The sequence below is a fragment of the Desmodus rotundus genome, chromosome 7, assembly GCF_022682495.2.
Source record: "Desmodus rotundus isolate HL8 chromosome 7, HLdesRot8A.1, whole genome shotgun sequence".
NCBI lineage: Eukaryota > Metazoa > Chordata > Mammalia > Chiroptera > Phyllostomidae > Desmodus > Desmodus rotundus.
The window spans coordinates 109,174,433-109,316,900 of NC_071393.1; the positions used below are offsets into that span (position 1 = coordinate 109,174,433).

The 142,468-nt window shown below is 46.7% G+C and overlaps 4 protein-coding genes and 1 long non-coding RNA gene across 8 annotated transcripts; 2 read left to right on the forward strand and 3 right to left on the reverse strand.

Moving 5' to 3' along the window:
- Positions 1 to 274: 274 nt before the first annotated feature.
- Positions 275 to 3,600, reverse strand: GPX2 (glutathione peroxidase 2). Its single transcript, XM_024568532.4, has 2 exons — positions 3,271 to 3,600; positions 275 to 965 (listed from the first exon to the last, which is right to left on the reverse strand). Exons 1-2 carry the CDS (start codon positions 3,490 to 3,492, stop codon positions 615 to 617), a joined length of 573 nt encoding a protein of 190 aa, XP_024424300.1. The 5' UTR covers positions 3,493 to 3,600; the 3' UTR covers positions 275 to 614.
- A 3,140-nt stretch (positions 3,601 to 6,740) lies between these two features.
- On the reverse strand, positions 6,741 to 29,182 carry RAB15 (RAB15, member RAS oncogene family). Its single transcript, XM_024568531.4, has 7 exons — positions 28,867 to 29,182; positions 12,974 to 13,034; positions 12,080 to 12,140; positions 11,530 to 11,607; positions 10,781 to 10,870; positions 9,540 to 9,605; positions 6,741 to 9,359 (listed from the first exon to the last, which is right to left on the reverse strand). Exons 1-7 carry the CDS (start codon positions 28,988 to 28,990, stop codon positions 9,201 to 9,203), a joined length of 639 nt encoding a protein of 212 aa, XP_024424299.2. The 5' UTR covers positions 28,991 to 29,182; the 3' UTR covers positions 6,741 to 9,200.
- A 10,245-nt stretch (positions 29,183 to 39,427) lies between these two features.
- On the forward strand, positions 39,428 to 96,003 carry FNTB (farnesyltransferase, CAAX box, subunit beta). The gene is made up of 12 exons (XM_024568530.3): positions 39,428 to 39,796; positions 53,178 to 53,242; positions 59,480 to 59,552; positions 61,793 to 61,884; positions 69,213 to 69,359; positions 69,462 to 69,545; positions 73,622 to 73,708; positions 79,911 to 80,040; positions 82,886 to 83,018; positions 89,436 to 89,547; positions 90,399 to 90,513; positions 94,545 to 96,003. The coding sequence occupies exons 1-12, from the start codon at positions 39,653 to 39,655 to the stop codon at positions 94,674 to 94,676; spliced, it is 1,314 nt and encodes a 437-aa protein (XP_024424298.1). The 5' UTR covers positions 39,428 to 39,652; the 3' UTR covers positions 94,677 to 96,003.
- Positions 96,004 to 107,574: 11,571 nt separating this feature from the next.
- On the reverse strand, positions 107,575 to 132,289 carry MAX (MYC associated factor X). 4 transcript variants are annotated; one of them, XR_008427306.2, is made up of 6 exons: positions 132,076 to 132,289; positions 131,326 to 131,352; positions 123,893 to 124,000; positions 110,331 to 110,454; positions 109,775 to 109,859; positions 107,575 to 109,082 (listed from the first exon to the last, which is right to left on the reverse strand). XR_008427306.2 is itself a non-coding variant. In XM_024567464.4 (5 exons), exons 1-5 carry the CDS (start codon positions 132,109 to 132,111, stop codon positions 108,895 to 108,897), a joined length of 483 nt encoding a protein of 160 aa, XP_024423232.1. In that variant the 5' UTR covers positions 132,112 to 132,287; the 3' UTR covers positions 107,575 to 108,894. The 4 variants fall into 4 exon arrangements, 2 of the variants coding, with proteins under 2 accessions (XP_024423232.1, XP_024423233.1); XM_024567464.4 differs by lacking the exon at positions 109,775 to 109,859 and having other exon boundaries at positions 132,076 to 132,287; XR_008427307.2 differs by lacking the exon at positions 131,326 to 131,352 and having other exon boundaries at positions 108,853 to 109,082; positions 132,076 to 132,245.
- A 776-nt stretch (positions 132,290 to 133,065) lies between these two features.
- On the forward strand, positions 133,066 to 139,723 carry LOC123480548 (uncharacterized). Its single transcript, XR_006656602.2, has 3 exons — positions 133,066 to 133,185; positions 137,351 to 137,569; positions 139,529 to 139,723. It is a non-coding gene; the product is annotated as an uncharacterized lncRNA (long non-coding RNA).
- Positions 139,724 to 142,468: the final 2,745 nt, after the last annotated feature.

Below are 142,468 nucleotides of genomic sequence, written 5' to 3' on the forward strand. Positions count from 1 at the left end.
GGACCCCTCAGATCTCCTAGTAGTCGCATCCCATTGTCTTCTCCCTTCTTTTCTCCTCATTATCACCTCTTTCCCACAGTTCTGGAGGAGAGTCAGAGAGTAATAACACAATTTACTTCCCGCAACTCCGTAGACCTTGACCAGGGCCTGCTTCCCAAATGGTGATTAAGGTGTCCCCTTGACCAGAGCCTTCCTCTCCCCCGCCTTTTGAGTGCCCGCCTGTGGTTACTACCATCCCGCTACCCTGTCAAGGAAGAAGACACGGAGAACCTGGCCATTTCCACACCTGCCCTTTATTGGACTCAGCTAGGAGGCCGGCTGGGGGCCCTTCACGAGTCTCAGACACCGCCCACACAGGTTTAGGAAGGTGCCATCATTCTGTGAAGGTCCAGAGCCCACCCGGGTCTTGGAGGCCCATGTTGAAATCACCAACCAGAAGGCTGGGAGAGAAAAGGGAGAGGGGCAGACAGGAAAGGCAAGGCCCTTCAGTGAGGGAGACTGATCTCAAGGGAAAGCTTAGGGCCAGCAGTGTCTCCTGAGGGCGCACTGGGCTCTAAGGAAAGACACACAGGGGCTGGACGGAGCGGGAGACCCGTGTGCTGAGCGGCTCGCGTCTATATGGCAACTTTGAGGAGGCGCTTGATGTCGGGCTCAATGTTGAGGGTGGGGAAGGTGCGGCTGTAGCGGCGGAAGGGCTCCCCCTCCGGCCCGATAAGGAACTTCTCAAAGTTCCAGGCCACGTCGGAGCGCCGCACTGGGCTCCAAATGATGAACTTGGGATCCGTCATGAGAGAAAATGGGTCATCGTAAGGGTAGGGGAGCTTGTCCTTCAGGTAGGCGAAGACAGGATGCTCGTTCTGACCATTCACCTCACACTTTTGGACAAGGGTAAAGGTGGGCTGGAATCCACCCCCAGGGCGGACATGCTTGAGACAGTTCAGGATCTCCTCATTCTGACAGTTCTCCTGGGGGAGGAAAAAGACAGATGGATGGAAAAGGGGAGAGGGAAACGAGGGTCCACAACATGCAAATCTTTCAGCTTCTATCCTCCCTTCCCGGGATCATTCTTTTCTATGTACCTTTCCCCCCCTCTGTTCCTTTTCTTTCCTTCCCTATTTGCTTTGCCCTACTCTTAAGAGTTTCCCCTCTCACAGCTATTGATGTTTTTTGCTAGGCCATTTCTGAAAGTTTTTGCAGTTCCTAACTTGGTTGTTCTTATACTGACAGATCCAGCATTTTTGATCTGTTGCTTCTCTCTCCAATCTCCCCTGAGCGGTTCTTAGGGGATCCGTCTGAAGCTTCAAGAACCTTAAGTTCAGGGCCCTAGAAAAGGAAAGGAGGCTCAGGTCACACTGCCTAGAACCCTCCTTCGACCTACCTACCCACACACACCTACACACACGTCCCGCTACCACCTTGCCTTTCTCTCTGCCCTGGTTTTGCTTTTGGTGCTTCAATTTACATGTGAGTGGTGAGGCCTGTGCCTCTGCCCTACTCAGCTCTGCACACTAAGGGTGAAGTTGAGGCCTAGGGGAATGGGATGTATAGCTTCTGACTTTCACCTTGCCTTGTCCTATATCTAAGTGAAAGTAGGGGGAAGCTTTGATGAAGGAAGTCTAGTTTTCAGGTGCCATGAAGGCAAAGTGAGTGAGAGACATCAATGAATATATTCTAAATGGAACTTCTTAGTGCCTAGCAGGGATGAATCAAATAGGACAGAGGGCATAGGGTTCTGGCATCGGCCAGGGAAAGGGGGAATTAAGGAAATTAAGTTCTTGAGGGCTAAAGGTTGTGAGTGTGTAATTATCATTCCTTTCGCTTCTAGCCTGCTAGCCCAAGACTCCTGCCCCTCACACTCACTCTGGTCAGCTATGAATGCTTTAGCCTGAACCTGTCACCTCTCTTTGCTGGTCCCCACTGCCATTACTGATCTGTCCCCTTCAGCATTCCCCACCCATGACATCCCCCAAAGGCCCACAGAAACCCTCATTCTCCACCCCTCTCCAAGTCTAAGAGTCAGATATCTCCCTCTGGGAGAACGTTCCTGCTTCTGACCTACGAGGACCAATTAGTACAGTCAGTTCTAGGCCATCGTGACATCCTGAGCCCAGAGTTGATCTCTATTAGGCTTCTTATCTCCAGTGCAAATGGCTGTCTGGCTCCTGTGGGTTATGGACTCCTTCCAGCAACTAGCTAGCCTGAAGTGACATGAGACTGGAGGCGTCTCTAGGGCCAGACGGACACCGCTGAAGGGGTTTTGCCCTTTCCAGCTCCCCTGCCTCGGCCAAGCCTAGAAACCGACTGAGGCCGAGAAGGAATAGTCAGAGTGGGAACGGTTCGGGCTCAGGTGCGTCACAGCCAGGACCCGTGAGCCTTTCCGGGTGTACCTCTGCTAATGCCCTCGTCTTGATGCCACTATGGATTGAACTAAGGGGATTCTAATTAGAGGGTTCAGTTGAGGACATCCTGCCTGCTTGCTTTGTTAAACTAATATGTGAAAATAGAAGAATCCCTAAAAGATATCTTGACGCATGTGGGCTGGAGATCTATAACACCTTGACCCAGTAATCAGAGACAGAGGGGTGCAGGTGGTGCCCAGAGGGCACAGAGGGCACACTGCACACCCTTAGCTCTCCCCCAAATCCACTCTCCCCCGGGCTGATTTCAAACAAACAAAACTCTTCGATCGAAATAATAAAGTTGCTTGCATTTGCATAACTTTATACCTTTCAAGTTACTTTTGTTTATCTTATCTTTAAAGCTCACAATAACCCTAGGAGATAAGTGGTATTACCCCTAATTTACAGATGAGGAAACTAAAGCAGAAAAATTGAGTGACTCTTCCTAGGGCACAGAGCCATTAAATAACGCGGCCAACACTAGCTAGAACTAAGGTGTCCTGAATCAGTTCAATCCTCGTCTGATTCTGTATCTTCTATTTCTTCCATTCATTTATTCAGCAAATATCTAAGGAGTGTCTTTTGTGCCCTAGGCACTGATGACATAAGGGAGAGAGAAACAGACCTGGTACCAGCCCTCATGGAGTATAGTGGGGGGACAATAAACAATAAAAAATCCACACTCTCGGTCTTTGATCACAGACAGTTAGAATTCATGTATCCTTCCCCTTGGAAGTCACACATACTAAAGACCTAGATTAACAAAACACACCCCATGATTCCAGACACTCCAGCATGCATAGTCTTGCTTCCCTCCCCTTCGCCTACTAGACCACCCAACTCCTTGAGTGCAATACAAGGGACCCCTCACCTGATGTCCAAATTGGTTGCAAGGAAAGCCAAGAACCACCAGGCGCCTGGGATAGCGGCATTGCAGCTCGTTGAGCTGGCTGAAGTCCCGAGTGGTTGTGCCTCAGAGCGATGCTACATTTTCAATCAGCACTGCCCTGCCTCGGAATGTATTGAAATCTACTTTCTCCCCATCCAAGCTGACAGCAGTAAGGTCGTAGAACGACTTGGCAATGAAAGCCATGGTGAAAGTGCAGGGTGAGCCTGGCAGAGTGGAGTGAGCCCACTTAAGGATCTATTAAAAGGGTGGGGAGGGGGGAGGAGCCTGGAAGGACAGGAATAATCTCACTCACAATGGGGCCTTGAGCATCCCCAGAATGACTTAGCAAAAACAGTCACCCACCTGCAAGGGCTGTTTGAACAAGGCTGCTCCTATTTACAGACAGAACAAAGCCACCTCCCTGCCCCACCCTGCTGGCAACCTGGGAAGGGCCAATTTGATATCTATGAGCAGACATGAATAATTCACTACTTGCAGGAAACCAGAGCCCCAAAGGTCGCCAGGGAGGAAAAAAGGGAGGGAGGAATGCAGGATTGACTCCTACTTGCCCCAGCAAGTGGTCTTCCCAGGGTGCAGATGTTTATTGAGTGCCTGCTAAGTGCTAAGCTCTGAATTGTGCAGTGGAGAGGTCAGTCTGCGGAGATCTGAAAGAGGAGGAAGAGAATTGGGGCGCATGTCCCCTTGACTCAGACTACAACGGAAATATACACGTTACTGTTCATGGTTTTCTCTCTGGCTGTTGCTTTCCACAAAATCAAAGGGACCCCCTAGGGGAATAGAGTGTGATTTTATAAAATAATGGCTTTCAGGCCTCAGCTTGCACCAGGCTGAAGAGATGAAGTGTGTTTGTCTTGCAAAGTCCTTTGCTGAGTGATGTTACTTGTGCTCGGGAGCACGTGCACCCCTGCCCCTGCCCTGTGCCATCTCCGCTTCTACACCCCTGTCAAGTGAACTCAAAAGGAGTCTGGAGGCTTGCTAGAAATATATAAGAGAGATTTATTCAAGGCTCTTGGAATTTGCAAACAGGGAACACAGGTAGGCAAAAACCAGACGTGTTCCAAAGAAGAAAGAAAAATTTTTATAGTAAAAAGTACACTCTTGAGAATTATCAGCCCTGCATTCTTAGCCCTAGGATTGGTCCAGAACAGGTATCAGTCAGGGGTCAGGCAGTGAGGATGGTGGATGCCAGGTCATCTGGAAGACGGGGACCAGGTGGTCAGGTCAGGTCCTGGTGGTCTGGATAATGGAAGCCAGGTGGCTGTATGTGTGGGTCTTTGAGGGTGACCTGGAGGTCCAGATGTACATACAGGACTAGGAGGTTCAAAAAAGTTTAAGTTCCCAGGCTAGTTAGAATAAGAATGGAGTCTTCCCTCATGCCTCAACTCCCACAACATTAATAATTTCAGCAGTTGGTTAAAATGACTTCATTTTATATATTCCCTATCATTGCTCTCTTTTCACCCCATGCCTCACCCCCACGGGGTCATGAGGATGCAGTCCGTTGTGGGTGGGGCAAGGGTGATGGGAGTCACATAGCAGGTGGGGAAACTCAGAGGGGAGGAGCCACACCTACCTCTTCTCAGACAAAGGCCCAGTCCCAAAGACTTTCCAGAGGGTTTGTGCTGGTAATTCCCCCACAGGAGGAAGTACACAGGGAGTCAAACTGCTGTGCTTCTAGACCCAGCCAGGCCGCCCATGGCGTTTTCCACAGCAGCCATGCAGAGTTGCAGGCCAGCTGGGGACCTGCTAGGGATTATATGGTGTGAGCACACCCTGGAACCCCATAGAAACTAGAAAGACCTAATGCTTCACTTCATCCCTCCAAGCACCCACCAACTCAACAAATCACTTTTTAAAGATGCCTGGATTTCTCCTTCAGTGAAACTGGCAATTAGGCTTTATCTGGCTTTGGGATTATGGAGTGAAATTTCAACAGCAATGCAAATGTTCAGAGAGACTGTTTTCATAGGTACATGCCCTGGAGAACTTTCTCCCAGAACAAAGAATAAGTAAGGCTGGCAGCAGCTGGGCTTGAGAATTTATTCAGAATATAGAGACTTACTTGCCAGGAAATGTCCCACTTTTCTCTTTTGTAGCCCTGCCCATGGCTGCTTATAGCACATGGGAACCCAGGTGTCTCAACTGGCAGCTCCCTAAAATCAAGCCTCCATTACCTACAGGGAACGGAACCTATGGCCAGTAGGAGAGATAGCAGGAAATGTCCCTATGAAGTCACTGAGTCAGAAGGACTTGGCCTTGATGGTGGGCTAAACTTTAACATGAACTTTCCAGATTTACGTGAATGCCTAGCGTTTAGCCAGTACTCTCTGGACTTCCAGACACCACTTATTGGCTACCCTTCCATGACCCCTCCAGGAAGGCCATGGAAGTCCCCTCTCCCTTAGGTACATGCCATTCACTTTCTCCAGGGGCACCGCAAGGCCCTTCGAGTCACCAGATTATCCCCCTTCACAACTGAGTAAAATTGATGAGGCTTTCCTAAAATTCCTCTTTCTCCAACCTTACCTCAGAACGGCCCACTTTCCAGGAGCTTGTAACCCTGTGACATGCACTAAGTGCTTGATTCCCACGGCTTTGCACAAGGACAGCAGTTATTCTGGAAACTGCAGGGGCTTAGCAGGCAGAAAGCTTAGCGCAGTGGTTTGCAACTCTGGTGGCAAATAAGAATTGCTTACAGAGACTTTTCTACAGAGGTGGCAAAGCTTCCCCTCCAGATATTTCAATTCGCTTGTCTCTAGCCATGACTCTGCCACAGTTCCTTGGGGCCATTAGGCACCTGTTTCCATATCTGTTGAACCAGGGTAATCGCCCTCCTTATTTCACACAGGTATAATTGGTGGGATGGAGGAAATACACTCTGTAAGCTGGAAGGTGCAGGTTAAGATCTTAGACTATTGCCCTGCCTTGTTTTACTCCTTCCTTCTTCAATTGATTCTTACCCTCAAGCATTCTCTGCCTCTCCCATCAACTCTGTATCCCAAGGTATAGCATTCAACAGCTACCACGTCCCTCCCTCGCCAACCTCCGAGACCCCAGTCTGCCTTGCTCCTCCAGAGTACTCAATCACAGGGCTAAGATGAACTTCTGAAAGATGACCGAATCCCCCCTCATGCCTTCAGGAAGGCCTGTTCCTGTTCCATCTGACAGATGAGAACCTTCCTAGCTTTAGGGACTCCCTGAGACACAGACATTCATCATCTCAATGATTTCGCTCAGACTTATTTCCGCAGTACAGGCCCATCGCTGAGCAATGGAGGCTTTGCCTGGGGCTTCTCTGCAGGTGGCATTAGGAAAGGTATAAAATGGAAGACGTTTGCCACTCCCACTGTCATTTTACTGCCATCGTTTCCCCTTGAATGCCAGGGTCCGAGTGAGACCCACTCCCAGGGACGCATACAGGCACCCACACCTGCGGTTTGAAATATTCTTTATTTTGTAAACATCTGTGTTTAAAATAATGAACCCTGCTCACAATTCATATACTGGACCCGAGACACAGTACACAAAGTTCACCCGTCACAGGGAGATGGTGGGGGCTCAGGAGCAGGCGGAGGGCCTGGGGCTGGGCTGGGTCTCAGGACCGCAGGTGCAGAGGCGGTGAGGAGTAAACAGGCAGGAGCACCTGCTCAACAGTCCGGGCCTAATGCCAGACCCCAGGCCACATCCTGGAGGCAGAAGTTAGGGGTGAGAGGCCGACTCTGGTACCTGTTGAGTGTAACTGCACCCTCACATTCCGACCCTCTTCCTGCTCCCATACCTTCCCAGCTGTGGTCCTAGAAGGTGGCTACTCAGGTCACAGACTCTCAACTCCTTGTTTTCCCTTCCAGAACCGCTAGCACACAGTTAAAATAGAGTTCCTCTGTCCTGTGGGGGTTAGGAGAAAGGCAGGAGTGCTCTGCCTGATCTTCAGGGAGACCTGCAATACTACGCAAAAGCAAGTATGACTTCCCCTTTCTGAAGTCTGGGCTGGGGGCTGGCATTGCCGACCTCCCCACCCCCGGGGTGATGCCGATTCTGTCCTGACACCCGGGGAGCCCTCAAGGAAGCATCCCTAGCCACACTCATGACCTCATCCCAGAGTCAGCTCTCCCCTTTCTCATCAGACTTGTAACTATTCCTGCCCTCCTCTCCCTTCCACTGTGCCACCTGTCCCCCATCCCCACGTCCTCAGCCACCACCTCCTGGTTTGATAAAGAGTCTGGAGGAAAGGTTTGATGATTTTATCCCCCCACTTTTTTGGAGTAAGGAAGTGGGGGGCTCTTAATCCTTCACATGGGTGTGCCCTGGATTTTGGTCCATAGTTGGTAAGTGCTCAATGCCCAGTGATTTCTTAGCTCCGGCCCCAGCCATGCAACACAGCTAGTATGTAGCTTGAGAATGATCCTCCTGCTGAGGAAGGTGGGGAGGAGCCCTCCTAGCGCTGGTACTCACTTGTTTCTTCCCTGGGCTCTATGGGGTTAGAAAACTTCTTCCTGAACAAAGAGCTCTGGAGGAGTCCTGTTCCCTCCACCTGGAGCCCCAGTGCCCACAGGGCGGTTGGCAAACCCTCAAAGCTCCTCAGGAACTAGATGGGCAAGACGAGCGCTCTGTCTAGAAGGCTGAAGAGAACAGCACTGAGCAGGGCCTGCTTCCTTTTCTCCCATGAAGTCCCTGCTCTTCTGCCACAGACTCTGGGTCTCAGGAAAGCCTTGGGCTGAAGGCTAGGTTCTGTGAAGCCCCACCTCTCACCTGCCAGGGAGTTGTGGGGAAATGCTCTTCTTAGACGAGAATTGGAAGGTGGGCCCAGGGAGCCCATGTTTCCTTTGGTTTGCAAACTGCTGTCCCTGGCCTGCTCTCCCTTGCTATTAACCTGATATATAGTAACTAGTCCATTTCCAAGTGCTCCTCTTTCTGAGTTAGCTTCTCAGCCACTCCCTCAGGGCTCCCCTTGCCCCTGCAGTGCCCTCAGGCTTTGGTTCACGTCTTTAAATTCAAGAGCTCAGGTGGGAGAAACTGTGTGCACACTGCGTGGGAGGTAGAGAATGGAGGTGACTTTTATCCCTGCCACCCCTCCTCATTTTTTTTCCTTCTCTGAAGCACCTGCCTCCCAGCTCAGTTCCCCGAGGGGCAGGTGGGCAGGTAGGCGAGCAAGGCCAAAGCTAGAGTGGAAGCGGGGCAGCAGGGAGAGGTAGCGCAGCCCCAGGAGAAGGACCGCATTTGGTGTTTCTTTCCTACCTTGATGCTACACTTTCCCAGGTCACAGGGGAGGCAGGCCCATGGCACAAGAACGGGCGGTGGGGAGCAGAGGATGGGAAAAGGCACCCCATCACCTTTGGCCCACTCACAAGCAGGATGAGGGTTCTCCCAGGAGCAGAGATGGAACATCCCCTTAAGCCTGAGTCCATTCCCTCGGATGGGGTTAGGAGGCAAGGAAAGAAAGATGCTGCATCAGCAGCCACAAAGCAGGCCACACAGGGAAAAGGGCTTGAGGGGACAAAGAGAAGAGGGAAGAAGAGAAAAAAAGCAGACAGGAGACAAGATGCGCTGAGAAGGAGCCTTAAAACGGCCTTGACTCCGGACCAGCGGTTGCCTGGGGAGCCGGGCGCTGAGGGTGCTCAGGCGCACCTGGGGCTCTGAGCGGGCCTGCAGCTAGGGAACCGAGCTGAAGATGCCACTCTGGGAGCGGGGCAGGGGCTGGGGCAGGGGCTGCTCAGAGACAACAGCCCAGTCGCTCCGGAGTCGCTCACAGGGCCAGGCAGGGGGAGCAGCAGCTACTGATATTCCACAGGGTCACCCAAATGAGAGGAGAAGCAGGGCAAAGCCCAGACTCCCTGTCTGCCCGCAGGCCTCCTGAGGGGAGGGGGGACTTGTGGGCGCTCCACGTAGGACCCTCAGCACCAGCAGCTTTTGGAAGAGTTCACTGGGCCCTCTGGTTTGCTCTCATCCTCCTCAAGCTCTGCCAGTGCCAACTCGTTGCTGGCACGTGTCCGGAGACCATCCAGCTCCTTCCTATGGGCCTGCAGCACCAGCTCCGTCAGACGCGTGAAAGACTGGGGAAAACCAGGGGGCACAGGTTAGTCCAGTCTTTCCTCCTCTCCCTCCTGCAACCCTGTAATGCCCAAGGGGCAAGGTCTCATCTTATCTTGGCTCCTAGCTGCCACCTTTCCCTCTGGCTTCCCCACTCCAGATTTAGCCAGAGACAGAGGGCAGCTGGGCTTCAGAGTCCTCACCTCTTTAATGTTGAGGTTGGTGCAGGCACTTGTTTCGTAGAAGTCCATGCCATACTCCTTAGCCAGCTGCAAGAGAAGAACATTCCTGAAAGGTAATCAGTAAGGGAAGGGAGGTGCCCGTAGCCCTGGCACGTACTTCTGCCATTGCCCTCACGGCCCGGGCTGCGTTGTGACAGATTCTCAGAGTAGGTAACTGCTTGGCTGAGGCTCAGGGCTCCTTCTAAGACACAGGCCAGCACACGTGTGCATGCACACACACACACATCATATATCAGAGTCAGAGATACCAAAATGTTGTGGCAATATGGCAAATTAAAGAAACACTGAGGCTTGGGAGTCAAAGAGGCCCGACTTGAATATCAGTGCCGCCACTTAAAGGCTGTGTGACCTTGGACAACATATTTGTTCCTTCTAAGCCCCAGCTTTGTCATCTGTTAAGGAGGATGACAGTGTCTATTAACCAAGGCTGTGAAATGATTAAATGGGGTCACACATCTCAAAGCACTTGTTCAGCACAGAGAGTGCTCAACAAATACTATTACTGCAGTAGGGTCTGCTTCTACTTTCAAGTTCTTCGATGACTAGGTAGTATTTTTTAGTACTAAAAAAACCCATCAATTTTATCTTCAGTGCCAGAGGAATGCTATTGACTGAAGAGGTAGAAAAAAATCTCTTGAAGCCCTTGGAGTGGATGGATGACTCCTGTCCCAGTGGTATCCGTCTCTCTGTCTGTTCTCTGGGAGGATGGTCTCCCTGTATGCTTGACAACCGCTCAGCACCCTCCTCTTACCCTCCCTTCCCCCAAGGCATCTGACTCTGGGCCCGTCATTCCCTCACTTACCTTCCTACCTCTTCCAAGTGTAAGGAGGACTGGGAGTGGGTGTGGAGGGCATGGATTACTGTAAGACAGTAGCTACGCCTGGATGCTGTTAGAAAGTCAGCAACTTGAAGCCCTTCCTCACTGCTAACACCGGGATAAGCTTGTAAGCAGAGGTAATTTTTCCTGGGGGACTTAGAACTGGGTGAGTTGCTTTCCAAGAGGCCTTTGTATCAGGATGGACCCCAAATCACTGTCCTGAAGGACAGAAAGCCAACTCTCAAGGAGAGCAGCTTACCCAGTGCCTTAGGCTATGATAGGAGGTGCCTGATAGTGGAGAGAGAAGGCTGGGTCCCAAGTCTCAGGACTGAAATCAGGTACAGAAATTCCCTTGGATGGATTCATCCAGCTCACTCCCACTTACCTGCTGTCCTTGCTCTCTTCCCACCTGCCGTTTCTGCTCTTCATCGGCCTTATTCCCTATGAGGATCTTCTGGACACCTTCTGGTGCATACTAGGGACAAAGGACAGGCAGGCCACCAGTGAGTGCTGCCTTTCCCTCCCATATTCCCCCCACCCCATCTACACTGGCCTCCTCCATAGCACCAAAGTTAAGAGCCCTGGGGACAGAGTGGGCTGACGGGGTGCAGGTGCCAGGCTCCCCTGAGAACCATGGCTGACCCTAGAGGTCCCAGAGGGGTGTCATGGGGACAGCTTAGGGTAGGAAACACTCTGGCTAATTCCGGTGCTTCCTTGGATTGGACAACTAGTATCTGAGCTGGGAAGGACATCGGGCTTGAGTCCAATCCCTCATTGTATAGATAAGGAACTGTGGACGAAAGAGAGTTCCAAGTACTTGCCCAAGACTCCACAGATATCATGGCAGAGTCCTGAGATTTCAGGAAAGAATGTGTTCACAGGACAGGCTTGGACCTAACTCACTTCTGGGAAGAATCGAGTCTGGCAGCGCACAGAGCGCAGAGGGCATGGTGGCTCGGTCTTCTCCCCATGTCATACTCACCCAGAGGTCTTCCCCTGGGCTGTGGGAGTGAGGTTTCCTGGTAGGGTTTACTCGCCAACCCCAGGGGCTTCAGCCTTTCCCATCTGGCCCTCCCTCTGCCTTCCCCTCTGAGGGGCCGTCCCCCACCCTGACAGGGAGGCAGCATCTCCTACCTCATCCACATCACTGACCCACTTCATGATGTGCTGGTAAGAGCGCTCACTGCTAATGTCGTAGACTAAAAATATTCCCTGAGAGAGAGAGAGCAGGAGAGAGAGATGTGGGAGGCAGATACACAAAGGGAGAGTGCACAGTCAAGGGGCCAGGAGCGGGTGTGGTACCTCACATGCTGCATCCCACTCTCCAAGCTCCCTGCTTAGCATAATGAGGACCCCTCAGCACCCAGAAATATCTTGTTCTGTCTCAGACCCCCAAAGCTATTGCTTCCTAGGCCCTCCACAGAACTTTCCACCAAATACTTTGGCCTGGGTTTGTGGCCCAGGGTGGGGGGTGAGGGTAGGGGACCTGGTGGACTGAATGCTCAAGGAATACCCGATGAATGAATGGCTGACGAACAACTCAAAGATTTCTCTGAGGCTCCCCTCCCCAGCAAGCAATCCGAGGGCCCTGTCTTGGGGGTGAGTGGTGCAGATATCTCAAACACCAGAGCCAGGAATGTGGGTGGAAGCATCCTACTTCTGAACCCTGAAAATGGTGACTCACCTGGGCTCGTCGGTAGTACTGCTTGGTGATGGTCTGATATCTCTCCTGCCCCGCTGTGTCCCTGCAGTGGAAAGCCATTCCCTCAGAAGGGCAGGGACTGCAGGAGCAGGTGAGGGGGAGGAGCAGGAACTGGGAGACCCTGTGTGCATGCAGTTAAACTGGGGAGCTGTAGGGTGAAAAATCGGTGGAGCTTTGGTCTCTAAGGGGATCTGAACATACCTGATTCTGCAGCGGAGACGCCTGGCCACCTGGTGCTGACAGGGCTGGTGACGCCTTGTCAAATGCATCTGCACCAGAAGCCACAACCATAACTGGGCCTTGACAACTCTCTAGAATTTGGCCAATGTGGCCAGACTGGTTGGACGGCTATACCTCCAGACCCTAGGGGTCCTCTGAAGGCAATGCCCTACCAATCTGAGATTGAGAGACAGCTCCCCGGGTTGGCAAAGACAGTGAGTGCCTCCTGGAGAGCAGGCCAGAGAGCCACAGCAGGCCCCTGTGGCTACTCGTGGGAACTGCACCGTGCTGCCCTGAGGAACTCTCAGCAGCCTCCCACCTGAAATGAAATGATGGTGTGCAGAGCCCTTCCTCCTTCCAATCCTACTGGAAGGCAGCACAGCCCAAGGACAAAGCCTTATTCTAAGACCAACCCACAGTGGTTAGTTTGCCAATTCTCCTAATTCCTGCTTTTTGGTGACTTGTGGTCAATCCTGCAGTTTCTCAGGAACGAGATCAGAGATGAAGGCTCATGGGCACAGGAGATGGATGGGCGCTGAGATTCCATTTCTCTCCATCGATCAGGTAGCCAGTTGTCCCAGGTGAAGCCTCAGGATTTGACTCATGGCAGTGACAGGCAGGGAGCAGCCCAAGGTCCTCCCCTCCCACCCAACTCACCAAATCTGTATCCGCACTTTGATGCCATCTACCTCTATGGTCTTCATCTTAAAGTCAACACCTGGGGAAAGGAAGAGAGCAAGAAAGTCGGGAACTGAGAACCCCCTGAGAACTGACCAAGACGGCCCAGGGCACTCACACTTGAAGGGCTCTCCTCTGGTTTAATCTGGCAGAAAGATGGCATGAGGTGAGGGCCTCCTTCAACCACAAACTGACCCTAAGGAATTGTCTGGGGCCTTGAATGGGGCTTCCCTTCCCCATTGAGCTGAAAGTTGCCAGCAGTAAAGGGCTTGGAGGCGCAGGAAGTGAGTATCAGTGAATGTGAGGGGATCCACTCCATCGCTGCCTCGCTGACCCAAACGTGTCTCACTCGGCTCACGTGTGATGTCTTCCTAGTTATACTTCCGGAAGGAACCACTGTGTTTTTCCCTCCTGGGCCTGAGTTTTCCACTCCCTGCCTTATTAATAACCCGGAGGGGTGACAGCGCTGTGGGGCATGTGGGAAGGCACATGGACCCTGGAGAGAAGGGGGCTGTTTCCACTTCATAGGGTGTATGAAGCCCTCGGCACCCAGCAAAGGGGCACCGGGGAGAAGGCTGGTGGGTCTGCGTTTGACTAACTGGTTTACTGTGGGGGGCACTGCTGTTTGCCAGGAGCCTGGGCTTTGAACTCAGGCCTGAGCTTGAATTCTGACGCTAGCCACTTAACTCATAGCTAAGACTTTGGGCTCTTTGCTTCTTTGAGCCTACACTTCCTCATCAGTAGAATGGGGACATTACCAATTGTTTCAGAGGGCTGCTGAGAAGACCAAGTGGCGTATAGGCCTGGCACTCGGTGGCTATTCAATCGACTGCAGCTCTCATTATGCTCCGGTACTGTCTCAGTCACAGTGCGAGCTTGCGAGTGACTGCCAGTGACCAGATGAAGTGGCAGTGGCCCAGCATGTTGTTGGGGGAGGGAGAGGAAGACAAATGGGGTTCTCAGGCTTGAGGAGCTAAGCTGCCACGACACACGGGACTCGTAAGGGATTTGGCAAAGCAGCCGAGGACAGAACGCGTATTTGGGGAAATGTGCAGCGAGACAAGTCAGCACCACCAGCAGCACACACACATGAATCTGAGTGACGAGCGGAGACGCTTTATCACCACGCCTCTCCTCAGCTCTGATTGTGCCCAGGCGCTGTGCCCAGTGATTCAGGAGCTGTCTCGAGTAGGTTAATTAAGCTTAAGTCTCCGTGTACTCCCCAGAGACAAGTCAGGAATGGGCCTGGTTAACCAGTTTTCAGGTGGAGAATGTGCAAAGGGCAGAGCTCGGGACTGTAGTCACCAGGCTACACAGCGCAGCCCTGAAGCCCCCAAAGGTGCTAGAATGCCCCCACGGCTGCTGTTCCACCTGGGCATTGGTCCTTTGATAACAATAACGCTTCTCCCCTTATCCATCCTATCCCCAGCTGTCCACAGATTCAGACAGATTAAGTTTAGGCTCTTCCTCCCACCGTCAAGACCAATCATCATTTAATTAGAAGGAGAAAAAGGTTCGGAACGGACAACCTGAACTAAATCGAATTGGTCAGACGTGAATCATTCTCACTGCCCACACTGATTCATATCTAGGGAGCTGTACTTTTCCAAGCGGACAGTGCCTGGCAGCCATTCTTCCAAGTGCGCTGAGAGGTGAAGAGAGGAGGGTAAAATAAAGAGGGGGCCCCTGGCCTTGGAAAGGGCAGCAGCATGCTCACGCCCTCCCTAGACAAACCATTGTCAAGGATTTGCCTCTCCCCAGTACCTGGCATCAAAGGGAATGCAAGAAATTCTTGCTTTTTTCATGGAACAGTGCCTTCTGCCCTGGAGGAGCAGCAATTTGGTTCATTTTAGAATAAACCTAGCTCGTCTTCACACGAGCTCAGCAAGCCTGGTCATGGACGGTGCCTTGTTTGTGCAAAGTAGTCACAAAGGGGCTAGGGGTGGAGATCGAAGGTTCTATTTCCTTTATTTCACAAACGTCTATGGGAACTTACTTTGTGCCCTGCGCAGTGCTAGCTGCAGAGAGTGGCAAGATGACATATGGTCCTTTTGGAGCTTAGTGGGAAAGAAAAAAAGGCCCAGGGAGCGACATAACCACCCTAAGGTCAGCACAGCCACAGCAGAGGCCCGTTTGAGGCCATGGCCCACGCCACCCCTCTCACTGTTTCTTGAGGGAATGATGGAGAGTTGTATGTTAACTAGGCGCAGAGGCCTGAACTGCACTCGGTTTGCCGTTTCTCTGTAGGTCCTGGAGAAGGGCTGAGCTGGGAGAGGAGATCCCAACACTAGGGCGACCTCCCAAAGAGTGAACGCAGGCTGTTACAAGGGGCAGGGCAGATGAGAGAAACGCAAGGACCCTGGCAGTGTGAGCTGGGCTTGGATTCCTTCTCCCCTCCTCCTTTCAGCTGTGTGGCTGGGGATCAAGGCCGAAGAATTCCAGGGGCTCATAGCACCTCCACCATCTTACAACCTAGGCCCTCCCGACCACCCAATAAAATTTGTTCTAACATCTCTGAGAAGTGATATCCTCCCATTTTGTCTCTTCACATGCACTAAGAAAGAAACAGAGAAAGTCTATGCCTTCTGACGAATTTTCCTCTTCCACCCGCTCCCCATCTTTTTTTTTTTTTAACATTTGAAGATTAACAGCCCAAGGATCTTCTAGTAGAATCTATTCCTGCTACTCTACTCCCACACACTTGGACCCTTCCACTGGCTCCACCTTGCTGGTCAAATGGCCCACTGTGACCTGTGCCCACCTGCGGCCCCTTCTGCACCCCTACCTGGCTGTTGGTTTCTTCCATTGCCGAGCACTGCAGGACCAAGTCACAACACTGGCCTTGTGTAGTTGCCTGCAGGCTCATGCTCTGTCACCTCAGCTGGGCCCTCGCAGCTGCTCAGCAAACTGTTCATTTGATGTGTGTTCGCCCTTCGCAACCCTCCCAGCTATCATCCTCCACAGTCCCAGTGAGCCCCCTCCCCACACCTGGAGGCATTCAAGAGAATACCATGCCCCCGTCCAATGGGCCAAATGAAGGCTGCCTGATGAAGCCTTTACTCTGAGGCCCACCTCATTTCCTCAGAATTCTCTAGTGTTCTCCACCTTCCCTGGGGAAGGAAGAGTCCTCACTCTTCCCAAGCCTCCCTCTCAGCGGTCCTCATCAGCCCCCTCTGGGCGCTCATCCTGACAGTCCCACCCCTGTCTGTTGCATCTTCAGAACCACAGGAAGGAGCGAGATTCTTCATCCACCTCCACCCCTGGTGTGCTCTCATCCTGGCTCCTCCAAGGCAGCACGTCTCAAACTTTAAGGTGCAAGCAGATCCGTGGGATTGGGTCAAGATGCGGATTCTGATCCGACAGGTGGTAGAGGAGGCCTGAGATGCTGCATTAAGCCTCCATCCAGGTGAGGCTGGTGCCACTGCTCCATGGAGCGAGCGCACTTCTGACAGCAGCTTCTGGGACCGTGCTTCTCAGAGTGTGGGCCAGGGACCTGCAGCCTGAGCATCAGCCAGGACTTGCTAGAAATGCAAATTCTCCAGGCCCACCCAGCTCTACTAAATCTCAGACACACAGTTTGAGAACCACTGTCTGGCCCATCTCTAGGCAGAACCACACCCAAGGCTCCTGACTGCTCATAATGACAGCACACCCCTGGTTAGGGAACGAAGAGCCCTCAGTTCTTAGGCCACACCCATGAAGCAGGGAGGAGTGGAGACTATCTTTAGGAGACACAGAGAGGCCAAGTAACTTACTCATGTTCCCACATTATTGGCTGAGCTAGAACTGGACATGAGTCTCTTTAAAACCTACCCAGGGTACTCCTCACTCGACCAGTGGCTGCCTTACTTTTGAGACTGTGGAGACTTTTCTGTCATGCCCAGCGTAGCCCACACCTGCTCTGGTATTGTGAGGCATCTAGAAGTGAGCAATGGGCACCTGTGGGGCAAACCCACTATACCCTATTTTCAAGGAACCCCTTGCTCCTTGAGCATTCGGGATTCCACTAAGCCCAGAAGCAACACCCTGGACAGTGCGACCTCAGTGTTCCTGCAAGAGGGCCTGCTTCTTTTCCCTGACAGAAGGAAGACGCAGGTGTGAAGAGGCAAGCAAACCATCTCCACACAGCTCCAGCAGAGGCAGCCAGAGCCCTTAGAGCCCTGGAGGAGAAAGTCAAGAAGATGGGGTCCCCCCACATGTGGAAAGCATGGCGAGCGGCACCTCAGACATGCAGATCATGGTGGCCGCCACACCCAGTGTCCTTTTCTGGCTGGGACTGCGCAGCCCAAAGCACCTGCTCCGTGTGTTCTTTGCAGAAAAGCAGCCCTGACTAGACTGGGGGTGGTCATCTGACCAAGAGGAGGCTCATCACTGGGTTTGCTGGTGACTCACAAGGTGACCTGGCCAGAAGGGACCAGGGGAGTTAGCTAAGCCAATCAAACCAGCTCCCTCCAGAAGGTGCAGAGGGGACTGGCCAGTTGGTAACGAGAGAAGCATGAGGCAGACAGGCGGGCAGAGAAGCAGGGAATGCCTAAGACATGCACGTGCTGGCCAGAGTGACGCTCAGGACACTGTGTCCCAGCACAGCCACCATCCACACCAGACCCCACTGTCTAGCCTCATAGCAGCCCCTGTTTTCTTAGTGCCTCAGGATGCCTGAAGAGTCGCAGCCCATGACTGTCAACTGCTACCTAATGGCCACCCACCACCCTCACCCGGCTGGCAGGCAAGACACTTCAAGTATGGGGCTGGGAGGAAGACTTCTAAATGGTGTGCCCTGCTCCTTGCTACCTCCTATTCTTCTGTCTTCTAGCCCCAACTAGATGGGGCAACTAGTGCCCCAACTAGTACGTAAGGGGCAGATAATATACTTTGTATTGGACAAATTTGTTGTTTTTTAAAATTCTGCCTCCATCCAGGCATAAAGTGGCAGTTCCATTAGTGGTATACCCCGGCCCCAGAGAGAGCGTAAGGTAAGGAGCGATGGGTGCCCGTGCGTCAAGAGCAGGGACATGTGTCCAGCCATCTGAATGCTTCACAGATACTAGCAAGAAAAACTCCTCAGTTAAGTGACAGTGCCAGGACCTGATCTACCAGTGGCCTCTGGAAGGCCTCTGGCTCTTCCTGCTGTGTCCCTGGCAGTGTGGCCACTGCTCCTCCAGCAACCTCCAGCAACTGCCAGGCCACAGTCGGAGTCCTGGAGCACAGTGACAGCTGCTGTCAGAGAACAGGGAGGACAGGTGAGGCCCTCCTCCCGGCCCAGGGGGCTAGGTCCGGTCAGAGGGACAGGTCAGGGGAGTGGGCACCGCACACCTGGCTTGGCTCCTGAGATTGGAGCCTTGGGCACTAGTGTAGCACCGAACTGACCGCCCCCCAAGGTCTAGCAGTGGAGGGGCCGTGAAGACTGTGGAAAGAAGGGAATAGGCACATCCAGGGGAAAGAGCACTCCTTACCATCACTGTCTGCCTCCAAAGAAAGCCCTGGAAAGCAGGGAGGAAGTGCGGCTCAGAAAACAGGGTGGCATGGTCATTCAGAACACAGTTGTGTGGTCAGAGTTTGGTTCCAATCCCGCCTCTACCACAAATTACCTGTGGGTCTTGGGAAGTCAGCCTCTCTTTGACTCTGTTTCCTCGCCTATCAAACAAGGGTGACAGTCCCTACATCAGAGAGTTTTTGTGAGGACTGTGCATCACACAGGGCGTAGCACATAGAGCTTTATTAAATGTCACCTCCCTTAGGGCAGATGAGACAAGGGGGCCCAGGGTCACAGCTTGGGGAATGGAAAGAGCTCTGGGAGGTAGGTGGGCTCATGGTGGGGAGAGGAGGCGGAGAGCCGAGACAAAGATCTAGTGCTAAGCTGGAGAGTTTTAACAAAAAGAAGAAATGCCACCCACCAGGGAGCCCAGATGGCCCCCAGAGTCTGGCTATGACCTAAATTCTGGAAAAGCCAGGGTGTGCCTGTTGGTGGACCAGTACCTCATGGGTTAATATCAGGTGCCAACTGCCTGTCTGCCAAGTGCCACATGCTTCAAGTGGAAACAGGGCTCTTCTGGGTGCCAAATTATCGCCATGATCAACCATAGCCCGAAGGACCAGCAGCGTGACCTGAGCCTTTTCAGGAGCAATGAGATGCCACAACAGGAACAACTTAATACACCTGAAACCCAAGGCAGACACCCAATCCCTGCAGCCGTGCTGGCTCCGGTTACCAAGCCCGGAAGGCCCTGGGCCTCTCCCCCACAAGAAACCAGCATGTGCTGGACATGTGGAATTCACGTGGGTTGTGCCAGGAAGTCACCTCCAAAGAGGTCACCCTAAGCAACCCCAAGACAAATTTAGGGACAGGTGGGCCCTGTGAGGAGGTGGCTGCCTGACTTTGCCACCCCAGACAAGGCATCAGAGTGATCCACATTTCAAAGCCACCTTCTCTCAGCCAGAGAGAAGACCAATAGCACTAGGAGACCCAAACACCATTTCCCCTACCTGAGGGACAAGTGAGGGGAAGAGTACCAAGGGGGGCACCTGGCACACAAATGCCCCTCACACCAGTTAGGTGCGGGGGCTGGGGAGAGCGTCTTTGCCCTGGACCTGCCACCTGCTGTATCCTCTTCCTTCGTTCTGCCTGGGGACCTTTAGCCTCACTGTCTGTGGGACTACATGCCAACTGACTTCTTCCCCTTACCCGGCTGCAGACTGACTGCCCCTCATGCCGGCCTCATCCAGGCTCTCTGAGCAAAGGCTTAGTCAGCCTTCGCACCATCTTGCGCTGGCAGTGATGCGAAGCAAAAGGAAGAGAAGGCCCTGGTCTTTGGCAGGCAGAATCCTGACCTTCCAACACCAAGACCATGTTTTAACCTCCAGGGGCCATAGGTCTGATTAGGATGCCCAGCCACAAGAAAGACTGGAGGTTTCAGCATGATACTCTATCCCTCTTCTTTTTTCAAGACACACACACACACACACAACCTCAACACAGAAGGACAGCGGTGATATGGGGACCAGGACAACTCCAGAGGCTACCACCTTCACATAAAATCTTCAAGGGTCAGTCTTTAAAAACCCAGAAATCCAGGGACTTTTTATCATGTAGGAGGGTTTCCCAGTCAAGCCCAGACTCCCATGAGGCTGGAAGGAATGAACATCCCCAGTCCCTGAGACCCAGGAGCTCCCCACTCCAGAGAGCCCGGCTGTGAGGTGGTCCTGGAAGATCGCCCCAGTGGCCTGGCTGGGCTGATGGGCATCATCTGACACCACCAGTGACCCCAAGCAACAGGCAAGACTGACCTCAGCCTCAGATACCAACCCCTCATCTCTTCATACACCAAAGAGGAGCCGCTCACACAGGCATCACGAGAGCACGCTCTTGCTCCCTCCTCCCTCTGAGCTTCTCCTATGACGTGTATCTGAGCAGAAGAACTATAAGCTACTGGAAACAGTTCACCTTTACAGGACTTCCCCTTTCCTCCAAGTTCCAAGCATATGTAGCATAGTGAGTCTCTCATTGCCTCAAGAGACCCAAGAAATCAATGTTTGCAACTTCCCTCAGGGAAGAGCAAAAGTCCTCTAGGAAAATGCATCTATTCACTCATTCAATTTATTCTTCATTCATTCATTCATTCATTCATTCAAACCAACTGTTATTGAGTGCCTACTACGTGACTATGTATCTGGAACTAAGCTTAGCAGACACAGCAGTGAGTAACACAGGAAGATCCTTGTCTTCAGAGAGCTTCTATTCGAGTGGAGAAGCAGATCGTACATAACTAACAAGTGATTTCAGAGAGTGCTGTGTTAAGAGGCAAAAGCAGAATGGTGGGGAAGACAGTGGGGAGACATGTGCAAGCGGCTTCGGATCAGCTGGTCAAAGGAGACCTTTTCAAGCAGGTGACATTTGAGCTAAGGCTTGAATGACAGGAAGGTACCAGAAAGGAGAAGATCTGAAGGAGCAGGGGCCCAGGCAGGGAAAGCAGCAAATACCCCTCAGACGGGAACGCATTTCACTCAAACCTACAGTTTCTCAGAAGAGAAAAGCAAGAGGGAGCAACATTACTCCCTCCTTCGTTATAAAGAGAAAAAGCACAGCAAGGCCCTTCCCTTCCCTTCCCTCGGATCTCGTGGGCACCCACCCTCACACGTGTACATGTGCACACATGCACACACACTCGTAAACTTGTTTGCAGGCTCTAAGCTGATGAATGTACCAAGAAACTTCTCAAACACTAGCAAGGCCAAGTTGAGGGCTTGGCACTCCCCCCCCTTTATACCTCTGTACTGAATGCTCACGTGTGTAAAGCACACTATTTCTGTGTACATAGTAGGTATACAACACAGGTGCTCAGGGTTCTGACCGGTGTGGCTTAGCTGGTTGGGTGTCACTAAAGGCAAAAGGTTGCTGGTTCGCTTCCAGGTCAGGGCACATGCCTGGTTGCGGGTTCATCCCCAGTGGCGGCTTGCATAAGAGGCAACTGATCGATGTTTTTCTTCCTCTCTTTCTCCCTCCCTTCACCTCTCTCTAAAAATAAATAAATCTTTTTTTTTAAGTAGGTGCTCAGGAAACTTTGGTTCCCTTACCCTTGCCATGTCCACTGCTGCATGCACAGACCTCCATGGGGCCTCTGGGACATGTGCCGTGAGCTCCAGCTCACCCTGTCCCCCTCCACGCTGGCAGACCCCCACCCTAGGCCTCGTCTTCCTCAGCCTGCTGCTGGGTGGTCAATGGGCACTGACCCCTTGTTCCTTCCCTCTCCTCCTCTTGAGCCTCTTCCCAGGCAGGGCCACGTTGATAGGCAGCACAAGGCTTGGGGAGGAAGATACTGAGGCTGGGAGCCTCAGGAGCGAACATTTTGGAGGGGACAGGGACTCCAGATGCATTTACCCTCACAAGGATTGAGTGGAACTGAAGCTGGTCTGCTCAGGACCTGGCCACCACCAGCTGGCCCAGCCAGGCGGAAGACAGCGCCTCTTCCCTGGCAGCTTCTCCCGGGGGGAGGTCTTCTCAGTCTTCAAGGCCCCACTCAAACGTCACTTCCTCTGTGAAGCTTTCACCAGCCTCCCCAGGAGGAATTTGTCACTCCTCTGTGATTCCAAAGCATTTTGCCATTGCTTTTTCACAAAATTCTGCTTGTCTGTTTGGAAGCCTCACTCCCCAACTGCACCAGAAGCTCCAGAGGGCAAGCATCTTATTCGCTTCATATTCTCATCACCTGGTAGAAGGCAGATACTCATTGCATATTATTCAACAAATTGAATAAATGAAAGGAAAAAATGAATGAGTGAGCAAGGGGGTGCCTAAATGAAATCAGGACGTGCCAGGAGAAAAGAAGAGTAGAGGGAGAACTTTAATCAGGAAGAGTGACGAAGAAGGCCAATGGCCTGGTCCCTCTGTGGATCACAGTGCCCTGGTCACCGAGTTCTCAGTAAATATGTTACCAAAACAGTAATACGAGGGCAACACCAAGCTCTCATCCTCAAAGGTCCCCCCGCCGGACTCCTCAATCACACCCCGACTGTCCCCCAGAGGGACGTTTCAAGGCCAGCAGCAGAGTCACAGCTGCCCCTCTATCCCAGAGTCCTCAGATGGGGTGGGGGAGGCACCCATCCTCTTTACTGTGGCTCACAGGAGGTTCTGCTTGGCAACCTGTGGAAGAGCCTTCCAGGGCGATCAAGGGCACGCACAAAGCCAGTCTGGAGAAACTACAGTAGAGGAGAAGATTCACGTTTGGGCAACCTGCACACAACACGTGAGTCATCACTCATCTCGGGACTTCACTTTTCCCACTTATAAATAGGGCTGATGATTAGCCCCTTCCTTGTCCAGGGAGGACTTACATGTCCAGGAAGTTCTGTGGTCCCCTTGACAAAGCACGCTGCCCAGGCAGAAGAGCCAAGGAGAGGTCAGAGGCCTCCGCAGAAAATTGGCAGTTTCACAGAGAAACGGGCACAAATATTAGATTACAGCAGGCGGCACTCTGAGAAGAGCTGGCAATCGGGGTAGAAGGGTAATGGCCAAATATCGACTTTCATGTTATAAAGCTCATCACCAGGCTGTCTGGGGAGCGGGAGGAGAATGGGAGGAGGAGGAAGGAGCAGGCACCAGGGTGCTCAAAGCCGTGGGCGAATCTGCAGAGCTGTGAAGGTGGCACAGGCACAGAGCAGCAGAAATGAAATCCCCTGAGGGTTTCAGAGCCACTATCCAGGGTCATGACCTTGGGGAAGGGGGTGGGAAGAACAGTGGCCTGAGGCAGAGTGACACTTGGCAGAGACCAGCGCCTTGAGCCAGAGCCACCCCCAGCCCCTCTGGGGTCACCTCTCTCCCTGTTCCTCACACCTGGACACCAACTCTTTCTTCTCAGCCCCTGAGCTGCCAGGGCAAGGGGGAAACTGGCACAGATGTAGAAATGAAAGCCAGAGCTACTCCTGTGCTCCCTGGGAAGTGAGATGATGGTGCCCCGATTCCCATTCACTGCTCTGTCCCCGGCTCCCCACACAGCACCCAGCATGTTCAGAAAACGGGGACCAGTGACCAAGTGCATGCATTTACTCATCTCTACAACTTGTTTATGAGCTAGGAAAAAATTATTATTATTAATAATAGTAAACATATAATAAGAGAGGCTATCATTTTTTTAGCCTCTGTAATCTTTACAATGACCCTTAAGAAAGGTTCTGCGATTATCTTCAATGCACAGACGCGAAACCCAGGCACAGAGACGGCTAAACAGACGTCTGAAGGTGGCACAGCCAGCGAGGCAGGGGAATCTCGGGCAGTTTGTCTGCACTCTTTTCTCTCTTTTGTTTAACTTGTTTTTTATTGATATAGTTGAACTTTACAACAGTGTCATAAAACAGTACAAACAGAGCCTTCAGATAGAGGAAAAGAAAGCAAATGTAAATATATTAACCAGACGAAAGCATGTAAAAGATCCAATGATAAATACATTAAATAATAATATGCTAATGGTATCTAATTTACCCACTTCAGATTCTATCATAAAAATATTAGCAAACATCAATTTGAAATTTGGTGAATGGACTTGATTCCCAATTTACATGTAAGATATGGCACACACACCCTTTGTGTGTGTGTGGTTAACTTTACTGGCTGCACCGCAGTACCTTTAGAGAAGTTTGGTACTGGTATATATTTACCACCTATAGCACAGTAACTAACGGCTAGAAATGCGTTCTCCTAATTTTCTCTACGAACTTAGAGAGAGCATTAATGAATTAACAGCACGGGTCACTAAGGGACCCAAATTCCTTTCTATTCACATTTATTCCTTTCATTCTACTCATAGCACCTCACCTTCCCTTCCTTTCTTGGGGGCTGTGGGAACCGCTGGGAAGAGACCTGCCTCAGGCTGCCTGGGCGCTGGGGCAGGGACCCGCCCAGACCTCCCACGGTGCCACACGGCACAGGCACACAGCGCCAGTCCGAGGCCCACAGACCCTAGCACCCAAGCATTGGCCTGATTCCAGGACCTTCAGATCTCTCCCTGTGGTCAGCCCCTGGCCCTCTTCCTCTCCTTCAGTCACCCACAAGTCATTGCTCCAGGCGCCCAGACTTCAGTTCAGACAGAACTTCCTGAGAAAGCAGCCCCGAAGCCACAGCGGTTCAACCAGTAGAACCGGAAAATCACAGAACGCAGAGGGGCGTAGCTGAATGGTGGCCTTCAAAACAGAAGGTGTAGAGACTGGGGGCAGGTATACTCAGGGAAGACCAAGGATGGGCAGGAGAAAATCAACTCATGGGTGGTCCCCCTGGCTGCCACACAGAATGGAAACCAAAAGTCCAGGCGCACAGGTGTCTACATAGGATAGGACCTCTCAGCCCCTCCCACCCCCTCCTGGGTCTCCTTGCCTAGGCAGGCAGCACCCATCACCTGAAGCCCTTTCAGAAGTTGCCAGGTTGCTCGGTGGGAACTGAGAACAGGGGCCGGTGTGAAGTTTGCAGTTGGTGCCCCAGGAGGGGGTAGGAGGGGCTGAGAGGTTCCTCCTGCCTGGATACTACCATAGCCCCTGCCTGGCCTGCTGCGGCAAGGCTGGTCCCCTCTTCTGGCCACCACGCTGAGTGCCATTTTCACCACATCAGAAGTTGCTCGGAAACTGCCTATGCTATTGTGAAGCCTCAAGTTCCACCCCACTCAGCCAGGCCCTCAATGCCCTCTTTCTTTCTTTCTTTCATTCATTCATTCATTCATTCATTCAACATTTATGGAGATTGTGCCTGGCCGTGCACTAGGACTATGAAAACACAGAGGAATAAGATTTGGTCTCACCTTCAAGTTTGGGAGACAAAGAGATAAACAGAGGAATGTTCTCCCTCTTCCCCTAAAACCCCCTTCTGTTCCAACCAGACTGCCCAGAGTCCCATGAACACCCACTGAATTCCCACCTCTGTTGTCTCTGCTGCTGCGACACCATCTGCTCCTTCCCCTACAGGAGCTGAAAGCAGCCCACATTGCAAGGCCAGGCTTCGGCTTCCCCTCCTCCTGGAGCCTCCCTGTGGCTTCTGGTCCACAGGGCCCCCCTGTTTCTGCAGCCTCCTCTAGCACTTGGTTGCAGCAATGGCACTCACTGTCCCCTCACCACACACTGGCTGCCTCACGCACAGTCTGACCTCATGGTTTAGCTGCTGACAATGACTGCGAGACCTTCCTGAACAGTAAAATCATGATCATCACGGATTCCCTACATTGGACGAGCCTTTGCTAAGTGCTCACAGACACATTATCTTGTGGCCAAGGCTCTTTCGGCCTGTCTTGCCTCCCCAACCAGACGAGAGGCTTCTGCGGGCAGGCAAAGGTGCAAAGCAATTCGTCTCTAAATGCCTGGCACAGTGCTTTGTTGTGAATGTTCAATTGATTTAACAGGTAGGACAATCTTGTCAGGAAACAGCAGAAAACATTAAGGTGCCGGCTGCCCACCTCTGCACCACATCATGGGACCAGTGGCCCAGGTCCAGCTGCAGGGCCACCTGCCCCCCTGCTGACTTGAAAAAAGAGAGGCGGCATCAGTGCCTATCTGGGAGGTCTCCTCACTGCTCCCTGGCAGGCTGTTTCTCAAATGTCACAGGCTCTTCCAGGAAGTGGCAAGAGCAGTAAATCACAAAAATGCCTGCCTAGGTGGTATCAACATGGCCCAAGAATCTGAACTCTGTCTTGGCACTACTTGGTGAGTTGCCCCATTTTCTCCATGCACAAAAGCAGTTCCAAGAAAGGTGCCTAGATCATTGCCAGCAAGGTAAAAGAACGTGCCTTAGACAAGGAGCAGCTTGAGAGAGGTGACATGTATTATTCATCTTGGAATCTCCAGGTCTCAGCACCGAGCCTACCTACAGGACACGTGCATAGTTTTGACTAGATAAACGAAGGGTTATGAGTTGGTAGTGCCCATTCCCTTGGCTCCTTGATTTGTCTCCTGGCTGCCCCTTCCTTCTCTATGGAAAACTTCCTATATCTGGAAAAGGGAAAAGCTTTTCCTGATCAACCCACTCTTTCCCCAAGTCTTAGGTAATGCTGAAAAATACGCCCAAGATGAGGTAGAATAAGCTTTCAACAAGAATGCATTTAAGAAACCCGGTGGGAAGATTTTAAAAGGCTGATGTGAAGAAAGACAGGGTTCTTTCTCTTCCACAGAATCCAAACTCCTAAACAGTCCTCTGCATCCTGGCAGATGGGGAACCCAGCCATCAGAAGCTGAGAAAAAACTAGGAGAATGGTCAATGTTTTAGGTCAATATACCAAGGGCCTTGTGGGAACAGAGGGGCTGGGATGCTGTAGAGACATGTCCGCCCAGTTCACTGATTCACCTCTGCCCACAAAGTGGTCGGTCTCAGAGGGAACCTGAGGAAGTCCCTGTGACCTGGAGGGAAAAGGACATGTTTACCTATCTAGCTGGAAAAATGTCTAAGGTGGGAGAGGCCAGGTAGAAGATATATTAAGGAGAAGGGCTGGTAATTAGCAACATGGGGGTCAGGGATCTAAGGAAAGAACGAACCTCAGAAGGGCCATCTTGGTATGTCAGAAGTAGCACTTCCCTCATCTGTGGGAAAGGGGGACACGTCTCCGAGGGGAGACAGACTAACTACCCCACAACACTGAACAGGAGCCCAAGAGCTCCTGAAGAGAGGTGGAGGAGTAAAGCTCTCCAGGGAAAAACTGGGGTCACTCGTAGGACTTCAAATGCGGTCAGGATACCAGGGTGCAAACTCCTGCTCTTCAGGTAAAAGCCAGGGGCCTCCAGGCTGCCCACCGCCCACTGTGATAGCTCAGCAGCTCCTGGCACCAGCCCCCCCCCCAAATAATCACAGAAAGTTTCCTTAAGTGTTAACCTGCTGCTGCCTTTTGCCCCTACACCTCACCTACACCTGTCCTCATATCCCATCTGGTTCCTCGGCCACTCCCTCGCTCACTCCCAGGCCCTTCCTTAATGCCTCCTCTTCCCTCTGAGCCTTCTCCAGAGGCATGCAGCCCTCTCCTGGCCTCTGTGTCCCACCCATCCTTCTGAGATGTCTCTCATCCAACTCCTGGACCTCCTAGGAGCCTACCTTATAGCTTATGAGCCCCTAGGAGGTCAATGAAAACGGTAATGACACCAGCATTATTCTGTTTCACCACGTGTGCTAAGTGCTTTTACAAACATTATCTCGTCGATTCCTCACAACACCTTGGTAGGTAGGTACTATTGTTATTCCCGTTCTACAGAGGAGAAACTAAAGGTCAGAAGCTTAAGTGATCCTCAAGGTCATGTTGCCCCAAAGTGAGGTCTGCGGGTCTGTCTGACAACAAAGACTGCCTCTTAACCACGAGGCCCTGTTCCTCCTGGCTCCACCTGCTCCCTCTTCTCTCTTGGCAAGAAGTGTGTGTTGGGAGGCAGGGCAGAAGCTTCAAGAATAATGGAGTGCTAGGGCCTTGTCTGGCAGGAGGGGGACCTGGGCAGTGCTGAGGCTCCTCTGGACATCAGTTGAGAGACCTGTTAGATGTGGGTGGAATTCCCTCAACTCAGACCTCCCAGAAGAGGTGCCCCTCAGAGGGAAGGCCACCATCCCCTGCCAGAACAAGTGATCCCATCAGAGTCCTGTCTGGGATGCCACCAGGCCTGTACCTCTAAGCACAGGCTCCAGCATGGCCAGATCAAAGAGATGTATTCTAAGATGGGTCCTGCCTGCCTTCTGACCCCCTGTCTGGACGAGTAGTCCTGATGTTCCTCAGTCTCTTTCAGAACGGATGCTTCAGTCAACTGCTTTCCCCAGAACTGGCTAGTAAGTGCCGGTTTCGCAGAACGTTGGCATCTCACCTTATCTACGCCCTTCTCCAGGTGTCCCACCTTGTGGCTTACCTTCACAGCTGTGCCCTGGAAACTCAATCTCTTTGGCCCCTCCCTCCCTTCCTCCCACTCCAGGCTCCACATTAGGTCACCCCTGAACTGGGGGTACCCAGTGACTCAGTGTCTTGGCTCCTCACTCTGAACTCCTCAAGCAAAAGCTTTAATTTCCCCCCCCTCTCTACCTGGGGGTGTGGGGGTGTCATCTCAGAGGTTAAGATCCTGGCTTCCCCAGCTCAGGGTACCCAGGCCTACACCCGCCCCTGTTTCCTCGGCTTTGGTGGGAAGGCTCCCCAGCGCGAACCCGGAGAGCCCATCTCCAGTCACAGACAGCAGCAGGGACCCCGCACCTCCAGGAACCGAGGCTCAGGTCCCCAACCGGTGGCCCCTCACCCAGGGATTCATGCGCTCGTCCTAGCCTCTCGCCTCCCCACCTTCAGCGGATGAGGCGAACAATTCCTCCCGGGCTGGGTGGGGAAGAGGAAGGGGCCACCGGGCAGGTGGTGGCGGAGGGGAGGGTGGGGCGCCCCTCGGCCACCGCCCCTTACCGATGGTGGAGATGTGCGAGGAATGGAACTCGTTGTCGGTGAAGCGGCACAGCAGGCAGGTCTTGCCCACCCCGGAGTCTCCGATCAGCAGCAGCCGGAACAGCACATCGTACTGCTTCGCCATGGCTGGGGCCGGAGGAGCCCACGGCTGCGGCGGGCGGCGGGCTCAGCCCCGCTCAGCCGCTGCCATCGCGGCGCGCGCCTGCCGGGGAACACCGCAGGCGGCTAGGAGGAAGGCGGGCCGGCCCCCCCCCCGCGCCGGCCTCCCCGCTCCCGAAGTGCCGGGAAGCGCGGTGCGGCGGGAGCGCGGAGGGAGGAGAGCTCCGCGACCGCCCCCGCCCGCCCCTTCCCCTGCGCCGCCGCGGCCGCCTGGAGAGGGGGCGGGGTGCGCGCGCGGGGGAGCCGCGACCCCACGGCGCGGGCGGGGCAGCTGCGCGCTCCCCTCCCGCAAGGTGCGCGGCCGGGGGGCGGGGGGGCCCAACTCCCTCTGAACTCCTTCTCGACCCCCTTCCAACCCCTTTGTGTCGGGAACCAAACCCCAGGGGAAACATTTTTGTTTTTTCTGAGGACATTCTAAATGGGTGAGTTGGCGTGAGCTCCCACCAAGCCCACCTCTCCCAAACTCGGCTTTTGGGTCTCATCTTTTCTCCCCAAATCCCACCCCGAACCTGCCAACCTGCCGATTCCGCCTACCCCCGCTCCGCCAGCACCCCGGCACCCCGCCCCTTCGGAAGCTTGGTGGTGGTGTTTGGAGGGGGGGGGCCCAGTGGGTGGTCCCCACCTGGGTTCTTCCCAGGTCGAAGGCCTTGATCAGGGTCTGGATTCAAACAGCCATCTGCCCTTGAAGCCGGGATCCCCAGGAACGCTGGAGAGTGTTGCTAGAATTCTCCCTCTCTGCCATCTGGCCTCCCCGGAGCCCTGTGTGACTGCGTCTGCCCTCCTCTGTCCTTCCCCATCCCAGTTTTTCTTTAAACGGGGAAAATTGCGGGCCTCCTTCACCAGGCCGAAAAGCTACATTATCATAAAAACGTTTCCAAACGCAAAATCCTTTGGAAATGTGCAGGCAAAAGTCTCTGTTTTGGGTCTAAGCCGCTTAGGGTAAGGCGCTCAGGATGTCAGTACATTCTTTCAAACCACTAAGTATTTCTGCTAGCGTACACAATGGCACCGAAGAATGAATGGGCTTCCTTCAAGACCTAATTTACTACCGCTGAATGTGTTAACGCTGGAGAGAGGCAAATAAATGTTCTCTGGAGTCTAGAAAATTGCCTATTCCTAAGAATGAGTATTAGGGGAGTCTAGCCCATTAGATCTTTGAAAAGTGATGACAGTGTGTGAGTATGTGTATTTGTGTGTGACTGTTTTCAGGCTGAGTATTGGATGGAGAGTGTGTTTTCCAGGAGTGGGTCAAGGAACGCAGTAAGTTCATTTACTTGAGTAACTGTATTTCAGGCAAAGTGTCTAAATTTATAATAAAGAGGAAAAAATTCTGAACCCGATAGCTACTTTGATTACAGTAAAAGCAAAGGAAACTGATCCTATGGGTTCTACTACGATTCCCAGGTGTGTTTCTCTTCTCTGGATTTACACTGGGTTTTTGGTTCACGCTGAAGGCTCTGCAGTCAGTCGTCCCTGGGTCCTGTCCCAGCTCCTCCACTCATCAGCTGTGCAACCTTGAGCATGTCACGGGACCCCTGTGCCTCTGTTTCCTCATCTGTAAAATTAGGATGTCTTCACAGGATTGTTGGAAAGATAACATAATGTGTGGAAAGGATTTCACACAGTATTTGGCACAGTACTGGATAAATGCTGGGGGGGGGACCACTCTGTGGTGTTTCCCCCGCGCACATGTGGGTGGTAAAGGGATGTTTTCCAGGACTCAGGCCTGTCCTGCTGTGATTTTCCTCCACAGAACACACAGAGTGCAGAGTGCAGAGTCAACTCAGCCTGACCCCACGTGGGCACTGCAGCGGCCTTCCCATCGATCGGCCCTGTAGTGATAAATGCTCTCCATAGGCTTCCTTATTGGGGCCATTTGTGGCTCACTGCTCGCCTCTGTCTGGAGAACCAGGAAAGCAGTTGCAACAGGTGAATTCTTAGTCCAGGAAAGAACTTCACTTTGAAGGAAATGACTTTCCCCAGGCAAGACAGGAAAGGAAGTGAAGTGTCCCGAACAAATCCAGGGAAATAAATGCCCAGACTCATGAAAAATGGAGGATATTTCATCCTGCTGGACTCATTTCAAATTCAGTAGCTTACATTGCTTAAGAAAGTGGAGGAGGGCCCCAAGAGAGAACATGGAAGCTCCATGCTTTTTCCCCATTCCTTGACGCAATGCATTTCTTCTGTCTGGCTGTTCGTGATCTATTATATACATAAAGAAACAGTCTAGAAGCCCAGGCTTTTAGGTTTCTGTTATCATCCTGGCTCAGCTACTTGAAGGATGTGTCTGCAGAGCCGTCCTGCAGAGACCTCCCATTCTCGTGTGTGTGCACACATCCGGGAGATGTTGGAGCTGAGAATTTGGGACAGTCTTAGCAAAAGAACCACATCACTACTGGAGACAAAAAAGTTTGCTTCAACCAGGGTCTTTGTCAACGAAATGCCTAGTTCCATCCCCTTTCCTCGGTCACTCAGTGGGACAGTTTGGCATCCCCTCCAGTTGAGGTCAGCTTGGACTGGAGCAGATTTCAGCAGAACTGGGCGATATCGGAGGAATGGTTGCTGGAGGTCTCACAAGAGTCTCCCAATTACATTATTTTCATTCTTTTACCAGGGACACAAGCGCTTGCCCCCGCTTCCCACCACCCCCAGCTAAGCCACACTGAGCATGCTCCCAGCAAAGGCATCACTGTGGGATCTGCCATAGCAACAGCTGAATAAGTAGAAAGATGAACCGATAGGCAGCTCACGGCTGAGACTCAATGCAGGTGGCCTGTGGACTCCTCATGAGCAAAACCCCGTCCTCGTGCCGCTTCTAGACCCATACCCATTTCCCACTCTGGGTGGCTGTAAGCATGTCCTCACCTTGCAGAAAGACTTCCGCCTTATCTAGGATTAGAAGAAACAGCACAGACTCCCGGCATCATCTTCTCAATACTGTCCTCTGTTCGCATTCTTTCTCTTTTCTATCTCTGATGTATAGAGAAAGGGGGAACGAGACTCCGAAATGACAAGGAAAGAGGGGAGAGGGCAAGTTGTCAGACAGTTGTGCATTTTGGGGTTGGGGGCCAAAGAAGAAAACCCTGATGGTAATTTGTGTTCACACAAAATGACCCACAGTGCCATTCCAGGTTGTCCTTGGTGCCCTGGCCCCCACCCTCTGACTGTATTAGTTTGCTCGGGCTGCCTTAACCAAGTATCATAGACTGGGTAGCAGAAACAGTAGAGATTTATTTTTCTCACAGTTCTGTAGGCTAGGAATCCACAATCAAGGTGTTGGCAAGGCTCCAAGGTGTTGGTTTCTTCTGGGGCCTCTCTCCTTATACTTGCCATCTTTAGGTTCACCTTTCCTTCATGTTCAATTGTTATGTGCCTGCCTGTGCCCTAATCTCCTCTTCTTAGGACACCAGTCACTTGGGATTAGGGCCCACCCATATGATCTCACTTTACCTTCATTACCTCTTTAAAGGCCCTAATGCCAAAAATTCCTTCAGTCCCATTCTGAGGTATTAGGGGTCAGGACTTCAATATAAGAATTTGGGGTCTGGGGGGACACAAGGAAGCCTATGACGAGGAACAAATCCAGGAGCCACAGCAGATATTACCTGTGTACAGATAGTTTTTAGAATGATTTTATTCTCTCAGAACAGGAAATGAAAGTCGTGTCTTTCTTGCGGCTTTTTGATCGGTGGTCTAGACTGTCGATGTGGAGGTTTTGTGATGGGAAAGCCTCGGAAGAGTCTTTTCTTTATGAGACTGGAGCTGAGAGACGTGACTAGCAAGCTCCAACCAAGCGATGTTTGTTGTATAGAACTTTTATTGTCAAAGTTATCTTTTGGGAGACAAAATATAGCGTGAAGTTAGGAATCTTTGCACAATGAGTCATTGTATTAGTTAAGGTGGTGCTAGTTACTGTAACAGACAAACCCCTGACTCAGGACTACACACTGTTAAGATGTATTCCCTCTCACGGAAAGTCTAATGGGCAGCAAGGAGGTGGGAGCGGGGGTGGGTAGCTTTGCTCCACAAAGTCATTTCGGCTCCCAGGGTGGCAGAGACTCTGCAACAAGATTCTCACTGTGGGACTCATTTTAAAAGCCAGACATTGCTCTTCATTAGAGCTGACATGCAAGACGGTTGGTGGAGAATGCCCACCAAGCAACAGTCAGGAAACACCGCCTCCCAGGTCCCTCACACGTCAAGACTGCAGGCTCTCTCTTTTAACTGAGTACACCCCTGCGGCCCCCTCCAAGACTGGCTTGTAGAAAGCAGGGAGGAGGGGCTCTGTAGGGAAGGTGAAACTTTGGGACAGAGCACAGTGGATGGGAGGTTGACCCTGTAGTCACAAGTTAGCAAGCTTCAAAATGGCTTTTTAAAAGGAGTGGTATACACATTTGAAAGAGGTCACAATATTTGTCCAGAAAATCATTTGAATCTATAAAGGGATTAAGCCATCTGTCCAGTGGAATAAAACACTGAAGATCTCTTTGTTAAATGAGATATTTAACTTTCAGATCACAAGGCATGAAGTTCTTTTGAATACGAAGGGCTGCCCTAGCCATTGAACTTCTGCTGGCCGAGGAGAAGAGAGGAAAGAGCGGATGGAAGAGAAGGTTTTAAAGGGCCATGCCTGAATGTGCAGTACATCACATCTACCCACATTCCATTGGCCAGAGCTCAGTCACAAGACCCTGCCTAAATGCAAGAGGACTGCTGGGCAGCCACGGCCTAGCTGCAACAACCCCACTATGGAAGGAGAGCAGAACTCTAGTGCACAGCCAGCATTTCTGCCACATAAGTAGAAGGTGTGTGGTGGCTCTCAACCCCACCCGTGTATCAGCATCACTGGTGGAGCTTTGCAAAAATGCATGTGCCTGGGCCCCAGCCCCAGAGATTCTGACTTGGTAGGCGTGGACTAGTGCTTGGGAAAATCTGTATTTCTATATATTTTAAAAAATATTTTATTTAATTTTATCTTTAGAGAGAGAGGAAGGGAAGGAGAAAGAGAGGGAGAGAAACATCAAGGTGTGAGAGAATCATCAATAGGTTGCCTCTCATACACTCCCAACTGGGGACCTGGCCTGCAACCCAGGCATGTGCCCCTACAAGAAATCAAACCGGTAACCAGGAAGGCAACCATTTGTATCGTAGGCACTCAGTCCACTGAGCCACACCTGCCAGGGCAAAATCTGAATTTTTAAAGGCATAGCCTGGGTTGAGAGTCACCGGTATCTTCTGGAGTATCCATTCCTGGCATTACCTCTCAACAACTTTTAAAATCATTTCTCAGATTTTTCAATGTGAGCAATGCTCTTTACCTGGCTTCAGTTTTGTATCTGCTGGTAAAATAGTTTTCACCATGCTAAACCTCAACCAGGACTAAGAGTCAATACTTTGGTACAGGTTTTCAATAATAGAGTATATGGAATGATTAATAGCATCGATGTATGCTATTATTAAGTATTACTAAAGAAAGATATTATATATTAAAAGACCATCTTCATTAAATAGATTAAAATGAATGAATCCTGCCCTATTATTCCCACTTCATCTGTGTAAGTATTGTCTTGTTTTGTTGATATTTATACATGAGTATTTTTTATAGTCTTTATTTATTTTATATATTTATTTTATATTTATATTGTTTCTGTTTTTATTACTAGTGAGCTCCTGAAGGGTAAGGCTACTATTATATTCATTGTTATTCTCTTCTAAGGTATGTCACACCAACAAGCACTCAAATGTTTTTACAGCAACTGAAAATTATTTAACTTCATGTCCATTATGCATGTACCAGAGAATAAGCAATGAATAATATACAAATCCCTGCTCTGAGAGCTTACATTCTAGTGGGGGGAAGACAGACAGTTAACTCAATAAGTGCCTAAAATCCCAGGCCTGTCAGCTGCTGTAAGTGCTAGGGAGGAAAATGAAGCAGGAGAGTGGGACAGAGTACTACGTCAGGGTGAGCTTGTTTCTGTTCTGCATGGGGAGGTCAGGAAAGGCCTCAAGGAAAAGGACTCTGAATTAGACTAAGGGATTTGAGGAAAGACTGCCAGAAGTGAGAAGGCAAGCCCTGCCCGTATCTGGGGGCAGAGCACTGCAGAGGAGGGAATCATGAGCAGACACGCTCTGAGGCTGGTTGGAGCCTGGAGCATGCACAGAACAGCAAGGAGGCCTGTGTGGGTGGGCAGAGTCAGCAGGAGAGCTAAGAATGAGCTCCTTCACTGTCACCGAGGCCTTTGAGTGAAGGCATGACTTTGCTTACATTGAAAGAAGTTCAGCTGGTTTTTGAGTTCATATTGGGCTAACTGGGGACAAAAGTGGAAACAGGAAGAACAGTTGAGAGATGAATGTAAGAATCCAAGTAACAGGTGATGGTGACTTGGACCAGGACACTAGCAATGGGATCAGTAAGCAGCAGTCAGATTCTGCATATATTTTCAACAAGATGTATGGGGTGTGAGAGAAAGAGACATTAAGGATGGCTCCAAGATATTTGGAGTCAAGTGGAAGGAGGAAGTTGCCATAACTGAGAATGGAGACCAGAAGCTCTGTTGTGGTCATGCTAAGTTTGAGATGCCTTTTAGACCTCCAAGTGGAAATGCAAGCAGGATATTAGATACACACTCTGGAGTTCAGGGGAAAGATCCAGGATGGAGAAATGAATGAGGGAGTTGTCAACCTGCTGGTGGTATTTAAAATGTTGAGACTGCCTGGGCTCATAGGCAAGTAGACAGAGAACCCTGGGTTGCTCTAAAGTCAAGGTGTTGGAGAGATGAAGAAATAGTAAAAGCCAGAACAAGACAGTCAAGGAGGTATTTCAAGGCAAATAGCATGATCAACATGTGAAATGTTGCCAGGAAGTCAACTAGGGAGATGAGATGAGCACTGAGAACTGGCCCTTGCATTTCACCATATAGAGTTCAACGGCGACTTGACAAGAACTGATGGGGAAGTCAGGCTGGAACTGGTCCAAGAGACCGTTGGAGGAGAGGAAATGGAGGCACTGGTAGGGAGGAAATGAATGAGTAATGGGGAGGTAGCTGGAGGAGGACTGGAATCATGAGGGTTAAAAATGGCTTTTTTTCCCCTCCCACCAGGAATGGAAAAGTAGCCTGTTTGAGGGTGATGGGAGTGATCAAGTATAGGGACAATGTGATGTTTTGGGAAAGGCAAGGGAAATGGTGGAATAAAGTCTTGGTGTGGGACATGAGAGAAGGGGGGAGGGGGAAGAGGGAGGGGCTGGCCCCAGGTAGGAGGTGGGAAGTCATTGTGTCCCCGCTGGTGGAAGAGCAACTGTATGGGAGAAAATTAATTATCTACTGGGATAATAGACGATTTCTTTCCATTTTCCACTTTCCAAGATATGCATTGCATAGTTCCACAAGATATTAAAAGAAACAATTCATGCTGACATTATGGTCTCCTGCGAGTTCCTGCAGTGAAAGCAGTTTTGAAGCTGGCTTTATAGGCCTACACTAGGGTCAGAAGCGACCTCTAGTGGTTCATTTAGGCCATTAATTTTTTTCTTTTTTTTTTTTACTCTTGATGGAAGTACAAAATTAACACTATCCATATAATTTTGTATCATTTAAAACAACAATTATAATTCACAGTGTAATTCAGGAAACTATCAGGCATTTTAGTAATGTAAACCCAAATCACCTACAGTCCAAGCTGGAGTTGCTATGAATTATCATTACTGAGACTTTCTCCTGCAAGTACATTATTCTCTGCCATACAGTCAATGACTGTTCATGCTGTTTCTTTGACCAATGGTTTTATTAAACCCAGGAGAAGGACAACTGGTGGGCCACTGTCAAACCAGCGCTGAACAGTCTTCTTGGTCCTACATAGAACACAAATTCCTCACCTTTTTCATTCCTTGTTTCACCTGATTTTTGGTTGTCGCTGGACTTCTTCTGCCTGGGATGACCCATCACCCTGGGTTAGTTTAACTCTTTGCCTCATGCGAGCCTTTACTGACCTTCCGGATTGCCTGTAGTCCCCTCCATTATGCAATCTCACAACGTCCTGTGCTTCTTTCGCCCGCATGCTGTTTTCCTCAATTAAATAGTTCTGTAATGGCTGTTTTTTTCTGGTAAACCATGAGACCCATAAGAGCTGAAACTGTGTCTGGCCTGTTCACCACTGTCTCCTCAGCACTTAGCTCAGTGCCCAGCACATAATGGGTACTCAATCAATATTTCCTGAATGAACAGACACTATACTGCAGGTGACTCTTGGCATGCCCCTCTTCATATCTTTCAGACCCCACTGCAGAGGAGATTGCATTTCAGAAATGGACTTCCATTTGAAAACAATTTGCAGTTGCTTTAGGTACACCTGTGATGTAGACGTAACAATTTGTTACAAAATGCTTCCAGCTACTCTTTCAATAGCTCAATTTAAATTTCTAGCCAGCAAAGCAACTCTTTATGAAGAAGGCTGAATCGTTAGATATGACCTGGACCTCTATCAGACAGCTTTTTATAAAACAGAACTAAGGGAAAGACAGTAGGTTGCCAATACAGAGGGGAGCATAATGCAGCCATATTGGTGACCCTAACCCACACAGTCTCACTTATTCTCAGATTTCATAACATTCCGCCACCTCCAGGACTTCACTTGACAATAGTACCACTAAAATGGAATAGGTGTTCAGAAGGAGTCACCCCAAGGTATGCCTGTGTGGTATGTGGATCATTTTGAGCTAAGGGTAACTGTGACCCTGAGGGCTCAAGAGAAACTTCTGTCTTCCACCCCTTTAAGTACCTAGAAGAATTCAAATTAGGAGACTTACTCATAATAAGAGATGATCAGAGATAACCTTTTTAAAAAGTGTATCTGTATAGCAGGAAAAACTACTAATTACTGAACATCTGCTCTTCTTGTCCGGCAATGACCCTTTGAAGTCCCAAGACACCTTGCCTCATACTTAGCTCAGAAAGCCATACATGCCCCATTTTAATTGTCTCTAAATCTCTTCTGTATGTGAGGTTCCCATGTGTACATATGTAATTAAATTTGGTCATTTTCTCTTGTTGATCTGTCTCTATTTGATTATTAGATCAGCTGAAAAAATCATAAGTAAAGTTTCTTCCTCCCTCACAATGGACATGGCTTGAGGCCTTTAGGCCATCCTGGCCTCATCCTTAGAATCTCTCTGAGTGCTTCTTGCTGACACCAGGGACTGAGAACAGGGGAATGGCTGGTTGTGAAATATCACACCACCATTCCCTGGGCCCTAGACATGTGACTTGGAAATGAGGTGGAACAGATTAAAATGCTCTGAGCAAGAAATTGAGCTTGTGTCCAAGGCAATGTGGAAAGTCTTCCCCCACCCCCCAACAACCCCCTGCACTCCGAATAGTTTAACATCTTCGTATTGTATTTTTGGTGTAGTCCTTTTGATGTGGGCCCTGAAAGATTCTTTTCTTCTGCTTGTCCAAAGGTACCAGAGGTTTCCTAATGTCACAACTTCAGATTATTTTTATGCAGGTGTATATGATTAACCCCATTCAATATGGCTTTTAAAATTCTGAATACCTTCAGATTAAATAACCAGAGTTAATATAAACATACATATGTATATTTATGGCATATTGTCTCCACCTTGCTGTTTCTTCCTCTTGAGCTCTTCCCCATATTGTTCACATCAATGGCTGCTTGTCATCCTTCAGGTCTCAGCTTACGTGTCACTTCCTTGAAGAGGCTTGGCCTCAGCACCCAATCTAGTTAGTCCCATCCTGTTTTAATTTCTCCTAGACCCTGTTTTCCTTAATACCATTTATCACAAGTCTTCCTATATTTATGTGTTCATTCACTTAGTTCTGTCTATTCCACTAGACTGTAAGTTTTCCAAGGCCAGGGACCTTGTTTGTTCTTTTTACTTCTGTGTTCCCAGGACCTAGCACAGTGCCTGACATGTAGTAGGTGCTCTATAAAAAACGGATAAATAAATGAATGAATATTGCCTTTGTTTTTTCTCTTGTACTTGTTCCTTCTACTGAATTTTAGTTCCTGCTCCTGCACTGTAACTCCCAGGGGAATAGGAGAAATTTACAATGCCCCTTCCCTTCATCACTGAGTACTGAGATGGCAGTTCCTTTGTTGAAAAGCTACTGGGTTCTCCTGGGGCAGCTGTCACGTACCCAAAGGTGCACAATAATTCTGCTAGTAATAGCGTGACTGAGGCAATCAGGAAGGAGAGCTGTCAGAAATGTTTTCAAAGTTACAGTCATTGGGTTCTTGGGCACGCGAACTACAGCTTACAATTAAGTGAGGATTAGCAGAATGTTGAAGTGTGTGTGTATTCTTTTGCATAACGAAGCGATGTATCCTTCACCGTCTCTCAAAGGAAATTCAGAAGTATTGTACACATCCTTCCTTCCCTCCTTGCCCTCCAGGAAGTTGAGCCTCTTGCAGCAGCAACTCTAACCAATGGGGGGCGGCAGCATCTCAGTAACTCACTCCCTGAAGACTTGTAGGTTGAGAGATTCGCGTTCAAAATCTTTTTGACTCTAACCACTCGCCGTAGCGCCTTAACCCGCTCGAGTTTCAATGCGCGTTGTTGTTGGACGAAGCTGAGCCCTATACACCACCCGCTGCTCTACTGATCATGGCTACTCCGAGTTCCTTCACTTGCTACTGCCCTCCATCTTCCTCTCCTGTCTGGTCAGAGCCGCTGTACTCTCTAAGGCCCGAGCACGCGAGGGAGCGGTTGCAGGACGACTCGGTGGAAACAGTCACGTCCATAGAACAGGTGAGATGACAGGACTAGGTGAGGCTCCCGCGCGGGGTCTTCTGGGAGTGAGAGTCCCATCCGCTGGGCCGCCCGTGTGCGGAACTTATTGCGGAACTACGACTCCCACAGTGCAGCGCGGAGCCTCCTTTCTGGGAAGGTCCGGGCGCCCAGGCTTAGTCTAGGGAGTGGAGCGTTTGTGGGGAGGGGTCGTTGTCAGGGTTGGGCTTGGCGGAAAGGACAGTACCTGGGTCCTCTCTGTCTTAGGGAGCGGAGAGAATCGTGTTCTGTGCTTGGAGGTCACAAGCAACTCGGGCGGGTCAGGCAGCCCACTCCATTCTGCCGGGACTTCGGGAGGTTCTCGGATGGATAGTACACACTTTTCCCACCTTACCTGTACTTTCGGGACAGAGTGGAAGAGAAGTGGCCAGAGTGAGGACATGCCATTCCACGAGATGTTTAATTTCTGACCTCCAGGGCCAGTTTTGGGGCCTGCCTCGTGTGTGGTCATTTTAATAGTCATTCAATCATTTCGGCACCAGCAGTGTGTTGGGCACAACATTCAACGCTGGCAATACAAAGAAATAAAACAGCGTCCGACCAGGACCATGGCACAGCCCGGTTGGGGAAGACAGACAGGAAAACAATATAGTCTGGAAGGTGTTTACAATAAAAGTATAAAATTTGGACTACTTGTCATTCACTGAGTCCTCGAAGTAGGACTGGACCTATTGCTTTGAACAGTGAACTCTGGTTTTGTTTTTCTTATTCCTGGACTGTTCCCAAGTTATTGTGGAAATGTTTACCCATCTGTCACCAGGAGAAGTGGTCAGGGTGATTCTTTTTAGCACTTACAAGTAAACCTCAAGCTGCTGACTAAAATAAGGGCTTTTAGTAAGGTCCATCTTGGGCTTAATCTTGGAGGGACCTGCGTGGACTTTCCATGTCTGAAATTGGAAGCCTCCTCTGAGACAAAATTAGTAGTGATAGTTATTATATTGTATATTATGGCTATCGATATAAATTAGTTAAAACAAAAGCAAAGGCTTGACTAACTACACAGTTATACACGTAGAAGCAGAGAGAATGTTAATACTGGAGATTTATGCTTCAGGGAACTTGGGGTAGAAAAGGAAACGTTTATCTTTTTAATCTAGCTCCCCAGGTTAGACCACCAGTGTGTCCTTTTATAGGAGTCTTTTGCAAAAGATGGCCAAGAAATCTCCCGTCAAGAAAAACCCTACAGGATCTTTGCAGTATTCCTAAGTGATGAATTGTTGAGTTGATTCGGATCGAGCCTTTTTCTCTGTATCTGACCTAAGACGATTGGGTCCGCTTTTATGTAGTTAATTGAAGTGACCCAGCACATAAGTCCATGGACAGAATGCTAGTGGAGAAAAGGGAATAGGAGTTGGCCTGTGTATTTAGAAATCAGAACAGAGACTTCCATGGTTAGAGGGGTAAGTTAAAAAAAAAAAAAGGAACATTATCAGCATCCTTACTGATCTGCGCTTCCTCTTTTTTCTGTACTACTTTTTATTTCAGTAGAGTGCCCTTGCTTAGTTCTACCAGGAACACCCCAGCACTTATATTCTAAGTACGTAGGCAAAAGTGAGTGATGCAGAAATGGATACAATAAGGCTCTGGTCTGCAAAAGGCTGGGCCAAGCCTTGGGCCAGGAGTGATTGCTAGGTTCAGATACGGAGCGTTAGTATTATAGGGTGTCTTCCAAATGTAGGCCCAGCTGTGGGGTAGATGGAAAGGAAATAAAAGATTTCCTCTTGTTGTTATTCCAGCTCACATTTTAAAAGTCTAGGAGAAACAGTTCCAGATAGTGGGAAGATAATGTGGTTTCTCATTTTCATGGGTGTCTCACTGTTTTAGTAATCACCATAGGGCCCATTATTGGGTCCCAGCACTGTGCTAAAGGCTCTCCACACATCGTATCATTCAGTCCTTACGTTACAGACAAGAAGACTGAGGCTTGGAGAATTACTAGGTTGGGAGGTTAATAATGATATATATTAATAAGTACCAACCTTGCGAGGAGGAGTTGTTTTCAGAAGGCACTACTGTTACTCTTTTGGTTCTGACTGAACAGTTTAGTCGTAGAGATTTACTGTCAGAGCTCAATTTTGTGCCCTCGCCAATAAAAACAAGCACTGTCACCTGCTTCCTCTCTGGTTATCAGCAGACTTTATTTTTGAAAGAACAATTGGATTTTGGAGTTAAACCTACAAGTAGTGGAAAGAGGAAAGAGCCCTGAGTTATGATTCCTTCTGTTTTATTAACTCATTTTAATCAACAAATACTGAGCGCCTTCTATGTGTCAGGTACTGTTCTGGGCACTGAACAAAAGGCAGTGATGAAAGAGGCCAAGTGGATAGCTTTATGACACTTTTGTTCTAGGCCAGGATGCAGTTAACTAAAAAACGGTAAACTGTGTCTGTCTGTCTGTCTATCTGGCATCTATCTATCCATCATTTATTAGATATGTTAGTTGGAGGGAAATGCTGCAGAGAACAAATAAGCAGGATAAGGGAGATAGAGTGTGCCAGGAGTGGGTGGGGTGGGAGCAGGGGTAATTTTTAAATAAGGTGGCAAGAGAACACCTCTGATGATGTGACATTGTAGCTGAAACCTGAAGTAAGTGAGGGAACATGCCATGTGTGTATCTGTGGGTAAAAGCATTCTGGGCAAGAAAGCAGCAAGTACAAAGGGCCTGAGGCAAGAGTGTGCCTGCTGAGTGGAAAGCTACTGTGAGTGGAGAGGCTAACAAACAGGAGAAGAGGAGATGAGTTTGGATTGGGTAGGGCCCTCTAGAAGTACTTTCAAGTACCCTGACTGAGACGGGAAGCCATTGGGCTGGAGAGCCTCTGTTTCCTTCCCCAATTCACTCTACTCTTTTCCACCCTGCTCTGTGGACGTGCCCCAGGAGGTGGACCTGCTTGACAGGCTTCCTTGCCTTACGGCTCCTGGTTGTGTTTGGCCTTGGGGAGTAATGGGTGGGGGGTGACAGGGAGGGAGAAAAATGAGATTGCACACTTATTCCCTTCCTACAGGGTTGCGTGGGCTGGCGTGTCTCTAGACTTAAGGTCACGTCTCCTGTCAGGTGCCTTCTTCGCGGGGCTCTCTGTGCCCAGCTCCTTCTCTTCATACCTTCCGGCCTGGGGGCGGATCAAGCACCCCTGTGTTGTCAGCCCCAGAGTACTGCTCTGTCTTTTGTGGTTTCCCTGCACCTGCCTGTGCCTCTGTAACTCGTTCCTTCGTAAAACCTCCTCAGCGCCCCCACTTCGAATGTGCTGTTGCCTCCCAGACTCATCCGCGATTGGAGGGTTCTGACACACTCTGGCTAGCCTTTCGTCAGGCTCATTAGGTCACTGCTGCAAAGTGGATTGTGAGGAGGAGAGGGTGCAGGGAACTAGTCAGGAGGCTGTTGCAGTACTGCAGGTGACAGATGATGGCTGCTGAACTCAGGGCCACGGCAGTGGAACGCTGGTGGTGTAGAGTGTCTTAGGTCAGGTTCTGGGTATTTTTTTGAAGGTCTCTACCTTGACAAGCTGTTTTACTGATGGATTTGAGGCGTGGGGCACCTTTATAGCTCCTAAAGCAAGATGGAGTTGTTTTGTTAGTGGTTGTCTTTTTTTCTTTTCTTTCTTTCTTTCTTTTTTTTTTCTTTGCCATCTGCAGTCACCCCATTGCAAATGCTCTGTGATTCAGGTCAGTAGGTTAACATTGGTACAGCCTCAGAGGTAGCAGCTCATTAAAACTGTTGTTTACTGAAGGTATTATTCCTGTTTTTTCTTGCAGTTTGCCCTTCAGCAGGAGTAAAAGCATCCTCCACTTGAAATGACATGATGTCATTAGACAACATTCAGTGAAGTGACAATTCTGAGGGGAATCTAGAATTCTTAGTCTTAGTCCCTGCTCTCAGAATTTTTTCTCTTAGAGGAAAAAAATAACCATATGCCTGAAGCAATCACCGAGTCACTTATAAAAGCATGTAACGCAATGCTAAATTATGACGGCATTGCTCCAGGATTTCAGGGGGTGGCAGCCTGTCTGTTGTGGGCTGAGGCCCTCTGGGACACTTCCTTTCATGGGACCAAGGTTGGGTTGCAGAGGATGGAGTTGGGGGCAGGGAAGCCATTCCGGTGGAAAATAGCGCTCGTGAAGGAAGACTTACCAGGGATGAATGGAGGGTGCATGTTGGCTGTGGCAGGAAGTTGGGTTAGCTGGGTGCAGGAGGCTGCTGGCGGTGGGGTGGCTGGAGAGCCAGGCTGAAGACCCAGCCTGACGTGACGGCCGTTGCGCCACTGCGGTTCCCGAGGGAGGGAGCTCTTGCTGTTGCCTTGTTTCAAGTCATAGTCTCCCAAAGATTATTAAATGGAGGTGGAACAAACCACTAAACATGTTCAAACTTACCAGGTTTTTTTTTTTTTTTCTTCTGTGTTTGATAGCAGGAAAGAGAGCTCTGCTTGGTTAAGTAGTCAGTAGGGTAGCTATGTGAATCAATTTTATTTTCTTAATTTAGCATATACTATATTGCCCAACTGTGAGGCAATTTCGAGTATCAAAAATCTCCTCATTTTTCCCTATTAAAAAGTCCCCCTAAGTGTTTTTTGGGTCAGCTTGAAAATACATTTACTTTGGGGTATGTAAACATACCTAACCTGGTTAGGCAAACAAGTCAAATGTCTACTTACAAAATTTACATTTTAAATTTAGGCACATAGGTCTGTTTAATCACATACTCTATAAAAATTACATGAATTTATTTTTTATTTACTTTCTTTTTATCTTTACCTGAGGACATTCTTTTCATTGCTTTTAGAGAGAGAGGAAGGGAGACAGAGAAACACAGATGTGAGAGAGAAGCATTGATTCGTTGCCTCCCATATGCCCTGACCAGGGATCGTCCACACCCAGACCAGGAATGGTACACTCCTGAATGGGGAATTGAACCTGCAACCTTTTGGTTATGGGATGATGCTCCAACCAACTGAGCCACACTGGCCAGGGCAAAGTCACACTAATTTGGAAATATTGTTTTTTCCTCTTCCTCTTATTCATAAAATAGTTTTCTTCAAACTCTTCACATCCATGTTTAACCTCAGTATTTTTATCATTACTGGAGCCATATTTTGGATGAGCCAATAGGTTTTTCCAAACCACTCTTGCAGTTTTTTGAAATTCACCCTTTGTGAGTATGGTAAGATATTGTCATTGACTATTTTACTGCAAGTTACAATTAAAATTCTCTTACAATGTGTCCAGTCTGTGTATATCTGTGATCGCCACAATTTAACCACATTATTACTTTTTAAAGTGATCTTTAAAAGGTTTTACAATGGCAACTTATGTGTGGAAGTGTGAGTTCATATCCCCAGGAATAATGACTAAATCTGTGTTTAATTTGTCTTCTTTTGTAAAGGTAAACTCAGCTTACCTCTACAAACAGCCAGAACCAGACCTTATTTCAGGCGGATGTGTCAACCTCAGCTGATACTTTGTATTCAAAATAAAGAATTGAAAGAACTCACCACAGCAAGAGTTACTTTGTAAAGATTGCTTATAAAGTGACTTTTTTTTTCCTGAGAGAATTTTTTTTCTAGGAAGAATCCTTGCCTAGATTTCACCTACTAATTAATGATTCTTTTACCACATCTTCAGGATTAGCATGAGTCTCAGGCAGCAAACCTGCTTTCTGGCAGTGTCCTCCCCTGGGAGAGAGGGAGAAATGCAGGAAGAAGAGAAGTGATTGATGGGCCGTGATATGAAAGTCAGTGCATTGGGAGACAGGCTTTCGAGAGAACCTGTGAAAGAGAAAGTACCAAATGCATTAGTTGGTTTTTATGACTCACCTATGAATGGAGATTATTCTGTGGTTCTATTGGTTGGATTTCTAGAAAAATTTCAGAAAATATCTTTTAAACAGAGCTGTGGAGAGTGAAGATAGATGGTTAGGTCTGCATTTATTTATTGCTGTGGCCCTTCAGTCTCGTGGACTTGAGGCCGTCACTTTCTCTCTAGGCCCTAGATTCTAACGCAATCTATCATCAGAAAACACACACTGATACACATATTAGTTTCCGTCATGTGTACAGATGATATATACACATGCTGATATATATGTATTAGTGGCGTCATATTTAAAAGATATATGTGCATGTATGAATATGTAAATATAAATATATAGTAGAGCAGGAGGAAAATCTTTTCCTCTACCCATTTTAGGCTCTCCAGCCGGGGCCCTGTAAATTAGACTAGCCAGAGAAGGTTAGCGAGAGAAAAACAAGCAGAAATTTATTAACATGTGCACTTTGTAAGTACACATGGCAGCACCCATCCATGAGTAACCCAAAGGGGTGTTTAGAACTACTTGGGGTTTTCTATTATTTTAGGCTAAAACAAAGAAAAAGGGCATGGGGCTTCTAGGTAGGAGAGATAAGTTATGGGAAGAGAACAGGAGAAGTATGGCAAACGAGAGTTGTTTAGTAAGGTTTGTTATGAAGAGTGAAGTCGAGTCTCCTCCATCGATTAGAGTTGTTAGAGTTCTCCACTTCTGGTACAGAGAGGGGGACATTTTTACAAGAGGAAATTTTCTTTACAATAGGAAATTTTATGCCCTGTTTTTAGAGCTTTTCCCATGTCTCTTGGTTGTCAATGGCCTTTACCTCAGAATAATATATATGCCAAAGAGGTATATTTTGGGAAGGCCTACTCCAGTACCCCCTCAAAATGTATAAGCTGACTTTGGCAAACTTAAAAACGGTCTGTACCTAGAAACGTCGAGGCTGTGTCCGGTCGGAAGCAGGGGTAAACTTCTAACTCTGAACCATTGTGTTTTCTTTTTACCTTGCATTCAGTGAGCAGTTGCTTCACGACTGGAGAAAATGAGAGAGGTGCTGTTAGAATTGACGGTTAGAATGAACAGCTACGCTATACATTAAATAGGTTTGGGAGGGCTGGCTTGGAACCCAATGTTTGGCATAACATTGTTTGGATGGCAAAACAAATAAGGTCTAAATAACTGACTCACCAATGAACTTTCAGAACACAGTTTCTTTGTTGTGGCCCATCTGTGTAGGATGTGGGGAAGCTTGGGAGATAAGGCATCATAAAACTAAGCACTTTCTAATCTTTAAAAAAAATTTATTTATTTTTAGAGAGAGGGGAAGGAAGGGAGAAAGAAAGAGAGAGAAACATTGATGTGAGAGAGAAACATCTAGCAGTTGCGTCTCACACGCACCCCGACTGGGGACTGAACCTGCAGCCCAGGCATGTGCCCTGACTGGGAATCGAACCTGCGACCTTTCTCTTTGCAGGATGATGCCCAACCAACTGAGCCACACTGGTCAGGGCTTGAATCTTTTTCTTTCTTCTCTGTTTTTTAAAGAAATTTATAGTTAACAAAAAGTACAAACAATAACATAACTAACAGCCATTTTCCTATAACCTAGAATTAGCAGTTGCTAACACCTTAATTTTTTTTTTTTATTCTGGTTGTTTGTTTGAAGGAAAACAAGTAACATTTTGTCCCTCACACTTTCTGGAAGCATATTCTATCCTGAGTTGATTGTATATACTTCTACTGCTTCATTTTAACCCTTTTATATATCCATAAGCTCTGTACTTATGTGCTGTTTAAAAAATTATTTATTTATTTTTATTGTATTCTTTCCATTACTATTTATCCCCCGTAAACCCTATTCCCCTCCCCCCGCAATCACCATACTGTTGTCTGTGTTCATGAGTCCTTTCTCTGTTTTGCTGCATCCCTCCACCCCTAACCACCCACCCCCAAAGCTGTCAGCCTACTGCCTTCCCAGCCTGTTTCTGTCTCACATTGATGTTTCCCTCTCTCTCTCTTTCTCTCTATCTAAAAGCAATAAACATGTCCTTGGGTGAGTATTTTTAAAAAACAGCACATCAGTAGATGAGTGGATAAAACAATTATGGTACATTTACACAATGGAATACTACTCAGCCATAAAAAAGAAGAAAATTTTACCCTTTGCAAAACAGTATGGATAGACCTGGAGAGCATTGTGCTAAGTGAAATAAGCCAGTCTGAGAAAGACAAATACCATATGGTTTCATTCATGTGTGGAATCTAGTGAACAAACTGAACTAACAAGCAAAATATAGATAGGCTCATAGATAGCAGAATGACAGCTACGTGTGGGGGGTAGGGAGTAGAGGGATTGAGCAAAAAGGAAAAGAGGACTCATAGATACCAACAAGAGTGTAGTGTTGGGGGGCACATAATAGGGGGGCTAAGTGGTAATGGAAAAAATAAAAAAACAAAAAGAAAAAAAAGATGGTCATGAACTCTGTGCCCTGTACCCAAGGGAAATGAACCTATGGGCCCTTTGCTATTCATGCAAAAGAAAATTATCCGTTGTTATAGGGCTTTTAGTCGTCCTTTCTGTTGTACCCAGTTGGTAACCGCCTTGCCTGTGAGGGTTCTCATGCAGAAAGGAAACATTAGCTAGAGTGGAATAGTCCAGTCCTTTGGGATGGAAAGGAAGCATGCAAAGTCAAGATAAAATGAGAGGCCAGGGAAAGTGGCCATGCTTTAGCATCCCTGTACTGAAGCCGCTTTTTGTTTTTCGAGTTCCAATTAGAGAGCTATCTAGTATTCAGAGCTTGTCACGACTTAGCTTTCTTTTTTTAAGAGTTAGCTCTGTGTTCTCCTTTAAGTGAGGATTTTGATAATTTTTAAAGAATTTAATCATAGATTTGCTTATAGATGTGCAGTTGTTGTGACTCCTTCCCTTAGTTCTGTCCCAGAGGCTAAGTTTCTAGCTTTACTAAGGTGACGAAGGTCCCCCAGGCCACTCCTAGGTTTGGTGATTCAATACAAAGATTCAGACGACACAGCATATAGTCACACCGACGGTTATGATTTATTACAGCAAAAAGCTACACAGCAAAATCAGCAAAGGGAAAGGCTCATGGGGCGAGGCCCGGAGGAAACACGGCATAAGCTTCCAGGAGCCGTCTTCTGCTGGCATCACAGCGGAGGGGCTTGGTCCCTCCGAGGAACTGTGCATCGTGACGACACAGGTGAAGTGCTGTCTACCAGGGAGGCTTGCTTGGTGCCTGTGGTTCCACTGGAGGTCGGTCACACAGGTGCCCTCCGCCTAGCACTTCTCAAAATCCCGTGCTTCCGGAAGAAAAGCAGCTGTTCAGCGTAATCCACATCGTTCACGCAGCTTAGGCGCAGTGAGCCCCTCTTTCCAGTCTGGGGAAGGGTGGGAACCCTCCCAAAACCAAGGTTCCCAAGGTTCCCAGACACCAGCCAACGGCCAGCCTTTCAAACAGAGCTGTCTCAGGCCTGCTACGTTAACTCTTTTATATTCAGCTAGTTTTTTTGTCTTTTCCTCCTGCTATGCAAATCAGAACATTTAAAGAATGCTTTTATATAACCCTGGCAGGCTATATGGGGAGAAGTGGAGGCAAAAAAAGGATGTTGCATGTTTTGGTGATTACTTTGGCATTTTCTTCCCCAGATGAATACTTTAAAATTTCTATATTAATCCGTTACTATTTGTCATAAACCAATTCAGGCTTATTGCTAAGTATTATTTGTAAAGCTGTACTCTAAAAACCATGCTGTGTGTTCTTAGGTGATATTTTTCTAAGAAGAAAATAGACCAGTTCCTAAAAAATACATAGAATGAGAGTAAACTTTTGCAAATCATTTCTCCAATAAGGAACTTGTATCTAGAATATATAAAGTACTATTACAGTTCAGTAATAAAAACAAAAAGCCAATATTAAAGATGAACAAAGTATCTTAATAGATATTTCTCCAAAGAAGACCTACAAATGGCCCATAAGCCCCCAAAACATGTTCAGTATCATTAGCCATCAGGAAAAGGTAATCAAACTACAGTGAGGTAACTGCTCTACACCGCCAGGAGGCTGCACTCAGACAGGCGATAACACGTGTCGGTGAGGACGTGGAGAAGTCGGAACCCTCTCGCACTGCTGGTAGGAATGCAAAATGGTGCAGCTGCTGTGGAAAACAGCCTGGCAGTTCCTCAAAGAGTTAAGCACAGAGCTGCCGTATGATCTAGCAGTTCCCCTTCTACGTATACACCCAAGAGAAATGAAATGTTTATAGCAGTGTTATTCATCATAGCTCCAAAGTGGGAACAACCCACATGCCTATCAGCTGATGAACGGATAAGCAAAATGTGATACACTCGTCTTCACATGATGGGATAATGCTCAGCAATGAGAAGGAATGGAGTGCAGGCGCCTGCTGCAACGTGGGCAAAGTTGGAAAACATCATGCCGAAAGAAGCCAGTCACAAAGGACCGTATCTTGTGTGGTTCCATTCACACGAAGCATCCAGAGTAGGCAAATCTAGAGAGAGAGAGAGCAGATTAGTGGTTGGCAGGAGCTGGGAGGATGGAGGTTTGGGGTGAGTCCTAAGGGGTACAGGGTTTCTTTTTGGGGTAGTGAACATGTTCTGAAATTAATTGGGGTAATGGATACACAACTCTGTGAAAATACTGAGAGCCATTAAGCTGTACACTTTAGATGGGTGAATTGAATAGTGTGCGCACTTTATCTCACAAAACTATTAGAAAATGCTACCAGTTCTCAGGAGAAAATAAAGTGAATTTTTACTTATCCATTATTATGAAAAGCCGACCTGTAATACTGAGGCATTAATGGAATTCATAATTTCAATTTTCAGACATGAGGCAGTTACTAACTGCCTGGGAATAGCACTTGCTCATTCTGAAGAATGTGGTTAGGAAACGTGACTAGAAAAAATCAAGAAGAAATGACACTGTACTGGGAATATTTTAGGTGTTTTCTACTTTGCTTTATGACATACCTCTGTGTTTCTGTCAGGTATCGTAGTTTAGAAATAAACTCCATTGTCCTCATCTAGTACTCAGCTGTGCTGTTGCCCGAGCAGGAACTGAAGGTGGGACTTTTCACCAAGGAGTTCTTGGCTGGAAGCTTTCCTCCTAGGGGTCTACGTGTCAAAATGCTGAAGAGATGGGCTCACCCATTAGCCTTTGACTATGAAGTCACACGGATTTGAATCAGCTTGTATTTGAGTAAAGGAAGTGAGTTTTCTTCCCACGTGCTTTTGTTTCATTCAGAATTCATCAGTTCACTTAACTATCCCAGTACATCTTTTCTTGTATGTTTTTCTGTCTCCTTCAGCTCTCAGTTAAGGAAGGCACAGCTGAGAAATGCAGTCTGTGTTCCATTTAGGCTGGTGCTTTGTATTAGCCCATTGTAACCGAGCAGACAGGGGCCTGTCCACGTGCTGCCTTGGTGTATGACCCGACGGTCAGCATAGGAAGAAACAGGTTTTTCTTTCCAACATTCCACCCTTGAGGGGGCTGGGAGCACTTTAGCTCAGATCCCTGTTCTCCTAGGAGACCCAGCACTTCCCTTGTTCCCCCAGAGGCTATAAGCCAAAACCCCCAAAGTTCCCCATATCCTTATCTGGGCTTAAGCCAGCTGTGCAAATAGTCTCACAGCAGCTCCCTCCTTCAGGATCTGGGGTACACTGTCATCAGCCTCTGTGTTATAGTCCAGGAAAGCATGTGCCGTTTGGCACGGGATCGTGAAGTCCAGGAAAGGCACAAGTCCCAAGAGCCTGGATAGAGTCTGGGTCCGTGAGGCAACAGGTCAGCGTCTTACAGGGCAGGGTCCTTGGTGGCTCTGGAGGCAGCGAGGGCAGGCACCATCAGAGCGGCAGCAGGTCCCCGTCCTTACTGTACCAGGGCGCCTGGTGGGATCCTGACTACAGACCATGCAGCTGCTGGCCTACTCCTCCCTCTACAGGGCCGCTACCCCCGTCACTCTCCTTCCTCGTGGCTCCCTGCTTACTACGCCCTTTCCAAACCTCATGGCTGCTCTGCTCACTCTGGCAACATGGCTGTCCCCTCATGGCTGCCTGCCCTTAGTCTAAATCCTGACCTGGAGCTTCCTGCGTGACCTCCTCTCTGACCCCTCCCACAACGAGCTACATTTGCCAGTTTCTCTGTATTGTTCTACCTGCTCTTGGCTGCCATCTCTAGTCAGGACAAGCATGACTCAGTGACGCAGGGGGAACCGCCTCCCTGCCTCTTGCACAGACACTGTACAAACCTCTGGCTATGTCACAAGTCACCACCATACATTCTGGAAGTCACGTACACACCTATTGCCTCCAGGTGGTAGCACAGTTTTTTTAGGAAAGACATGGCTATCCCCTCGCCATTGTAATGCGCATCTGCCAACCAAGGGCTGTGGGGGTTTTCTGGGGATCCCCCCTCACTCTGCATCCCGTTACACTGCATGAGTGTCTAGAACAGGAAAAGGATGGGGAATCTGGGACGACTTTCCTATTCCTCCTGAGTCAAGTTCTCATAGCGACTTCAGGCCATGTTTTGAAGTATTGTACATCCTTAGCCAGATCATCCCTCAGACTTATCTTCAAAGGCAAATATCAAAGTACATCCTAAAACCACAGACAAATGAATTTTAGAGTGGCTGCGTGTTAGATGATTGACATCACTACTGCCGTTATCATCACACATCGTCTCTGCACAGTAGTCACAGGGATGAGAGGCTCTGACTCAGTGGTTGTTTCAGAAACAAATAATACATTTAAACCATTTCCCAGAGAGGACATTATTATATATCTTGAAGTCTCAGCGAGGACCTGCCTCCCTACAGAGTGGGGACGCCAAGGAAGGTGAAACCCTGTGTCCTGTTAGCTCCCCCCGCCCCGCACATGGCTGTACCGTTTCTCACAGGAGCTGTCCTGTGTGACTGCATTATGGTGTGGGCTTCAGAGGCCACAGGTGACCTGGCTCTCGTAGATGCTTCATTCTAGTCTTGTGAGTGACTAGAACCAATGAGCAGATATGCTGCCTCTTTGGTGTTTCTATGATGGATGTTCTTTTAAGTCCCTTAGGGGATTTTAATTCTGTATTTAGCTCTGTACTTAAACAATAGAAGTATGATTCTTAGCACAAATTAATTGTGGATTTGAGAATGGCCAGTAAAATGAACACCTAAACAACTTCATCAAGCAGGCAAGAATAAATCTTTCAAGCAAAATGTATCGGTCTTCGTCTGTGCCCTGAGTAACCAGCGCCAGGGAGCCAAACTGCCGTTGGTTTGGACATTATGGATTAGTGTCCCGGAAAAGTCAGCTGTGAAGCCGGCATGGTGCAGGGCCTTCTCTCTCTCTCTCCTTGTCTCAGCCTGTCACCCCCAGGGCTACTGCTTGCAGCCCTACAGTGCTGCGAAGCACAAAACCACACCAAGCACCTCAGCCAGTGGGCCTTTGTGGCAACAGGAAGAAAAAGCTGACAGAGGTCTCATCTGTGTTTGTTTTCTCTCTCCCAACTCCTGCATCCTTCCCAGGCAAAAGTAGAAGAAAGGATCCAAGAGGTCTTCAGTGCTTACAAGTTCAACCACCTCGTACCAAGGTAAGCTTTCATTGGGAGTTTGAGAGGATTTGGGAGATACCACCTCCTGTGGGAGGCTTTCTTCTTTCCTCCTTTTTTAAAAGGTGATTTGACAGAGAAAGAGAGAAACATCCATTTGCTGCTCTACTTCACTGGTTGATTTTTGTCTGTGCCGTGACCAGGGATCAAACCCGCAACCTTGGGGTATGGGGATGACGCTCTAACCAGCTGAGCTGTCCACGCAGGGCTCTCCTTTCCACCTGGAGCTTACCCAGCCTCGGGGGATGAGTCTGCTGCGAGACTGGTGTTTCTTGACCTTGTGGCTACCTGGATGTGTTTATGATGCCAACTCCTTCCTCTATTAGAATGCAGTTGCAAGATGCTCCACTTGAACTGAGCCAGCAGGTGTGACGTGGGGATGAGGCCTGAACTCTGCGGACTGAAGATGGAGAGAGGCAGTTCAGGTTTCTGTGGCTTAGTTGTGAGCTGCTGCTCTGGTGTTCAGACGAGAACTCTCAGGTTTTCCACATGACACTTTGAAACAGATGTAGGGTCCAGGGGGATGGCAAACGCTGGATTCTTTTGATGTATGTTATTACGTGGCTGTGAACGTGTGAGAAGTTTGAGCTTCTCCCAGCCTGGCCCTCATTGGTAGTTGTGCAGCAGATCCCAAGGATGAAATTTCAAGTGGGAAATATAAGGCCTTTTGTTTTCTTCAGCACCAAGCAGGTTAAAGTCTTCTAAGCTCTTTGATGTTAGAAATTCCAAAAAAGGGATTATAAGCAGAAACTTATTATGCAGGGTCTGGCACAAATAATGTCCCTTTTTTATTACAAAATCATAAGCATGTAATTCTGTAACATGACAAAATCACAGCCAAGCACACCATATGACATTTCAGGTGAAGTGTTCAAATTAAAACCATAAGTTACGACACCCATATGATTACCCTACCAACCACACTCATGCAGGCGTTACTTCTGTCGGACCCTGTGTAATGTGAACCTTTATTTTTGCTTTTTTCTAGTTGTGTAATGTATCCCACTAGAATTGCATGAGGTTCTATCATTCCTTTATTAGCATTTTTCTTCTAGTCATAAATTATTTCTCCCAAACGGTCCCGTGTCATATTTCCAGCCCTCAGAACAGACTAGTCCCCATCTGTGCGTGGTCCTCATTCTATCTCAGGGATGCAGCACTTGCCCTCGACAACCTCTGAACAAAGTTGGTCAGGCCGCTGGCTGACTCACTCTGGATGGGAAGCTGGGGGTCTCACATCCAGCCAAACCACCTGTGTCCTGTCTCCCGACTTCCCGAGACCTCCTCAACAGGCTCACTTCTGGGTCAGTGAGGCTCTGGGTTCTTCTGCCTACTGGGACATTGCAAATGTTAACCCGAGTAACTTTGTATCTTTTCGGCCACCATTCTATTTTGCCACTGTTTCCTTGAAAATTTTTCTTTCTCTGAGAAAATTACCCAAAGCAGAAAATCATCGGAAAAGGCAAATTGGAAAAAGGGAAAGATAGGTGGAAATGTTATCTATCTTTCTTCCCTGGGAAAGGAAAGAAGGAAAATGTCAATTAACAAGAGGAGTCTTTCCCCAAACTGCTAAACGGACTCTCTGTGTTTACTCAAAGCTCAGACCTCAACAATGAATTATTGCTCTCTCCATGAGCCACAGCCAGGGATTAGCAAATGACACCATTTGTTTAACTAGCTCAGAGAGAGCGAACTCTCTGCCCAATGCAGGCCGTTTCCCCAGAGGTGCTGGGACTTGGTGATCGGGCGCTTGGTTGCCGTAGGAGGGGATTTGTGGTAGCAGTCACATCCCCGTGACTCACCTGGCTGGGCTCTGCGTCACTGTCTGCTGTCTTCAGCTCTGTGAACATAGGTCCTTTGTGTTGCCAAAGGGACCGTTGACCATTTGGCATTCCTTGTTCACCCACCATCATAATAGAGCCCATGGACTTTTATTCTTACCGAGCTGTGAGGGAGAAAGGCAGGCTGTAGTCTGGGAGGATGAGGTTGTTCTTTGGGAATGAGGGTAGAGGACGAAAGAGGACCCGTCTTGGGTCAGATGTGGGAGAGGAACAAAAATGCTCCTCTTGCGTTTGGATCCTTTGGGGACATAGAATATATCAGGGCTCAGGGTATATTTCAGGAATCTGACATTTCCCATTATATCATTGCTGCCTTGAAAATAATTATTTTAAAGGATGCTAATGAGCACCTTATGTTATACATGCTAATTAATATTAGAGATATTACACATTTTGGCTGAATGTCTGAGTATATAAAGCAACATATCAATATAAGGTTGAAGCCAAATATCACCATCATGGAACAAACTTATAGAATATGAGAATAAATCTGAAAAACTTATCAAAATTTTAAATTATAATCACAGTTTCAGTATTTAACATTACAGTAGTCAGATTTTAAAAGTCTGGCATTGTATCGTAGGAACAAACCTTTATTATTAGCTAAGTGAATATTTAGGTATTAGCAGTAAATGTGGATGTCATGGCGTGTTTATTTTTCTGAGGTCGTGATGCTGATCAGATGTGATACAGTCACACGTACTCCCAGGACCTCTGACTGTGCACAGGACCAGGGATACCAGGAATGATGCTGAGGGAGGCATTTGCCTACTCAGCTTTTCAGAGCCACAGCCAAATAGCAGATCTGGCTGGAATTCAGGGCTGAAGCTGGATGTCAGTACATTGTACGGTCATTCCCCATCCCAGAAGTGATTTTAGTCTCTCCGTAAGACTGTGAAGCATATGCTTGCTGTCCTGGATAAGTGGGTCTGTCCCAAGGAGCTTTTTGACCAATTGTTTTCATAGTTTTGTTTAGCAGCATCCCGCTTTCCGGTGGTAGTTAAGTTCTTCCTCATAGTTATTCTTACTGTCCCACACACTTATGAACAGACCCTTTTCCATTTATTACATTACCTTTAGTAAGGAGTCTGAAATGCATACACAAAGCACACACATTCCCTCTCTCTCTCTGTCTCTCTCTCACTCTCTTCCTCCACCCCCAACTCAGATATAATTTTAAAATTGTTTTTTTCTTGGGAAAAGTGCCCGGTGCTCCTTGGACCTGAGAAATCTTGCTAATGGCCTGTGCTAGTAGAGCAGTGAACGTCGAGTGTTGACAGTTGCCCCGAAGTTAAAATGCTCTGAGTTCAGGCCCTGCTTCCATGTGTTTCTGCCATGTCTGCATGTGATGCTATCTTAGAACTCCCCAAGTCCTCACCACTTAGAAGATACAGCTCTTCATACTGCTCTGCCCAAGGTCCTTCCTTACGAACAAGTTCATCTTCCTTCCCACTCTCCCTCAAGTGACTTATTACTTAAGTGCCAGAGGCTTACTTTTGGACCGGAGATGCCCCTGGCTTTAGTGGGTGTAGTGCCTTCCCGGGAGCCAACAATGGACTGAGTCCCTGTCTTCTCTCCTGTTATAGCCAAAGGCACGATTCTCTGGGATGGTCCGGGTTTAGGGAGAGGAAGTGTGCTGGCTGTCATTCAGTCTGCCATATTTCTTAAACTCATTCATTCCTTCACTCCTTCAGCAACAGTATCTAGAGGTTCTCTTTAGTTGCTTAATTCAGCCCACTAAAAATACTAATTCCCCTTGGCTCCAGCTGAACTAAACCAAACTCACTGGGATGTGCCACAGTGTCCCCTTCATTTTGCCTGGCTGAATCATACCCTTTGGGTCTCCTTCATTCATTGACTCAGTGCTGTGTCCTTCAGGAAGTTTGTTCCGACCCTCTGTGCCTTGCCGTGTGCTGTCAGAGTCTACCACCTGCCCGATCAGAGTGTTTGTCGGACAGGCCCGTACTTGCCATTGGCTTGCCTGTGTTCATCTCTGGACCACAGCTTGAGGGAGCTGTGAGCATCCACCCCAGCCCCAGCCCCTTGGCCCCCACAGAGTGGGTGCTCACTGAGCCCTGACTCCTGCACCTCCTTGAAAGAGCAATCGAGTCTGACCTTCTCCTCTTCCGTATGATCTGGAATCTGCCCTCATCGGCCCCTGAACTCTCTTGGAGGTCGCCAGCCCCTCTGTGGTTTGTCCTCCTTTTCCTCAGTCATGCTGTAGCATTTGCCACTGCTACATACCTCCGTGACATCCCCTCCTCCCGAACTGCCTGTGACCCAGCACTGCCTGTGTCCTTCCCCAGCTTATGTAACTCTCTTCATTTGTCTCCTCTGGCTCCTTGTCCTGCTCCAAGGATGGGCCGTCCTCCAGTTCTGCCCTGAAACTTTCTCTCTGCCCTGTTTCCACCCCTGCAGCTTCCCCAGTCATGTGCGTGCAGGTAAACGGTTCCCAGTCTGTCTGTGTCACCTGGCTCCGGCTCTCGAGTCTCACATGTGTTTCCAACAGTGCGACTGACATCCTCACCTGCATGTACTTTCAGTGCCTTAAAGCCCACCTGTCCAGAAGTCAGCGTATCATGAATCACCGTGCTAGTTCGAGCCTGAGTACTCTAAGTATCTCTCACCTGGCTGACTCTTAACTGTTCAATAAACAGTGGTTGCACTGAATACCTAGAAAAGAGAATGGTTCACCTCTTTTCCCACCTCATCTCACCAGCCTCCCCATCTCATCTCTCTCCCCACTTAGTGCTTTCATTGCGTCCAGTTTGTAAACACATATTGAATACCTACTGCTGCCAGAAAGGTTTTCTAAAGCACCGTTCTGGCCATTTTCATTCCTTACTCAACCCTGTAGGGCCTCCCTTTGCCCACTGATTTGGGTAGAGATTCCTCACCTGGAACCCCAACCTCTGTAAGAAGGGCTTCAGCTGCCTTCCGACCATTCCTTTCCGCTTTCATTCCTAATATTGAGGCCAAATCCCCGGCCTGTCCCTCCTCTTACATGCTATAGCTGTGCTGCACAGTAGTAGCCATTACCCCCTGCCTCGATTTAAACGTAAATGAATTAAAATTAAACAAAGGCTACAGTTCAGTTGCTTAGTCACACCAGCACATTTTCGAGAGTTTGATAACCACCCGTGGCTGGTAGCTGCCTCGTGGACAGCACAGACGTCATTCCCGCCATCACTGAGAGCCCTTTGGACAGCGCTGGCTGGTCTGTGCCTTAGTGTTTCTGCCCCCCCACCACCCCCTGAACCACCCTCCCACCATTCCTCCCCTCTGGCCATGTCTACCTGTAAAACTTTCTCCCTCTCCCAGGGCCGCCCACCTCATGTTCCTCCTCTCCCACATAACCCTTCCTGGTCACTCCTTCCTTGGTGAGCTGCCGCTCCCTGTACAGCCTCGTGGGGGTCGATCTGTGTTCCCTTATGAAACCTACCCGCTCTCCCCTTCCATTGTGCCCGCTCTTGTCCTTTTTTCATTTCTGATACTGAATTGGAGGACTTTCTGAAGTGACGACTACATTCATGACCTTATTTTGGGCACAGTGTAGTGGGAGTTCAATAGACAATTGTTGAATTGAATACCTAGAAAAGAGAATGGTTCTTCTTTTATTTCTGAAATCTGCAAGCACAGTGAGTGCCTCGCCACCCCACCTTTCTCCTTTTCTTTGTAGTCACACAGGCCTCTTCAGTGAGACCAGGCACAAAGCACAGCTCCTGCCCTTTGCCTGCCTGTGCAGGTGGCCATGGGCGGCACATTCCATCCTAGAGCCTCTATTGCTGACATCAGAGCCAAGGAGAGCAGCTGGCTGCAGAATACAAGCCGTCCTCTGGTTGGGGCTGTGGGTCAGTGTGTAGGAGGGGAATTTCGGGGAGGGAATAATAGACATATAGCTAAGGGGCAGGCAGAGCGCAAACCTCAAACCTCAGAGAAGTGACCCCAGGAGAAATGACTGGAATCACGGAGGCTAACCAAGTCAGGGAAGTGACGAGGCTCAGATTTAAATTGCTTGCAAGATGGGGAGCCAGAGTTGGACCCTGGAAAAACTTTCTGGGTGGTTTGTCACCGCCTTGCTGTCTGTGTTCATTGTGGCTTTTCACTTGCTCAACGTCCCCTGCCATGAAGAGGATGATCACACCCAAAACATTTGCCAGCACAGTTTAGACACTTTCAGGCCACTCAGATGCTGGACTGATTTCTCTGATTTAGCCGCCCTTGGAGCTGAAGCAGGTGCTGGCTATCCATTCACTGACTAGGGCGGGATGTCTTGGGGCTGAGAGTGAGTGTGTGTGCATGTGTGTGCATGTGTGTTCTGTAGTGGGATGGAAGCCTAGTCCATTAGAATAAGTTTACAAGCTCTTTGTCTTTCCAGGCTGGTTTTGCACAGGGAGAAGCACTTCCACTACCTGAAAAGAGGCCTTCGACAGCTGACAGATGCCTATGAGGTAAACACACTGTCCAGGAGCTCTTCCTATCAAATTATCAGCCAGATCTTTCTCCCTTTCTCCTATTGAACATAAAAGACTCACGAGCCTGACCTGTTGCAGGTTCACTCATTGGACACGTGGCCTTGGCAGGGACCAGGTGCACAGGAGCCCAGGCCGTGCGGAGCAGAGGCTCGCACTTTTGAAAGGGCAGAGCTGGATCTCTTCCTGACTTGTCCGCCCTCAGAGCTCATGGAGCGCCCAAATGGCTTTCTTCTTCTCAAGTCACGGCCAAAGGGGTCACATGCTATCTTCTAGATAACTCATGACAGCTAGCTAAAAGGCAGTTGTTACCTTTTCATCCCTAGCCCTTGACCTATAAGCCGGTATAATTCCTAGGCCGGCCAGAGGGTCAGTATATAAATCCCAGAGAATACCACTGCAGTTTAGCACTGCAGACATGCCCACTGTAAACATCTTATCCCTCAGTCCCTGGGCTTCCACGGAGGGGCCTCGAGGGGCAGGCGGTGGTGGTGGAGGACGGGGCGGTGTTGAGAATGGGGTTGAGTGGCAGGCAGAGGGTGAGTGTGAAAAGGAGGGCCCAGTCTTCCTGTCCCACTTTGCACAGCGCAGCCCTGCTTTCAATTTGCTGTTTATTTTGGGTTTGTACATTTGATTATTTACTACAGGGATCGACCAACTCAAATGCCTATAGACCCAAGCAGGTAGCATACATAGGAGAAGCGGGCTCGGGGAGACTGAAGCGGATCAGAAGCCCCACATTTTTACTCTGTTCCTGCCCTTTGCTGCCCTCCAGGAATGCACACCAAGGTTGCCAGATCTCTCGCTCTCTCCCTCTCTCTTTTTCCCAAACGAAGCCAGAAATTCAGATTTTTAAGTGAATGTCCAAATGCTAAAATGTTGCAACCAGTTCCAAACAAACAAACAAACAAACAAATAAGCAAACAAAACCCTACTGGAGCAAGCAGAACACATACACAAGCTAGATTTGGCCTTGGGTTCCAAGCTTTTAATTCTTGACTCGAATGCCCCATGGTTAGGGTCTGGTCAGCCCTGATACAATTAATACCATTCCAGCTAACGACTCATTGAAGTGTGCTAAAAGCTTCCTGAGCATTATCTCAACTAACTACTTGTTATCCTTGCAACTAACTGCTCCATGAGGTAGGTGAGTATTTTTTACAGATAAGGAATCAGGCATGACAAGGTAAAGTAATTTGTTCAAAGGCAAATAGCTAGTAAGAGGAGGAGGTGGGACTCAAACCCAGGCAGACCAAGTCTGTGGCAGTGTCCTCAGTCACCACACCAGGTGGAAGCTAGTAGTCCATTTATAAAGAGGGCAGCATGGGCCAGTGGGAGGAGCACTGGCTTGGGAGCCCGGAAACCTGGGTTCTTATCTCATCTCTGACATTTATTGTCTTTGTAATCTAGAAAAAGTTCGTCTCTCTGGACCTCATTTATATACTTTAAATCTGTAAGTCAGGGGCAGCAATACTACCTGCCTGCCTGGACTTGAATGCTCCATACATGCTTATGGCTTGAATTAGGATAAAGTTCTGGTCATAAGTCACCTTTGGACGCCTTTCCCAGATTCTCCAGGAGAGTCAGCCATTCTCTTACCTGTGCTTCCTCAGGGCTGTTTCTGCCCATTTATCCAGGTACATGCACACATGTGCTATATTCCACCTGTCCCAGAAAGACAGAAGGTAATTTGTACCGATGTGTCTGTCTAGGGCCCTCTTCCTCTACGGGTAACCACACACATTCTATATTCCAAGCATCACGGAATTTTATTCATTATTGTGCCCCCAGCATCTAATACAGTGCTTGGCACAAAGTAGATAGTTACTAAATATTTGTTTCATCAGTGAATGAGTTAACCCAGGAAACCCTACTCTGGGATTATATCTCTCCTTGGGTCTACAGTGAGAACACAGCAGCACTTAACTTCCTTGCATGTGAGAAGTACTCTGCTCGGCCTTCCTTAGGGCCTGTCAGGGAAGGACCCATTGGGTTCAAGGTAAACTTCTATGTCCTACTGTCCCACATATGGTTATTTCTGCTCCTGACTAAGGCCATAAAGCCAAGTGTCCTTCATTCACTGATTGTTTGTCAGGTGCCTTCCGCCCCCCGCCCCGTCCCCTGCCAGGCTGCCAGAATGAGACAGATGCCTCCTTGTCAGCAGTATCTCAGAACGATCCTGAATAAAGGGTGTGTTTTCTCCCCTGTGCCTTTCACAGTGTCTGGATGCCAGCCGCCCATGGCTCTGCTATTGGATCCTGCACAGCTTGGAACTGCTGGATGAACCCATCCCCCAGATGGTGGCAACAGAGTGAGTCTGGCTGCGGGGCCATCTAGCTGCTCTCTGGAATTGTACTTAGGGTGCTTTTTGTTTTGTTTCGGTTTTATTTATTTTAAATGAAAATCACAGAGTGCTTCAAAGAAACCCGTGCATTTTTCGTCCTCCAGTAACTTCCTGAAACTCCTCCACTTTAGAAGCCCATTGTAAGCTTGTGGGTAGAAAAAGTCTTTGAACTCCCAAGGGGAGGATTCTGATTTCTTTATGGCCTTTTCTTTTGGCTCTTGTTTTGGTCTTTGAGAAAAGTCTTTATCATCAACTCTGGGAGACATGATTTTGCCAGAAAGTACAGTATGCATTTGAATAGCTTCTGTGGGGAAGCACGTGCCAACCCAGTGAACAAAAATGCCTTTGCCTTCCATAAAGCCCTCCACAGAAGTCCTTCTCCGCCAGCGCCTGGGGGACGGTGTAGCTCTTTTTGGCACTGGATGGGTTGCTGTGTCGGTGTGCAGATGCCATGACTCACAATTTTCTTACGATTAGAGATCTAAGCAGCTAAGAGCCTTCCCAAACTGCTGGTGCAGATGGTGTTCTCAGTGTGGTACCTCATCCTTAGAAGCTTGTGGAAATACATGTTTTAAAGAAGAAGGAACTGGTCATCATTGTAGTCTTAGGGATACCTGGGGGAGGAAAGGACAGCCAGGAATTGGAGCTAATGTCCCAGTTCTCAGTGACAGAGAACACGTCCCATCGCCAGCAACTTGAGGTCATCCACTCCCCCTGGGCTCCTGCGGGAGAGGAGCCCAGGAGGGGAGGCCCCGAGCCAGGTTCATTTTCCCACAGCACTCAGGGGTGACTGTACCAGGGTGCATGGAAGCTAGCCCGTGCCCCTCCCCGGTCACAGTGCCCTGCCTGGGTCACACTGTCAGGTCAGGGGAACAGAACTGCACATTGTCTCATTCATTCTGTCTTAACAATAACCTCTCATTCTTGCCTTCCTGGGCAGGGTGTCTTGTGATGAATGTGGATAAGGAGGATAATAAAGAATTAGACCATTAACCCTTGTGGTATATATGATGCTTTCTGAGGGAGAGGAAAAATACGCATTGTCTTCCCCATCACGATGATGCTACAAGCCTAGTTACTTCTAGCTCAAAGTGGAGTTGGATACAGTTCCTTCAGTACCAGGAATTAAATTGTCAAAATAAAGGCCCATGTGATTTTGAAATACCAGTTGGAGATTGTGGCCTGTTTGGGAAGTTTCTCCCCCACACATACACAATCAGGATGTTCCCTAGGGGGATGGGAAAGTCCTATAGGAGAGAAGAAAAAGAAAGTGTGGGGATTGTGAGAGTAAAGCACCAGCGCCCCCTAGAGGAAGACAGACCGATCTGAAGAGGGAAGGTAGTGCTAGGGGTTCCTTGGGTCAGCATGGATTGTGAGGCTTTTCTAGCTTGTCTGCAGGTGAGGCTTTTCCGAGGAAATCCGTGTCAGAGCAGCTTTTGTGGCATCTGATGGGAAGAGAGGACCCCTTTAAAGGCTTTTCACACTTAACAATTGGAGACAACCTAAATAGTCACAGTAAGGGATGCTTTAAAGCGTATTTAAAGTTTAAGTAAATTATGATGCAGTGCCTACAATGAAATACTATGTAGCCTTTTAAAAATGAAAAGTTAACAGATGCTAACTAAACTTATTGTGGTGATCATTTTGCAATATATACAAATATCAAAGTACTAAGTTGTACACCTGAAACTAACGTTATATGTCATTTACACTTCAATAAAAATTATATGTAAATGTGTATATTTGTATATAAAACTTAGTATATTTATACAGAGTTGTTCATGATTTAAGTGCAAAAGGTAGTTTAAAAGATTTCACTTTTCTAGATTAAAAATATAGATGGTTGTATGCATAGAAAAGCCAGAAGGATGTATATACATATGGTAGTTATTATTTCTGGATAGTGGGGTTAAAGGTGATTTTTTTCTCTTTCTTTCTAAACATATTTGCATTTTCTACAATGAACCTTTATTGTTTTATAATTAAAGAATGTCTTAAAACTGAAAAGCTGATTTCAAGAACAACTTGACAATGAATGACTGAGGATTTCACGGCAGCCTTGAAAGCTTTACCTGCGGTTCTGCGGCGTATCGATTTAACGAACTCTTAAAGAGTTACTTAGACTTTTGTAGCAGGCAGTTAATTCTAGGTGCTGATAATATTTGTTATGTACAGAGCCTCGTGTGTTTGACCTATAAAGAAAGATTTTTATGAAGATACAGAGAAACCTTTTTTATTCTTTTAAAAAAATTTTTATTGTTATTCAGTTACAGTTGTATGCCTTTTCTCCCCATCCCTCCACCCCACCCCAGCCGAACCCCCCTCCCTCCCCCACCTCCACCCTCCCCCTTGATTTGGTCCATGTGTCCTTTATAGTAGTTCCTGTAATCCCCTCTCCTCACTGTCCCCTCCCCACTCCCCCCTGGCTATTGTTAGATTGTTCTTAACATCAGTGTCTCTGGTTATATTTTGTTTGCTTTTTTCTTTGATACAGAGAAATCTTAATGACTTCTGTAAAAATATGGGGATTTGTTTTTTTAGACTATCTGATATAGGATATTGCCTTTTTACTTATTTTGCACAGGGAAAGGAATTGCTTTGAAAATGTGCACCAGCTTTTTTCCTCATACAAACATTAAGGTGACCTAGAGGCTGAGTTTAGCTCTGGATTTTTATTATTTCCTGCCCTCTTTTCTCCCCACTCCCTCACCTAGTATGTGACACACACATACACACTTTGCTCTTTCCTATTTTGTTCACTGTTGTGCTTCTATTGGTTCAGGGGAAAAAAATGCCACGCTGAGTTCCCTCTAGTGGACAAAGTCACTTTTGTCAGCTACTGGGACTGCTGACTGGAGCCAGCAAAGCCAGTTTTTACTGCGGTTGTCAGACCTTTCAAGAATAGTGTATTCATAGGTAGGAATTTGGCTTGCCTCTCTTAGGACATTGTATCCACAAATGTATACATGTTTATCCAAAATAAATTTGGGAACCAGGCTAAGTATATTTGCTTTTGTTCACAATTTTAGCAGTGAAGGAAGCGTTCTTTAACATGCTTTGTTATTGAAAGCCACTTTAATGAAATGCACGGGAAAAAAAATGAAAACTGCAGGGAGACCACTGCACCATTGAGTTAGGTTTTAGGCTTCTGTATGGTCTAAAAATTGTCTTTAACTTAAAAAATCGTTTTAGGACTTTTCCACTGGTAAAGTTTTCCCAAAGATTAAAATTAAATTTTCATGTGTCAGTGTTTTATTATTTCCCTTTCCAAAGGTTATTAATAGTTTCTCCCCTGAATAACTCCTTAAATATTTTTTCCTTTTAATTTTTAAATTTAACTATGATTTGTTTCTTTACCTTTTAGTGAGGATACCTTATTTGTGTTCTGGGCTTTTTTTTTGCCAGCAGCACGTGGCATCTAGTGGGTAGAGGCCAGGGATGCAGCTAAACATCCTCCACAGGATGGTCCCCACAACCAAGAATGGTCCGGCCCAAAATGTCCATAGTGCCAAGGTGGAGCAACCCTGCTGTAAAGTACCCAACTTTAGACTTTACCGCACATCCAAAACGGCAGCGTCTGGGGGATTGCCTGTGTTTGAGGAAGAGTCAGAGAACCTGTCACACACCGTAGGCAGCCCGGTCTCCTGGAATCAATGAGAGCCCGCCTGCCTGTCACCTGTTCATCGCTCTGTCTGCCTAGGCCAGGGGTTTTCCTCTCCCTTGGAGTATAAGCAGAAGCTGGTTTGAGTATGAAATCTGAAAGGCTTAGTGCTAGAAGGAGCTTGATGTCAGCTCAATACTCTTGCATCTGTGTCTACTCCTGAGCCATTCTGCTCGAGGATGACTGTTCCTGTTTCCAAAGCTATAATCTTTGTAACTTATTGTAGACTTTAAGTCCGTCTGTGGTAACCTGTTCTGGTGCTGACGTTTTTCTTACATCTAACCTAAAATCTTGCTGCAGATTAGCTTTGATTTTTGTTTATTTACCAGAAAGTTTGTATAATTACCCTTTGTATTTTTGAGGTATATTGCTGGGTAGCTTTCTACTGTGGTTGCCTTTAATATTAAGCCTTTTAATAATTTTATGTTTAACCATTTTTACAACTCTCATCCAAAGTTCCTTTGAGTTGGAAAATGGAGGCTTGAGCCAGATGCAGTTCCGACCAATACTGTGTTTATGATGCTTTTCACAGGCACTCTTGTTACTGTTCACAGCCCATGGACTCTAACCCCGGGCCCATTTTCTGCTGTGTTCCTAGTCCTTTCCCATGTTACATTTATACACTTGGCTCATCCCCGCTCCTGCCATCCCTAAGCATGCATATTGCTACTTGTACCTATTTTGTTTGTTTTATTCTAATTGCCATCTGATTTGTTTTATATTATTCTACTTTAATTCTCACTGTGGAGGTGTTTCCCTGCTCATTTGTATTATTTTATTATTCATTGTACGTGCTTTTGAGTTCTTCATCCAACTGGAGACAGTGATGTCCAGAATCAGCCACATTCGGTCAGTCCTCACCTGCCCCCTAAAAGTCTGAGTAAACTCCTTATAAGGCTGCCAGTAAGTCTTCGATACTCTTGCTTTGAACTTGACCCTCTTGTAAGTTTTACACACTCTTTAATAGTCGAATGTTAGAGCATAGGGTCCAGTACGGCTTTCTGCGACGCTGGAAATGTTCTGTATTCTGTGGTAGCCATTAGTGACGGGCAACTACTGAGCAGTTGCAGTGTGGCTTGTGTGACCCAAGGAGCTAAATTTTCAATTTTATTTAAATTAAAAATTTAAGTAGCCTCGTGAGGCTACTGTCTACCTATTGGACAGAGCTGATCCATCACATTGCTACCCAAAATGTGACCCCCAGGCCGGCAGCATTGCCGTCACCTGGAAGCTTGCTAGAAATGCAGCCATCAGGCCCACCCCGCACTGCTGAATTCGATCTGCACTTTAACAGGATCTCCAGGTGATTTCTGCACAGGCTCACGTTGGAGAAGCGCTAATACTTGGCTGTACGTTAAAGTCAAATGGGGAGTTTTTAAAATATTGCTGCCTGGGTCCCAATCACACTGATTCTGATTTTTTGGTGTAAGGTGTGGCCTGGGCTTTGGGAATCCCCCAGGTGATTCTAATTGCTCAGCAAAAATGTGTGGTGCTCATACTTTGTGTGTATCCAAATCACCTGGGAATTTGATAAAACTACGGAGGCCCAGGCTCTTCCCTGCTTTTGCAAGCCTGAGTCTGTGTACTCTTTACCAGTTCTCCAGTGATTCCGATACACACATTCTGGGTTTGAAAATCCCTGATCTAGAAGATAGTTTCCCACTATCTTGGTGATGTAATCTAGAACCAAGTGCCTTGCTGATCTGAAAGAAAATTCATCTGCTAGATCTTTTAGTCATATGACTGTATGAATGACTTATGAATACTTGTTTTTTATAAAGTGTCAGTTGGTGAATTTCTGGTCTCTAAGATTAAGTTTTTCTCCTTTTGAGAGATAGAAGTCCTGTCACATTTTGGTTTTCAGAACTGCTAAGAATTCTGCTGATGACAGCTGGTAGCTTCAAGGTCAGTTTTCCAGTTCATTAATGTGCTGGCCTCTGGATCCGGGTGTTCCATGATGTGAAGTGTCTGGAAGTCAAGAAAAGCCCAACCCCTCGTGCCCCAGTGTGGCCCCACGGACAGTCAGACGCAGCCCGTCAGCTGACAGTGGTTGGCGTGGAGGGAGGATTTAGAGGTGTCTGGTACATTCTGATCCCAGCTCATTACCCCCTTCAGGCTACTGGGTCAGGAGGGTTGCATTCTATCTTGGGAGCTGGGAAAACGAATGGATAACTAGGTGACTCTTTGCTTTTTTTTTTTTTTTCCTCTGTAATGTGCTAAGTTTTATATCAGCTAAAACCTTTTGTGACAAAGAACACTTTTTACATGCTAGTGCAGCCACGCTTTGTCAGGACATGTGTTTATTAGCTATTTGTTTCTGGAAAATGCAATAAAAATTAAGGACGGTTTGGCAAATATGTTAGCAGCCAACTCATTTTCCCTATTAAAAGTAGTTGCTATTAAAAACATGCCACAAAACTCTTCCTTCTCTGATTATCAACTTTGGTTTCCATCCTTATGTTTCTCACAGCACAATTTTAGGTGCAAACAGAATGTCATGTGCGTTGTTTTTGACCTGTGATGGTTTCAGGACTCCAGTAGCAAGTCAGCCGCCTTTTCCATTGCTCCCCCTGCCCAGATAATGGAGGATCTGAAATCAAACAGGTTGTGGAAAAGCAGCAATAAACTGAGTCTTAGTGGAGACTAACTAGACCGTACGTGGTCTCTCTGGCAGCTGTAGACAAGAGAGAATGAGATGAGCCCAGGAGAAGAAGGCTGCCTGAGCACTAGAAAGCCACAGGTTTGCAGTCCGTCCTCTTAAATGGAGGCCTGTCCTCACAGGAAGCCTGTGGTCCCCGCTGAGTTGTGGGGAAGGGACTTGATAACCAGAACTTTCCCAGGTTACCCCTTTCTGGTGAACTTCAGAGGACCTTGGTTGAATAGGGGCTTTCTTGGTTTAACCTGGAGTAAGAACGTGACTTCCAGGCAAACCGATGCCAGGTTTGTTGGCGTGAGCTTGAAGGCCAGCCCTCACTAAACAGTCTCCCTCAGTGAGGGAGCTGGAGCCTCTGTGGATTACGTGAAAGACTCCTCTTGAACCCATAGACAGGGATGCATTCAGTGACATGAGTCGGCAGTACTGATGGTTTCCCCAGTGGAGGTGAGCATGGCTCTCCTAACCACGGAGGCAGACTCCATAAAAGCCTGTTTCTTGTCAGTTAAAGAAATAAAAATCACTAGCCCACTGGGGCTTACGTGGTGATGGGAGTGAGAAGGCATCTCTTTAAATATTCTTGGTAGGCCTTATGATGGATCTAGACCTGGGTGGTTAGTGTGGAAGAAGCAGCTGAATGAGAAGTATGGGAAAGACTTGGTCAAGAAGCATGGCACCTCCCCCCGCCCTATGAACAGCCATTTGTCTCTGCCCGGCCTTCTGTCCTTGCTTCATGACTGGGCACGTGCTTAAATGTAAAACTCAGGTGGAAGGCGTGCAACGCTGATGAGAGCAGAGTAGAGTTAGGCCCTTCGTGGGGGTTAACTCCTTTTAATATATATTCAATAGGTGGGAGGAGAGCTTCTTTCTTATTCCTTTTGAGGGACTGGGGAACATTTGGAAAGGCGTGCACTCTGGTGGAATTTCACGTTTTGAAATTAATGTCTCACTGTGCTTTTTTCCCTTTGGCTGTGTACCTAGTGTGTGTCAGTTCCTGGAGCTGTGTCAAAGCCCAGATGGTGGCTTTGGAGGGGGCCCTGGCCAGTACCCACACCTTGCACCCACGTACGCGGCAGTCAATGCCCTGTGCATCATTGGCACTGAGGAGGCCTATGACGTCATTAACAGGTACAGCCAAAGCCAGCAGTGACGGAAACGCAGAAGGGCGCCCCGCCTGCTGACACCGCACTGACCTCGCCGTCTCTGGCCTCTCTCCCATTCGTTTCGCAGAGAGAAGCTTCTTCAATATTTGTACTCTCTGAAGCAACCTGACGGCTCTTTCCTCATGCATGTTGGAGGTGAGGTGGATGTGAGGTGAGTGGGGTTTTTCTCAGGCTGCCACATCAGTGGGTTCGGGGGCTTACCTGCCATTAGAGACACCAAACCCAGGGAAGAGCATGGTGGAGCTGCTGCTCTGTCACAGAATGACAGGCAGAATGACTTGCTGGTGACACAGTATCACAGTCATTGCAGAGATGATACCGACATGCTCAGTATGATGATCACTCGGCATCTTTTGCGTAAATATCAAAATATAAGTAAGTCAGAAACAAAATCAACTGCTCTTGTTTTAAAAGTTAAAAATACACTTACCTGGCATAAAACGATATACCATGATATATAGTAACCATATAGTGTCATATAATCTTTTACCTCCCTGGGATAGAAAGGGAGAAGAAAGCCCAGTAGGGACTTAGTGAACGGCTTCTGAATGGATTTGATGAAATCGTGACAATGTTTAACACCCTCGTGAGAACCACTCTGGGAGGCACAGAACCCTTCTGGGCCAGTGGAGCGCAGTGAGATAGACTTGCATTAACTGATTAAAAGGAGTTGCTGCAAAATTATTACTTAACTCAAGAATCGTCTGTTGTACCTAGTAAGTAGCTTATTCACCTGGCAGATGATTTCTTATGAAGCATATAGAGAATTCACTGAACAAGTCATTTCTCAATGGCAGCGGATCATTGAGATTTTATACCAAAGTCTTCTTACTTAGCCTGAATGATACATTTTTATGAGGTTTCTATATCAAAGCCATCTTATTGCCTTTTTGTAAGTGTGTTTGCTTCTACACGAGTGGATTAATGTTCTGGGGGAGCCACTGGTTTGAAAGTGTAGGGGAAGAAAAAACATGGTGGTCGTGGAGCATGAAATACATTGTGGATAAAAATCGGCAACCGGGCTGCAGAGGCCTCTAATAATGGATTTCCTTCTATCTGAAACTTGCCGGCTCAAATCAGAGAATTAGCTAAGGTGTCTACCAGAAAAACTGTTTCTCTGCTCATGACACTTCTGATATCACGAATGTGAGTGATGACACACACCACAGAGTAAGGGCTCAGTCCCACAAGGCTGCCCCTACTTCAAATGCCAGTCACAGTAGCACGTCCTGTCCCTTGGTTTATCCATACTCCCGTGCTGCTGCCTGATGTGGCTACAAATTGGGGGTTCCTTCGATGCTCTCCTCAGCTTCAATGATTTGCTAGAATGGCTCACAGAGCTCAGGGAAACACTTTACTATTACTGGTTCATTCTGAAGTGCATTATAAAGGGCACAAATTAGTGGCCTGATGAAGAGGTAGACAGGGAGAGGTCTGGAAGTTTCCAGAGCGCAGCAACTTCTGTCCCCATGAAGTTGGGGTGTGCCAGTCCCCAGTAGGATGCATTCACCAACCCAGAAGCTCCCCGAATCCCTTCATCTAGGGTTATTATGGGGGTTCCATTATGTAGCATGATTGATGAAATCATTGGCCGTTGGTGATTAACCCAATCTCCAGCCCTTTTCCTCTGAGAGTGGGGGTGAAAGTTCTAACCTTCTAACCACATAGTTCCTCCGGCCTCTGGCGCCCGTCCTCCAGGAGTCCCCTCAGATACAGCAGAATGGGGCTTGTTACAAAAACAAAAGGCTGTCCTGTCACACCTGTAACTCAGAATATTCCAAGGGTTTTCGGAGCACTGTGCCAGGAACTGGGCAGACAACCAACAACATTTATATTTATTATATCACAATATCTCAGTATCTGTTGTTAAAAGATAAACTGAGGCACATTAAAAGTTTTAAGTTTATTTCAGCAAAAATCAATTTGACTTGGGCAGCACCCAGTCTAGCAGATAGAAAGGAACTCCAAGGAGCTGCATAAAATGAAATACTTTTATAGGCAGGAGGGAGCAGGGACAGGAAGGGGCACTGGGCAAAGGCAGGCTGGTTATGGCGAGGTCACTTTGGGGGATGGCGGGGACTTATCAGGTAGATGACCTAACCAGTGCTGATTAGGCGGTTCCTGATGGACTGGTGTGACATTCCACTTCGGGGAAAGCTGAGATGATATAAGTCAGTATTGGTTTAGCATAAGTGACTCCATTTTGAGCCTCTTACCTTGTATAGGTCAACAAAGCCAATATAACTACCGAGGAAAAGTAATACAGTACTATGTTGTTGCTTCTTAAGGAAAAAATTAAAAGATTTTTTTCCCTTCAAGGTCACTACATTTTCATTTCTGTTCTATAGATGTTCCAATCAAATTTGTACAGTTTAAAATTTAGCTTTTTAAAGCTTTCTGAGATTATTAGACAAAAGCAAACAAACCCTGGCAAGATCACTTTGGCATTTTATCACATGCCTAGATGACAGAGCGTAGAGCGTGTTCAAGAAAGAATTTCGTGTTGCTGAAGTGTAGAGGGCCTGGGGGCCGTGGGAGGATGGGGGCTGGAAGCACCTGCAGAGAACAGGTGAGGGGCCCTGAAATCTTAAGAAGCCCAGAGTTTATTTTAAGGGCAGTAGGAAGCCACAGACAGTTTTAAGTAGGGAGTGATATAATCCGACTGTATGTGATGTGAGTGTATTATTAGTTCCCCCGTTGCAATGAGTAGATAGTAAGTAGTATTTTCGTAAAAGTCTTCTGGTTTCAGGGTTGGAGGGAGGAAGACTGAACAGGAGACTGATCCAGGTAATGGTGACTTGGATTTGGGTGATAGAAGCATGGATGGAGAGCAGTGGACAGATCTGAGAGATGTGATGACTGGATGGAAGGAGAGAGGAAGACACTGCACCAGAAAGATGCATTTTGTTGCCTCCCATCTCAGTGTGAGATCTAGGACTAGTCAGTGGCTTCTGGCATCACACCTCAGTTCTTCCATTTATGAGAGGCGAACTATGTTTTTGGCCACCTCCCTATGTCAGAGGTCACATTAGGATTCAAGAGCAAATACTTTTGAACCCCTTTGAGAGGATCAAGACCTGAAGGAAATTAGATCAGACCTTCGAAGTTAGCTTTCGGTAGATGGTAACATTTGGCACCTAGGACTCTTGCATGCTTCTGATGCCTGCTGGCATAGCTCAGGCTCTGCTGTGCCGTTGGCCAGCACGAACAGGCTGTAAAAATGCTGGGAGCATAATACTGCTCACAGCTTTTGCAGGGATTTCTTTGGAAAGCCTCAGTAAGTTTGACTTAAGTTTGACTAATACGGAAACTGGACCCTTCTCTTTCCTCCCTTTTGTAATTAGGAGGTCTTAGAAAAGACTTGTAAGCAGAGTTTTTATCTTCAAGATTAAATGGAGCTGAGGTGCTGGCATTTGAAAAGGCTGTAGCAGGGAAGAAAAGACAGTTTGTAGACATGTTCCATCACAGAGGGCGAAGCTGAAATAAATGTTTTGAAAAGAATTAGGGCTGGCAGAATCATTCCCAATCAAGTAGGATAGCATTACAAAAATAAAAACACGTGCTCTTTCTTTTTTATTTAACAATGTGTGTGTGTGTGCGCGCGCGTGTGTGTCTGCACTAGTGGGGTGCTTGACCAAAGGGTTTTTTTTTATCCCTCCAGAGGCTTAAGGAAGGTATCTGAGTGGGCTCATCTAGTCCTCTCTGAGCTAAGCAGCCATTATGGCCTGCTGGCCTGCTTTGCAATGTGTTGGTTGTAGGAAAAATATATATATAGTCAAGCGTTAATGTGTCCATGCCTTAAACAGACAGAAATCCTGGATCTGAAACAGTACTGACATCTGAGTGAGTGAGCGTATCAGAAATACCCGAATGACACCATGGAATTTGGGGAACCCTTATAGGTCTTTGGAAGAAGAGCTGCAGTCACTTCTGACATGGGTTGGTAGGGCTGCTACTTCCTCTGATGTAGATTTGACCATGTGGAGGTAGGGAGAATAGAATGTCATGTTCTTTTCACTGAAGCCGTGCTGCGAGCAACTCTGTCCAAACAGAATGTCACACCTCTCGGTTGGAGACCCAGGAGGGCTGACCCTGTGCCAAGAGTGAGGACAGGAGGTGATTACAGCTTACCAGGCAGAGAGAGCAATCTGCCCAAGGAGTTCCCGGAGCCTTATTTAGGCTCTTCCTTAAAGCTTAACACTTTGCCCTCTATTTCTGTCCTTCCAGAAGCGCGTACTGTGCCACCTCAGTAGCCTCTCTGACCAACATCCTGACTCCAGACCTCTTTGAGGGCACTGCTGAATGGATAGCAAGGTGAGACGAGCTGGGTTTGTCCTGGTCTCTTAGACATCTGCGTCCAAAGTCTTCTGAAAAATAAAGAAGATGAAAAAAAGACTGGAAGGGAAAATAAAATTACAAGAGATGTATTAGGGTTGTAGCATATAAGTGTCAAAATTACCTTAAAAGGTGCCCCGCACCAAACTTTCTTTAATGTTGTATTACAGTTTAGATTGGCAAGGGCAAAAACTTGGTTAGACAGTAATGGTGAGAGTCTAAGTGGATTTATCCATTTTCAAGAGCAACTTGGTAATATCTCAATGTAGCCCTTGCTGATGACCCAGTAATGGGGGGGTCCTGCACAAACTCTCACGCAGATGCGTGAAAGAGACAGACAAAAAGCTGGAAACAGGTTAAATGTTCATAAGCATGACACGGACAAGTAAGTTTTGATATAGGCACATTGGAATATAATATAGCCATTAAAATGAATGAATGAAAGCTGCATGTATCAATATAGACAAATCTCCAGGCTCTCATTTAGAATGAATGACAGATAAAGAGCTTCCCAGACAAGAAAAGGCTAAAGGAGTTCATCACCACTAAACCAGTATTATATGAAATGTTAAAGTATCTTCTTTAAGAAAAAGACAAAAAGAGAAATATGAAAAGTAAAATGGCAATAAATACATATCTATTAACAATTGAATCTAAAATTCCAAATAAATGAATAAGCAGAACAGAAACAGACTCAGATGCAGAGAACAGTTTGACCGTTGCCAGATGGGAGGGGTCAGGAGGATGGGTGAAAAAGGTGAAGGGGTTGAGAAGTACAAATAGGTAGTTACGGAATAGTCACAGGGATGTAAAGGACAGCATAGGGAATCCAGTTGCTAAAATTCTGATGACTAGGTGTGGTGTCAGGTGGGTATGAGATTACTGGGATGGTCGTTTAGTAAGTTATATAATATCTAGTCACCATGGTGCATGCCTGAAACTAGTACATGTCAACTGTAATTGAAAAATTAAAAAATGATTTAAAAAAATGAATGAATGAGACCTTCATGTATCAATATGGACAAATCCCAACAATGCTGAGGAAAGAAAAAGGAGGTGGTTAAACATACCAATCAGCATATTTACTTAAAATGTAAAAATATGTAAAACAGTTCTATATGGTTTATGGAAGGAATCATGCATAATAATATAAAAACATGCATGGGAAAGATAAACACCAAGTTCAGGGCGGTGCTTGCATCTGGGGAGAGAGCGGAGGAAATGAGACCGGGGAGGTCCACACATCTCCACTGAAGACTCGAACTGTGTCTCTAATGGTTCATTTCTTTAAAACATTTTTTAAAAGCCCTGAAATGTACATGGTCAAATGAAAGGTAGGTGTTAGATGCATGTATGTTCCATATGTTATTTCCTATACTTTCCTGGATGCTTTAAATAGTTTATCATTAAAAATAAAGAAAACAAAACGTATAGTAGATACATATGTATATTATGAAAAGATATACAAGCTGCCTTGTTTTAGTTTTTATATTTTTATTTTTATCAAAGTATATTTATTGCTATGAAAATGTAATTTATAGCTAAACCAGATGATATACTATGATATTTGGCTTTTTGTATAACTTTAATCTTCTTAGACTTAATCAGTACCTCTTTTTACAAATGCATGTATTATGAATTCATTCCCAAGTTTTCTGCCAGAGCTATAAAATTACTCTTGATACAGTCAAACGCTTCAGGTAACATATCGATTCTCTTGTGTGTGTGTGTGTTTGTGTGCATGTATGTGCACACACATGTGTGTGTTTTGAGTTACCCTACCTGGAGCCCACTGCCCTCCTGCTTCTGTTGGACAGATTGTGCTCAGCTCGCTGCAGTAGGCGTCCAGATGCTTCCTTTCAGCATGAAACTCACTCCACTTCTCCCCTTTGCTGAAGCCCTACCCTCCTTTCTCTTGGTTTACTGACTCCTTTTAATGAAGCACATGCTCCAGGAGATCCTCGAAAGAGCACTTGGGTGATACATTAAAAAAAAAATTTAATTAAATTTATTGGGGTGACATTGGTTACAGTGATACATTTTTAAAGATTTTACATATATCTTTATTCTGGTCTCACATTTGATTGATAGTTTATTTGGTTACAGGTTTCCAAATTGGAAACTATACAAATTATATTCCTTCAGAATTTTTAAGCATTGCTCCATTTTTTGACTTCCAGTGTCACTGTTTAAAAGGCTGATAATAACAATAACCAACATTTACTGAGGACTTGGTGTGTCATACTCACTAGTGGGGTAGTTACAGTTTAGAGATCGAGAGTATAGGTTTTGGAGCTAGACTGCCAGAGTTTGGTTATTTTTTACACTTTCTGTTGCTCAGTTGAAATTTCCCATCTTGTTATTCATAACAAATACATTTTTCTTCACTGAGGTAAATATATAATTATAATACCGGCTCTAAAATCCTTGTCTGGTAATTTTAACATGTAGGTATCTTAAAGTTGGTATGTCTTATTTCCTGATTCTGCAAAGGTCCGGTAATTTTTGGGTTGTATCTCAGACATTGTGGTGTTCTGTTGTAGACAGTGGGTTCTGTTAGATGGCCCTAAAGAGCTGAAATACAAAGAAATTAAGTGACTGAAACCTTTTAAGGTAGTTACTGTGTTTTCCTAACTCCTAATGCCAATGTATTTCCAATCCATTGTATTTTTCTTTTGTTTCTCTTTCTCTCTGTCCCACCTCCCACCACCAGAAGTTTTTGTAATCTTTATTTTTGCTCTTTGGAAACTTCATACTGATGAACAATGATATGGATTAAAAAAAATTCATTTGCTGGGTACTCAGCAGGTATCTTCAATCTGGAATTGTATATACTTCAGTTCTTTTTAAAAGTATATTTTATTATGCTATTACAGTTGTCTCAATTTTTCCCCCTTTACCCTCCTCCACCCAGTACCCCCATTCCTTCCAGCAGTTGCCCCTGAGTTCATGTCCATGGGTTGTGCATATAAGTTCCTTGGCTTCCTATACTATTCTTAACAGCCCCCTGTCTATTTTATACATACTAATTATTCCCTGTCCTTTTCCCCCATTCTCCCCCTCCCAGCTGATAACCCTCCAAATGATCTCCATATCTATGATTCTGTTCCTGTTCTTTGTTTTTTTTAGATTCATTTTTTCATAGTTGTGAATTTGTTGTCATTTTAATGTTCATAGTTTTGATCTTCTTTTTCTTAAATTAATCCCTTTAATATTTCATGCAATAATGGCTTTGTGATGATGAACTCCTTAAGCTTTACCTTATTTGGGAAGCACTTTATCTGCCCTTCCATTCTAAATGATAACTTTTCTGGATAGAATAATCTTGGTTGTACATCCTTGCTTTTCATCACTTTGAATACTTCTTGCCTGCAAAGTTTCTTTTGAGAAATCAGCTGATAGTCTTACAGGAACTCTCTTGTAGATAACTCTCTGCTTTTCTCTTGCTGCTTTTAAGATTCTTTGTATTTAACCTTTGGCGTTTTAATTATGATGTGTCTTGGTGTGGTCCTCTTTGGATCCAACTTGTTTGGGACTCTCTGTGCTTCCTGCACTTGTATGTCTATTTCCTTTGCCAAATTAGGTAAGTTTTCTTTCATTATTTTTTCAAATAAATTTTCAATTTCTTGTTCTTCCTCTTCTCCTTCCAGCATCCCTATGATTTGGATATTGGCACTTTCAGAGATGTCCCAGAGTCTTCTTACACTATTCTCATTTTAAAAAAAAATTATTTTTCTTCTTGCTGTTCTGGTTGAATGCTTATTGCTTCCTTATGTTCCAAATCATTGCTTTGAATACTGGCTTCCTTCCCTTCACTATTGGTTCTCTGTGGATTTTTCTTTATTTTACTAGTGTAACCTTCATTTCTTTCTTTATGTTGTTGTCATACTCAGTGAGTTCTCTGAGCATCCTAATCACCAGTGTTTTGAACTCTGCATCTGATAGGTTGGCTATCTCTGTTTCATTTCATTCTTTTTCTGGGGTTTTGTTCTGTTCTTTCATTTGGGCCATATTTCTTTGTCTCCTCAATTTGGCAGCCTCCCTGTGTTTGTTCCTGTATATTAGGTAGAGCTGCTTTGACTCCCTGTCTTAGCACACCCGTAGGTTGTATGAGATGGAGCCTTAGATATTCGCCAGGGTGAGGCAACCTGCTTCACCACTTTGTGGCTCTGTGTGGGGGGCTTGGAGAGGGGACAGTGCCACTGCCTGGCTTCTGGAGGTTTCCCCGGCACTCACCCTGTTTCAAGTCACTTCACTCACTTCCTGTATGCAACTGGTGCCCTTCCACCTGTTGCCCTGATGCTGAATCCCAGAGTGGGTGTGTATGTTTTAAGTCCATGTACACCCTTTAACAGAGTCCCCTGAAAATCTAGCAGTTTCTTCCGCCGCCCCAACTCCCACTGATTTTTACAGCCAGAAGTTATGGGGATTTATTTTCCTGGCACTGAAACCCCTGGTTGTGCAGTCTGGCCTGGGGCTGAGACTGCTTGCTCCCAAGGTATCCCTCCTGGTTTTTATCCACCACCTGTGAATGTGGGACTGCCTGTTTCACCACTGCCTCTTCATGCCACACCGCATCCCCTCACCTCTCCGCGTGTTTATGTGTGTGTGCGGAGAGAGAGGGAGAGAGAGAGACTGGGACACAGAAACAGACAGAGGTCACTGCTGGTGAGAGGGACTAGGAGGCCAATGGGCAGGGGACTTACTCTTCATTATTTTTAAACTGAATTTTTGTAATTAAAAAAATGCAAAGGTAAGTTAAGATAAACAAAAATTTTAAGAGGTCTTTTGTGTGTGTATTCTTTACTCATCAGAACTTTAAACTTGAGCTATTTCTATGCTTCATGTAGCCAAATGTACTGGAAAGAAAACTTGGAGTGTATGTTTGGGTGGTGCTCATGGATCTGTACGGGGAATGGTAGCCAGTGTCTGCACCTGTCTGCTCTGTGATCCCCCTGGGCCTGCGGCTTCTCTGAAAAAGGTCTGTGAGTTCCCAAGATGCCTGGCCTCAGGGAGAGGTGTCTGGAGGACAGGAGGTATTACTGCTTCCTTTCTCTCCCACCCAGAAGTTCTACGGGCTCTTGGGTTAAGTGCTCATCCACCTGTGCACCTGTACTGTGGGACAAATGCACCTGTAGGGAGTATGACTCTATGTATATACTTCAAGATCATTGGAAGAAAATTCTCTGTTGTTACATGAAAATATACTGAAAGTTTCTTTATTTCACAGGTAGAACATGTTTGTTAAAGCAAAAAGAAGAAAATCTACACCATTTGTAACCCACTACCAACAACTCTTTTGGTGCATATCTTTGCAGAATTCCAGAATAATCATATAGTACATTATCATTTTAAAGCTTTTTCATGTAATATATTTGGAACCTCTTTAGATATATTTCTATAGCATTTTACGTGACTGCAGTAGTCTGTTGTACAGATACACCATAATGTGTGTAACTAGTCTCTTACTGTTGGGCTCCTGTGTTGTTTCCAGTATTTTGCTGTTCTAAATGGGAATATAGTAAACATCCCTGTAATTTGATCTTTGGAAACGTTCTTATTTTATAGGGTTCATTCCAGACATGACCCTATATTTCTGGGCCAAAGATTATGCCTAGGGTGGGATTTAATAGGATTTAATGATGAGGAAATGTACTCTTAATATATAGCCTCGCTTTAAATAATAATAATTGTAATAACAAGTGAGTAATTTGAGTATATAGAAAATTATAATTTAAGAAATAAGTTTATTTCAAACAATTATAAAGGTATATTTATTTACTATAGAAACTCTTTAAAATACAGCAAAATAACGAGGAAAAAATACTAGCAATAAACCTGTACCAATAGATAACCAGAATTACCAATTATTTTTCAATTTTATTTTAACCTGATGGTTATCATACTGTATATATGATTTTCTAACTTTTTTCTAAAAAGTAATTACTTGAGATGTATGTTACGTAAGTAGACTATTTCTGAGTTTCCTTTTTTTTTGAGAAAAGGAATTTCTGCAAGTTAATTAGGTGACATCTTTCTGTTCATAATTGTGATGGTTTATGCCTTCATGTGAGTGAACACATGCTTTGCCACCCAGGGTCCTACACTTGTGCGCATCCATTCAACCCGGCTGCTCGCTGGTTGACGCCGACTTCTTGATCTCCTTTTCTCGATCTTCTAGGTGTCAGAATTGGGAAGGGGGAATTGGCGGCGTGCCAGGGATGGAAGCCCACGGTGGTTATACTTTCTGTGGCCTGGCCGCACTGGTCATCCTCAAGAAGGAACGTTTCTTAAACTTGAAGAACTTGTTGGTAAGTGCCTGTTGACCTGCCTTCCTTCCTCCCAGACCCGGGGTCCGGTGATGTGACTGCTCAGGCTTTGGGGGAGGTGGGGCTGTGGGAGGGGCTCACAGAGCTCCTGCCTGGAGCTGGGGAACCCAGAGCTGAGCGCTCTAAGGAAGCTTTACATGGAGTTGTTAGGGCGCTCACACTGCTTGGAGAAAGTAGAAGGAGTGAACATCTGCCCCCGGTTTCAGCTCCCTTCCTATCTGCCCGCTCTGAACTTTCTACACAGTGCGTTAGGCCAATGCCAGAGTTTTCTTGAGTCCCTCAGACATCTGGTATGAGCCAGATCACCTTCCTCAGACTTCCAAGAAAAATGTAGCTTCAGTCTCTTAAAATTAGGGGTCATTGTGTGTCTTAGAATATCCTAAGAGAAAAAGTTATGAGAAGAGCTTTGAGGCATTTTGAAGCCCAGCTTTTATTTCCTACCACGGTACGTGAACTTTTAGTAACTACATTTAAATGTTGCTGGGCAGAGCTGGGCAATTGCGTTGAGCAGGCGGCCCAAACGTTGATGTCTGGACTCCAAGCTCCTGACTAATACTCAGGATGATCTCACAAAACTGTCAGCTTCAAGGGGTCACAAGATCATAGTTAAATTGTCATCGGAGAACTAGCGCACAGACACACGCACAGCCACACACAGCCACATGCATAGCCACAGCCACCCAGGAGATATCTTTGGGGAGCATTTACTCCCTGACTATGACCTTAAAGCAAACAGGTGCAACTGACATTTGTCTTTTCTCCAAGTTTCTGTGTGAGGCTCCTATCATAGGCATTGTCACGAGACCCACCGTGAGCTCCCTGGAGAGTTTCTGCTGCACTCGGTAGAGATATGACCAGCAGCTTTTGTCTTCATCCCTTGGAAGCTTCCTATAACATACTCGTTTTGAAGGTTGTTAAAGACTTGAAGGTTCATGCTGAAATGGCCACCTTTGTGCACAGGACTCTGAAATCCACTAAAATCTGATTCCTAACAAGGCATGAAACATAAAAGTTTTATCTCCTGCCATCACCGGTATGGCGTAGTTGGTTGGGTGTCGTCCCACAAAGTGAAAGTTCACTGGTTCGATTCCTGGTCGGGGCACATGCCTGGGGTACAGGTTCAGTCCCTGGATGGGGCACGTTCGAGAGGCAACCAATCGAGGTTTCTCTCTCCTTCTCTCTCTCTTCCCCTCTCTCTAAAAATAAATAAATAGAATCTTAAAAAAAAATGTGTCAACCCCCAGGCAGAAATAAAGACTATATTTAGCAAATGCCTCAGTTACAAAGACAATATTCAAATTTGAACCCTGTCTACACTTCCTAGCCATGTGACCTTGGAAAAATTGTCTAATCTGTTTTTGCTTCACTGTTTTCCCCTCTATAAGGTAGAGATAATAGTTCCTTGAAGGTTAGAGGAAAGAACATATATAAACAGCCTGGCATGTGGTAGGTGCTCAGGGAGTGTTACACCCTTCTTCCCCAAACTGCTCCCTTCCCTCCATTTGCTGTGGGAGGACGAGGGATTGTATCTGAAGGATTTTATAAAGTCCACAGAATAAATCCATGGGCTTAGACACTGGAAAAAATTAATTAGTCTGGCTTAACAACACTCAATATGTGGGGTAAGCAAAAATGAAGCATGGACTTCCCACGATAGTGGCGATTATCCCTTTTCTTGCATAATGCATAGCTTACTTTCATTAAACGGCACCAGCCCCGAAGCACTGGTTCACTTAAGACTGGCTGGGGATGACTTAGTGCCTACACCTGCAGTACAATTTTTTGGTCTTTCTTTTTAAGAATTTGGGATTGTGACTCTTTCTGGGTGGCTGTTACCTTAAGTAGGGATACAGTCTAAACCCTACAACCATTTACTTAAAGAAGGGCTGGAACCTGCCCCCCCTCCATCCCCCTTTCTGCAAGGGTTGTTTGTGACTACTTTCAGGAACTCGGTCTAGTAAGAGTCTAGGTACAGGGGAAACACCCTGCTCGGTGCTATTCAGGGCTGGGCTGGGCTGGGAGGGAAATGGGAATGTCATTATCTGCTCAGCCAGCTGGTTCTGCTCCTCCTAGCAGCCCAACCTGTGACGATCTTGGTCTTAGTAGTAGAGTGTGTTTAGAAAACTTGGAGATAAATGAGAAATGGTAATATCATACCTGACCACCGAGTGGTATCAGGAACCATTTTGCAGGTCCAAAGAAAAAGATTTTCTTCTATCAGCCAACCAGGTTCCCTGGAGAGAGGCCAGACTAGACAGCCATCATTGCTCATCGGAACTAGTGGCTTCTGCTTCCAGTCTGCGAGTGACTTGCTTAGAGACCTGGGATGAGTTTCCTTAGGAGCCAAGTAAAAGTCAGAAACAGTTTGAGGTCATCCAATGAAACGTAGCACAAAATTCCTGCTTTTAATAAACTTCCCTGAGCTGGAAAAGTGATTAGAAATGAGCTCCTGGTGGCCTTGCCTTACATTTCCTAGTGAAGCCCTGTTCAGTAAGAGCCATTCGCAGGTGTCCTTACTGCAGGCTTGGCCTCTTTATGCTGTCAGCACTAGCACCCGTGTGGACCCTGGGGAAGGTGGTTGATTGCCTTAGTCTCTGAGCAGAGATCAGTGCTGGTTGCCCTGGAAGGGTCAACTAAATGATCCACTCGAGGTCTGGCAGTGAGGGGAAGGAGGGGACAAGCCAAAGTGCTAGAACTCTGAGCACCGGTAAGCCAGGAGATGGGAGCCTTCCCTCCCCAGATAAGCCTCTAGAGCACTTGTCTTGCTGGATTTTGTGTCTCTTTTATAAAGCAGACCACTGCCTCTCCTTCTTTGTCTCCTTCTCAGCAATGGGTGACAAGCCGGCAGATGCGGTTTGAAGGTGGATTCCAGGGCCGCTGTAACAAGCTGGTGGATGGCTGCTACTCCTTCTGGCAGGCGGGGCTCCTGCCTCTCCTCCACCGGGCACTGCATGCTCAAGGTGAGCGGGGACCTGTTGGGGTGGGGGTGGGGGCTAGGTGATTTCCCTAGGCTGCTAACCAAGTCAGGAAGCCAGAGCGCGTTTTCAGAGGGATTGAAGTAGCTCTGTCTATCCTGGAGTTTCAGTTGCCAGCCTGGAACCTTCTCTTAGGCATGCACATGCAGGCAGGAGTCAGTTCCAGTGGGTTAGGGGGTCATGGCTGCTTCACACTGGCTGTGGCTGGGAGGGGCTGGGTGCCTGTCCTGGGCCCCACGCTGACTGACACCTCAGCTGGGTGTGAAGCCACAGTTTCCAATGCAGTGCTCCAAACCGGTCATATCAGAACTGAAAACCCATGCTGTGCACGTGGTCACAGCAGTGACAGAAAAGGGAACTGTATAAAGGGGCAGAGAACCAGAACCCACAGAGAAAAGACCCACCGTGTCTGTCTGGCTGCGTAACTGCCGCCATAAGAAATGTGGTATTTTAAAATGTTGAAGAATCCCAAATGGAAGTTTGTTCCGCCTGCGCTACTTGAGTGGAGAGGCACATGTTTCTCCTGTGGCCTCTCAGATGGGAGTGCAAAACCAAAGCATCGCAAGCAAAGTTTCTGGGAGCCTTCCCACATTATCTCTCGAAATCTCAGGCCACCTGCTGCCTCCTCAGTTATCTTTCCCATTTATTTTGTGTGAGAACAGGATGTCTCTGAGGAAGCCAGTGCAGGGGGGTTGCTCTGCTGGGTGCTGATCTGTTCTTGGACTGAGATCCCTTGGCCCCAGGGAAGCTTTTCTTTGGACTTTGTAGCTGGGCAATCAATTGTTCAAATGCAGACGATGAGATTCTTTTCTACTGCCCACCCTTATCCCCAACACACACACATACACACACACACACTCTCTCTCTCTCTCTCTCTCTCTCTCTCTCTCTCTCTCTCTCTCTCTCTCTCTCTTTGTTTGGCTGTTCTTTCTGAGCCCCTTTCTTTAGTCTCTTAATTTCATTTGAGTTGTGGCCATTTTTGAGACTGAATTGAAGTGAACAGAGCCTCTGGCCTGTCCTTGCATTCTCCCTGCCTCAGCCTGTCCTCAGAGCCCTTGGCCTGGGGCCGGGCTTTCGAGCCCCCCCACCCCCCGTCTGGGCTGGACCACTATAGTGGGGAAGTCAGGAACTTCCCTAGGGTCCAGTGTCTTCAAACCAGAAACAACATGGAGCTTTAGTGGTCTTTTCACTGGAACTGCTGAGATTGAGCCCCCGGTAAAGCCGTCAGCCTTTCACAAACCTGTCCTTGGCAGGGCTGAGATGCAGTCACCCTGCAGTTGCCAGGAAAATTCGGAGAGAGCTGTAACAGGAGCACCACCTGCCCAAGTCTCCAAGGGGGGGCCCGGGCTGACATTTTGTTTATGGCAGCACAAGTTCTGGAGGACTAATCACATTCAGAGCTTGCCTGTGGGAGAGGTTGCCTGTGAGTCTCCGTGCTTCCAGTCTTTGCACTGGCTGGGAGAAGGCCCACGCTGGGCCTGACACCCACCATTTCTCAGAAGCAGTGGGCTCGGACCAGGCAGGGTCTGGAAGAAGGGAAGCGTTTTGAACAGTGGGCAAAATAATGACGTTGGGAGTCAAAAGGTGACGTGGTATAGAAAGATATTTAGAATATACTGTGATCAAAGTTATGTTTCAAAGCAGTACAGATATAATTCCAGTTTTAGTGAAGAGTTGACTCCCAAAAATTAATAGAAGGTATCTGGGTTGTGAAATGATGGGTGACGTTTGTTTTCTTTCTTTTTCATTTGCATTTTCTAATTTTTCTACAGTTACTTTGTATTTCTTATATAAAGAAAAACAACGAAAGTTATTTTACAAAAGAAGGGAGCACCGGCTGGTATGGCTCAGTGGATTGAGTGCTGGCCTATGAACCTAAAGGTCGCTGGTTCTATTCCCAGTCAGGGCACATGCCTGGGTTGCGGGCCAGGTCCCCAGTTGAGGGCGTGTGAGAGGCAGCTGATTGATGTTTCTCTCACACATCGATGTTTCTCTCCCTGTCTTTCTCCCTCCCTTCTCCTCTCTCTAAAAATAAATACATAAAATCTTTAAAAAAAACAAAAAAGAAGGTAAATTATATAAACAAAACAAGTGGCAAGGTGGGAAAAATATTTGTGACAAATGACAAAGGGCTCATGTCTTTAATTTGAGAAAGTCACCTGAATCAATAAGAATCAACCAAACTGCCCGGTTGAAAAACAGGAAAAGGATCCAAACAGACAGAAAAAAACCTGCTATTATTATTACTTCTGCAACTGCTGCTACCATGGCAGCTAAGAGTTAGCAAGCGCTCACCGTGCCAGGGACTGAACCACGTGTTTCACATACATTTTCTCATTTGACCCCGGAACAACCTTTTCAAATGCGTACTGTTGTTATTCCCATTGTACTGCTGAGGAAACAGTGCATCGAGGGTAAGTGACTTGCTTTGTAAATACCTGATTGCTACCTGCAACAGTATCAGAACGCTGCATGTAACCACCACAGATGCCCTTTAATCGAACAACAAGGTGACAGTTAAAGAAATGAAAATAAAACCAGTGGGACACTATTCAATTTTGCTGTCAGATTGACAGAGATTAGCAACCTTGACACCCTATGTTGGGGAGAGAGCGGAAAAACAGGCACTTTTGTGCTGTTAGTGGGGTGGAAATAGATGCATCATGTTTTGGAGGGTGGTTTGGAGACATCTGTTTAGATTATTTGAACCCAGCAAGTGCACTGGCAGAACATTACCTGCAGAGAGACTAGCAAAGGATGTGTATTGGAGTTTTTAAAATTTTTAAATCCTCACCCAAGGACATTTTTTCATTGCTCTTAGAGAGAGAGAGTAAGGGAGAGAAACATCAATGAGAGAGGAAAGCATTGATTGGTCACTTTCTGTATGTCCCTAGACCAGGAATCGAACCCACAACCCAGCCATGCACCCTGACCAGGAATTGAACCTGAAACCTTTCGGTTACGGGATGATGCCCCAACCAGCTGAGCCACAGTGGCCAGGGCTGATGTGGAGTTTTAATAGCAAACAACCCCACTGCCCATGTAAAGGTCAAAAGTTAAATAAGTTATGATCTCTCCCAACGGTGGCTGCCTGCAATGGGCCGATGTAGAGAGCTCTCCAGGACACACCGAAAGCACCAAAGGCCAGGCCTAGAGCCGTCTGTGCTTGCGCACAGGCTGACACCCACACAGCTTTCCCTGGAAGCTGAGGCAAAGCCCCTTTAACAGAGGGTGCCTCTGGGTGAGGGGAGGGCTGGGAGGGAGGGGACTTCCTTCTTATATTTTCTATCCTCTGCCCTTTTCTTTTGCCATGTGCATTACCACTTTTATTTCAGTAAATGAATAAACAACACTTTTAAAAGGCGATGATCATACCGCTAACTGAAAAGATAAGGAGGCACCGACACACGTCCGCACGCGGACCCAGGCTGGACCCTGACTGCCCAGTGGCCGGTAGTTCCGCGTGGGCGGTCTCCTTAACGCGGGTAGAAGACAGTGTTTGAGTAGAAGCACGAGTTATTATTAGTGTCTTAGAAATACCAAATGCTGACTGAATTTGTGAGTTACATTGTACTTGGGGAGGGATACGAAAGCAGCAGGCCTGTGAGTTTCTGTCTGGATTTGTAGCTACTGGTTGCTTGCTTGTTCTCTGGGACATACCCCAGGCGTATATTTGTCCACCTGTGAAACTGAGCTTTACCTGTCACTTACTGTTTGGAAACCTGATTTCTTAGATGAAAGGAAACTTTGAAATGCAAAATGTCATTATAATGAGGCCCTGTAATTTAGGGCAGGGGTCTGAGGGGCTTACAAGCTGATTCCAGTGCACAGCATCGCCCTGCGCTCCTATCTCCCTTCTTCTCACTGGTGTGCACACGCAAGGTCGCTGGAAGTTCCTTGTCGAGATTATGAACTTTGAGCTTGCAGACTTCAGTAATGTAGGAGGTAACTGAAGCACTCTGTAATCTACTCCATAGTAAACATACCATTTTCTTTTCAGGTTCCAATTTTTGTGATGGGTTATCATTCACCTTATAATAAGTCTTTCAATTCTCACAGGATATGAAATAAAGGTATATTTTGTACAGATGCTTAATGCTGTTATCCTGAAGTTGAATAAATATGCTTTTTAAAATAACAGCTTTCTTGAGATATAATTCACCCATTTAAAGTATACAATTTAATGGTTTTTAGTGTACACACAGAATTGTGTAACCATCACCATAATCAGTGTTAGAGTTTTCATCAATTCCCTGCCCCCAAGAATCCCTGTACCCATTAAATAGGCTTCTCTAAAGAAGAAATTACAAAGGCCAAATCAACAGTGTGATTATAGCCTGTGGGCTTTATATATGCATGTGTAATTTCTTTAAAACCCGTTCATCCAATCAAGGTGAAAGTGTGTAAATGTAATAGAAAGCTAGATTGGTAAAATTGATTCTTGGATCTCGGAAGACAAAGGATCAACAGACACTCTCAAAGAGAAATGCAACTAGCAAACAGGAATTGTAGGACGATTTTACCCTCATTAGTAATCAAAGGCATGTAAATCAACACAAATGATCAGGTACTGTTTCTTTTTAACATTTTAAATGCCGATAATTTTTTTTAAGTAAGTAATGCTGGAGGTAGTACAGGAACATCTTAAATTTTGCTGCCAGCTATATAAATTCTTCACGTAGCTTTATCAGTATGTATTAAAAGCCTTAAAAATGTTTATTCTCTTCACCTGAATAATTCCACTCCTGGGAATCTATTGGAAGAAAATAATCCTAACATAGAGAAGACTCACAGAGATGTGCGTTGCAACTTTTCTTAACAATTGCAAGGACCTTGAAACAACCTGGGAAATAAGTAAAAGGAGGCAGGGTGAAGTCCCGTCATAGATGTGTGTATCTTCTACACAGCCACTGTGCTCATAGGTGGGGAAGGAAGAAAGAGGGAGGTAATTAACAGAGTGTGGGTGCTTCAGAGAGCATGCGTCTTGGCATGGAGTGAGCCTGAGACAGGGACCTGAGAGTGCTCTCCTTGCGCTGGGTTCAGGTCCTGTGTGCCTGGTCTGCGGTGAGCGTCCCAGGGGCTGAGCGTGACTCGGGTGTTGGGGATGAGTGGTTTCTGTACGTGACCCCCAAATGTCAGCCAACCACTGCACAGCATCTCGTGCTCAAGCCAGGAAATGGCGAGCTCTTTCCGACCGCCCCATATCTTACTCTCTCATTTAAGAAATCTAAAAACTATTTTTCTGTATATTCTCTCTCTCTCTATATATATATCCCTCAATTGCATATTTTGCTTACCTACTCTCTTTACATAGTGCATTTACTGTAAACATTGACAAATTTTTACCATAGAAGATGCTATGCTCATATATATGAGTTTTGGCCCATTGCCTATATTAATACAGTTACCTTGTATCTCCACTTAATGAAATACTATGTGACTCTTCAGAATGATGGTTATGAAGATTATGTAGCAGACAGGAAAGTTGATACCTTTAATGTTAAATGAAAATCTTAAGATATTGTGCAAAAGCACAGTAACTATATAGAAAATTGCTTGGAGACAAAAAAAATGACTGGAAGGAATTAAAAATAGCTTTCAATTGCCATTGTTTGCTGTCTTTGTAGCCCAGGTATCAAAGTGTAAAACTGACCAAGGGCTTCATGCATATCCCGTATGTGTATTTTTAAGAAATCAATCCCCATGTAAATGTTTCTGCGCACATCTGTCTCTTGGTGAATTGTCCCTCCTCCCCACTTGACAACCATGTGGCCCACAGAACCCCCTGATCATGCAGCTTGAGCTTCAGAGTGAAGAAGCCCAGTGCTTGGCAGCACTTTAGCATAATTACCAGAACTGCTGACTTCTGCCTGGGTTACCATATTGTATGATGCAAGACGCCAGCTCCAAGCAATGCTGCTCAGGAGCGTCTCTGAGCCAGGAGAAAAGCTGGAGAATTCCCTTTTCCAGCTTTAATCTACCCTGGAGGGTAGATTAAATCCAGGCTTAGAAAAGTAGACTAGACAGACATTACCAGCCCTGTGAAGAGTTCTCTTGGCTAATTAGAGTCTGGTTAACAAGTTTCAGAGGTGAGCTGGAGGAAGTGTCTTAGCAGCCCAGAGTAAGGAGCTGTGGACCGAGTTGGGGGCAGTGACAGAGATCAGTCTGGAAAGCCGAGCTACCCAGCTAGCCCATGCCTGCCTCAGACGTGGTTGAAGGTGGTCGTCCAAGGAAATGGGTGCATGTCAAACAAAGCAAAAGCCACTCCGCACTGCTGCTCTTTGACCTGTGTCAGGGTTCAGGAGACAGGCCATGTCACGGGTAATGAAACCCAGGAGTCGTCGATACTGGGCTGGACTTTCACCAGGCCTGGGCCCGCACTGATCCTTTGCCTTTCTCCAGGTGACCCTGCCCTCAGCATGAGCCACTGGATGTTCCATCAGCAGGCCCTGCAGGAGTACATCCTCATGTGCTGCCAGTGCCCCGCCGGGGGGCTTCTGGATAAGCCTGGCAAGTGAGTGCCTCCTCTGGGGAGCGAGGGGTAGAGAGGTGTGCACCGCAGGTCTACTCAGAGCCAGATGGCAGCAGGTGTCGCCCTTTAAAAAGCCGGGGTGTCCCTTTCCATCCAGCTGCGTAGTGCTGGCGTGTGGGAAGAAGCACCCCGGTTCTGGAGCACCCACTTTGAGTGCCATCGATCCTGGCACCTCCAGTGCCCGTCCTTTCCCCAAGCTTACACACACCCCCCTCTCCAGATAGTCAAAGAAATTGCTGGGTTGGTAGTTTTTCTTCCTCATTTTTTTTTCTTTTAACCAAACTGCTTTAAATAGAACAGGATATAGGATTTTAAAACCCTTGAGTATCATAAACAGAGGTTATAATCACAACTATTACAGAATAGACTAAATACCTTTAGGTGCCAAATAAGGGAAACCAAATAAGTTCTGTTCTCTTTGCTTCTCACCTGCCACACACGTGTGCATACATGGGCACACACACACCTGCTGCTGTCAGCATCCAGCGGACGGCCCACCTGAAGGCTGGTCCCTCGCAAGTTATCAGGAGGCACTTGGCTCATTTCTGGACATATTGGTGGTGGTGTTTTTTTCTTTTTTAAGAAATATATTGATTTAGCGCTAGCACTACCCAGGAGAGCCCTTTCTGGGAAACAGCTGGAGGGACTGACTTTAAAATGACAGTTTCTGCTTTGAAAACACAGCCGGGGAAAACCAGGCTTCCTGGAGCTGCGGGAGGAGGGCAGGGCGGGGCATGCGAGTGCACGGCCTCGGAGTCTGAGTCTGTTGGAGGCTGTGATGGGGGCAGCAGGGAGCAGAGAAGTACCTGTTCAGAGCTGCCCTGTGCTTGCAGGTCGCGGGACTTCTACCACACCTGCTACTGCCTGAGCGGCCTGTCCATAGCCCAGCACTTCGGCAGTGGAGCCATGTTGCACGACGTGGTCCTGGGTGTGCCTGAAAACGCTCTGGTAAGGCAGGGTGAGGGCGCTCAGCGCGCCTGCTCCACGGGGTCCCCAGCTTGCACGCCCTCTCTGCTGAGAAGCCTCCTCAGCCCACCGTCTGCAAATGAGACCTCCCAAACGCCCTGTAGCGCTCACCACAACCCGTGTAACGTGTTTTGTCCGCTGCCCTCGGAACCACCAGCCCGTGTGCGGGCAGCGTGTTCAATGCCACATCCCGCCCAGGAGCCGCCTGGTCCAGAGGCGCTCCTGAGCCTGGGGCGTGAGTCTAAGTGGACTGTGCGCAGCCCTCAGGTGACGGGGCCTGTGCAGACTGTCCTGACGGGCTCCCAGCAGGAGAAGCGCCGGTGGCCAGTACACAGTTGGCAGTCAGGGTAACTAACGGCCACTAGCTTTTTCAAGTCTGAACATTTCCCCCCCATGTCTGCCTCCTGTGCAACCCTCTCCATTCTTCTCCCTCCCAGTGTGACCTTGCCCTAAGTTTGACATTTATCATGCCTGCAGATGTCTCTGTGCTGTCACTTCAAACGCTCATATCCGTAAACAATAGAGTTGTTTTGTATGTTTTCAAATTTTTATAACAGTATCTACTGTGCCGCTGACTCTGCACTGCTTTTCTCATTGACCATTTATTGTGCTTTTGAGGCTTATCTGCGTTCATAATGTGTTGCTCTAGTGTATTCATTTTAACTACTGCATGGTCTTCCCTTGTACAAATGTATCTCAACTTACTCTTGTGGTCTCCTGTTTGCTAACATTGAGCCGGTTTCAGCTTTTGCTCTTGGGGCGGCAGTGAACATTCTGGTGTGAGAGGTTCTCTGGGGGAGGCTTGCCGGGCTGAGGAGAAGCCACGCCGCCGTCCTCACTGGATGGCGCCCAGCCTGTGTTGTTTTCCACTCACCCTGAGTCGCTCCACGGTGAGACGGTCCTTTCCAGCTCATGGGACAGTCGTGAGATGCTGTCAGTTTGGTTTTGCATTTCCCGGAGTACTAGTGAGGCTGAGCATCTTCTCACATGTTGTGTCTTTTTGTGTTATGTCTTCTGTGAATTACCTGCCAGCTCAGACCCTTTGCTCATTTTCTTCCCTATTTGTCATTTTAATCGTTTGCCCTTGCTTACGTATTTGTGGGAGTTCTCTGCCTGTTCTTGATACTGCTTCTTGGTCAGTGGGGTGTGTGTGGTGAATCTCTTCCAGGTTTTTCACTTTGTTTTTAGTAGGGTTTTTTGTTTTGGTCAAATAGACAATTTTAATTTTAAAGGGAGCAATTTCATTTGCTTTTTTTGGTTTTTGGGATTTCTGTTTTGGGGGATAGGTGATTACCTAAAATTTTTTTCCCTATGCTCTGGTCATAGATATAGTTCCTTCAAGATGGTTTGAAGTTTTGCTTTTCCCATCTAGATGTTTAATTCTCTTGGAATTGATGTCTGTCTGTTCTGAGGGTTGGGTATAATTTTATCCCTTTCCCATAGGGATAACCAGTTGACCAACACTATTTATTGAAGTTTGCAACCTTTCCAGCTGGTGTGTATTACATGTGTCACACACTCAGTTTCTGTGTACGAGGTGACTGTTTCCCAACACTGTTCTGTGCCTTTGGTGCGTTTGCCTCTCTGCACTGTCTTCAGGAAATCTTAGACACTGGTAGGCAAGTCCCATCCACCTTGTTCTTTTTCTTCAAAATTGCGTTGGCTATTCTTTGCTTTTTGCTTCTTCCTATGAATATAGAATCAGCTTCTCAAATTCCACAAAATACATCTAATGGAATTTTTATTGGAATTGCATTGAATTTAAGATTAATGAGAGAGAACTGACTTCTCAAAATTAAACTTCCTCTTTGTGAACATACCATGTCCTTCAATGGCCTTTTATCATTTTCTCCATAAAGAACTAGCACATCCTTGTTTTTATATATATATGTCTAAGAAACTTATAATTTTGCATCTATTGTTTCTGGGATACTTATTTTCCCATTATATTTTGTAACTGGTTGTTACTAATGTATAGAAATGCTACTGATATTTATATTTTAATTTTGTATCCAGCAACCTTGCTGACCTTTCTTAATAGTTGTTAATAGTTTGTCATAGAATCTCTTGGATTTTCCATTTAGAAAGTAATGTCATCTTCAAATAAGGACAGTTTTGCCTTTTCCTTCCTGAGCTTCAGAATTTTATTTCTTGTTCTTGCCTTTTAAGGTTGGCTAAGACCCCTCGAGAGTGTTGACTGAAGGTAGTAACAGGCCGTTCCTGTCTTGCTTCTGGTTATAATTGGAAGGCTTCTATAATTTCACCATTGTGTAGGATGCTTACTGTGGTTTTCTTTTTTACATAAGTCTTTTAAAAATATTTTATTTATTTATTTTTAGCGGGGGAGTAAGAGAGGGAGAGAAACACTGATGGTTGCCTCTCACACCCCCGCTACTGGGGACCTGGCCTGCAACCCAAGCATGGGCCCTGATCGGAAATCGAACCTGTGACCTCTTGGTCTGCAGGCCGGAACTCAGTCCACTGAGCCACACCAGCCAGGGCTGTGGGGTTTTGATAAATACTTTGTATCAGGTTAAGGATGTTTTTCTCTATTCTTGGTTTCTTAACTTGTTTTTGTTTGTTTATTTCAATCATAATCTAGTGTTAGACTTTATTGAATGCTTTTTCTGCATCTGGGTTTTCTCCTTTAATCTAATATAGTATGTTTAATTAATAAATACTCTTTTGTTAACCTTACATTCGCAGGATGAGCCCTTCTTGGGCATCGTGGTGTGTGTGTGTGTTTCTTTAACACACTGCTGGGTTCACTCTGCTAATATTTTTGGCTACTATTTTTATTTAGAATTTTTGCATATATGTTAATAATATTGATCTAAATTTTTTTTCATTGTCTTTTCCAGTTTGTTTCAGGATAATATTATAGCCTCATAAAATTAGATGGGCACCTTTCCCCCACCCACTTTTTTCAGTCTTTGAGAAAAGTTGTGTCGGTTAGAGATTATCTGTTTCTTGTAGGTTCGATAGCGCTTGCCTGAGAAACCACCAGGCCCTGTGTTTTTTGGGGGGATTGATGGTAGCAGAATAAGCAATTGTTACTATTGATTTAATTTATTCATATAGGTTTTAAAGAAATTCTTCTTGAATCAGTTTAGAAAATTTATAAAGTTATTTAGTTTATCTGAAGTTTTATGTGGTTGGCATGAGGTTGCTCACAGTATCCTTTTAAAAATCTAAAAATCTCCCCTGCCGCCCCGCCCCCTTCTTTATTCTCTCCGAGTGGAAGAGAGTCCCGACCGCCGGCCTAGGCTGTGCCCTGTCGCAGACCTGAAGTTTCCCTGGGCTTTCTGTGATGTGGTGGAATAATGCAAAAGAGCTTAGTATGGCCTGCCACCTTTGCTGTGAAATAGGGTTGTGGTTCTTTTTCTTTATTATAAATGTAAACACATGTTCTTTATTTTAATAATTGGAATATATATAAAAGTTTAAATGAGAAAATTAAAAACAATTGATCATATCACTATGTCGCTCTTCCTATTTTGGTGTATGTCCAATTTTTGCCTATCCAGATACATCGCATCTACAACAACATTTTTATTTTTATATATTTTTAACTGCATCTTTTTAATTAAAATATAGACATAAAAGATTGATAAAACATTGTTCAGAAAAATGGCATTTTCCCAAGTGGTGTACCTAACATGTCCTTACCCTGAATTGCGCACACTGTAACTCAGAATTACAAATATATTTTTTAAAAGTATGGAATGATATTGTACATACTCTTTTCCCTACTTAATATGTTATAAGCATTTGCCCACATCACTAAATAGTTAAAGGCATGTTTTTTAATGGCTCCACAATATTCCTTTGCGTCCCATGTACTATGAAATGGTTTTTATCAATCCCCTCTTGTGGAACGGTAGGGCCTTGTGTGATAAACCTCTCTGTGAATCTCTGATGATTCCTTATGCTAAGTTCTTACAAGCACTTTAATGGGTCAAATTTCCAAGACTGCCAGGGCGATTAAGTGGCTTCTGTTCTTTTCTTCGCAGCAGCCCACTCACCCTGTGTACAACATTGGGCCAGACAAGGTGATCCAGGCCACCATGCACTTTCTGCAGAAGCCGGTCCCGGGCTTCGAGGAGCACAGGGATGAGGCAACGGCAGAGCCTTCCACCGACTAGAGGCCACAGGGTCCCGAGTCTCTGTGTTCGCTGCAGCTCCGTGTTCACCTGTTGAGACCGAGGTTTATACGTGTCGATACATACTGCCATCTGTGCTGCACACGCCTCGGCCACTGTGGAGCTGTGATCGCCCGTTCTTGTCGAACAGAACAAAACCGGTGACTCTGGGTTTGGAGAACACAGTGATGTAGTGTTAAAAAAATTCTTTCCACTCCTGACAAACCAAAAATCTATCAGCATGTGCAGCATCTAAACCCACTTGGATCTGGCCAGGGTTGGTGGGGGAACAGTACACGCTGGGAAGAAGCAGCCCGTCCCCACCTGCTCTCCAGCCCGGACAGTTCTGTTGAAACGAATGACGTCCATGAGTATGAGTATGAGCATCTACCACTGCGATTCCCACTTGCACGCCACCATTAAGTCGCCAGGACGGTGCCCTCCCATGAGCAAATAAATCTGCTCCTTGGCAAGATGAATTTTCCAGAGAAAGAAACCATGGTGGGGCTTCACTAGGAGGATCCCAGGGCTCTCGCCTTCCTCGTTTGCAGTGGCAAAGAGCCAGGCTGGGGGAGGGCCGTCTCCTTGAGTTGTGAGTCCCTCCTCCTCCACGCGGGAGAACTGAGCCACACGTCTCTGGAAGGGCACGCTTGGTGCACGGGCAGAACTTGCTTTAGCTCCAGGTGTGGGAAACCAATTATGAGTGGAAAATTAACGTCGAATTCAACTCTGTGCCAGAGGAAGCAGCCCCAGGGCCCACGCCCTCACCCCACCCCATCATGTACCGTGAAAAACCCCTCTGATGGCCGCAAGGCAGCACCTGCAGCCCGTGGCCAATTCTGCGTCTTTCCATCTGTTTCCACCAGAGCCCCAGCCCATGCTCTTCAAAGACAGTGTTGTCTTCGCTCATCCAGAGTATTAATACTACTAAGTCTTTCACCTTAATTTCTGACTCAGGATTTATTCACATTCTGCCCACTCCAGGCTCAGAGAAATAAAATCAAGTGCTAGACACGCTGGCGGTAGCCGCGTGAACAGGCTGTGGCAGGGCTGAGTGCTGCCTGGTGTGTTCAGCCTTTGCTGCTCACACGGAACCCTTTCTTGGTCAGTGGGCTGTCGCGCTGGGTCATCTGTCCACTGCTACGGCCGCAGCGAGCTCCATGTCGCTGACCGGGCTTTCACGTAGGCAGCCATGGGCTGTGGGCAGATGAGAGCTCAGAGATGCAGCCTGAGACTCTTCTCAAAAACTCTGGCCATTTGCTGCCTCTAATTCCCTATTGCTTTGGTGTATTGGACTATGTATTGTCTCCTTGAAATAATAAAGGAATAACATTTTCTATGATGTCTCTCGTTTGTGATTGGCACTAAGAAAGTTCCTTCAGAATGCTCAGTGTTGGGAGTTGTTGCAGGCCGTTCACCGTCGCCAGTCTCCTCCTGAGGGCGAGATTCCACGCCAGGCGCGTTAGTGATTACGAAGAGGTCTGACGTGGGTTCCGCCCTCGCAGACCTTCTCCAGCTGAGGACATGGCGGGCCTAATAAAGAGTGGGAAAAGCTGTGTTTCCCAAGTTCCCTGGAGCGGCTCGCTTTACTTTTGTCCCAGCACCCCGCACACTGCGTTGCCTGGTCTGTCTGGGGGTCCGGACGTGACTATAAGCAGGGACTGTGCTCCTGAGTCCTGAAGCAGGTGTTCAGCAATGAGTGGGTGGGTGCGCGTCCTGGCCAGAGGCAGGGGAGCTGTCACAGGGACAGGTCAGAATCCTGTGGTCACCCGGCCTTCTTCCTCATCTGGCAAGAGACTCTTTCCCAAGGGAGACCAAGAAGGTGGGTGCTCTGTGGCCTGACTCTCCTTGATGGACAAGAAGAGGGTGTCCTCAGAGGTGGAGTGTAAACCAAATCCACATCCTGGAATATAGTTCCTGCCTGCATGTTATTTTTGCTCTGCTAAAAAGGGCTGGATTACAAAGCAACATATTGAAATGCATCATCCCCATTGCTACAACAAAAATGCCAACCCTACCAGAGATTCTAAAATTCCACTATCTACTGTCCGTGCACAGTGTACCAGCAGCCTTGTAAAAAATTAATTAACAGAAACCTCATTTAAAGTGAAGTAGGGTGACCAGGAGAGGGAGCTCTCACGCCCTACGTGGGGCGCAGAGAGCAAAGCAGAAAGTGTCCATAGCCCTTCCCAACCCCCTTCCCCCTCTATGGAAGAGCTTCCTCTTTGTTTTAGCCAACCTGACTTGCACATGGCTCGCCACCATCCTGTCTTCTTGTCTCGTGCACAGGATTACAATTGTTTTTCCCAAATAAGCACATTCTGCTGGAGAAATATCTGGCTTTTTGTTCACAGTCAACAGCCCCAAGGTATTCTGAGATAAATTGCAGCAGTAACTGGTGTGGTGAAGCGACAGGAGGGATTGCTCAGTGTGAGCTGGCTTTCCACCAAGGAGGGAAGATTCGGGCGGGGTCCAAAACAGCAGGTAAAGTTTGGCCAAGTAGAGAAGAGAGGGCCGTTTGCTGGTACTCTCACCTCAGAATAAGACTCTTACTGGCATACCATGGGACTTCCTTTCTGCTCCAGCTGTTGGGAGGGTTTCCTGCCCTGAACAGCCTTCAGGTGGGACCTTCAGGTAAATTCTCAGAGTTCTCATGGGGATCCTTAAGTAGAAGGCACTCAAGGTGGGTTACTCCTAACGAATATTTCCCCCATCAGGTGAGAAGTAGAAAACAGTTGCAGATGTCTACGTCCAGATGAGCCCCAACTTCCCCCGTGGGTCCATCTCACACCCAGGTTGAGTGCTGTGTAAGTTGGGGAGGCCGCCAGTCCCTACTGGGAGCAGAAGGGGAGCCTTGTGGATAAGCCAGTGCAAGCTCCCCCGAGATAACAATACTGTCCCACACAGCAGTATTCGTCCCTACACTGCCTTCTCTTCGAGGAGTTAGAAGCCCTGAGTGGATTCTGGCCACTACGTGTGGCCAGAGCAGCAGTGCTCTTGAGGGAGCCACTTCTCAGGAAGACCTCGCACAAAAGCAGAGGCCATATTACATAACTCTGCCGCGATGGCCTTCCACTGAGGGCCAGCCTGAGGCCTCGCTATGGTGCTTCCTGGCAGTTTAACTTAGCAGCGCGATTTAGTTTAGAAAACCCAAGGGGGTGACCTTGGCTATTTCACCAATATTAACTGTCTATGCTGTATTTCTGGGCGGGGGGGGCTGGATAGCTGGGAGTTAAAACTGGAGCTCCCCAATTGCCCCCGGGTGAACTATATTGTTGGTAGAAGTAGAAGCCATCAGCTTTAGATGTCAGATGCACAGATAACAATGCTGCCGCACCAATACAAAAACTGAAGAACTTCTACTCCCACCTTGTTTACATCCATCCTACCTCCTGATGGAAATGGGTCACTGGGCTACCACTGGAATTTGCCAGTAGCTTTTAGCATCCCAACTCAGAGGGAGGGGTAATGGCCTGGGGTGGAAAAAGGATGCTTTTACGCCTGTAGGCTTCTGAGACACTATGACCGGGGCTAATAAGATATAGGTACTGCATAAACCAAATCTTAAAGATGTAGGATGTCTCCCATTCACTGTCTGGGATAAGTTCAGTTCTGTGAAAGTCTGCTTTCCTAACACTGATAATCGAACCTGGTGTTAACGGGACACAGAGGTCTCTGATGCAGGGCCACTCAGTGTTGCTTCCATCTGGGGACACACGTATTCTTTAGGGGAGAAGTAATTTGCTTCTTTCACCATCAACACCAGGGGGCAACAAACTTCCTCTGCAAAGGGCCAAATACTAACTATTTTAGGCTTTGCAAGCAACTACTCAACCCTGCCCTGCCACTGCAGCACAAAACAGACATGAGCAAAGTGTGGCTGTGTCCGAATAAAACTTTATGGAAACAGGTGCGGGCCTGATCTGGCCCATGAGCTGTAGTTTGCTGACCCCTGATCTAGACTAAATCTCATCCATATTCACTCTTTTGTGGCTGGGATACTTTCCATGGGATGTTAGTGTCAAATGACAAATGGCGAAGTTGGGCAAATATTCTAGCCACCCACATGCACTGCTCTGGGCATTCATTGTCTTTGAACAGGAAGGAGAATTGTATGGTTTAAGACATTGTTGCAACTCGGAAAACTTGACCCAAACTGGCTTAAAGCAAACAGGAAATGTGTTGATGGTAAACGGAAATATCCAGGGAATTAGTTTGGCGGCGTGGGTGACTTCAGTAGGTCTCTCCCCCTCGCTCCATCTCTCTGTGTTAGCTCCAACTTCAGGCTCTTTCCATGTGGTTGTAATATGGCAGCAGCAATAGCTCCAGACCTCACATCCTCTTAGGGGCAAGTTTAGCAGACAAGAGCAACTGGCACAGTCCCAGCCTTCCTTCCCAGGGAGTATCATTGTGTTTCCCTGGTTTGATCAAACCAAGAGCCTGTCTGAGAAGCGGTCCAGTGGCCAGATACAGTGCGCTGATTGCCCTGAGTCTTGATCACATTCTTGATGAGTGGGAAATTGAGCTCCAACAGAGGAACACAGTCTAAGAACTGGGAAGAATGAAGCCCAAAATGCAAATTAGAGTTGTAGCCAAAAGGGGGAAAATGATGCTAGAGAGGCTAATCACCCTTGTTCTCCACCACGGTGACTTCTTACTGCGATAAAAACCTGTAGTGGTCATTGATGGCATCCGTTCCTCCCCTTCCCAACTGGGGCAGACAAAAGGCTTGCATGGATTTGACCCCCTCCCACCCTCAGGGCAAAGCCCTGATTGGCCTAAGCCAATCATTTTAATCCCCCTCTCTCTGCTCCATTAATTCGTTCAGGTTTAGTAATAACCCAGGTCTAAGCCAATAAACATGGCTCATCCTAGCCTCAGTGACTGATTCGGAGCCAAGCAGAAGGCCTGAAATAGACCAAAGAAAGGAGCCCTAGACGTGTTATAATAAGAAAAACAGCAGCTATTCTTATTAGCGATGGTGGAATGGTGGCCTGGGACTTCTAAAAAGCCATTTCCCTACCTAAAAGCAAAGCAGCTTTAGAAGCTCATGACCAAAGGTTCCCTGAGAGACTGAGAAACATAACCAGACCCTGATCACCCTGCTTCTGCAGTCTCCTCTGCCTCTGGGTTTTTTAACTATTAGCCAATTTGGGTTGGATTTATTATTACTTGCAACCAAAACGTCCTAAGTCAGACAAAACTTTATCCCAGATTAGCTGGCCATGCAGGAAGGTCCTTACTTGGTGACCGAAGAACAACGACCATCCTTGCCACATCCACCCAAACAATGTCCCTAAGAGAGTGCTTCCCGGTCTCTTGCCTCTCCTCATTCCATCCTTGACTCAGCCTCATGAGGTGGGCGAGGCAGGTGTATTATCTGCATTTTACAACTAGAGAAACAGGTCAGAGAGCTTAGGTGAATCACCCATGGTTTCCTAGGTATCAAGTCGTGGAGTCTGAACCTGAACCCAGATCTGCTGCCTCCAAGGCCATGCCCTTCCACCACTCCAGGTCTCGAAAGGAAGGTGAAACGGGCGGTCTCAGGGGGTGGGAGGAACATAGCTAAACATGCATGGGTTTGTTTAGGGCTGGGTGACTGAGGCCTCGGAGGCCTGCCCCATCTCTTACCTGGACCAGGATGGTGACAACAAACAGTAGGGGCAGGCTCACGTCACCCTTTTAACCCATCTCCCACTTTCTGCCAAGTTTCTGGCATAGAATGATGCTCCCTGCACTGAATGTGTGCCACTCCACTGCAGACAGTGACCCCGCATGACTCACAGCAAGGCCATGGTGAATCAGGCTTTCTGGGAGCTGACCGCAGCCCCAGTGGCAGCCAGCCTTCTCCAGGCTGGCCCGGCACGCCTGACCATTTCCTGGACATCCTCTTTCATTCCCCTGCAATAACCGCCTCACCTCTGCTTTCCACCAGCTGGTGCAGGAGGTCCAGAGCACGGGGTTTGGCAGCTGATGTTCCTCCCTCCTAGTTCTCAGGCACATCCAAGAACAAAACCAGGCAGCTGCGACAGAATACTCATCACCAACCCCACTAAACAGAAAACTTCCCCTGCCCTCTGCTCTCCTCCTCCCCCTGTGGAAACACAGCTCTTACAAAATAACAAGAACGATAATGCATTTTTTTAAATAAACTTTTTTTTTTGTCAATCTGTACCGGGTAGCCAATTTCCCCTATTGCAGTCACCTTGCATGAATATTGTCCATTTGTTACAACTAATGAACCAATATTGATATATTTTTATTAACTAAAGTCCATACTTCATTCAGATTCCTTAGTTTTTACCTAATGCTCCTTCTCAGGATCCCATCCAGGATACCTCATTCCATTTAGCTGTCATGTCTCCTTCGGCTGCTTCTGGTCGTGACAATTCTTCAGACTTGTTTTGGGAGACCTTGACAGTTTTGAGGAGCACTGGTCAGGGGTTTTGCGGAATGTCTCTCAATTGGAATTTGTGTGGTTTTTTCTCATGATTACACCGGGGCTCTGGGTTTGGGGGAAGACCCGAGGTAAATGCCCTCTCCTTACATGCTGACAAGGGTGACGTGCTACCAGCCTGGCTGGTCACTGATGCTGTCACCTTAATCTCCTGGTTTGTCAGGGTGCCCTCCCTCAGGCTCCTCTTTCTCCCCCTTCCCACAGAAGAAAGTCCTTGCGCACAGCCACACTTAGGGAATGGGGAGTTACACCAACGCCCTTGATGGGGACGTAGCTATGTAAATTATTTGGAATTCTTCTGTATGGGAGGTTTGTTTATTCTCCACTTATTTATTTATACAAGCATGTATTTACATTAGGATGGACTCATAAATACTTATTTCATACCTTGAGATATGTTCCAATACTAGTTTATTTTCTTGCTCACCTTGCCCCTGGCTTTGGTCATTAGGAGCTCCTTTCACTGGTTTGTGTCTCTCTGACATACCCATACTTTCTTAGTAAAAATAATGCATTTTTAACCCCCTTTCTCTCAGCAAGTACTGCACGTTGATAATCATTGACACTGGACAACGAGGGCATCAGGTAGGGTTCAGTTCTATTCTCAAGCTTTGGCCACATTACATTCTTACAAAATAAAGAGTACCACATGTGAGTTACCTTGGACGTGAGACGTCATGTCCCATCTGCTGTACCTGAGCAGATGGGACAAAGAGGGTCCCAGAGTCAGCAGGATCCATGTCACAGCTCTATCAAGAGGACGGCGAGGTGGACCCCAGGGCTGCAGGGGCTCTGCGCCCCAGGTGCCTGGCAGGCCAATGGTGAGAGCCCTCCAGGTAGCGCCACTGCTAAGGGGATGACGACGGTGATGGTGAAATGAGAACCTGGGGGATCGCGCCATGCTCCCCAGGAAGGCGGATGCTTTGCTGGCCTCCTGCCCGCAGGTACTTCCCCTCTCTCAGGAGCAGCAGCAGCTGCCATAAGCCTCGATACCAAGGAGGCCAGTGATGTGCTGGGATGTGAAGGGTGATCAGCCCATGCAGTGCAAAGGCTCTGGCCCACCTTCCCTTCATCAACAGCCTCCACCCAGCCTCCCAGTCAGCCGCAAGGGAGCCCAAGTCTGGGCTCTTACAGGGAGGAAGGAAGGACAGCATAGCGAGAGCTCGAGAAGCTATGGCCCAGCCCTGTTCCTTGTCCCTTCCATATGCCAGCCCTCTCTCATTAAGGGCCCCAACCTCTGAACTCTGCTGGCAATCAGAGCCTTGACATGCACTTTTGTGCCGTGTGCAAGAATCTATTCTCTACCTACTCTCAGCTTCTTGAAGACCTGGCTTCCTTAGCTGCCCTGAAACTCCCAGTGCCTGGCAGAGCGGTAGGCTAATACGTGATGCTCAATTACCGTGGCTTGAACTCACGCAGGGGCAACTCCAGAGCTGAACTCCAAGTGCAGAGATGAACATACACTGGGGAACCATACACTGGCTCACACACACACCTGTGCATTTTGTGCCTGTGTGCAGCAAATACAGGGTAGCTGTGGCAGGCCAGGAACTGTGCTAGGGGTGTAGCAACAAGTAAAAGACCAATCCTGGCCTCATGGGAGCTCCAGTCGGAATGCCTGCCAGTGTGTTCATGGCAGCACTCTGCAGAGGAGGGGACCCTGGGCTCACTTCCCAGGTGGGAAACAGGCAGTTCGAACCAGAGTTCCCCTACGGGCAGTCTACTGCTAGCCTTGCAGTAGGTATGTGCTGTGGACGTGACATTCCTTCTCTTAGCTGGCTGGCCTTGCTGTGGCCTTTTGGCCCAAAGCCATTGGCCACTGTCCTTTAGCCCCAGATCTGTCCCTGCCACCTTCAAGCTGCTGATGGCACCGGGAGATATGACACAATGAAGCTCTCAAGCCTGTGTGTGGGAGCCACATGGCCAGCTGAACTCCTCTGGCTGGTGATGAGTGACCAGGGGTATGGAGGGCAGCTCTTCTCACCCACTTGGTTATTTTTTATTCAAAGTATGCATGTTGTTACATTCAATATTATTTTGTATTAGTTGCAGGTGTACAGCATAGCGGTTAGCAATTATATACTTTACGAAGTGTTCCACCGACATTTCTAGTACCCACCTGGCACCACACATCCTTACGATATCACTGACTATTCCCTGTGCTGTGCTTCACATCCCCGTGGCTGTTTTGTAGCTACCGACCTGTACTTCTCCGATCCCTTCACCCTTTTCACCCAGTCCCCTCCTCTCCCCTCCCCCTGCCCCAGCTCTGTCAACCATTGGTCTGCTCTCGGTGTCTGTGAGTTTGTTTCTGTTTCATTTGTTTATATTGTTCTTTAGATTCCACGCAGGAGTGAAATCTTACTGGTTATTTCTTGTGCCAGATTCTGCACAGCTCGCTGGGCCCCGGCAGGAGCTGGTTTGTGGAGTGTGCACCTTTCCCAACAGGCCTGCCACGGTAGCCATCAGGTCTGTTTTTCTTGGCAGGAGACACAAACCTTCGCCATGTTCAGCACTGGAGTGGAAGGTTCTGGCACAGATTTAACATTGGATCCTTGATTTTCCTGTCATTTAAAATTCACAGCAGAGACCGTGCTGAATAATTTTGCCCAGAGAAGGCTGTGGGTGTACAAGGGCCCCACCCCTGCAATGGACACCGGAGGAAAACAATCCTACACGGGGCTGGCAGTCAGAATGGGCCTGCTGGGGAAGCTGGCACCAGCACAGGACACAAAAGGGAACCTGCTTGGCTGGTTGTGAATTGTCCAGGGCCACCTGTTTGGCTCTCTTCTAGACATGCCCATCCTACTGGGTGTGTGCCGCACACATGTGCACAAGGCAAACACACATCAGCCAGGGTGAGCTAGAGCACGGGGGCCCACGCCTCAGACCACACACAGACAACAGGGTGGTCGGTCCCCACCTCGCCCCGGAAAGTCTGAGTAACAAGGGTTTAACCCCTTCATGTGTATTTTTAAGATTTTTAAGATTTATTTCTTAGAGGGGAAGTGGGGGAGGAAGAAAAACTTCAGTTGCTTTCCTCTTGCACACCCCCAAGTAAGGACTTCGCCTACAACCCATGATGTGCCCTGACAGAATCAAATGGGCAACCTTTCAGTTGGCAGGCTGGTGCTCAACCCACTGAGCACCACCAGCCAGGGCTCAACCCCTATCTTAACCAGGCCCCAGTGGGAACCGCAGGCAGGCATGAGACGGGAGTGCAGTTATCCCTGTGCCTCGCATGGTGCGGACCACCAGGAATGGCAGAAACATGGACTGAACCCAGGATGGAGAACTCTACAAAGTATGCAGTGTGGTAGCAGTTAATGGTTCCAATCCAGCCAGCAGGGTGTCTCTCATTTCCCAAACCCAGCTGCTTTTCAAACAGATTCAAGGTCTGTCATGAGTTCCTTCAGAAATCAAGCAAAGCCTATTGGTTACTTACCATCCTTTGGTATTCAACATACATTTACTTCCCCTTTAAGGATTTTAATGCACTGAAGGATGGAGTTTATTCACTCCATATTTCAACAAAACTCCAACAGAAGTGGTTGCACTGCACGAGACCTATGAAGGCAGACAGGCCTAAGAATTGTTAGGCACAGCTCAAGGGCTTTCACACTTCCGCCTTCACACCTTCGTGCTATTACTGTCCTTGTATTGCCTCAGGAAACCAGGGTTGCGAAACTTTCCTCAACATCTTCCTTTTGTTCCCTGGCCTATTTTATTTTTGGGAGCCAGACCTGAGAGCATGAGAACTGCCTGGGAGAGCTTGTTAAACTGACTCTGGGCTGCTGGGCCACAGCGTGCTTTAGCTCAGGGGAACAGGAGCCCAGCGATCCTTTCAGCAGCCAACACCCCTGGGGCATGGGCCAAGGACCTCGCTTCCAGTAGCAACTCGATGGGGGCTTCTGGGCAATTCTTCCTGGGTAGAATGTCAAATGTCCCAAGTTCAGAGGCGCCGCTGAATGGCAGAGCCTCGCTCAGGCTGACACCAGATCTGAGTAAGGCAGCCATTGGGGCCCCTTCAGTTTTTAAGAATGCATTAGTCCAGTCCTGGGGTTCCCTCACTGTCTCTTTATTCCCTCTGCTTTGTTAGGACAGGACACGTCTCAGGGGCGGGAAGCATTTGCGAGATACCGAGAAGTCCGTTCTCACACACTCCACAGCGGGCTGCAGGAGCTCGACCGTCCGTCCCATCTTGCAGATTTAGCCCTGGTCATGAGCTTCGTGCAGATAATGACAGCTGGTACCTACCCGAGTGCTCACTTGGTCCCAAGGTCAAGCACATTATAAGCTTATTTCACTGAACCCTCACAACCACCTTATGAGGTGAATACTATTCTTTAAAACAGTAAGATAAAGTTTATTTAGAACCTCACAGAGGTACAAGTGAGCTGTAGAAGAAATGGGCTCACGAAGCAAGTTAAGAGACCAAAGAAGGTAAAGGTAATGCGCCTGAGGGGAAGAAGGGCGGGAGGGAAAGGCGCCACAGTGTTCCCGGGAGGGCGGGTGCCAGGTTAGCATAGTACTGTTATTATATCACTTTATAGATGAGGACACCAGGGCGAGAGGTGACTCACCTGAGGCTTCCCAGCTATGTCCCACAGAGCCAGGATTTTGCACTCAGGCAGGCTGGCTCTCCAGAGGCCGCGCAGAAAACACTCCTGTCTCTTCTATCATCTACTCAGTCTTGTTTCTTCAACCTTTCCCAGCTAAGATAGCCCTGTGAGCTGAGGTAATTCTTTGCTGAAGTTGTGGCTCCTCTAGAACGAGATGAGCATATCAAGAATTTAAAAAGCTGGGCCACTTAAAGTGCTTCTTTTTACTTGGGGCAATTGCAAAGGTAGGAAAATATCAAGTTCACCTCTTGATAAGAGAAAGAGGCGCTTTTAAGAGGACCCTCAATGAAGCTACCTGCTGTAGTAACCAAGCAAATCACCAGGTTCCCGGCTTTATGCAGCACTGTCCAGAACGCAATGGAGAGAACAAAGGAGAGGGTAACACTGCTGTATACATCACGGTCAAACCCCGGTGTCCTGGTGAGCACACACACTGGCTTCCTTTGACACACATACCAGAAGGAACGTGGCTGTGACTTCCATTTGTCCCATTTAGAAAGCATCACCTCTAGCTTGGGTCTCTTACCTTGCCCCCTTTTCCAGGTAGCTGCTCCCAGTGGTACCACCTTCCCTCCACCACTTGCCAGTCTGCTCAGCAAGTCAGTTATGTGCTTCAGATTACCCAGGTGCATCAGCTATCTGTTGTGGCTCTTTTCTTCCAACTGGTTTACTGAAATTTTGAGAAGCCTAAAGGTGAACCCCTTGTCCAGCCAATATACTGGCTCAGGGACGTCACCTATCCCCATGCTGGCTCAAATGCCCCTTCCTGTTTGCTGTCTACCAAGTGCCCTGCTTTGCACTCCATCTCATCAACGTGGCTTAGAATCTGCAGCTCGGTTCTAATGCCTACCTTGGCCAAGCCAACTGTGTGATACGGAGTTTATAATTAAGGCCAGACATACAAAGAGATGTAGTCATGGGCAATGAAAGAGGAAGAAAGCAAGCTAACTTTGAGGGCCTAAGAGATCACCCAAGTTCTCATTCCAATTTTTTTATTCCTGTTTCTTTTGTCTTGAAATGGAGTACCTTTAATCAATAGGGCAATGCTCCACCACCATCCTTACTGCCCTCACTGCAACTGTGGTCGGGGGTGGGGTGGGGTTGGTTTGATCATGTTACAAAAATGTCTCTTGTAGAAACATGTCCCACCTGCCAACCCCAATTAAACAAAAAGAGATACTATGGATTTGACATCCTATTCATAGGGACCCCAGGCACTACCATTCTAGAGAGACAAAGCAAAGAACTGATTTGCCTTTACTCTCTCCTCTGGTCTAGGCACAACAATATTTCCTATCAGCCAGAGCCCCCGACATCCCTTCCCCCAAAAGCCAAAACTGAGCTGTATTATGGCCATAAATCCTCTTCTAGGTCAAACAGGTTCAGGCTGGTGTTGGTCCCTAGCCCAAGTCGAGTTAACTTGATGCTGTTGAAGCCTCCTTTACTTCCAGCGCTTGCCAGCTCTGCTGCCTCCTCTACCTGTACTGGAACTCTAGAAACTGAAAGATCCTAGAGAACACCTGTCACCTTTGAACTGGGCATTCATTACCAGGAGAAACCCAAACCCACAGCTCTGGGCTACCAGCTCCCCAAAGGTCATTCATTTAGCAGGAACTGGATCTAGAAATGTTGCCCTGGACAACCTGCTGGAACTTTAAAAGCTTCTACCCAGTGAGCAAAGTCACCACTACTAGTTTATCCACCTCCTGCCCTGCCCAGACTGAGCTGAGCCTTTAGAACAAAAAGGGAACCGCTCCCCTTCACAGGGCTCTTCTCTTAACCATCTTGGCCTGTGCAAGGGCAAGAAGACACCACCACCAAGAAGGATAAAATAAGTTTTTATTTATAGTCTTATAGTAAAGGGGGAAGCCTTAACTTGCAAGACAATTCTTCGGCAGTATGTACAACATACTTTTTATTTCCATGGAATGGAATCAAACACGGACTGAGACTACAGAGTATACACTAGAAATCAGCAAATGCCAGGGACAGCGTAGGAAAAGACAAAGAAATGAGGCTAAACACACGAAACCCTTCACTGGGATCTGCTGACCGCAGCCAGAACCAGGGCTGGATCACACAACAGGGACAGGTTCCAGAACAGTAGGAAACAGAGTGGGGTGAGGGTTGGAAGGGGCCGCACTGGGGTGCGGGTTTAGTACCAGGTAAATCGCTCTTGGTATTTACATACAAAATCAGTTGGCTCTATTTCTTAGAAATACACACGGAAAGAAAGAAAGATTTGATCATTACTTTATGAATCTGTCGCTTTGCTATACCGACATCATCAGAAATAGGGACAATTCACTCAGATTCAAATTTCAGTAGCAGGAAATAAATATCAAAACATCATCACTGGCCCTCAATACAAAACCTCTACCCCACCCAGTCCCCCCTCCTTGCCCCACCCCCCAGCAACCTCTGGCGGCTACCACTTCACTGCAGACGAGCCCCACACGTACCACACGAGTGTCACACGGCCCTCCCTAAGGCTGGCTGAGTGACGCAGGAGGGAAACAGGTCAAAGACTGTGCTGTAGACCTGTCCTCACTTCCTTTCACACCACAAACTTCTTCAAGGACTTGATCTTGTTCAACAGGAGCGATAAATAGCTTTTTAGGAAAAAAAATCCTTAAAAAGAAGAGGGGGTAATTCTGATTACTTCTTAAACCAGTCATCTTCTTAAAGTAGAGCAGTCCACAGATTCACAAAGTCTATCAAACAGAGGTGAGGGAGGCCCGGGAGGAGAGGCCTGGGAGGGCGGGGGTCCTCTGGGCCTGTGCCCAGCAGGGCTGGAGGAGCTGGTAGGTGGTCAGGACACCATGTGCTCAGAGGTCCGGCCGGCCGTCTGTCCTCCACAGAAAAAGCTGCCAAGTTGGGGTGTTTTGGTTTAAAAATTCCTGGTGGGGACAGGGAATCCCTGAAGGGAAACGTTAAAAAAAAAATAGTGGAAATGGGGAAGGAGAACGAGAGCTGTTGTCCAAGAGCTTCTATGTAAAAATAAAATTTAAAAAAATAAAAGAGAGAAAGAAAAAAAAAAAACAGTCTCTTAGATGGTTCTGAGGGTTCTAAGGACGAACTGAAAGAGGATGAGACGACGGAGGAGACAGACAGTTTTTATTGCTGGCCTGCCCCGCGGAGCTTAGCTGGCCTCCATCCGGAGTTTCTTCCTGCTTTGGGGCTCTTCGGGCTCCGACTCTGAGCTGGAGTCCGAGCCCCCATCGAAGGCAGAGATGGTGCTGCCCTTGGCGTTGGTGTAGAGGCTGTTGTCTGAGGAGGGGTAGTTGGTCTGCAGTTGGGCACTCGACCTCGCCTTCTCCAGTGCACGGACTGAAAGGCAACCAAGCGAGTGGGTTACAGCCTTCTGGAGACTGGGGGAGTAACTGAGTCTCAGGTCAGGGTCCAGCCTGTTCTTCCGAAGGGGTTGCTGGCTGCTGAGGCTCAGAGTGGCTCAGAAATAACTCCCTTCTGGCGGCTGTTCCGCCAACACACTTCATTTCCTTCCTCCCTTCCCAGCCAGACCCAGAGCCCACTAGACATGGCCAGCCACTCTGCAATGCCACCCGACCCTAAAGAGAAGTCTTGTGATGTCACCGTCCTGCCTTGGAAGCCCAGTGTAGAGATAGGAGCATGAGCTCCCTGTGGGACCCAACAGTGCAGTGACAGAGGAGAAGCTGGCCTGGCAATGCCAGGATCCATAAGGGTGTGAAGGCCACACAACAGCAAGAAAGGATGACATGAGATGTATCATCCAAAGGAAAGTTTTGGCTTAGCTCTCATGTACAAGATCCACTTGGAAAGACAAGCTGGACACTTGCAAGCAAGTCACCAATACACACAGAATACCTGAGCCTTTCGACATACAGCCCCTACATGCAGGCTGCTCGGCCTGGTAACCAACCCGCTGCCACCTCCCTCTGCCCATCCCTTAGTTCAGCTCATCTTGAGCCTGCAAGGTCAACCCTTTTATTTTATTTTAATTTCATTTTATTTCAGGTGTTCTAACCCAAGTGGTTACTTGCATTTCTTTTTACTTGCATCTTCCATGAGGGAGGAAGAGAAGTGAATTCCCCAGGAACAAAGAACTTGATCAGCTCTTGCTTTCCCCTGTGGTTGTAGGAAAAGGTGGATGTGAGCATTGGAGAACAGCATGGGCCTGGCCCATAGGCTGCCCTGATTGGACTACCATTGGCACTGGGGAGAGCTCACTGTCCCTGAACACCTGGAGTTCCTGGTGCGTATAAGGCACACTCCAATCCAAGGACCTTAGCTCTTTTGAGACACCTGATGCCAGGTGTGATTCCTACTACAGGTAGAGCACCTAAGCCCCAAGAGGAGAGAGAGATCAGGTCAGAAAAAAAGTCTCCAGAGGTCCAACCCCTAGACTCCACTGTTCCCTCACTGGCTGCCGAGATCCTTCCTCAGGATGATTCTAACACTCAACTACTCAGAAGCAGGGTCGTGGCTGCTTATGAGCACACACTCCATAACCTCTTCTGCTTCTGCAGGCCCAGGTGCAAAGCCCTGGCCTGGCCAGAGCACCACAGGGCCAGCTGCCCCACCAGCTTAGGTGCTTACCTTGCTGCTCCAGAAGAGCATTCTGCCGCTTGAGGTCATCAATATCTTGCTGGTGTGTGTGGTTTTTCCTTCGCATATACTGGATATACTCTGTGGCTTTGTCTAGGATTTGGGCCCGAGATGCCTGTTGCAATATGAGAGAAAGCAAAGGGGACATAATAAAGACCTAGTCCAAGCAGTGAGGAAACTCTGTCTTTCTGTAACAGCAGCATGGGGGAAGGGAAGCAGGAGGGTGAGGGGGGACAAGGCTGAGGAAACCAAGTTATCGCTACTGAGAGTCTTCTCTGTGCTTGTCAAGGTGCCAAGTGCTTTGGACAGCTTACCTCACCAGCACTCAGAGGCAGCTCCACAGGAACCCGAGGCCCAGAGAAGTTTACTGGTTTATTCAAAATCACCAGCTAGACAGTGGTAGAGCCTGGATTTAAACTCAGGTCCGTCTGACTCCTGAACTTGTACTCCACTCCTCCCATCCCCTTTGGTTCTTTACGTTGCTTTCAAGTCTTCAGCCTGGCTATGTCTGAAAACATGAAAATACTACTTAACTGAGAGCTTGTGCCCCTCACTCTCTGCTAGGGCCTGACTACAGGCAGCTGCTCCAGGAAGGTAAGAGCAAGATCTCAATTAGAGCTGGCTCAGAGTGGGGGTGGATACAGAGTTCTTCATCAAGGTCCTAGATTTCAGCCTTTCCCCCAGACCGCTGTGAACTATTTCCAACTAAGCCATGCCGCTGTGTCACTTTTTCAGTCTTCCTGGTTGAAAGTACTACCATGTCAGAGTTTGATGTCAACACAGGAAGGGCATGAGATTGGGCCACTTCAGGAAGCAGCCACACCTATACTATGGCCACAGTTAGCCTAAGCACTGCCCTGTCAGAGGAGTAAGTTAATAAGCCAGTAAAATGGATGTCTGGTCACTCTGCCCCGGATGGAGGGGCACACTTGCCTGCATGATTCCCTCTGGGTGTGAACACGGCCAGAGTTACTCATGGCCAGGCAACCAACCAGCTGAATTGGTAGAATGGTACAGAGCCAAGAGAAATTAAGCCCACGGCAGGGTAGTCCAGTAGTTCAAGTGTGGCATTCATGTCACCCCGGGTCCTGAGAAGCAGCAAAGCTTCTTACTCAGGGTAGGGCAGCCAGTACTTGACCAATTCTGTATCATAACCCCACTGGGTTCCAAATAACCAGCACACAGCAGAGGGAAAGGGGCAAAGAAAACATCCATCCTCGGGCTAGCAAAACTTAAACCCTCTTGTATTAAATCCTGACATCTCAATTTATAGACCTCAGGCTGGGCTGGGTAGAGAAGTTTGCAAGGCCTGGGTTTATTCACCAGTCCTTACAGGCACAAGAATTTCTAAGCTTTCCTCTTACAGGACCCTTAAGGCAACTTCCTCAAAAGGATACTGTTCATATTTAACCATTTTTATATGGTGCAAACTATGTGCAAGGTACTGAGCAGACACTGTGGGGAAACAAATGTTATCAGTCATGGTTCCTTGCGCCCAGATGTCGACGTATCATCTAGTTGAGGAGATAAACATGTCTACACACAGACAAATCACAGGGCAGTACCGACAAGTGTAACTTGGGTAGTACAGACTGAGTACTAAGCAGATTAGGAAGGCCACAGGAAAGATGGTTTCTGACTAGGGAGGTAATTACCTACTGTGGGACAGGCACTGGCCTTGGCTCTGCATGCATGTGAACACAGAGATGCACACACAGCCCCCTGCAATAATGAACCCTGGGTTAGACTGGGGTGGAATTGGGGAAAAGGGTCACTCTGGGTCAGGAGAAATGCACAAGCAAGGGCATGAGGGTAGAGACAAAGCCAGGTGTATTTTTTTAGTTGAGTCAGTCAGCTTATGTAGGAAAAATGAGAGGACCTACCAATGGGGCCTTGCAGCTCTGGTTGCAAGGCCACTTCAGATGCTGTTTCTCATTTCTACCAAAGGGGGACTTATTAGAGTCTAATTATTAAGTGATTAAATATGGGATTAAAAGTAAGTATTGCAGGATAGGCAGCAGAGTGTCAGGGAAGAATTTAGGAACCCAGGAGACAGTGCACCCTAGGCTCTGTCAACAGGCTCTGCCCACCAACGTGATTATTTCTCTCCACGGCAAATCCTTATGGCTAGAACCTCCCTCAGCCCCCACCGAGCCCTCCAAATTATATGCACTCCATCCCTGATCTAAGTGCTATGCATATTCACACAGCAGACTCTCTTTAAATTTGCCTATTTTTTTTAATTAACAGTTTCCAGAAAGCAACATTAGCTCTCATTTAACTGTTCATTTGAATCTGGGACTAGAGGGGAAAAGCAAAATCTCTGAATGATAGAGCACTCCCTTGCACAAACGCTTGGGGTGATAACTTTGGGAATAAGAGGTCTTCGAAGAAGGCTGGATTGGTATAAACCCAGCACCAGGCCTTCAGTAGGCTAAACACAGCCCTTCCTCCATTTCCTGCCAAAAGAACAATGCCGGCCACTTGCAGTGCCCCTGACTCCTTAGCAAGTCCAAAAGAATCGTTTCATTAACTGAATTTTGCTCTTCCCAGGGTATTCAACAAGAAGTAAAGTCTCATAAAAAAAATTTAAAGAACAAAATATAAAACTCCTAAAAATTTACAAGTACACATAGTCCGGGGAAGAAAAAGCATAGTGTTGAAGCCAGAAAGTGCTCGATTCATCCCGAATTCCCTCCTCCCAGCATTCTAAACCATGTAAGTTCACGTGAGCAGCCATAGGATTAAGGTGTGGGCAAGCCCTTCCCTGCTTTTATGAGTTTATACTATGTGAACAGGGCACTGAGACCAGTAAGAGCCCTGGGCTTTATGGCATGGACTAGAGTGGCCCTGGGCCTTCAGTTTCTGTGCTCTGCAACAGGGTCATTTAGCTGAGTCTGCAATCTTCGTGTGAGTGTGACTGAGCAGAGAACAGGCTCAGTCAACATGTGACAGGTTGACTCTTGTCGTTGGGTAACCAGTAAGAGCCTGAATAACTTTTTTCCTGCTAGTTTTTAAAATAAGGCACTAACTCTTAGCCTGACTTTCTGAGCAGAAACAGATTTCTTCAATGGGTTGGATGCAACCCTGAGGTAGGAATAATGGTGGCTAAAGGGACTCAAGAAGTCCTGGACCTTCCACGTAGCAGTGTGAGTTAATGCAAACTGGCTCCTCGAGCCTCTCTTTCACCTCTAGGAGCCATGCAAAAGGACACTGGACAGCCTTGCCAGGTCTTGTCCAAAAGCCATGCTTGCAGATGTGATACAAATGATCATGACGAAATGACAACAGCTATGACTTCCTGAGTATTTACTAAATGCCAGGCATCCTCACGCCACCTGCTGATATATTATTTCCTCTCTCTTGCTATAAATGAGCAAACTGAGGCACAGAGCCATAATTTACCTCATGTTACATAACTACTAGACAGTAGAGTTAGAATTTGACCCAGGCCTCCAAGACACCCACACTTTGGGAACAAAGAGGAGGCTGTGAAACTAGTAAAGAACATGAATAGATTTAGAGGGACAGGACTGTTATGAAGAGAAGCGTTTGAGCGGAAGAAAAGGACTGTGAAAGCATCACCTGATTTATGCACGAGGATGTTCACGGAGACCCTGGGGAGGGGGTGCTCTTAGAGGAGTGCCAGTCTAGGTAAACCATCAGCACACACTGCGGGTGCAGAGGGAGTTGAAGCTGAAGCAAATCTGAAGACAAGTCTTATGCTGTTTTCCTTTTTCTTTTAAAGCCATATGAAAAGCAAACAGGCTTCTAGCAGAGAAGTAGCAAATAGAGAAGAAGAGCCTGAAGATGCAAGATAGCTTTACAGAAGTGTTTGAACCGGGCTCTGGGGGAAGGGAAATGACAGTCCCCATAGTGCTGTAGCTTCATTACCTAAGAAGGGTAAAACCTAAACGGACAATGGAGAAAACTTGGTCTGGCCAACAGGCCCAACAGATTCCTGTCCCTTTTGCGAGTGCCACAGCTGCCTGCACACCTGCCCCCCTGCCCACGGCAACAAGGAGACAGAAAAGGGTCAATCCAGCCTCCAGAGGCACCCACTGTGACAGAACAGAGCGCACCCACCTCAGGTGCTGCAGCAGGAATCAACTACATATTTGACTGAAGGCCCCGAACCCAAGAGTTTCATTCTAATTAGCAGCTTTTTAAGGCCCCAAATGATGTTTTGTTTTTTCTCAGCTTATTTTATAAGTTTTTCTTTTATTTTACTCAAATGCCTCTTAAAGTAGTTAACACTAATGCTTAGGAGGACATCCAAGGTTACTAAATGCCATTTAAAGCTGTGGTTCTCGAAACTTTTCATGTAAGGTAAAAGTCCCACAATTTCTGGAGTTGTAAGTTCTATTACAGTGAACTGGACTTGTGGAGAACTCGGAGTTGCTTTAGGAAGCGGACTGGGAGAGGCAGGCAAGAGAAGAGTGGTACTAGACTGCTAACACGAGGGACACTGCTGCCGCTGCCCAGGGCCCTGGTGCTGACTCCAGAAACAATGATCTCAGTTCTGTTTACCACCTTTTCCTCCTCGCTATCAAAATCCTATTAAGATCCTACTGGACTGATGTTACAACTGCCTTGTTACCCCAAGACCCAAAACGCCACATCCCCGGGAATGAAAGAACTGCTTATGACTCACCAACTGACACCTCTTTTATTATGCACTACTTATTTTAAAGAACATAACGTCATTATTTTCTGAAACCTGCACAAGCTTTTATACACATTAAGGTAAAGGGAAGACTAGAGCAAAGCCAGTGTGCATTTTTATTTGAGTAAGCCATCTTTTGAAAAAAATTAAATATTTTGCAGAATAAATTTTGGGTCTGGATTAGATTTATTCCAATATGGAAGCCCCACCAATGCCAACAAGGGAGGCTGCAAGGCCGTGGGGTCAGAGCAGCACAGCCGAGCGATGCCCCCAACGCTTCCTGCTGCCACCCCGAAAGACTGTGTTGTTGATCACCCTGGGAAGGCAGAGCTATCATGACCTTAAGGGGCTAAAGCCAGGGGTCAGGCATTTGTTTAAGGGTCAACACAAATCATGTTTCAAACCTTTATTCTTTATTCTTATGCCCTTGGTAGTTTGAAATGAAGGTGTGGCTCTTCCCCAACAAACTTTAACTATGAAGGACAGGAGCACACAGTTACCCAAAGAGGAAATGCATTAGCAAATAAAGGTGTGGAAAAGAATTTAGTCTCACAGATAATAACAAAATACAAAATTACTACCTTTGCCTACTAAATTAGTTGTGCCCTTCCACCTCCCAAATTTCCAGTATTGGTAAAATTGGTACTCTCAAAAGACACTACCAAAAGGATAATTTGCTTGAAAAATAAAAGAAAGAAGACATAAAAACAATCCTCCTGAAAAGCATGTTGGCAAAACACATCAAGAAACCAGATGTTCTTACCCCTAGACCCAGGAATCCAACTTCTGGAAATCTATGGGAACAGCCCCACACACCAAGGTGGTCATCACAACATTATTTGTAAAAATAAAAAAAAGGAAGCAAACTAAATGGTCAACAGAAAGATGCCTAAATATAGACACTCCATCGCTTGGGGGGGAAAATTATGCTATGTGAAAAACAGTAAGCTGTAACGTTCTGTCCACGTGAAGCATGGATAGAGAGACCAGAAGGAAATACACACATACTATCATTTCCTTGCTTTTCAGATTCCATCAATAAACCCATGAATTTAATAATAGTAGGTTTTATGGGAAGAAAAAAAAGGAGGCAAGTTTCTTTCTTTTCCTTTTTAAAAGATTGTTTTTATCTCTTAGACAGGAAGGGAGGGAGAAAGAGAGGGAGAGAAACACCAATGTGCAGTTGCCTCTTGCATGCCCCCCCTCACTGGGGACCTGGCCTGCAACCCGGGCATGTGCCCTGATGGGAATCGAACTGGAGACCCTTTGGTTTGCAGTCCAGCACTCAATCCACTGAGCCACACCAGCCAGGGCAGGAGGCACGTTTCTTGACATCCACTTTAAGGTGGCATCCAATTTTAGTCACATTAAAATGGGTGTGGGGTGGAGAATGTGTCTATGCATCTCTGAACTGCAATGTCTCATATAATAGCCACTAGCCATATGTGGCTAATAAGCACTTGAAGTGTGACTAGTTTAAACTGAGATGTGCTGTAAATATAAAATACATGCTGGATTTTTAAGACAGTACAAAAAAATAATGTAAATTATCTCATTAGTAATGTTTAATATATTACATATTGAGGTTATCCTTATTTTGCATGTTAGGTTAAATAAAATATATTATTAAAATTAATTTCACCTGTTATTTTACTTTTTTACTGTGCCAACTAGTAATTTAATTGTATTTAAATTATATTTAAAATGTATTTTTGGCTCAAAGTTTTTGCAATTTTGTTAGAGGAGGAAGGGGAAGGCATCATAACAAATCCCTATCCTTCCAAATCTCAAGATGGAGAACGCATTAGGCACAGTTTCCTGGCTCTCTAGTCCTCTCCACAGGAGTGAGCCCTCCCCACTCTGCACTACAGAGACTTCCAGAAGGATGGACATGGCTTCTGCCCTCAGGGAGTGAGCCCGCTAGTTAGGCCTAAGATCATCCCAAAAGGAGAAAGACATAGGAGAGGCTCCCCAAAGGACCACTGAGGTGAAAGGGAGAGTGAAACCCTGGGCTCTCCGGATGATGCAGTGTTTGATATGGGCCCCGAGTGGGCGCAGGGAGAAACACGTGAAGGCACACGAGCGGGAAAAGCACGCACAGCTTAGGGAGCCCCAATATCCTCTGGGCAGTGAGGCTGGAGTTCGACATGGAGGAAAGGCAAGAATGCAGACAAACTAAGAATAACATTCCTAGGGAAACAGAGAAAGATGTGTACCCCTCCACAGTAAGGGAAGAAGGAGAAAAAGCAGGAGGGCAAGTTGGGTAACTTATTTAGAGAACATGGAATGCCAGTCCTTACCTTCACCGGCATGGAAAAGCCCTTGGAGGTTTTCAGCAGCACATAAATAAAGTTTACAGAGACCTCACTAAATCAGTACATTTACAGTTGCTGAGCCCAGAGCTTAAGGGAGACTTGGGCAACTATAAATAATAATTCAAGATGTAGAAAATTTGAGAAGAAAATAATTGCTCAACTTGGAGTCTAGCCAGGTAATAACCTTAATGAGTAATGAGGTGAAATGGCTAGGGCTGTGGTTTACATTTCATTTACGAGGTACTCCCTACAGCAGCCCAGATAGGATATAGAAACAGTGCTGCTGAATAAAATGCCTGACTTAACAGGTGTCCACCAGAACGAGCCTCTCCCAGTGTAGCGTGGCCCAGGTGGATGGAGGATTCCTTCCTCCAGTTAACACTCACTGTGCACTGCACTGTGTGCCATGCCCCGAAGGAAGAAAAATGACCATCTACCTCTTAAGGAAACCAGGCTTTAATGGAGATGAAACAGATTATAGAGCCCAGTGTTTTAACCTCTTATTTGATTCTCAGAATGTTATCTTATTATTGTTAATTGTTAGGAATAATCCTCTCCCCAACAAGAGAGTAAGACCCTCAATAGTAGATACCATCTATTATGCCTTCTGAACCCCTCTAGCACTCACATGGCTCTTAATTAAGAAGGTGAGCACAACCATGTCAGCTGCTGTTGTTTTTGTGAAAGGGAGCAGCAAGCCCACTGCTTCCTCGCGTGCACTCATTCCATACCCCTGGAACTACCATGTGCCAGGGCCTGCAACAGGGGCTGCCAGAGACAGTGCCCTCATATTCTCACCCAAAATGGAGGAGTTCTGAACTTAATACTTGCTAGAAGAAACCTGTTTTTCTTTATTTTCATTTTAGGTCATATTCCCTCTTTTTAACACAACTCTATCCAGAAAGGAGAAATCCAGAGCACAATTGCCTGAGAGAGCAATTAAGTACGACAAACAGGCATTTAGCCAGAGACTTAAAAGATGCGAAATTTCTTCAAACCATGGTACTGCTACAAATGGCAATGTTGAAACAGAATCTTCTATCACTAAGTCAGCCATGCTAAGGAGACAATGTTACTGGATGTAATCACTCTGGTTCAGGTGCTGGGGCTAACTTACTGGGTGGAAGGCAGAATGATATCCTTATGTAAAGGTAACTGATGGGCTGGCCACCAAGTCTTGTCCCCCACATAAACAGGGGGAGCTCAGTGTCAGCAAGCCTTTGGTCAGCACTCCCTAGTGCCCAATCTAGGACTGTAAAAACAATGAATAATTCTGTTCAAAAAAAGTAAGTCTTCCAATAAGAAATGGAGCCGCAGTTGTTCTTGCTCTTGTTCCCCTTATTCTGGCTGACTGGTTGATGGTTCTTACTTCATCCCACCCGTCCAGCTGAAAAACTACACGGGAAATGAGACTAAAACAACAGAGTTCACGAGTCCACCTGCTAACATGAGAGTCCATGGGAAAACCCAAATGGACTGTCAACTGTAATGGTCTATTTCTCAGAAAAGTGATGTGCACTCAGAAAAATTTATGAACTTTAAATGATCCCCAACTCTCTGCACTTCAGCGTTACCTACACATGTCAATTCAGAGCAGAGTATCTTAACAGTAGCCTCGGTATGCCAAGATTACCGGCTTTATCCAGGGGAACCTCCCCAAAACAAGATAGAAACATTTAAGCAAAATTTCTTTAGAATACACAGTCTCTAACTTATGATGGTTTGACTTCCAATTTCTGGACTTTGAGATGGTGTAAAAACAACATACACTGATCTAGTCCTGGGCTAGCCACATGCAGCATGATACTCTCGTGATGCTGCTGGGCAGTGGCAGCGAGCCACAGCTCCCAGTTGGGCACATGATCGCCAGGGCAAACAACTGATACTCTACACACACTGTTGCCAGCATTTTTTGGATACTATGTTCTGAGTATATTTAAGTAGGTTAGGCTAAACTATGACTTTTGGTAGATTGGGTGTATTAAATACATTTCTGACTTAGGAAAAATTATAATGGGTTTATCAGAACAAAACCCTATCATAAGCCAAGAAGCACCTGTATCCTTAAACTGCTTACCCCTACGGTGTGGTAGAAAGATAAAACTTGGCAATCGGCAGTGCTGGGTCCTAGTCCCTGTCCATAATCTAGTTCTAGGCCCCTGGAATCACAATCTTGAGCCGCTTTCCTCACCTCTGATATAGTAGTAATGGCAGAAGCAAGCAGCAGTAGTGTCTGTCCAATTACAATAGTAACAATACTCACCTCATGAAATTGCTGTGCTGATTTAACTACCTTGCAATACAGATGTTAGTTATCACTGATTTTTTAAATTAGGCAAAAGGTGACCATTCTTTATACTGTTTATAAAGAATTGTAACATAGAAATACAGGATACAAAGGATAAACATGGTAGAGGTCTTACACGTCAAACTTTTTTTTAATACAAGTTTCCCCCAATCTTGGTTAGGATCCAATCAATCCAAACCAAGTACTGGTTTCTCTTTAATAAAACAAAAGACTTAAGACACATACGACAGGCCAAATGCTAAATGAGAAGTCACAAAGGAGATGAGGCTTTCCCTTCAAGAATCTTAGATCCCTGAAACAGGGTAAAATAATCATTCGTGATTATTCACATAATGTCAAAAGTCTTAATTACTGCAATCCAAGTCAAGAATTAGCCAATTTCCTTTGGGTCAAATACCACATTAAAAAAAAAAAAATTACAACATTTAGTGAGAACTCAGAAGTGGAGAGACCAAAGTATTCTGTAAGACTCCCCGCAGATTTGTGAAACAGTGCTGGCAGATAAGGAGATTAATGAAGATTGTGGAATTTAGTTGAGGAGGGGCTGGGGTTCCACCAGAGCTAACACCCAGTTCCTTTATTCACGGTGAGTGTGAAATACGTGAATTGAAACACAGGGCAGGGTTCTGAAATGGGAAAGGCACCTGTACACCCATGTCGGGGCTTTGTTGATGGGCTCTACAAAACCTGGTCCCCCCTCTCCTCCCCTCCCCTAGTCTCTTACTTCTCTGACCTCATCTCCCACCATTGTCCCTTTACTCATTCCACTGTAACCACTCTGACCTCTGCTCTCCTTGCTGGGCCCAGGAATGCTCCCAGGTTCTTGCCTCTGGGCTATTACACTCACCTTCGCTCTGCCTGTGGTGCTCATCACCAGACAGATGCATGACTCTCTTTCACTTCTTTCAAATATTGGCTCAAATGCTGCCCTGACGTTGAGTGTTCCTGCCTGCCCTAATGAAAATGGCAACCCTTTCTTCCCTGTACAACCTTTTCCATGGCACTTATCTGACCATATATATAGGATCTGGCACAAATAACACCCCTGTGTTATGAGCTGGTAATCTATACTAAATCTTTTATTACAAAATCACAAGCATGTAATTCTGTAACATAACAATATCACACTCAAGCACATCGTATGACATTTTAGGTGAAATGTTCAAACGGCTGTCCATCCATCTCGTGTGAGACATTCACATACCCTACCAACCACACTCAATGGCATCACTTCTGCTAGACCCTGTATGTGTGTATATATGTATTTCCTTTAATTTTCACCCAAGAATATGTTCATTGATTTCAGAGAGCAGGAAGTGGGGGAGAGAGAGAGGTATCAATTGGTTGACTCTTGAACGGTCCCCACCTGGGGACCTGGGCGCAACCCAGGCATGTGGGTCGACTAAGAATCAAACCAATGATCTTTCGCTTTGCAGGTCGATGCTCAACCAACTGAGCCAGGCCAGTCATGACAATATTTTTAATTATTAGTTCATTTTCTATCTTTTCCTCATCAGAAGAAGAGCTTCTACTTGTCTGTTTTGTTCACTGCTGTATTCTAGAACAGTGCTTGGCATGTAGCAGACCCTCAATAAATATTTGCTGAATGGAGTGAGTAAATAAGTGAATAAACACAAAGGCCACAATGAATGACAAACTATTCAGCATGTAAGACTACCGAATTCAAACTGTCAATTCTTTGAAGAAAGGAGACACAGGATTTAGGATAATGTGAGTTTAAGGACTTAAGGAGAAATATAAGGGCAATGTACAATAGGCTGGATAAAGAAAAAAGGCATAGTTGAGATCCTATGACCCACTTCTTCCAAAGTGTTTGCAAACTTAAGAATGCCTAAGAGTCACCTGACTGCTTATTTACTTATAAATAGAGATCCCCAGGCCTGCCTCCAGAGAGGCCGATTCAATAGTGATTCTGATGTGGGTGGTCCATAGGCCACATCTTGGGAAACACTGCCGTGGCACCACTCCTGGTTAGACGTGAGAGTTAGAGAAGGCAGTTCTGCCCATTCAGTTCACCAAAGCCATTTTAAGTGATACCAGGGCATATGAATAAGCACCAACTGTCAACAGTTCAGACACGCACAGACGGTAATCCTTTGCACGTGTGCACTTTGATTAAAAGGGTGAGTCGCTGTCCCCATCATAAAGATTTCCTGTGGTGCTTTAGACAGTGTTGCGCCCAGGAATGCTGCTATTCCAGGTAAGAACCTTGGTCCAAGGCCATTAAACCACGTCTATACTAAGTAGGCCTAACCCATGGCAAATTCTGGTTTTGCAATACTAGGTATTCACATGGCCTGTTTTATTGTTTTCATAAAGGTCAGACCTACTCCATGCTTCAGCCACCCAGAAAGCCACACCTCAGATAAGGTATAAAGTGTATGACTTACCAGACTGGCAGCATACAAAAAATGAAACCAAAAGTGATTCCAAATTTGACTGGATAACCAAAAAAACCCAGGACCCCCACTAAAGAGCTAAATCAGGAGACCCATTCAAAGCACACTTGAGAGTAAAGTTTTTAAACATTGGATCACTGAACCAAAAAAACACAGGTCATCTTCTCAGCTTGCCACTTATACCACTGAATTGCAGAAGAAAGTGGAAGCTAGTCAATACATTGTGTCAAAGATGAAACTACTGTATTTTCGGACCATACGACGCACTGGACCATAAGATGCACCTAGGTTTTAGAGGAGGAAAATAGGGGAAAAAATTTTGAAGCAAAAAATGTGGTAAAATATTAAATAACATCTTTTAAAGCAGAAATCCTTTTCTGCTTTGACATCTCTCCACAATTACGGTAGATTCAGCAGGAGACTACAGTACGCTATCGTACCTTTCTACAACAAAATACAGTAATGACAGAACTATCAGCACCGAGTCCTTCATAGTTATGGGGGCGCTGTAGCTGAGAACATCAGTGGATGACGCACTGTTATGGGGGGATCTGCTGCTGACACTGTTATGGAAGAGATCTGCTACTGGAGGGCCACAGGTTGTGCAACAAGCTTGTATGGGGACAGCAGTTTTGCACAACCTGTGTGGCTCTGCAGCTGTTGCCAAATTACAGCTCCCATCATCCCAACCTGCCCAAGCATGATGGGAGTTGTAGTTTTGCAACAGCTGCAGGGCCACATTGACAGGTGACCCTGCAGTGGAATTTGCCTATGTTAATGTTAATGGGCAACACACCAGTCACGTGATGGAGGCAAGGCATGTACAGGTGCTGCAGGCTTTCTTCTCCTGACCTGCCTGCGCCGCCTGTACCCTCCTCCCTAGCACCATAGTGTGCCGCAGTGGGGACTCCACTCCTGTCTCCCTTGCTTCGCACAGTCGGGACACCCCCTCCTCCCAGCCCAGGGGCCGCAGCATCGCCCCACTCCTGCTGCCGCTGGCTTCCTGCAGCGGTGACCCTGTTCCACTACCCCACCTGCCCCAGTGAGCCAGGCAAGCTACATTTGGACTACAAGACGGCACCCCCATTTTCCTCCCAAATTGGGGGGAGGAGGGAAGTGTGTCTTATAGTCCGAAAAATACAGTAACTGCAAACTGAAGTTTCCTCCCAATCCCAAGGAGTGAACCTAACCACAGGCTTTTTCACTCAAAGCCTCCAACTTTTTCAAATGTAGAAACAGCTGGTACCTCCCTCTCTAGGGAAAACATTAGTCCTGGAAGGCCATTAGTGTGGGGTGGGGGGAGAATCAGTAATTTTTTCTTCCATCTCTTATGAATATAGCTCTTTAAGGTTTCTTTTTTTTTTGTCCCATAGCTTAAAATGCTCTTCAGATGCTTTTGAAATAACAGCTGTTGGAACAGAGAGAGATCACTGGTATCCAGGCTATTTCACATACATTCCTGGGAGGTTTCATTTAAGATAAGTATTAACTTTGAGCCAAATGAAAGAAATTCCTATGGAGGTATAGGGAATCACTGACCACAGGAATCCTTCATGTTATCGTAAACGACTACGGTCTACTCTATACTATAGTGTATTGTTATAATAATTCTTGAATGAGTAATTCATTACAAGTAATACTAAATATCATTACAAGTAATACAACTGATGCCTTACAAGCATTAGTTGTTTCCTAAGGTAGGTGAGGTGTGTGATGATCCTCCAAAGAATAAAAAATTAAGGAAACCATAATACATGAATATCCCTGCCTCTGTTTCTCTCCAGACAGGTGAGTACACCGGTTCCAAGCTAGTGAGGGCCAACCAGCTTTCTCAATAAACTCACCTTCTCTCCTTGGAGTGATGGGACTGAGTCCCGCAAACTGTGAAAGCTGTCTTTGATGTGGTCCCTACGTTTTCGTTCCAGTGCATTATGATGAGCCCGTTTGTCAGCCTAGAAGAAAGAGCATATTAGCAAAGTCATTCCTTTTGCTTTGTACAGGTGGGAGGCTTATAGCCTGGAAGTATATGCTGTCAGCGCAGTCCCTGGCGAATGGACTGGGAAGGATTTGTTGAGGTGGGCAGTTAGGAGTCTCCAGAATTAGGCTCTGCTAAAGGGGGAGAAAGGGGTGAGCAAGCCTTGTGACAGGAACATCCAAAGTAGCTCGATGCATCCAGCTCATGCATAAGTAAAATAAAAGTTATTCATGGGGACAAAGTGCGACTCTCCTACATCAGTCTTTTCTTACAACTTACTTATATGACAGAAAAGCTACCAGTCCATGGTGACCAGGGGAAAGCTCCAGCGGACTCCTTCATAAGGTGTGATCAACCTCACTGTAAGTAAGCATTCCCCATGGTGGGTGCCCAAGAAAGGAGTTAGGGTATTGGTGTAGTGCTTCTTTCCATGTGAAGCCTCACCATGAGTCTGTTCTGGTCTCCAGCTCGCTACAAGGTACTAGTAAGACCTTCTTACCAAATCATACATAGAAACTAAAACCTCTGGAAAAGCAGGATGCATAAATCTAAGATCATTAAGACAAAGCTAATACAGACGCCCACTGCATTCTGAGATCCCATCTTTTTAAAGTGGATCCAAGTGGCCACCCTGCCAAGGGCTTCCCCTCACATAGGCTGTGACTGAAAGGTAGTTCTCAGACGGCAACTTTTGACATGCACAGGCTCTGAATAAATGTCCTCGGGCAAGTCATGACTATTTGGCAGTATCTAAATACCCACAGATCAAGGTCTTTATCCTGTCTTGCTTAGACTCACAAAGAACTCTAAGAACAATCAGCTGGAGAAGGGTGAAGACTGCCAACAAATCAGGAACAGCACTGGCTTCAGGCAGAAGAGACAGTGCTGGAGAGTACTGCAAGAGAGCTTCAGCAGGTCCCCATTAAAGGGGCATTCCCTCCAAATGAAACACAAATGCTTATTGAGTAAGGCAAGAACTTCACTACACCTACACCTTAAGAATTATGGAAAATAATACACTCTGAGAATTTACCCTTAATACACAAGGGGGCACTGAGCTACCCTGAGGAATAAATCTGTATATAGGAAGTTCAGGTAGCTTTAATCTATCCAGACAGAGCACAGGAATTTTAAAAATGAAGCAACTAGAGAAAATAGCTTACTTAGCACAAGAAAGCCCCAAATGAATCCTTGTACTACACAAGAGGCACAGAAAAAAATCTACAAAGACAAGAGTTGTGGGAATGAAAGGACTTGAAATTCTATTATCTAACCCTAAAAGTCTGAGTCATTACAGAAGAGGAGGAGGCTGGGAGCAGCTGTAGTAATTTTAGTCACTTCCTCGTTTCTCAAACACAACACCTCACCTATAGCTCTGCTGAAATGGACACATGGTTCCCATCACAGTCTTGGTTCTCCAGAACATAGCACTCATTTTCGGGGCAGATGCCCGCAGCACTTCTAAAGCCCTGTTAAATTTTAAAGTTTGAATTCACTGTAAAATGAGTGTTTGCTGGACTTCAGTGATATATGGAATTTATGGGGAAACTGAGGGAACGATCGAGCTCAGACAGATAACTTGAGGCTAGAGGTAGTACACTGTATCACACAGTATGAGAGCAAGAAAACTGCAGATGCCTCTGACAGCGGTATGAAATAGCTTGAAGGAATTAAACATATTTAAGTACATAGCCCTTTTCTAGCTGACTGTTCTCTCTATTCACCTACGCAGGTAAATTCGAACCTGGACTATACCCACTAAATTTGGAAGGCTGAGAGATGGCATTTGGCATCTATCTGCCTCTCCTGTGTTTGCTACATACTCCCTAAGCTGGTTTATTTACATGCAAATTAATCGCCCAGCTTTGGTCTCCAGCAGCAGCCCAAGATACTCCTGTCTACTAAATCACCCCAATTCCTGGCCCTCCTCCCAGCTTAAGAGCTGTGCATAGAAGCAGTGACACCAGAGTTACCCACAATCCCTCTTGTTGATACAAATAAAATTCTAATTGTCTGTTTTCTTTCTGGGAGAGCCTGCAAATCTCAAAAGGCTAGAATCAAGTGAACTTGGTTTCACTCAGGCCTACACTAAGAGAGGTGGAGCTAAGTATCATCTAACACCGAAATCATCCCCACAATACACTGCCCCCTTCCCATTCACTGAGCCCTGAAAGGACTCAAATGGACAAGTCTTTTGGTTAGAGGATTATAAGTGAACTTGGCTGAGGACCATCAGCAGAAATCTTGGCTTCTCATCTGGGGAGCCAGCCAAGTTTGAGAAGTTGGCTCAACAAGGAAAGGCAGCAGTCCACTGCCTGGTAGAAAGCCTGGGCTGGGGACTGTTGTTCTCAAAGTAGTGGATGGAATTTCTGTGGTGATTCCAGGTCCAATTTAACTAGCAGAAGAATGGAATCTCAGCCCAATCCCTGCTGCCATATCCATCCCCAAGTGGCCACACTTAACCAGAGTCAATCTTAAAGCTCTCGGAGACATGGCAATGGTGTATTTTTCTCCTCCCCAAGCCTCATTTGAAAGAGCAAGTTAAAAATATGCAGAATTAACACGCCTAATTCCAGGCAACTCTGAACTAAGTGATACCTCTAGTGGCTTGAGAGCACATGAAAAACCTTTACACAAGGCAGAGAATTGTTTGGGAAACACATCCAAACCACAGATCCATCCAGCCAGACAACACGTCCGCCCTCCACCCCCCAAACCAATTCATCCAAAGGGAGGGCCAGGTGCCAGGTCTCTCACTGCTTTGTTAACTGTCTTCACCTGATGGCAACCTTTTTTGAAAGGGCCAAGGTTTCAGAGTTGAGAATCAAAAACTGGGTGAAGAATCCTAATGTAAGGCATCTGAAATCCTCCCACAAACTTAAAACTATAGTTGTATTTTTTAAAATTAAAAAAGAAGTCCAAACAATTGTGTCTGCAACAAATAAAGCTCAACTCTGACGATGCAGTTTTCTCTCACCTGTACTAAGAAAGATGTTTCATCATGAAAGTGGGTTGTCCCAAACAAATTCTAGGAGACAGCAGAGGTATTCTTGGGCTGCACTGCAGGCCCCCACACTCCTCTCCTCTGTATCATATAGGAGCAGTGGCTGGATGGTGCTGCTCTTCAAGTATACTGGATTTGAGGTTTCTGCCAGAAAACCCTGCCTTCAGGGCATTCCAGGCTAATAGGAATACTAAAAGGCTGAGCGGTACTGAAGAGTGGCCCACAGATGCTCAACAGGAACTCCAGCACCAAATCGCTTCCAGCTTTGACATCTCTGCCAAGATTTTTATTCAGTCTCTCAGTTTTATTTCCACCAAACTTTCCATACTGGCAGCCAGAATAAAAATCTTCACCTACAATTTGTCCATCTCTGACACTAACAAGCACGCGTATCTTAAGTGTTGTTAAATGTTGAAAGCAAACATTATTTTGTTAGCCAAGAAATTGCTAAACTGGCAGGAGGTCATTCAAGCTAAGGAGGTCTGTTCAAAATTGAGGGGAATCTTTTTAAGTTATTTCATTCCAACTTATTGCACTGAGAATGCATCTTCATCCAAGGCATTACATCAATCGGCAGCCTTATTTTCTGTAAGTTCTAGGTAGGCAAACAGCATGGGGAAAGAAATACTCCATTACTGAAGAATGAACAGGTTCTCCAGAACAATGCCATTTCTTGCAGGCTACCTCACACCACCCTGTCTATAAGGGGAGTCTTCTCAATTCCAATACAGAAATTTCTCAGCACACAGGGAATTAGAGTTGCTTATGATTATTAATAAGCTATTCTTATTACACAGTAACACTGAAAATACATCAGCTCAAAATTCTCATCAGAAAAGTTCTATTTATTACATCTGGTAGATGGGAAGAGAATAGAATAAATAAAATGGAATTTCTAAGGAACTCATTTTAATCAACATGAAAAAATACAACATGAAGTAACGGGCGGCTAGAATGAGAAACTCACTAAAGTCCTTAACAGGAAGCTATAAATTTCAACTTCCCAACACCTCTCCTGCTTGAAGCCTGTTACACATTTCTAACATCCAATAAATATACGTGTCTTCAAACTTTTTAAAAACAATCATGTGGTGCCTGAAAGAACTTGGTAACACTACTATCCAAACACGCCACCTACTATAGCTGTTTAAGAGAATAAGAATGCCTTGATCAGGAAATTTTAATTGAAAAACCAAATTGGATTCCTTGATCAACTATTTCGCCAATACTAGCATCTTGAAAAAGGATAAATGTAAGAACACCCTTTAGTCTAGCAGGCATATTTATGAAACAAACTTGGCATTTCTGTATCACTGTCAACACTCTAAGCAGGCACCAAGTACATGCATCACACAGCACTTTACCAGAGCAACTAAGTCCAGGTAAAACAGTAGTTTCCAGAGTAAACTCCAATCTCAAAGGCAGCCAAGCTCATTCCCTTCTGAATATACCGCAATTCCTAAAGAAGCAAAGAGCTCTTGAGAAGTTAAAAATATTTCACACCAAAAAGGTCCAGAAGCAAAAGCGCACAAATCCTTTTTAAACGCCGGACAGATATACTGTAACTGCAACACACTCAACTGTCGTGAAGGATAAGAAGTTGAAAAAGGCCTTGGGTTTTCTGACCAACACACTAACCCTACATTTTTAGTAGACTTTTGTTCTTTCCAAAAGGAGTTTCCCAAACAGAAGTAAAATTAAAAGACCACTTTGCAAGAAATACACCTGTCCCAGAAAATTATCTTTAAAATTCAAAATAATAATAAAAATAACATCAGTGGGATTCTGAGATGGATTAAATTTAGTAATGAAAATACTGTTTGGGGCTACTTCCTGTAACACCGCTTATTGGTCAGTGAAGAAGCCGTCTTCCGTTTGCACTGAGGCAACAACAACAAAAATTTATCAAATCAGTTTCACTTTCTGTTACAGTTAACTTCACTTCCTAACTTTCCTTGTGAAGTACCCTATGGTTTCTCGTGCAGTAAGTCTGTAGCTATTGTAGTGATGTTATAAAACGTGAATGTTTCTTTTCATATTAGGACCCAGTGAAACCTTTTCCAAGTAACTCTTGTAAAAGTTCTATATTCTTAACTATGTGGTTATTCACAGTTTACATCCTCTTCTGAACGAGGCAAAGCTTAAGAATAGTTTCCTCCCAATTAAAACAAGTATATTTATTTTCTGTACTAAATATCAGGAACTAAACAGACATATTCAGAGAAAAATAATGAAATCTCTTTTACCCTACATATTTATGATAATGGTTTGATATAATGCAAAATTTGTCTATTGCTTCTTCTCTCCATGCTCTTGTGATAATCCTGTGCCAGGCGGATTTAAAAGTTTCAGCAAGTAGACGTGTTAAGTTAAGAATAAAATGTCAAACCCACTCCTTTTACCCACTCCCCAAAATCAAAGAGAAAAACGCTAGGCACCTCAACTCCAAACTAAAAATATATAGACAAAACAATGAGATTAGCATTTTAGGAGTGTGGAAACACTGTAATAATTTAATAAAGCAATTTCTATCAATACCCATGTAGATGAATATTATGGAAGACAGAAAGCTTTTCAAAATTCAAGCCAAAATTTCACAAAGAAAAATCCCACTGGAAGGCCAATGTAATTCCAATTCAAATGATGATTCTGGAAAGGATGCCTAACTGATCCCCATCTGGTAGGAACCCCAATCAAGCCCTGGGGCGGACCTTATCATTGCAGACTTGAGAAAGCAATGTTTAGATAGACTGGGTCCCAAACATAAAACTCCACATTCACATGTTAAGGATAATGGTAGGTAACTGAAGAAGAAAAAAAAAGTAGCTGAATTTTCAAATATATGTATAAACATTAAGTATCTGACAATACTTCAAGTAGAAAGAAAAATTCTTTTGGGGGGCTATTAGCCAGGGACAATTTTTAAAACCCCTGAAACTGCATCCTTGGATTTGATGGAAATATTAGTTCTCAATAAATAAAGTTTTTCTTAATGACTATATGCTTGGACAAATGGCAGAATCTTTGCTTGCTCTAATGCAGATATAAGTAAGAGGACTTACTTTTATCCTGTGGTAATTAAATTCTTTGACCAGAGGTATGATGGTGACATCCCACAAATTCTAACAAGCTCCCCAAACAACTGGACTGTTCCACACAATACTTTAAAAATCAGAAAAATAACATAAAGGATTTCTAATGTTTCTTCAAAAATAAAAGGATCTCCCAACACTAAGCCCTCATTCCCCTGTAACAGCTCACTGGAGTTTAGTGGCTGCCTTTTTAGTGCCCCGTCCTTACCTCTGCTCTCCACTTTGCTCCCGACTATCGTATTGCCTGTGTCCCCCAGAGGCATCTAAATTCTTCACCCCCATTCCGCACACTTCATATGTTCCCAGCTGTCAAATATTAGACAGGGATGCATTTATTTCTTTCCCTTTCTGATTCTGATTTGTCTGTTTTTCTCATTCTCTGAGCTATTCATGAAATGCCCACATCACTGTCTCAGTCTCCAAGGACATGAATTAGTATATACCTACATCCGTATCAATATTCATATCTATATCCATAAAACCATCTACTGAGAAAATCAATATCAAAACCCTGAGATATTATTGACAACAGTGTATGGTCTCAACCATCACCCTTTAGCAAAACTATCTCTGCAATGCCATTTTTCTCCAACAATTTTTCTATTTTCTTTATGCCTCTCCTTCGACTCACATATAGCCAGACCACAATAAGCTGTATGCGACACATTCATATTCAACCTTCAACTCCTCTACATCTCCAATTCCTGCGTTAGAAGAATACCATGGCATACTAAATTCTAGGGGTCTACAGCAGTCACATGACTTTGGTTAAAGATGATTACTACCTGCGGCTTCAGCCTCACTCAACTAGTAGATATATTTTAGAATCTACTTGTTCCAAAGTAAATCTTTGGACCACCCTGCCCTGAAACAATACATTTACTTCAGAATGTTACAGTTCTCATTTCCGACATAGTGACAGCTAGCTTCCCTCATCTGAAAGCTACAGAATGATTCATTTCTTTGCATACAGCTCCTCTCGCTCACCCAGTCACTGGAACTTATCACCTGAGAATGTAGAATTGTAAGATTTGCAACCCGCCCCCCCCACCTAGAAGCACAGAACAAGGCCCCACTTCACCTTAGCGATTAATAGGAGAGATTACTACAATATTAAAAGTAACAGAATGATCTTTTTTCTCTCTGACCCCAAAAAGGACTAGAACTGAATGGAAATGAAAATGAAATGGAGAGTAGGAGACGTACCGCAGATTGAAACCTCGGTTGCTCTTCCTGGAATAAGAGAGAAAAAAAAAATAGAAAATACAGAAGTTATTTTTACACTTCATATTCAATAATAAGAAAGAAAATGCCGGCGGCGGAGGAAGCGGCGGGTGGGGAGTCAGCCCGACCCCCCCTCCTTCCCCCACACTCCCAAACCCCCAGCGGGATCAGGCGGCGGGACAGAGGGTGGGGGGTTCCCGAGCACAGCCCCTCCTTCCCGGATCCGACTCAGGCTGGAGTGGGTAGGAGCAGTATCTCCGGACCTCGGACCCAGCTCGGGCCATCAGGGCACTCCAACCCCTCTCTGTCTACTCTCAACCCCCAGGATCCGCAGGTCAAGGGAGGAGGGGATCACGGGCCCACGGGGCAAGTCCTAGGCGCCGTCCCTTTCCCCAGAATCCGGACAATGGGATCCTGGGCGCACCCTGTCCCTGTCCCCTGTATCCTGGGCGGGATAGGGTAGGAGCTGGAGGCCGCAGCACCCTCCTCCATGGGGGGAGGTAGGAATCCCAAAGGCCGCATGTCTCCTCTCCACCTCCAGTCTCAGAAGGCCGCTCCAGCGAGAAGCCCGGAGGGGAGCAAGCCAGGAGGGCGACGGAGGCGGTCGCAGCCCCGGGGTGGGGGAAGGAGTCGGCGGCTGCCCGGCCCCCTGCCGCCGTCGCCCCGCTGAGAGTCTGGGCCGCTGTCCCCGCCTGACAACCCGCAAGAGAAGGAAGAAGCCCCAAGACTCACGTCGCTCTCCACCTCGATGTCATCGTTATCGCTCATTTCCTACGGCCCAGGGAGCGGCCACTGCAGCAGCGGTAGGGAAGGGGAAAGGGTGGAGGGGAGGGGGAAGTCACCGACAACAACAAGCGAGTCCCACACACACACACTCACTCACTCACTCACTCGCTCTCTCACTCACACACACTCACAACACGGGCGAGAACCACCTCCTCACTGCAGCACCGGATAAACGGCGGCACGCACGCCCGGTCGGCCCCCTGACACGTGACCGGGCTCCTCTCGCTGTGGCCGCTGAGACTTGTAGTTCTTGTTCTTTTGACTGACGGCCCAGCTAGCGCCGGAAAAACTACGAATCCCATAAGAAACTGTATCCAGCCGACGCTAGCCGAGCTTGTTGACGGAGCCCAGAGCGCCTGCGTGTCCCCGGGAGGGGGGGCGGGGAGAAGCGCCGCAGGTCCTGCTGGGAGTCGTAGTCCCTAGACCGCGAGTTGTCAGGTTTCCTCCAGAGGCAGCAGTGGAGGCTGCTGGGAAGACAGGACACGTGGAGGGAGCTGGGGCTCCTGAAGCCCGGCACCGTATGAGTGCTGGGCGCCGGGCCCAGGGGACAGGGTGGAGGCTCTGGGGGAGTAGCCGGCTGCTTAAATAACGCAGCCTCTCCTTGGCGTGACTGGTTTTACTTTGTCTTTTGAGTGCCCTGAGTCGCCCTGCATTGCGTCCTGGGGCGTAATCACCAGCTGGGGGGATCCTGCTGTGGCGGATCAGGGGGCGCGGCTCGTGTGCACACGAGGACCCTTGGGATCTAGATGTGGGGAGGTGTCAGTGGGAGGTGTTAAGTGGTGTTACAAGACAGGCAGGATGACCCGCCTCACTGAGGGACAGCTCCCAGACGTGAGAATCTTGTGTTTATTAATCGGGACTGATCATCCTTGCTCCACACGTGAGGCTCCTACTTACACAGACGTCCGCCCTCCCCCCCCCCCCCCCCACCCCCGGCAACTGCTTATGTGGAAGTAAAAGCCTCTTCTGAGTTCGTTGTAGCCCAAGCAGTTTACGGAGTGGCCCAGTTCAGAGTACCATAACTAAGAATTGCCAAAATATCAAAACGGTGTCCAGGTAAGAAACATCCAAACCTTTAGAAAATTTTTCTAGGAGTTTACTTGAGCCAAACTGACAACATATGCCAGGGAGCAAGATCTCAAAAGCTCCAGAGAATAATCTCAAATTATGCATTTGAGATTAAAGAGAGAATGTGAAGAAGATTACGTTTAGGTGGGAGAAGGTGAGGCAGGGTTAGGCAGGGATTGGTTAATCTTACGCTTTAGGAGGGGTCTGAAAGGGGACTTTTCAAAGATGTGTTAACCTTTGCACATATGCACGGAAACAATGCACAGGGCTTGCTTAAGGCAAAGATAAGCCTTTTACTAAAGAAGTTCTCTGCCTAGGACTTGACTCCCCACCATGAACTGCCCAGTTAGGAATTTATGAGCAGATCGCCCTGTGAGGTTACTTTCCATAGAAGCCCTTTTTCCATCTGCAACAGGAAACTTGTGCAGCTCCCTATCCAGTTAAAATCATATTTAAATGCGGCGGTATGAGGTGTGATCATATCCATTCCACCAATATTTATTGAACACCTAACATGTGCCAGCACGGGGATGCCATAATGTATAGAGCTGGAACAGTCCCAGCCTTCGTGCTGCTCCCAGCTGTGGAAACAGAAATGAGACTGCCCTGCCACCATTTTAAGAGTCAACATCAAGTCCCACAGGAAGAAAATAACAGGACACTTTCAGCCCTGACATAAACAAAGTAGCAGAACTATTTTTACATCTGGTCTCCAAAGTGAACAAAATGTTGAGCTTTTCCTATAAATTAATGATTCCCTATTGAAAACCATTGTATCCTTGACTTTTGAATACAGAAATCTGGGAATATGTCACATTTGTATTTCTTTTGTATTCTGCTGTATTTCTTATTCAGTGATCCAATCCTGCTGAAGTTTGCACGTCTTTACAAGTAATCAAATCATCTTTTCTAAGTGCTTTGTCTCCTAGTCACCTTTCATACTAAGTGGGGGAGATAAACATAATAAGCAGAATATTATGTTATAAGACCTGATGGACCATAAGGGAAACAGGGAAGGTAGCTCTTGGGTGAGTTAATTAGCTGGATATTAGAAGTTAGGGCTAATTCATGCATGATTACAACAAACAATTATTGGGTGCCAGTTATGTGGAAAGTACTATAGGGCAACCTTGGCTACAAGTTAAATCACTCCAGGGCTATTAAAAATTTCAATGCCCTGGCTGCACCCCAAACCAATTAAGTCAGAACCTCTGGGGGGTGAGAACCAGGCAGCAGTTTTTTTAAAAGCTCGGCAGGTGATTCCAATGTGCAACCAAGATGGAGAACCACTGCTACAAAGGCTCCAAGGTAAATAAGATAGTCTTCCACTGAATCGTATACTTTACAAGAATGGATTTTATGGTTTGTCAATAATTATATTTCAATAAAGCAGTTAAATAAAAAACAGAATAATCTGCCCACTTAGAGTCTACACCTGATGGGGAAGTAAATTATGAATACAAATAATTGCAATGAAAACAGACTAAGTGCTGAGTTGGCTACACAGGCAGTGAATGTTGTAAGAGCTCAGAGGAGCAAGAAATGTTCCCAGGTCTGAGGTGCGGTGGGTAGGTGTTGCCGATCAGGTTAAGTTTTCTTAGGCTGTCAGCTCCATCAGGGGAAGGATGGGGTCTGCATAGACCAGGTCAGATTTTGGAAAACATGAATCCCCAGTTGTTGGATGGAGGTCTGGACAAGGAGGCAGAGGTGTGGAGGAAAGGCTTGCCAGGTAGAAATCCTGGAGATTTTAGCCCTCCCCCCCTTTTTTTAAAGTAACTGATAGAATATGAAGACCTATCAGCCCAGGTAACACATTTGACCTAAGAGACAGAAAACACTTCACCCAACAGTTAATTGTAGGGTATGTTCCTTTCGAGCGTTCATGCAACATCGACACAAGTTGATGGTGTTATAAGCCATAAAGCAAATACCAATAAATTTCAAAGGACTTTTCTCTTAGAGAGCAAGTTCTTGGACCTAATGGAATTCGAGTAGAAATAATACCTAAAAGATAACTAGAAGATCCTAGTAAGTTTGAAACTTAAGAAGCACTTTTAAGTAACTCAGATGGAGGGATTTCATGAGCTAGGCATATGTGCAGGAAAGAATTAGACATACAAGAACGGAAATTTCCTCGTTTTCCTTTTTAGTGTTTTTTTTTCTGATACGAATAATCATCTAGAACCCTAAGATTTCATTTTTATCTCTGCATGCTTGAGTGTCTTTGGTAAAGTGCTATGTGAGCTTATCAAGATTGGGTTTTGTCACTGGGCTGCCCAGTCTAGCCCCTTGCTTCTTCAAGTTTGGTCCCGTGGTACCCACAGCACCAGGGAAGCTCATCACCTACCTAGGACCTACTAAAAACAGACCTGCATTGTACAGTGACAATACACCCAACGATTCACGTACACATTAGTGTTGGAGAAGCTCTGATGAGAGAGGAGGGAGGATGGTAAGTGTGCAGGGCAGGCAGACTGCCTCCATTTTCTCCTCAGCTCTTTCACAGTTTGGTTTCCATTCTACCACTTGACTGAAAATCATCCTTATCCTGGCCATCAGCTACCTCTTTACTGGTAAATCCAAAGTCCTTATCTAATTTGAGCTGACAGTGGCCTTTGGCACTGTCGACCATTCCTCTTTCTCGAAGGCCAAGGACTCTCCTTCTTTCCTCCTGCCTTCATGGTTGCTCTTTCTCCGCCTCCTCTGGTTCTTCTTGCCCGGTCAGTGTTTGAGTTCCAGGGACTCTGGTGGCCCTTGCTCTTCTCCCAGCCTCTGCCTGGTGGGCTCCACTGCTCCTGAGGCTTTGATGACCCCAAGACTATATTTCTGGGCACATCTACTTTGCTTAATCCACAGGCAACTGCTTAGGAGTGAGTGAGAAAAAGTAGGTTTGACATAGCATTTGGAGTACAGTCCATCCATATAAAGCTGAACATTATTATTTGAGTATATATGTTTGGAAAAATGTGTAGAGGATATGTAGCAAAACTGTTAATAGCATTTGTCTTTGGAAGGTGGAATTTCCAATGATTTTTCTTTTTCTTTCCTTTTTAAATGAGCAGCATCATTCTCACCAAAAGAGTACGGCTATTAAAAGACAACCACTGTGTTAATAGGTCCACTATCTTTCCTAAGCAGCAAACTTCTCAAGCCACAATCCTTAGGAAGACACTTCCATGCTTTTCCCAGGTCACTTTTGCCTGCTTTTTTCTTTTTTGGGGGGAGGGTGTAACCTTAATGTTTCCAAAAGGAGCCAACTGCCACACTCAAATTAGAATCATTCAAGGAGTTTTCAATAACAATGTGGTTTACAAATATGTGGGCAGGACGTAAGGAAACTGTAAGGGATTGTGCAGTACCACTCTGTGCCCATCCCTAGGCCCGGTAGGGGAGAGAGAATGAGTGGTTATGGAGCTGAGCTGAGGGCTGTAGGGAAAGGGCCCTCTGACTGCAGCTCCAGTTGGATCTGGCAGGCCAAAAGGAAGGTCTCTAAGGCACAGCAAAGTACCCTTTCCACCACTTCTCACATTTTCGGAGAGGCTGGGAACTGCCACCCTCCTGCCTGTTCTCTACCCTGCAGCCAGAATGATTTATCAGGAAGGAAATATCTTTACTGTCTTGATTAAGCCTTTCCATAGATCTCAGTGTTCTCAGGATAAGACAGGGACTCCAGAGTTTAGCGCATAAGAACCTTCATAATCTGGTTCCTTGGTCCATCTCATCTTTTTCTAAAAGATATTTTATTTATTTGTTTTGAGAGACAGGAAGGGAAGGAGAAAGAGAGGGAGAGAAACATTGATGCATAAGAGATATATGCCCTGGTTGCCTCTCACACACTCCTAGCTGGGCTCCTGGCCTGCAACTCAGGCATGTGCCCTGACTGGGAACCAAATCCATGGTCTTTGGTCCTCAGGCTGGTGCTTAATCCCCTGAGCCACACCAGCCAGGGCAACGATCTCATCTTTTAGCTCCTGCTCTTTTACACTCTACAGTGTATGGCTGGAGTATAGCCATACAGAATTTCTTTCCTTTCACCTAAAGGAATATGTTTCCTTTTGCCTCCAGGGATTTCCACATGCAGTTCCTTCTGCCCTGAGTGGCATCTCCCTCAAACTACTCCCACTGACCTCCCTTTTCTTCTCATCCTTTTCAGCATAGCCATCATCTCATCCTCCAAGAAGTCCTCCTGGATCCTCCAAGGCTGGATTAGGGAGAATGCACTGAGCCACAGGCATCGAGTTTCACCTTTCAGATTTGCCAAGCTGATGAGTTACTCTTCCTCCAAAGGGAATGGGGGAGTGGGGCAGATGTCAGAGTATCCCTCCCCGAAGAGTGGACTGGCCAGTGCTTTGAAATTCCGGCCTCCAAAACTGTGAGTAATAGATTTCTGTTGCTATAAACCACCCACTGTGTGGTATTTTGTTATAGCAGCACAAATGCACTAAGCCAATCAGCATCTGTTTTAACTTGGTATTTGTTTACTTATTTATGGACTATCACCTCACTAGAACAGAAGCTCTGTGAGGTCAGGGCTGTGCCCATTTCTCTCCTAGTCTCCGGCACCCAGTATGGTAGCTGGGGTGTGGTCGGTACACAATAAATACTGTGGTACTGAACCTTGCAATTGTTTATATCAATCTCATCATACTTTGGACTGTGTTGATAAATGTGAATTCACTCCTAGAAGTACCAGGAAAAAACATCATAAAGATGGTTTTACCTTTGCCAGGAAGTGAGTAGCGCTTTCCTATCAGACATAAACACCCAAGGGTTGATGAAGAGCAAAGAGACTATTTGTTTGGTCCAGCTTTACACAGTGTGCTTGGCAGGACTGTCCCTGCTAATAATGCCCCGCTCTGAATTCTCTTCAAAGTGTGTTTCAACAATTCTGAGGACTTAGGGGTCACGGTGGAGGGGAGGGGATTATGTCAAGTGCCAATCTGTATTTAGCCTATACCTTGCATGTAGTCCTTGAACTAATTTGTCTCCTTTGTCAGAAAACCAAAGGCATTCATTCATAGCTTTTGTAAGGAAGAGCCAGCAGAGGATGTTTTGTTCGTTAGCACCAGGGTTAGTTTCTTTACAGATGTTTGAAATTTGTTGATGGAAATTGTTTCACTGATTACTTTTACTACCATTAGTGATATACAGTAGATTTTATATTTTGTCGGTGAAATTTCAATATAATGGAATAAGATTGTACAAACGTTCCATCATGCAGTTAAAGCCCAATTTACAAACAGCAAACAAACAAAAACTGCAGATCTTTAATGGAGATGTTTGAGGCTGAATGGGACATTACCTTTTATTTAAAGCAATAATAACTCAATCAGTCTTCATTGCGATGCTCTCCAAAAAAGCAAAACATATTCCAAGGGCAGTTTTGAAGTCACTGCTGGGAAGCGTGACAGATTCTGCAGTTTTGATCTGGTTTCTTGCTTACCAAAGCAAGAATATTTTGCCTACAACCCCCAACTTCCTTTTATATTAGAGGAACATGTGCCAGGGCACGTGGTTTCCCCAAAGAGGTGTCCTTTGTCTCCTCCCCATGACAAAGCTAAGGACCTTGGATGGAATATGGATCTTAGAAGCTTGTGGAATTCAGACACCCATCACCAAACTTTTCATCAGACACCCATCACCAAACTTTTCATCAACAAATTAACTGATGAACTCTTGGTGTTATTTAAACTGGTGGCTTCCAACATTAAGATGCATGGGGAAGGGAAGGTGGGGGAGAGAACTGACTGAAGTGTCTGCGATCTTGGAGCGCATCACCACATCAGTGAGGAATAGCTCCAGGTTAGGAGTGCAGGTGGGGGCTGGGCAGTAGTTCTGATTCCACTGGAGTACCACTTCCTCTACTGTCTCACCTTCCCATAGCAAAGATGAGAGGATTTGCCGCTGGTGATGGAGATATGGGCATACAATGTGATTATGTATGCGCCCTTATTTTGTTTTGCTTTTCTTTTAATTGATGTATAATTTACATAAAGTAAAATTCACTCGTTATATTGAAATGCACATTTCTGCCAGCTTTGACAAACACATACAGTCACGCAACCTAGCACCACAATCAAGTTATAGAACAGTTCTCTCACCCCCTAAAGTTCTCCTGTGCCCCTTTCTAGTAAACACTTCCCGCCATTCCCAGCCCTGAAAATGACCCCGACCTCTTTTCTGTATCTGTAATTTAACCTGTTCCAGAATGTCACAGAAGTGGCAGCATACAACTTGTATCCTTTTGGGTCTGGCTTCTTTTTCTTTGCTTTAGGATTTGTTCAAGTTGTTGCTTATGTAACACCAGCCCTTTTTCCCTTTTTATTGCTAGGTAGTACGCCACTGATGGACTTGCTAGCTGCTTATCCATTCACTATTTGAAGGACGTTTGGGTTGTTTCCAGTTTTTGACAATTACAAATCTTGCTGCTGTAAACACTTGTGTGCAGGTTTTTGTGTGAATGTAAGTTTTCGACTCTCTGGGAATAAATACCGTGGAGTGGGACTGCTGGGTCATTGGTAGGCATGTGTTTAACTTTGTTAGAAACTGCCAGGCTGGTTTTCCAAAGTGGCTGTGCCGTTTTTGCATCTCCACCAGTAATGTATCTGTGATGAGACGATATTTCAGAAAATAAAAATTTCTACATGTCACTTATACAGGCAGGTGGAAAGCAGTTTTCCCAGGATTGAGAAGGGCAACTTAGACACAATTTGGTTTGCCCAACTGGCCAACAGAGGCTGCAGAATTCAGCTGAGAATGTTTACCTACTCTTGGAAGCAATGCTGCAAAAAATATTGTTTATTTAGTATCAGTTAGTAGCGGCAGACTTTTAGTGTCATTGAGAGAACCTATGATGCCCTAGGCACTGGGCTTCTTGTTTTACATGGATCTTCATGATGACCCTCCTTATTGCCCCACCTTCCAGGTGAGGACATGAGGCCCAGAAGGGCAAACACAAGCCAAAGGCCACCCAGATCATAAGAGATCTATCAGGGAATAAAATCCACGTGTGTTGGATTCCAGACACTGTACCCTTGTAACTACTCTCCTATGCTGACCTTGTAGCCACTAATAATTCTGAGTTATTCACACTCTTCAGGTTGTACTTTCCGCTTTTCCTTGAACACAAAAACCAGGCCAACATTGAGCAGGAATCACCTGCCAGGTAGCCCTGAGCCTTTCTGCTGCTGTTCTTTCAGTCCAAACCCACCCCCAGGGCTTCCCCACCAGACTCAGCTGTCAGCTCTCAGCCTTGCTGGCTGTCCCCAAATTATGCTGTTAAGTCACATATCATGTCTTTGGAGAATTTTCTGAGAAGGAAGCCTCTTGCTGATCTAACTGAATGTGGGCATGTTGGGTGGAATGACCACTCTCTCCCAGTTTGGGAAGGTCAGGCTGAAAGTCTGCTGACAAGAGATGGGTGTGGTTCTTCCTCTCCAGCTCTTGTTTTGATGTGAGTCCATCCCCACCATCATACGGAAGCACAGAGACGCAGAGTTTTGGGGGGATCATCTTGTGCTTCAAGTGTTGGGTCCCTCAGAGTGCCTTGGAGTCCCAAGATCCACAGAGCAGTGATTTAGAGCTCAGAGACCCCACAGCCCACACATTATGACTTCCAGGACCCACTGAATTAAATCACTGCTGGAATTCTGACAATGCCACTTACTAGCTGAGTAACCTTGGGTAAGGTGATTAACTTCTCTGTGCCTCAGCTTCTCCTCCCATAAAACAGGGACATGATTCTTATACACAGGGTGTTTTAAGGACTGAATGAACAATGAGTAGAGCATGGTGCCAGGCAAATTGTAAGTGCTCATAAATGATAGCTTAACATTAATACAACCCAGGGTCATTAAACCACACTCCTCACACCAGCGTCTTTCAGAGCGCAGGTAGAGTCAGGCAGTGTGGTGCCTCAAGTGGGACACTCGACCAAGACACAGGAGGAATTTGTGGTTAAGGACAGACTGACAGATTAATAAGCTTTGTGATCTTGAGCAATCATTTAATCTCCCGTCTCACGTTTCTTCTATAATTACCTTCTAGGACTGTTCCTTATGGTTGCCACTCTAAGCCTTTAAAGTAAAAAAATAAAAAGAACTGTTTGACCAGCCCTCCCCTTCTGAGTGTCACATCCTCCTTTATTCTATTCAGTAACAGTTTTAGAAGGCAGGATCCTTATCTCTAGAAAAACTTTCTGTCTGTTTTCCCAGAAAGGTAAATTTCTTAACAGGAGCGATACTGGTAGCCATGGCACCGAGCATCTTTGCTGCGCCAGGGCTGAGCTAAGCCCTGCATCAGGTTACAGAACCCTCCCAGTAGCCTGGCAAAGATGGAGAACCTGAAGTTGAGCAAGGACAAGTACCTTGCCCAACATCACTTAGCTGGTAGGGGGCAGAACCAGAACCTGAGCCCGAGTCTCTTTGATGTCGAAATGTGTGCTTTCCACCATGGCACTGCTGCCTCGATGAGGAACATAATAGAGAACTTTAGAATGGAAAGGAACCTTGGAGATGACCTAGTCACATGACACCAAACTACTCCTTTGAATCAAGCCCAGCCTAGTTACTGCTGTATCTATCAAATTACATAAGCTCCATGCCTACTCCAGTTGGTAGAATAGTGAGTTGGAGAACCCTGGCTTATGAATTCCTTATGTGAATTGAGACCCTTATTCAGCACAGCCTGAAGTTGCCATGCACTTGACAGAGACAGGAGTTCAAGGACTGTCAGGGTAATGAAGGGCAGCAGTTCCAGATGCTGGTTCCCTGAGGCTGTGAAGTAGACATGTGCCTCGAGCACTCAGATGCTCTTTCTAAGGGCAAGCGTGGGAAACACAGCTGAAGCTGTTATATAACTTTCCAGAACTCCAGCCCTCTCTTCCAAGGCCAGTGCTGAACCCGGAGCTCCTGCCATTCCCCTCTGGGCGTGCTGGGGATGGCAGTGCCCGGTGCAGCCTGTCTGCTGGCTGAAGACAATGCATCCATCTCACCCGCTTCCTTCCTGTCCCTGCTGCCGGTGGCTTGTGACCTGGAACACGTCTCTCAAGGATCAGTTGAACTGTTTGAGCTCTAAGCACATGGATTAAAATAAAGAAATAGGAGTGTTAAAGTACAAACAATTGTTCTGTGTTTATAGGAAGATCTTCTAGGTGATACTTCCCTCTTACCTGCGCCTATATAACACAATTACAGGCCCAACGCTGTGGCAATTCAAGGAGAATGAGAGGAAATTTGCTTTGAAAGAGGAGGTGAAACTGACCTGGCTGGTT

Excerpts from the sequence above, each read along its gene's own strand:
- FNTB (XM_024568530.3), top strand. The coding sequence starts at position 39,653 with ATGGCTACTCCGAGTTCCTTCACTTGCTACTGCCCTCCATCTTCCTCT. Across the intron at positions 53,243-59,479 it reads TTCAACCACCTCGTACCAAG|GCTGGTTTTGCACAGGGAGA; the intron begins GTAAGCTTTCAT and ends TTGTCTTTCCAG. Across the intron at positions 69,360-69,461 it reads GCCTATGACGTCATTAACAG|AGAGAAGCTTCTTCAATATT; the intron begins GTACAGCCAAAG and ends TTCGTTTCGCAG.
- RAB15 (XM_024568531.4), bottom strand. The coding sequence starts at position 28,990 with ATGGCGAAGCAGTACGATGTGCTGTTCCGGCTGCTGCTGATCGGAGAC. Across the intron at positions 12,141-12,973 it reads AAAGTGCGGATACAGATTTG|GGACACAGCGGGGCAGGAGA; the intron begins GTGAGTTGGGTG and ends TTTCCACTGCAG. Across the intron at positions 11,608-12,079 it reads AGTACTACCGACGAGCCCAG|GGAATATTTTTAGTCTACGA; the intron begins GTGAGTCACCAT and ends TCTCTCTCTCAG.
- MAX (XM_024567464.4), bottom strand. The coding sequence starts at position 132,111 with ATGAGCGATAACGATGACATCGAGGTGGAGAGCGAC. Across the intron at positions 131,353-132,075 it reads ACATCGAGGTGGAGAGCGAC|GAAGAGCAACCGAGGTTTCA; the intron begins GTGAGTCTTGGG and ends CTCTTATTCCAG. Across the intron at positions 109,083-110,330 it reads TGCTCTTCTGGAGCAGCAAG|TCCGTGCACTGGAGAAGGCG; the intron begins GTAAGCACCTAA and ends GTTGCCTTTCAG.